This window comes from Sparus aurata, chromosome 17 (assembly GCF_900880675.1).
Source record: "Sparus aurata chromosome 17, fSpaAur1.1, whole genome shotgun sequence".
Classification (NCBI taxonomy): Eukaryota; Metazoa; Chordata; class Actinopteri; order Spariformes; family Sparidae; genus Sparus; species Sparus aurata.
Window position 1 is genome coordinate 3,603,400 of NC_044203.1, and position 144,179 is coordinate 3,747,578.

Consider the following 144,179-nt stretch of genomic DNA (forward strand, 5'->3'; position numbering starts at 1 on the left):
TGAATGTGTGTGTGTGTGTGTGTGTGTGTGCATGCTATGGCGTTAAATCGATGTCAAAACAACCAGAGAGACACGCAGCAACGCATGCACGCACGCATGATTATTTTGTTATGCGTGCATGTGTTGTTACGTGCAGATTGTATTTCACGCGTAACAAAAAGCTGCGTACATATGAAGCAGCGTGTGCACGTCTGTCTGTCACTGTTGGAAAAATGTTGTTAGGCGTTCACACACACGTGCGGTCGCAGATTCTGATGCTACGCAACCGGAAGTTGATCTGCAACACGCACACCAGTCCGCGTACATGAACGCCTCACGTAGTTGGCCTTTTCATTTTAATCAACCAGGGGAGGCAGCAGTGAGCCATACTTTGCCTGTTGGAAATTCAAAAGAAGAAGAAGAAGAAGAAGAAGGAGGAGGAGGATGAGAAAGGTGACTGGGAAATGGTTAATATTTACATATAAATTCATAGGTCATTTGTGTTGTGTAAGTTTAAAAGTAGAGTCTGGAGTATTGCTTGTTACAGTTTGTAAACAAAACACTGAAACTGGGCCCCTCCTCTCGGGCTCAAGTGTGTAACTTTAGCCTCCTGCCCCTGACAGCAGCAGTTACCAGGACCACAAAGGTAAGGAAATACAGTCCGAGAGAAGCGCTGGTGTCTCCGTCATCAACACCGGGAGCCTCCGGTGTTATGTTGCCGTTGTGGTCAGCTGGGAAGAGCTTTGCCGTCCTGACTGCTGCTGCTGAGACAGAGAGACGTGCTAGCACCATGGATGTATTGTTATGATAGATCCATGCCTAGCACTCAGCAGCATCAGAGACAGCTAGTGGGGCTAACGGGAGGGCCACACACAGCCACCACCACACAGGACTAGAAGCCAGATGATGATTAAGACGGGTTTCATTTTTAAAAGTCTAGCGTTTATTTTGGGCAAAAAACTCAAGACTCAACCTTTTAACAGGGTTCATAAAACTCATTCTCTGCCTTAGACAAGATAATAAGGAATTAAGCACCAGAACTGCGCCCCCTGCTGTCGAAAAGAGCCTCCGCAGAGTGGGTTGATGCGGCAGGTGGAAAATTTATATTGTTAGTGCTGCTAATCAGTTAGCTCGTTAATGCTTATTAGTTGCTAATAGTAAGAACTCTCCTACATGTGCTTGTATTCTTGTTGTATATTGGCTGTTGTGAATTAAGCTGAATGATTCATTCTTATTTCTATTGGTTGTTTACCATTCCTGGTACTGTATAGTTAACCATGTACCTGCTGTTCTGATAACTGCTTTTTATTCTCTGTTACAGAACCACACAACTTTCATATACCTTCCACACACACATACTCATCTGTCACACTCACACCATCAACCATTCCTAATCAGCAATTGAGAAACTAAAAGGAACTAATTCTAACCCAGAGGCCATAAGTGATTCAGTCCAGTTTACCATACAGTCCTTAGAATAAATCTCCACAACACATTCGTAACATGTCTTACAACGAGAGAAGGCCACCAGATAACACAGTCGCCAGTTAAACCCACCGGGGGATCATGACATTGTGGGAAGACTAGCTATCAGACTGCACATCAATTCTGAATCAGGTAAGCAGTATCTATGTGATCTTTTATGGAAGCAAATTTGTACCATAATTCAAATTAAAATGCATTTACAGAAATGCTTTTTCATTTTAAGAATGTAGCTGCATTTTTTGACTCATAAATAAAATTAGTAATAAATCATCCAAATTGCATTTTCATTTTCTTCTTCAAGACTGCTCATTTTGTAACTTAATTCAAATGATAAAGAAAAGGACATTTAAGATTTAATATTCAAAAGATGGCCCAGCAAATAGGTACCAAAATTCAATTTGAAATGTCAAATTTGAAAATTAAAATGCATTAGCAGAAATGCTTTTCATTTCAAAGTCAGAGCTGCATTTTTTGACTCATAAATAAAATTAGTAATAAATCATCCAAATTGCATTTTCATTTTCTTCTTCAAGACAGCTTATTATGTAACTTAATTCAAATGATAAGGAAAAGGACATTTAAGATATAATTTTCAAAAGATGACCCAGCAAATAGGTACCAAAATTCAATTTGAAATGTCAAATTTGAAAATTAAAATGCATTAGCCGAAATGCTTTCTCATTTCAAAGTCAGAGCTGCATTTTTGACTCATAAATAAAATTAGTAATAAATCATCCAAATTGCATTTTCATTTTCTTCTTCAAAACTGCTCATTTTGTTACACAAAGACAAAGAAAACTGCTTTTTCGTTTTGAAGCCCTCCCCCCGCAAAAAAAGGTCCAAAATTCAATTTGAATTCGCAATCCCAAGCGGCGCAGGAGAGTGACGTCAGCGGCCTCTCTTCTTCTTCTGACCGACCGTGCTACGCATCTACGTTAGGGGGCGGCGGTGTGCTTATTCAACACTGGAGGAAGAGAAGGGACAAGAGGAGAGTGTGAAGGCTGTGTTGGTAGCATAGACTGTGGTACATGTTTTCAGAAACAGCGGGGAAATCACCACCATGTCCAGTTCTGTACTGCGGTCAAGCCAGCCATGGTTCGCGTTTGCTTGGTTAAATCAGCCGCACATTTTTTTTCCAGTGCGAAATTCTCTAACATTTACGGTGATCGTAATGAAGCCGCTCTGAAGGGCTGCTGGCAGTGACGGTGGGTCAGACTGCAGACTCACAGTCAGACCCATGAAACCCACACGGTACTTTACAGTCAGTATTCCCGGTAATAAACTGAAGGTATCAGCTGGACCGTACGTCGACGTCGCCCCCATATTGGATGTGGCAGCTCAGCCCCGTGAACTAATACAAGTCAATGGAGTGAACTTTATAAAGCTTCTTCTACAAAGTGCTATAAGCTAATGTCTCTCTCTCCCCCACACCCACGCACCTGCAGCGGGTCACAAAATCACCGGCCGCTTTATAGCCTGGAGCCCCGCCTTTCCGAAACCCCGCTGTTCCGAACATAGACTTCAATTCATCGTAATGGCGGGGTTTCCCTTTTTTTCGAAGACCCCGCTATTCCGAAAAGTCTATTGGGGAAACCCTCCATTCCGACCCCCCCACCCCCACTCCGAACGGACACAATCAGAAAGGAAACGGAGGCTGCGCATTTATCCCTTTTTGCTTTGTGGGTTCAAACGGATCATGTGGCTGATTAACCGCAAAACAAGCCTACTTCATATTAATGACATAACGCTCATTATGCTTCAGCTGGACAAATGGCTATGTTGAACTGAAATTATTTTATCATGCTAAATATCCGAAATTGTATGAAAATTGCTCCAATGCGTTATACCGATCTTCGTGCATATTCAGACACAGCCTGATATGGGTTCTGAGCAAAGGAATGTCTGTTTTCTCCCCCGGTCTGTTGTCAGCAGGAGCGGGGGCTGCAGGCTCGCGCCTGGGTTAATTGGGCTCAAGCCAGAGTTCAGCCGAGAGAGAAAAATTGTGTATTTCTTTTGCTCTGTGGGAGATCTCCCACAACAGAGTGGATGAGAAACCAAGGGGGACAGATCTGCCCAGCAAACATCAGAACGCAGAGTGGAGCCTTTGTCTGTCACCTGGTTCAGCACCCTGGACAGCTGCCTGCGTAACTGGATGTGGGAATTTGATGCATTTGAAGCCGCGACATTTGGTTTAGAAACGTCATATATAATAACATTGTTTCGAGTCGTAAACAGTTCTGTAAGTGGAAGAAAAAAGAATCAATTAGGCTATTAGTGTTAGTCCTTCTTCATATAAAGCTGTGTTACAGTCGCACAGCTGGAGACCGCTAACAAAGTTAGAGACAAGAGAGACAATGTATGAAATCCCGCGAAATGATGTGCGGTCAATATGACCGCTTATGGCTGAAATAGGTAAAACAAATCACATTTTCTTTTCCTTTTGTGTAATTTATATAAAAAACTATTCTCAATTAAAATACAGACACTTTTAGAAAATGGTTAGAAGTCTGTAATGTTTGCATTTTCTTTACATCGCAGATTGATAACTTAATTGTGATAATGTTCAAAGTTATTATTATTATTATTATTATTATAATTATTATTATTATTATTATTATTTCACATAAACACACACACAGCAAGTATAATGGTACTGTGCTAGGTATTTTTTTCGTGGTTCTTGGTGCTTGGAGCAATATTGTTGTTGTGGCATTCATGCCAATAAAGCGAATTTGAAATGAATTGAATTAATAAACCTTTAGATTCTTGCCTATAGACTGATAAGTGTTGTGTTTACAAATGAGCAATACATCCAGATTTCTTGAGATTTGTATTGTCAATGGGAATTTAAATTTAAATGTCAGGCGATGTTTTCTTCATGGAAATTATTTTTTCGGGCAAACAATTATAAGAGAGAGAGGGAGCGGGGGATCCGTTGTGTGACAGCGGAGCGGAGGGTCAGCAGCTGGATTTTGCACGCACGGTCAGTATTAGTAAGTGTTTGAGGTTTATTGCGTTTGCGGACAGCATTTGCGTGCGCATAGTTTGCGTGTGTAGGCCCGTGGTCATGATAATCCGTCTATGGCTATAAGAGATGGATACACAATCAATTTCATGTAGTTTTTATTGAATCAAAAATACATAGGTAGCCTATTGTCTTCTCCTCTGCTTTTTTTTTTTTTCAAAGACAAACTGAGCAGCACTGCTCAATCCACTCAATCCGCTCCAGCTCCACCCGCCCGGCGCTCCTCCGAGTGCCGACAGGACTACCAGCTCTCCGGCGCCCCAGAGCGTGCTTCCCCGTGCACACCTCCTCCTACTCTGACTTTGTCCGTGTTACAATAAACACTCCATGCATCCAGCTACAGCCTCCTGTCCGCTTCTGGGTCTCACCTTTGCTAAAGACACCTAACATTAACAGATCAAAACAGAGTAAACGGCAGCTATCCGACATCAGATCCACGGTCCTGCCTGCCCCAGCCAGCCCCCACACACCGGCCTGTCGCCTGCGCAGCCGCGTGGGAGGGGACAGGAGAGACCCCGGCGCTGCTGCAGAGGAGCCGTGGACTGCGATGACTTTAAGCAGCATGTGAATTACAATATAATCTGTTTCTCGCCTTTCCCCCGATGATCTGAATAAGTCGCTAAATTTGTCGCTGGTCGCTTTTTCGAAATAACGTCGCTTAGAGGGACTGAAAAGTCGCTAAGTCTAGTGAGACAGTTGCCATGTTGAAGAAGACTGAAGAAGAGAGGCCGCTGACGTCACGCTCCTGCGCCGCTTGGGATTGCGAATTCAAATTGAATTTTGGACCTTTTTTTGCGGGGGGAGGGCTTCAAAACGAAAAAGCAGTTTTCTTTGTCTTTGTGTAACAAAATGAGCAGTTTTGCAGAAGAAAATGAAAATGCAATCTGGATGATTTATTACTAATTTTATTTATGAGTCAAAAATGCAGCTCTGACTTTGAAATGAGAAAGAATTTCGGCTAATGCATTTTAATTTTCAAATTTGACATTTCAAATTGAATTTTGGTACCTATTTGCTGGGTCATCTTTTGAAAATTATATCTTAAATGTCCTTTTCCTTATCATTTGAATTAAGTTACATAATAAGCAGTCTTGAAGAAGAAAATGAAAATGCAATTTGGATGATTTATTACTAATTTTATTTATGAGTCAAAAAATGCAGCTACATTCTTAAAATGAAAAAGCATTTCTGTAAATGCATTTTAATTTGAATTATGGTACAAATTTGCTTCCATAATCTTTGAACCCAAATCATGATTTTGAACTTTTAACATCCTAGTTTAACAACAGATCCACTCAGACACATGTCACACTGGTGAAAAGCACCTGTAGAACTGAGTTTTGAGAGCTTGAAAAAATAGTGTTGCCTGTAACGTTGTGTCTGGTTTTCACCATTTTATATACCTACACTAAGCTTGTCCTTTTTCATTTCAGGTGTATTGTTGATACAGGGCTAAACCAGGGTTTGACAAGAGTTGCCAGTGTCTGATTCTACACCCGAACACAGCAGAGTGGGCGGGGCCTGCAGACCGACCCAGTTACACCTGCAGCGAGCAGACAGAGGAAGAGGAGTGTGAGATCCACGGTGAAAGGAGCAGGAGAAAGAGAACGACAGCTGTTGCCAGCAGACGGGCATTGAATGTCGGACTAATTGAAATGTGAGTTTATACTCTGCCCTAGGGATGTAATGAGATCAAAATCTACAGTATTTGCCGTCCTTTCATACCATACATGTTCACAATAATATTGAGACACTTTTGTTATCACGATATCGTGGTATTACCGATACGTTACAGGAGCAGCTGTACAGTCATTTGTAAAACAATTGATAGCAATCATAGCAATTGTAACAACAGTACTTTGTTGTTGGGCAGACATATGTGACATGAGTACCAGTAAAAACACTAATTGAAGAGTAAGGATGACTGTGATGAGAGGGTTAATGCTGTGGGAGGAGAAAGTCAGAGCTACCTCAGGACATAATGAAAGAGAGACAATGAATGAAATCCCGCGAAATGATGTGCGGTCAAGATGACCGCTTATGGCCGAAATAGGTGAAACAAATCATATTTTCTTTTCCTTTTCTGTAATTTATATAAAAAAATATTCTCAATTAAAATACAGACACTTTTAGAAAAATGGTTAGAAGTCTGTAATGTTTGCATTTTGTTATTTACATCACAGATTGATAACTTAATTGATAATGTTCAAAGTTATCATTATTATTATTATTATTATTATTATTATTATTTCACATAAACACACACAGTAAGTATAACGGTACTGTGCTAGGTATTATTTTCGTTAGTTCTTTATTGCTTTAGCAATATCGTTGTGGCATTCATGGCAATAAATCGAATATGAAATTTATTGAATTAATAAACCTTTAGATTCTTGATTCTTGCAACATCGTACAAATGAGCAATACATCCAGATTTCCTGAGATTTGTATTGTCAATGGGAATTTATATTTAAATATCAGGTGATGTTTTCTTCATAGAAATTATTTTTTGGGCAAACAATTACAACAGAGAGGGATCCGTTGCGTGACAGTGGAGCGGAAGGTCAGCAGCTGGATTTTGCACGCACGGTCAGTATTAGTAGGTGTTTGAGGGTTATTACGTTTGCGGACATTATTACATTCAATGTAATAATGTAACAGCCTTTGCGTGCGCACAGTTTGCGTGTGTAGGCAGGGGCCCATGGTCATGATAATCCCCTCCATGGCTATAAGAGATGGATACACAATCAATTTCATGTAGTTTTTATTGAATCAAAAATACATAGGTAGCCTATTATCTAATAAAATAGTCCCACTGTAAAAAAAATAACCAAAAAGGCTGCAGGGCGACTGGGCTGTGGGTCAGCATGTAGTCTTCTCCTCTGCTTTAAAAAAACAACAAAAAAAAAAAAACTGAGCAGCACTGCTCAATCCACTCATACCGTGTTAACCTTCCACAAAGACAAGTTATGTTAAAACGAACGAGCAGAGGGGTCATTCCCCGGCAGATCGCACCCATGGGCCACAGTTTATTTCAGAGTTGTGCGAGTGCAGCTGGAAGTGGGGATTCCAGCACCACGGATAGCACGTGTAAAAAGATTTGACAAACGTTTAAATGTGTTTGCTGCAAGCGAAAATATACATAATAAATGAAGATAGTGGCATAGGCCTATTAGCAATAAAAAAAACAATGAGTTGTGTGGGCGGACGGCAGTGTTTGATGTAGGAAGTAATGTAAACTTGAAAATCAATTTTGGAAATGCAGCGTTTTGAGGGGAGGGTCGGAACAGCTGTGTTTCGGAGTGGGGCTGTTTCGCAATGGAAGGGTGTGTCGGAATGGAAGGCTGTCCCCTCACTCTGGGGTTAAAATGAATCATGTCATGCAAAAGCCTATATGTCTGTATCTCGCATTGGATCGATTGCACCATCTACTGGATGAAAATGGAACACAGAACAACGACGCGACACATTCATGTACGCGGACTGGTGCGCACATAATAATGATAATAATAACTTTGAACATTATCACAATTAAGTTATCAATCTGTGATGTAAATAACAAAATGCAAACATTACAGACTTCTAACCATTTTTCTAAAAGTGTCTGTATTTTAATTGAGAATATTTTTTATATAAATTACAGAAAAGGAAAAGAAAATATGATTTGTTTTACCTATTTCGGCCATAAGCGGTCATATTGACCGCACATCATTTCGCGGGATTTCATTCATTGTCTCTCTTGTCTCTGACTTTGTTAGCGTCTCCAGCTGTGCTTCTTTGTGAATTTAATGCGAGTTAATTATTATAGTTGCGGTTGGCACCATGGGCAAACACAAAAGGGAGTTTCCCACTCCGCTTATGTCATTTTCCATAAACCACTGTGAACAGTAATAAATAAATAATGTTTGAAAAAAATATCTGTTGGGGGTGTGGCAGTGTTGGCTCTCTACTCTCTTCACCCCCAGTGCAATCTCTTCCTCACTCTCAACCTGGACTTCCAACTCTGTGTGTGTCCTTCTGAGATCTGTCTGACCACCTCGTCACTCTTCCTCCACGGTGCATGTCTTCACAAGACAAAGACAAAAGGGCAAAAAGAAACCCTTGTGTCCCCAACTGGCTGATCCCACCACTGCCACAATGTGTGGAGGACTGAGTTAGTTGGCAATGAGGACAACAGGACAACTACCCTTCAAAGAAAGGGGTTTTTATTTACCCAAAGTACAAAGTAACAAAATTTCTCCAATGAAAATAATAAAGGATTGAACACAACAAAATACGGCTAACTTAGATAAATTAACAAATAGTGTGGGTGCAGAGGGTTACTACTGTTTCATGGCTGTGTGGCCATCACATGTAATGATATGTCTGCAGTTCCTTTATCTGGTCTCTGGCGGGAAAGGAGAGAGGGCTGGAGTTTGAGGGTGGGCCTTCATCACCTCAGGAGGTGGCGTGTTGATCCTGACAGGGTTGAGACACAGGTGACAATAGGCGAGTTCAAGATCACGCAGCGCTGCGCTGCGCAGTGCAGCACAGCGCTGCATAGATCCAGCTGACCTGGATGGGAGTGGTTTCTGCTCCGCATCCGATGTCACATGACCTTCAGTTATCGCGGGAGCGAGGCCGCTGCTGAGCAGTGGCGCAGTTGCTCTCCAGGTACTGTGCGATCCTAGACCCACCTTCATGACGTCAGGACTTTGCCCTAATTGGCTCTCATCTACGCTGACGTATATGACGTGTGTTTCGATAACCAACAAAGTGCTGGGAGACCGTAAAGGGCATTTAAAACAATATTTATTCACAGAAATTATAGAATGGGGTCTGGGGGGAAGGGGTCCGTTATTGTGGTGACTTGGTAACACCGATTCTCCACGACCACCGCTGGTCTTCCACTTGCACACTGTCCTCTGCCGGGCGCAGACTCGGGAGCTGTGGGGGAAACGAGATGGCAGTCACTGCACTTTTAAACCCAATACATGCACAACACTTCATTTACGTCCTAAGATCGTTGCTCACACGATGGGGCAGAGTATCAACTGTTCACTGTCACCTCGGGCCAACATCACTCTCGTCATTGGCACCACTGCTGTCACACCGTCCTTGGGCGCCGGCCTATTACGCTGTCATGTGGGGAGGGGGGGGAGGACTTCAGTCACTGTACTTTTACACACATTCGCAATAACTTTCCACGACCAGGGATCACTCGCACAATGGAGGCAGAGTAGGGATGTAACGTATCGGTAATACCACGATATCGTGATAACAAAAGTGTCTATGAAGTGGTATGAAATGACGGCAAATACTGTAGATTTTGATCTCATTACATCCCTAGGGCAGAGTATAAACTCACATTTCAATTAGTCCTAAAGTCAATGCCCGTCTGCTGGCAACAGCTGTCGTTCTCTTTCTCCTGCTCCTTTCCCCGTGGATCTCACACTCCTCTTCCTCTGTCTGCTCGCTGCAGGTGTAACTGGGTCGGTCTGCAGGCCCCGCCCACTCTGCTGTGTTACGGTGTAGAATCAGACACTGGCAACTCATGTCAAACCCTGGTTTAGCCCTGTATCAACAATACACCTGACATGAAAAAGGACAAGCTTAGTGTAGGTATATAAAATGGTGAAAACCAGACACAACGTTACAGGCAACACTATGTTTTTAAGCTCTCAAAACTCAGTTCTACAGGTGCTTTTCACCAGTGTGACATGTGTCTGAGTGGATCTGTTGTTAAACTAGGATGTTAAAAGTTCACAATCATGATTTGGGTTCAAAGATCACATAGATACTGCTTACCTGATTCAGAATTGATGTGCAGTCTGATAGCTAGTCTTCCCACAATGTCATGATCCCCCGGTGGGTTTAACTGGTGACTGTGTTATCTGGTGGCCTTCTCTCGTAAGACATGTTACGAATGTGTTGTGGAGATTTATTCTAAGGACTGTATGGTAAACTGGACTGAATCACTTATGGCTGCTGGGTTAGAATTAGTTCCTTTTAGTCCTTTTAGTTTTAGTTCCTTTTAGTTTCTCAATTGCTGATTAGGAATGGTTGATAGTGTGAGTGTGACAGATGAGTATGTGTGTGTGGAAGGTATATGAAAGTTGTGTGGTTCTGTAACAGAGAATAAAAAGCAGTTATCAGAACAGCAGGTACATGGTTAACTATACAGTACCAGGAATGGTAAACAACCAATAGAAATAAGAATGAATCATTCAGCTTAATTCACAACAGCCAATATACAACAAGAATACAAGCACATGTAGGAGAGTTCTTACTATTAGCAACTAATAAGCATTAACGAGCTAACTGATTAGCAGCACTAACAATATAAATTTTCCACCTGCTGCATCAACCCACTCTGCGGAGGCTCTTTTCGACAGCAGGGGGCGCAGTTCTGGTGCTTAATACCTTATTATCTTGTCTAAGGCACAGAATGAGTTTTATGAACCCTGTTAAAAGGTTGAGTCTTGTGTTTTTGCCCAAAATAAACGCTAGACTTTTAAAAATGAAACCCGTCTTAATCATCACCTGGCTTCTAGTCCTGTGTGGTGGTGGCTGTGTGTAGCCCTCCCGTTAGCCCCACTAGCTGTCTCTGATGCTGCTGAGTGCTAGGCATGGATCTATCATAACAATACACCCATGGTGCTAGCACGTCTCTCTCTCTCAGCAGCAGCAGTCAGGACGGCAAAGAAAAAGAAATATAGCCTGAGTGAAGCGCTGGAGCCGCGGGCCGATTCCCGTCACTGACAACTAAAGCCTAGACTGTAGACTGTTGTGGTGGTGAGCTAACTCGATGCTAACTTTGGCTAGCGGTAGCGGTTAGCATCCGCTGCTAACACCGTCTTCCCAGCTGACCACAACGGCAACATAACACCGGAGGCTCCCGGTGTTGGTGACGGAGGCACCAGCGCTTCTCTCGGACTGTATTTCCTTACCTTTGTGGTCCTGGTAACTGCTGCTGTCAGAGGCAGGAGGCTAACGTTACACACTTGAGCCCGAGAGGAGGGGCCCAGTTTCAAAGTTTTGTTTACAAACTGTAACAAGCAATACTCCAGACTCTACTTTTAAACTTACACAACACAAATGACCTATGTATTTATACGTAAATATTAACCATTTCCCAGTCACCTTTCTCATCCTCCTCCTTCTTCTTCTTCTTCTTCTTTGAATTTCCAACAGGCAAAGTATGGCTCACTGCTGCCTCCCCTGGTTGATTAAAATGAAAAGGCCAACTACGTGAGGCGTTCATGTACGCGGACATATACATAACTTCCGGTTGCGTGGCATCAGAATCTGCGACCGCACGTGTGTGTGAACGCCTAACAACATTTGTCAAACAGTGACAGACAGACGTGCACGCGCTGCTTCATACGTATGCAGCTTTTTGTTACGCGTGAAATACAATCTGCACGTAACAACGCACGCACACACACATAACAAAATAATCATGCATGCGTGCGTGCGTTGCTGCGTGTCTCTCTGGTTGTTTTGACATCGATTTAACGCCATACAGATCAACTTCCGGCTGCGAAGCATCAGAATCGGCAACCGCACGTGTTTGTGAACGCCTAGCAACATTTGTCAAACAGTGACAGACAGACGTGCACACGCTGCTTCATACGTACGCAGCTTCTTGTTACGTGTGACAGAGTTTGCGCACATCATTTCCGCGTACGCGTAAGCGCGTGACAAGAATGTTCAATCATCTTCATGCGAGCGTTAACATGTGCATTCTCAAAAAGACACATGAATGTTACGCGTAGTCACTACGCGTCGAGTGATTACCGGCGTGCAGCCGTCATCACGCGTGAACGTGCGCGTGAACGGGGAGCCATTATAAGTCAATGAGGAAACTACATTACACGTCAGGCGCGGCTTGCTGGACAAGCGTCAAAGCAGGCGCGAGTGACACGTTCAGTTGATACGTGCGCCCGCTTTTTGAAACGTTTTTAACGCCATATGCGTGCGTGCGTGCATGCGTGCGTGCGTGTCTGCTGTGTGTTTGTGTGTGTGTTTGTGTGCGTGTGTGAATAGGTGAATACTGACTTCTGTTGTAAAGCTCTTTGAGAAATCAGCAAGATGAGAATAGCCACAAGAATACAGTCCGATAGGTTCAATTTTTAGACTGATTATTGCTCTGGGACAGTTTCATGTCTATCCAAGCTTTGAAGTACCCCAACTTTCATTCAGCATTATTATTAATATGTGTTGTAACCTTTCTGTAGTCACAAGATGTGGATACTGAACAATTAACCAACCATAAAACACTAGCTGTGAACATCTATCATCCTGATATATTGACAAAATTGTTATCCAGGCAGAATTATTTCTTTTTTTACTATGGACTTATCATCTGGTACTTAGCAGAACTAGTGTGACGTGACACTTCAAGGCTTTAGAGATGTTGGATAAGTGGGTGAAGCAAGATCAGATCTGGAACTGACCAGATAAGTTCATCGAGCCGGGGTGGAATGAATGGACTTAGGCCGTTTGCTCCTTCTGGTCAGGCCAAGAACAAAGCAAATAAACCAGAACTGGCCTAAATCTTGGTCACAATTCTGGTGGGCTGGATCTGGCCCAGATCTGGGTTTATGTTTTTAGTTCAGGGTTATTTGGTTCAATCTTACTGACATCTGGCCATGCCTGCCAGGAGCGCACTGCCAAAGTGTCATCATCCACATGGTATGTTAGCCTGATGAATTTTGCCATCTGGAATTAGTGTGCTGCTACCATGGAAAAAGCAAGTTCCGGGTACGTGACTAGACATGTGGGGAGTCACACCAATAATTATTGCAAGATATCATAAGGGCTAGGAATAAGGTCGATATGTGATCAAGTTTACCCAAATAATTGTACTTGGGATGCAGGTTGTTCCATTGTACCGTTGAATAAAAAAATATATAAAAATGTTGTTAAGGAGCTAATGATGGGAAGAAAAAAAAGTTTGGAGTGTGTTCCTCAGCAGAGGACAGAAAATACAGTGTAAGGAGAGAAAGGAGCTGTGGAAAAACAGAGAGTGTTGGGGAATATGACATGGCTGAATGGAAACTCCACTCTCCTGCTCACGTGCTTCAGCTTCACCAACACACAGTCCATCACTGCTGTGCTGCTGTGTGTGTGTGTGTGTGTGCCAGTTTCCCCATGCAATTTACACTCCACCAAGAGGGAAAATTCTGATGACATTTCTGACTTTGTAACATTGTTGAAGACTTTTGGAAAATGTTGATTGAAAAAACTATGAATTGCTAATGACTGGCCAAAATGTCCTCACTCTGTAGATTAAAATCATGTTCCAGTCTTCACTATGCAGGGTTTACAAGCACACAATCACACACACACACACACACACACTTTACTTTTTGCCTATTTTCCAAGCAAATGACTTTGCCAGGGTTCCTGGATGCCTGCTCAAACATCTGGGCTGTTGTAGCTCAGGACTCAGGATGCAGTCAGAGTCCTGCACATAGTATCATGTTTTACACAGTCACATTACAGGGCTGGGAATTTCCCAGAGTTTTATGGGTTTTCTTTTTTCTTTTCTTTTTTGGTGGGGGGTTGAGAGATGGCGGCAGAGTGCCTAAGCTCTGCCTGCTCAGCATTAGTGGCCAGGCCTTGCTCAGGTGTGCTGCCATGACACTTTATAGTCCTCCTGCTGATCTGCATAATGTTTGATGCTTCCTTTGCAGATTTAGCAGTGACGTTATCATTCCACCCTTGTGTGAAATCAGCCCAGTGACCAGCTTTATGCTTCCATGAAAAATATTTAAGAAAAAGAAAGGAAATAAATAAGCACAATTAAGAACTTGTCATGCACTGTTCCAATCAGGAGGGGAGACTGGGGTAAGATGAGCCATTTTTCATATTTAGGATCACTACATCAAGGCAATCATTGTTTTGTCACTAACTAATATATCTGCATATATTTCAGGATGTTGTGCATCCCTTCAAACAAACAGAATGAGTGTAAACAACTGTTTCGATAATATAGCATGTATGGGGTAAGTTAAGCATAGGAGCGGGGTAAGTTGAGCCGTATCCCTACTCCCCCCCACCCTCCTCCCCACCCCTCCCTCACCTTCTCCCTCCCTAAATAACAGTCACTTCTTCACATTCATGTATATTTTTATTTATAATACACAATTCAACAGGTACAATATTTTTTATAATTATTATTGCATATTACTGCTAAACAGCTGTTTTGTAAAAAAAAAAAAAAAAAACATTTTAACATGAGAATACCTTAAAGTGGGCTTGGGAAGAGAACATGAACAGCTGTGTTTTTGGAAAGAAAACACCAGAACTGAATCCTTGGTCCAGAATCATAGTTTATTGGTGTCCTTGCTGACAGTAAGATCAGTTTTGGACTAGTAGCACATTTGAACCATCTGAACTGAAACTCTCATCCTCTCATCATCCTCCCTTCCTTTCTCTATCTATCCTCTCTTCTCCATCTTCGTTAAATTCCTCCCTCCATCTTCCTCTCATTCCATCTATGCCCATCTCTCCCTCGAGCCATCCATCTCCCACCTCTGCTGGGTGGCTCAACTTACCCCTGGCCAAATGGCTCAACTTACCCCAGAGCTACCATTTTGACTTTATAAGTCCCCACAGTTAAAATGGTGCACATTTACGCTAGGTTTATGACCTCATGTTGTAACTCATACATACCACAATTGGTGTATAAAACAAATTTAAAATGATCTATTTTGGTCCAAACACAATTCACTTTCAAAAGTCAAAAATCTTTTTTTGGAAATAAATGTCTAACCACTTTACCCATGTGGTTCTTAAATTCACAGACTCCATGAAATGATGCCTTCCTCCTAAATATTTGGTCACACGATCAGTGATTTTTACTGTTTCCCAACAACAAAGGGTGGCTCAACTTAACCTTTGGCTCAACTTACCCCAATCTCCCCTATTCTCTTTAAAAAATATTTATTTTACCAAGGGGATCACCTGGAATCGTTGAATTATTTTATTCACACTGCCGTTTGCATGCGGGGATCCTGTGCCAATTCTCCGCACCCTCCTCTGTGTGAAAGTTTCAGATGCGGAGAGGAGGGAAATTTCGCTCCGGCGCTGATCCGCCTCTGGAGGTAGTATCAGGGCCACATAATTGGTGAGCCGTCCCAGTGTGAATGGATAAGCCGGAGGCGCGGAGCGGGGGCATGTTGGTCTGACTAGTCTGATAACTGTACAGGTCTCTCACTCAACTAAATACAGAGAAATATCCCACAAAACAACGTTACATGACCAAACAAAAGTAACGTAGTAACTGTAACTGTCTTTGGCAACTTATATGAGGAAAACAAATACCACAGCTGTACGTGGAGAAGTGTCTGTTCTCCTGTCTGTCCTACCAACTCTTCATCACATTTCTGCCAGAAAAATGGCATCTGTCACCGACAAAAAAATTCCAACACACCAAATGTTTGTGATGAAAATAAATCACAGCGACGGTCAGCCCCCCCCCGACCGAGACTTCAGGGAACTTTCCCCCAGAAAACTGCCTCCGTCCCCGCGCGTGAGGGAGTCAGATGGTGATTATGTAATTATGTAATTTAGCGCGAAAAATGTAACTTTGTCACTTTCCAGGATGTTCAGTGGGTCAGGATCTCAATCACTACACATTATAACAGCATCCATATGATTGTAAACTGTCCACGGGTTTAGATTAACGGGAGGGACACCTGGAAAACACCGACGTCATCAACATAACGTGTACTGTCACGCCTCTTTAGGAGCTGCAGCGCCAGCTTTCTGTGTGAATTACACGGCGGTATGGCGGAGATGCTTCGCTCTGTGTGAATCACCATCGGTGGAGAATTGCCGAACCACCACTCCGGATAATGCGGAGACGCTGTGTAAAAAGGGCTAGTGATTCACATTTATATGTTTTTTAAAGCATTTTGATTTATCATTGACAACATGATTGTTGCTGCACTAAACAATCACACATTGGTTTGCCTTCTGTTGCTTTGAGTAGCAACTGAAGAGCTGCTCAAACACTACAGGTTTTTTTCATGTATTGTTGTTCATTTTTTACACATTGTCCATTTATATATTATATACTCACTTTCTCTGCTTTTATATTGATGTTATTATTTTTTGTTATTACATATAATTTGTTACTATTAACTTGTTATTACTTTATGTAACTTTTATTTTTTTATTTTTTGTATGTGAATTTTGTGTTTCCTTATAATATTGTGAAATTTTAACATTATTTAGGTGGAGGCTTCAAATAAGCCCACTGGGTTTTCTGCCTCTTCCTGCACTGTATGTTATTTGTATTCTTTGTCAGTACTTGTGCATTTTTTTTTAAATTGTGCTAAATAAATAAATAAATAAAAAAAATAATAAAAAAAAGAAACCTGGCCCATCTCTCATCACTTATAGTCAGTAGGAGTTTCTTCAGCTGTGACCTCTTTCATCAGGTGCATTACATATTGTTGCTAACATAGACCACGGCAAATGCTGATGTGAATTTAGAAAGGTTTATTGAACAGAATGAATTTGTAGGATCGACGATGTGTGAGGGGGATGGATAGAGGGTTCGAGGGGAGGGGAGGAGGATAGGAGGGATGAGGGATAAGGGTCGAGGGTAGAGGGATGAAGGGATGGGGGTCGAGGGATGGAGGGATGGAGGGATGAAGGGATGAAGGGATGGGGGTCAAGGGATGGAGGGATGAAGGGATGGGGGTCGAGGGATGGAGGGATGAAGGGATGAAAAGGGGGGTCGAGGTTGTAGGGTGTACGATGAGGGAGGAGGTCGGCGGACCGGCGTGGTTTGTGGCGGGGGATGTAGATGAATGTGGGAAGCCGAGACTCTGGGTGGGGGAGCCGTCTCCGTGCTTCCTCTTTCGGGAATGATCCCCAAGAGGACTTCAGGTGGAAAAGTGCACATGGGCATTTCTGATGTTGTTCAGGTTGTGGCGGATGTACATGAGGTACGCGGGGGAAGACCAACGGCCGAGGATTTTTATGGTGTGGTCAGGGATCCCTTGTCTGGAAGCAGTGGAGGCGGCTCCTATGCGGAATGAGTGACCGGAATAAAGCTCGGGGGTATTCCAGATCTGAAGAGGATTTGACGGAAATGGTGGTGAAACCAGAATCGTGTGGCAACTTGGCCGGTTTCTGAGACGAATAGAGGGTCTTGGGGGGAAGCTCAGTTGGCTAGTCTTGAAGTGACGTAGTTGCGAATGGGTTCATATGGACTTAGGAAAGAGTCTAGACGGAAAAGGTAAATGGGTTGAGGTTGAGCAGACTGGTTGGTCTTGCTGAGTTTGAGGTGGAAGATGAGGGTGTCGGCGGACTGGATGGAAATGTCAGATAGAGAGGCGTGTCGAGTTGGTTGGTAGACGAAGGATGGAGCGGTGAATTCTGAGCAGCGTAGGAAGCCATAGAAAGCTAACAAGAACATGGACTCTAGGACTCTGTCGATGTGTGGAGACAGATAGCCGGCGCGGAGAGTACTGATGCAGCGGGCGAGGAGGTCTGCAGTGAGGGGTAAACGTTTCGTCGTGGGGCGAGGTTCGGCCTTACGTAGGCCTTTCAGTAGCATGCTTATGTGTGAGTGGGACGAGGCTGGACAGGGGGCCCCTGAGGATAGTTTGGCGAAAAAGTTAATGCCGCTGATGTAAACCTGGATGGTGGATGATTTTATCTTGAGGATGGAATGGGCGAATGTAATGAAGTTGGAGAGTGTTAGGACGTCGAAAGAAGGGAACGGGAGGCTGTAAGTGGAGTGGAATGTTTTATAACAATTCCATCCAGTCAGGTACGATGAGAGCGTACGTGGGGCGACGCTGTTGAGGATGGCGTCTCGGGAGGCGGAGACTAGATGTTCCAGTGGCGGAGTCAGTTGAATATGGTTGCTGAAAATGGTGGGACTGGGGTTGGAAGAGGTTCGGAGGCTGGTGCCAATTGTCTGAATCTCTGGAAAGAGAAACGAGAAAGTGAGTCAGCGACTGAGTTTTTATGACCTGGGATGTGGGAGGCACGGATGAGGAATTGGTGTTGGGCTGAGACCAGCGTGAGCCTTCGCATGAACTGCATGATGTCGAGGCAATGCGACCGCCCTTTATTGATTATGTCGACGACGGCGCTGTTGTCTGAATATATGGCGATGGTCTCCTTTGACCATTCATGGCCCCAAAGGATGGCTGCTATCAGGACTGGGTACATTTCGTATATGGTGGAGGAAGGAATGAGGGAAGAGAATTCGGGCGGCCATGTGGCTGAGAACCACCTGCCGCCATAATAGCCGCCGAAGCCGACGGAAGGGGCTGCGTCTGTGAACAGCTGGATGTCTTCTTGTTTGGTGACGTGGTCGTCATAAAAGAATCAGATGCCGTTCCAGGACGAGAGGAAGTGATGCCACAGTTTTAGCTCCATCTTACATGCTTCGTCCAGCGGGACGTGAGCATGGAGAGATGGGACAGAAGCGGCTATGGAGAGGAGGTGAGACAAGAAGGAACGACCTTGGGGAATGATACGGATGGCATAGTTGAGGTGGCCTAGCAGCGAGAGTAATTGCCGTTTGGTGCATGTGTGGGCCAGAAGGAAGTTGGAAATGAGTAGGGCGATCCGGTGGGTTTTCTCGGGAGTAAGGGATGCTTGGAGCGAAACGGAGTCCAGGGTGATGCCCAGGAACTCCAAGGAAGTGCTGGGGCCTTCCGTTTTCTCTGGGGCTAGGGGAACTCCGAGTTCGAGGAATGTGGATGTCAGAGTATTGAGACCGTGTAGTGGGGTGAAGATGGTGGCGTGACGACGAGAAAGTCGCCGAGGAGGTGGAGGACGTGGGGGAATTTGTGGTTGTTAGTCAAGATCCAGCAGAGTGCTTCGGATAGAAAGTCGAATATTTTCGGGCTGCTTTTGCACCCGAAGGTCAGACGCACTGCGAAGTAGTATGCGCCCTTCCAGAGGACGCCGAAGAGACCCCAGAAGTCAGGGTGGATGGGGAGGACTTTAAAAGCGCTGGTGATGTCAGCCTTGGATAGCCAGGCTCCTTGGCCAGCTAGGCGGATGAGGGAGATGGCGTGGTCGATAGAAGTATATTGCATTGAGAAATCTGGGCTGGGAATTAAGCTATTGATACTTGGGACGGTCGATCCGTGGGGGGATGAGAGGTCTAAGATTAGTCTCTTTTTTCCTGAGTATTTTCTGGTGGCTATGCCGATTGGACTGATTCTGTATGAAGGGAAGGGTGGGCTGGAAAATGGGCCGATCATAAAGGATTCTTTAACTTCCTTATCAAGGAGTTTGTCGACTATATCGGGCTCGGTGATTGCTGACTGCAAATTGTGGCATGTGTAGGAGGAATCTGGCGTGACCTGTAAACCTGGGTGGAAGCCGTGTGTAAGACCCTGGATGAGGAATTTAACGAACTGGCGGTCTGGATGTTTTTTCTAGGCGGTGGCGAGAGTGTTGATTTTGATTGGTGTATTGAGATACTTACAGAAGCTGTGCTTGGTGGGGCTATGAGGGCAGGTGGGTCTGGAGTGGGCGCCGCCGCAGAAGGAACAGGTGTGGAGGAATTGGCAGCTAGAGGCGCTGCACCCCAGGTCATTGAAATTATTGCACACCATCCTCCCGCCCTGGTAGAGGATTGGTCTTCCTCTCTTTTCCATGTCTTTGGGAAGGGGGCCGAGGGGGGTAGGCTGGGTGCTGGCTGGTTTCGAGGTTTATTTTGGGCTGGGGTGGTGCAAGGCAAGGGGGCGGAGAGGCCGCATGCTGTGGCCGGGTGGGATGGTGCGCCGCATGAGTCGCAGTTGAGGGACGGGCGAGCTGCGAAGACACGGCAATGCAGCTCGGGGTCTAATGTGCCCCAGTAAGTTCCCTGGTTGAACTGTTGCAGGCGTCCGGCGGCTTGGGAAGCAAATAGAATGTGGTAGGTGTAAAAACCATGTCCGCCGAACGGCAAGGCCAGGTCAAGGATCAGAGACATGTAGTCATCCAGTTCTGACCTGCGGTCGGGGAAGGTGGAACAGATGATGTCGCGGTAGAGAGAGAAAGTGAAGGCGAATTCGACGGCTGTGAGTTACTTTGAGCAAGTGGTGAGTGACTGAGTTCGACTGGGCCGTGTGGAGTTAGCACTTCCCTGTGGAACTGAGGATAACATGAGGAGTGGTGAATGAGTTGAGCGAGGTCAACGTAGTTACCGGCAAGGATCTGATGCCTGAGTGAGGGTGACACGGGGGATGGTCGAGCGGGTGCGGCTGGACGTGCTACGGGTGGTGCAGTGGCTAAGGTGAAGTTGTTGGGCGGAGGAAGAAGGGTGGGAAAAGCGCTGGGGAAAATTAGAAACAGGAGGAAATGGAGGATTTTGACCAGCGGCGCAGGCGTAAGTCACTGTTGGAGGTGCGGTCTGGGTGACAGTGGTGGCCTGTATCGAGGTGGGAGGCGCTGAGGTGGTCAGGGAAGATTGGACAGGAAAGGTAGAAACGAGAGAAGAGGAAAGGATGCTGGGATGGAAGGATGCGTGTGCTCGGGTTGTTTGTGAGGGCTGAGGAAAAAGTGAAGGAGGTTGGGATGACTCTGGGACAGAAAGGGCCTGTGCAGAGTGGGATATGACCTGGCCCTCTGAGAGGGCTGATGCTGAAGGCTGTACGTCTCGGGCGGTGCGACGCGCTGTGACGTCATCGACGTTGCTGCGGACGCGGCGCTGCGAACCCGGAAGTGCTCGGGAAGCTCGGCGAGGGAGAGTGGTGTGTTGCTGAGAGTCAGTGAGGAGTTGGAAAAGTTTTGCCTTTTTGTCGGAGCGATGGAAAGAGATGTTGAGTTGGCTGAGTGTGTGCCTGAGGCGAGCGACTGTCCAGTTGGAGATGTTTGCTGCTGAGGCGCTGTCGGAGAGATGACAGGGTGAATCCGGGCCGGAGTAGCTTCGCCTGTTGCTCGAGCGCCTGGATGACAAGCGGGTAGGTGATGGCCGTGTGGAGCGACCGGTGTCCCTCGGATGCCGGAGACGGGATCTTCCCCTTGGGCTGCTGGACGGCGAAGGTCAGACGATGTCGGAGATGTCGGAAGATGAGTGCCAAGAGCACCGGGGAATGTGGATGACGGAGCGCATCCGAGGTAGCTGAAAAGGCTGGATATTTTCGGTGATTGATGGAGAAGTTTCTGGGACTTCTGGAGTGTGGTGGTCTCCTTCCAATGTGTCGCTGTCTGACGGGTAGAGAAGGAGCTGGTCCATTGTTAAGGTAAGCGTTCTTTTCTTTTTCTTTCTTTTGCTGTCGATCTGTCACGATCATGTGAAGACTGAGTCAAGGAGAAAGAAACGGATGCGGTGGGCTTAAGTACTTCTGGTGCGGAAATTGGGACGCGTTTGAGGCGTGGTCTTAGTTCCCGAACCTACTTTAAGCAAACTTCATATGTCTACTTCAAGCACACCAACAGAAAGCAAGGCCCCAGAGGAAGGGTCCATGGTTATGGTCGGTTATTTGAGTATGATTAACAAATCAACACAGCATTCGACTGTGTTTTATGGATAATTGGCTGTCGGACAGGATACCAGAAAATGGAGGGTTTTCAATACACATGGTGGACAGAAACCCAGGTAGGACTGGCAAAGAACTGAGTGAAGGAGTTTGCCCTCACTTGAAAGATCAGTTATGTCACCCTGGTCATGTTACAGTGAAGGACAGAGTTTGTGACCTGAACACTGAGTTCCCAACCAAACTATTTGCCCAGGGAGTTTTTATAAGAGTGGTCTACATTAGTAATAATAATAACAATTATAAAAGTAATAATAAAAAACTAATTGTGCTTCACTGTCGCTAAATAAAAATAGAATTCCAAAAAAAAAGACAAAATGAATCAGTAATACATAATTAATCAAAATATTTTAAATAGGGCTGTCAATCAATTAAAATATTCAATTGCCATTAATCGCATGATAGTCCATAGTTAACTTGCGATAACTCGCAAATGAATCGCAAATTTTTTATCTGTTGTAAACCTTAAAGAGATTTGTTTCAAGTCTTATCAACATGGCAGTGGAAATATATGCTTGCTTGATGCAAATGTATGTTTATTATCATTACAACAATCCAAAACAATGACAAATACTGTCCAGAATATCCTCCAGAATAACCTCAAAGGTACTGCATGCACGGATGTCAGTGGTTTGGCTGAGATGGAGTAGACACGCGTCGAGTCTCGCTCCCACGACTATTGACAATTTCACGTTTTAAGACCCCGAAAGTCACAACAAAGCGGAAATATTTGAGTGTTTTCGTCTCTTTTGACTGACACACCACCAAAATATGTTGACATATGCAACCAGACAGACTCTGAAAGACCAGGGTGCTAAAGTCAGTCCCTCACATGAGGCAGGTGACAAGTTTAGCATGGTGACCGTTGCTAACCTCTTGGAAGAACACCGCCAAGCCCTCTCCGCTGATTTTAAAGCTTCCATTTCAACACTCGAAGCTAGGTTGGACCACATTCACACCACAGTGCCAGACCACGCTCAGAAAGTAAGCTCTCTCGAGGCTAATGCTAACCCTGTGCTACACTAGCGGAGAGCAACGCTAAGTTGTTAGCTAAAGTTAGCATCCTTGATTCTTGGAGTTGGCGAAACAATATCAGAATGGTTGGCATACCTGAGTCAGTGGAGGGGTATGGGGTTTCTTTGCAGAGCTGCTCATGGAAGTTTTTGGTGAAGGCTTCCTGGAATCACCGCCAGAATGTGATAGAGCTCACCGTACGCTATCCAAGAAACAGAAGCAGGGGCCCATCATTTTCAGGCTGCACAGGTACTAGCTGAAGGAGAAGATTATACGCGAGGCCCGAGCCAGGCAAGCTACAGTCCCGAGGCTGCCCCATCTCCATTTGCGAGGAATATGCTACAGAGGTGGTAGAACAATGCCAGAAATACTGGGAGGTGATGTTGGAGCTTTACAACCTGGGCTTCAAACCTGCATTGTTATTCCCTGCCAGGCTTGTCATCGTGATGAAGGATGGAGGTAGGAAGAGACTCTATTCGATCTCCAAGGCTAAAGGCTTCATAACATTCATCCGCATGGAAGAGACCTGACAGCCCTTGGCGACTTACAATCCCACTGTGGATGAGCCATTGTTATGCTAATTGGATAACATATACTTGTTTTCAGTTACTCATTTAGTCAATGGGGAAGGGTTTCATTGAAGTCTGACACTTTTCATAAACTGATGTATTATCAGTGCATCAGTGCAACCTAATTGTTCTAACTCATAATGGACATCATACATGCAGGCGTTTTGTTAATCTTAATTGATGTAAAGGAAAGCTTTCATGGCCTGCCTACTTTAAGATGTCTTAGTGCCCTGTGTTGGCTCATAATTACTTTCATTGTTACTTTCTCCACATGTGTTTACATCGTTTAACTAGTTCTACCTCATAATGGGTGTTATTGTTATTGTCTATACTGGCTCCACGATGAAAGTACAGACACCTGTCCACCCTGGGCTCACACTGAGATAACATCTTCTTCCTGTTCTCTGCATTTTATGATTTGCTCACAGCTCCCCATAAGTGCCCATAAGGTCTCACCTAATCCAGTCATCACCTATGCAATTAAAATTTGGATCCAGTTCAGGAAGCAGCGTGGCTTACATAGGGCTTCGATTCTTGCTCCAGTTTTGAATAATCATGCATTTCTCCCTTCCCGCTCTGATCCCTACTTTTCGCGTATGGTCAGATAAGGGCCTCAAAACACTTAATGACCTATATGATGAAGCTTTTTTCGTGTCCTTTGCATCTCTATCAGAGAAATACAGCTTCCCCAATAGCAACTTTTTTCGGTACCTTCAAATGAGACACTTTATCCAAAAGCAGTTCCCACATTTCCCAAACCGCCCCTCTGAAGCTGAAATGGACCAATTCCCATCTCTCAACTTGCAGCAAAAATGACTGAAATCTGTCATTTACAATAAGATTGTACTTCTGAGTCCAGCCCCCACTGTATCACCTAAAAATGCATAGGAAAAAGAACTGGGGGTAGACATTACCAAGGTCCAGTGGAGGGACATTTTAAAACTGATCCATTCTTCATCTATATGTGCCATGCACATTCTACAGGGTTCGTACGGGTGCTTGAAATCCTTGAAAGTGCTTGAATTTCAATGTTGCATTTTCAAGGTCTGAAAAGTACTTGGATTTTAGTTTAAGTGCTTGAAAGTGCTTGCATTATAACTCTGTGTCTTGACAAAATTGGGATCAGACTGGATAGTTTGCTTAGTACAAGGAGAAATAAACTCAGTGTGTTTGTATCATCACACATGCACATGCAGGTGGGAATAGAGAAGGATGGCTGTGGAGAAGGTGAATTTGATGCAATTTGGACAGATGACATGTTCAGTATTGATAAACTTTGATGAATAAGCGAACAGCTTAAAAAAGTTTATGTCAAAAAAGAAAATTACAGGGTGTTCTCAGGTCTCTCCTTGTCTCGGTGCAAGTGTGCCTGAAGAACGCCAAGTGGCTTCCCTTGTTTTTGGATAAAACTGTTTTCTCCTTTAATTTCTAAAGTTTTTGCTATTTGAAACATCATTTTAGATGTTTACAGCATAATACAATGTACATAATTGTGATAAAAAATGAAAAAAAAATAATAATGAGTATATATATTCTTGTAGATATGCATTTTACCCCAGCGATAAGGTACTGGAAAAGTTTGGAAAAAGCCCCTTAAAGTGCTTGAAAAGTACTTGAATTTGACCTTAAAAAATGTGTACGAACCCTGATTCTATTGCAGTGGAAGGTGCTTCATAGAGCCCCTTTCACCAATGCCAAATTGGCAAAGAGATGCTTGTGTGGTCAGAAATACTCTGGTGCATGTTCATTTGAATGCTTTTTGTTTTTTTGAGATACTGTTTTCATGCATGATTATTTGTTGTGTTACAAGGCCCCCCCCCCCATTTTCATGGGGGGGGGCCTGATGGGGCCAGTGAAAATCTTAGGGTGGCACACCAAAATGGTCCTTCTTGTGGCAACTCAGATTCAGCTCCAGTCTGTGGCTGTGTATTCCATTCCCCTTGACTCTTTTTCATCAAAAAGACAATATGCATCCAACACATTTACCTCAAGTTTAAGAAACACACAAACATTTCAGAAAAACACAAAAATTTTGTTGTTTCTTCTTCTGCTTCTTGCGCTGACTTCACGTCAGACTGCATGCCTTTCAGCACATTAGCACTCCCACAGATGGAGATTTAAATTACAGTTCCCTATCGAGCCAGCGCCTCAGTCAGTCAGGGAAATTGGTGGGAGCACTGGGGGGGCCAGTGGGGTGGCCAGCAATTTTCCAGTGCTGCTGCTGAGGCCCAAGCAGTGTGGTTAGGGTATGAGAAGGAATTACAGGGGGCCACCTCAGCATAGGTCGAAGTTGCAATGGGATGGGTTAAAATGACTGGCCTATTGAACACTGGTTCCCAGACCACCTAAATGAGGCAGAGTGTGCTGACTAGGCAGTTTCACAGGATATGATATCCAAGAACTCCCTTCTTTTATAAAGTTGAAGGTGGCAAACAGCCTTAAGATCCCCTGCATAGGTTATGCTATGATGGACTTTGAGATTGAAGGGATTGCCGAAGAAGGTGTCTTCATTGTGGATGATGAATTCTAAACTAACCCCCTGATCATAGGCATGAATGTGGTGAGAGCATGCTGGGATGTTGTGTTCAAGGGCCCAGAAGGCCCTGTGTCTTTTTCTTGTCAGAATCCGAAGGTCCAGCGTGCCTGGAGGGAGGCCTTTGCGGTGTGCCGAAAAATAGCAGTGACTGCAGAAGACGGATTTCTGGGCTATATCTGGCCAGCCTTACAGAAAGGAGTCAAAATCCCAGCCAGAACCGAGGTTGTAGTGTGGGGGCAGACACGGCGCCTGTCTGACAAGGTAGAGTTCCTGTCCGTATTCGTAACCTCAATGAGTTCCCAGTTTCCATAGGGCGGTGGAAGCCAGTTTGAAGTGGAGAAGGACTCAATATTTGACATGTTGGGGCTAGCTAACTGACCTGACCTCACCACAGAAGAACAGGGTAAGTTTGCAGTACTCCTTCAAAAATGGGAAAAGGTTTTCTCTACAAATGAGGAAGATTTTGGCAGAACTAATATTGTTCAGCATCAGATTCCTACAGGAAACGCTAATCCAGTAAGAGAGCGGTTTCGACCCCTGCCCCCATTGCTGTACAAGGAGATGAGAGCCCTGTTGTCAGATATGCTACAGGGGGATATCATAACAGAGAGCACTAGCCCCTGGGCGGCCCCTATCGTCAAGGTAAGGAAGAAGGATGGAAGTTGGCGGTTTTGTGTGGATTACAGAAAACTCAATTCTGTCACTCACAAGGATGCTTTTCCGCTCCCCAGAATTGAAGAGACACTAAGTTCCATGACAAAGGCAGAGTGGTTTTCAACTTTAGACCTTGCCAGTGGTTATTGGTAGGCTGAGGTAGACCCACGAGACAGGGAGAAAACTGCCTAGGTTTATTTGAGATCCAGGTATGCCATTTGGTCTCTGTAACGCCCCAGCAACCTTTCAGCGCTTGATGCAGCAATGTCTTAGTGGCCAAATAACAGAGTCCTTGTTGGTGTACCTTGACGATATTGTTGTCTACTCCCCAGATTTTGCTACACACCTGAAACACCTGGATGAAGTTTTTGAGCGCCTCTAGAAGCATGGCTTGAAGCTCAGACCGGACAAATGTAAACTGTTCCATCGCCAGGTAAAGTTCTTGGGACACGTAGTCAACCAAAAATGGGTCCCGCCTGACCCAGATAAGGTGTCTGCTGTCGCTGATTGGCCAGTCCCTACTACCGCAAAGCAGCTCAAAGCATTTTTGGTCCTAGCCGGTTATACAGACGTTTTGTGTCCAGATTTGCAAAAATTGCCCGCCCCCTGAATACATTGATGGTTGGTATACCTAACGACAAGAAGCTTGGTTCTCGCCTGGCCCCTGGTCAGCTGAGTGCCCAAACCGCATTTGAGGCCTTGAAACAAGTATTGACACAAGCTCCCATACTGGCCTATGCAGATTTTACCCAAGCATTTATCGTATACACCGATGCAAGCCATCAGGGGTTTGGGGCAGTATTGGCACAGATTCAAGAGGGTAAGGAATGAGTAATTGCATATGCCAGCCGGAGTCTGCACCCCACTGAACGTAATGATGCAAACTATAGTTCCTTTAAGCTGGAGCTTCTAGCTTTGAAGTGGGCCATTGGGGACAAAGACTATCTGACAGGAGCTAAGTTTGTGGTGTTCACTGACGATAATCCTGTAGCTCATTTGCAGTCTGCCAGGCTGGGAGCAGTGGAACAGCGATGGGTGGCGCAGCTGGCCTCCTTCGACTTTGAGGTCAAGTACAGAGCAGGAAAGGAGAACGCCAATGTGGATGCACTCTCCTGGTTCCCTGTATCTGCAGGACCCTCGGAAAGGATTAGCATCTCGGCTGTGACAGCGGCTGGACCAGATGATACACCTGAGGATCTGTGTGAGTGGGAAACCGCACAGATGACAGACCCAGACATTTAGGTTGTACGAAAGTATGTGGAGCAGGGCAGAATGCCAAGTGAACCTGAAAGGATAACACTTTCTATTGGTGCAGCTGGACTGGTGCGACAATATAAGAGACTGTGTATTTAAGGATGAGCCCTGTGTCGTAAAGTAATCAATCCTAACACAGATGAGCAACAATTTCAGATTGTGTGCCCAGCTTCCAGAGGTTCTGAGGTGTGGAGACGACATCATGAGGCCACTGCACATGCAGGAGCAGAGAGGACACTGACCAGCCTGAGACGACATTTCTTCTGGATTGACATGGATAAGGAGGTACGGGAGTTTCAGTCTGGGTGTGTCACCTGCAGCCTGCAGAAAGATCGCACTGAGCCCCGAGCCCCTTTAAACCTCATTGAAGTTACATATCCTTTAGAGGTAGTAGCGCTATACTTCCTTTCCCTCGGTAGACTGAATGATAACTATCAGAACATTTTGGTCATGACCGATATGTTCACCCGCTACGCCTGGGCGGCAGCAACACTGCAATCAAACTGCTGTGATCAAACTGCAAAGACTGTACGTGCAATCTGGTCGCACATCATTCAAACCTTTGGTTGTCCGACACGGTTCCATTCAGACCAGGGTCCAAACTTTGAATCCGATTTGATGGAGCAGCTTTGTGACTTGTATGGCGTCTCAAAAAGCCGCACTACCCCATACCACCCAGCAGGTAATGGCAGAGTGGAGAGAATGAATCAGACACTGCTAAGTTTGCTACGCACCCTTGAAGCTGAAAAACAGCATAGGTGGCCTGAACACTTACCAGAGTTGTTACAAGCATACAACAACACAGTTCATAGTGCTACAGGATTCGCTCCATCTTACCTCATGTTTGGACGCCACTTATGACTTCCTGTAGATGTCGGGTTGGGGGTGGTGGATGTCAGGCCAACAAGCGACCTTAGTGGCTGGGTGCACGACCACCACCAAAAACGTTCCTATGTGTATAAGCTAGCAAGTAAGAAAATGGTGAGCGTAGCTGAGCAGACAAAACAGCACTATGACCGCAAGGCCCATGCAACACCGTTGCTCATAGGAGAGAGGGTCTGGACACGTGATAGGAACAGGCAAGGCGACTTGACAGCGGAGGAGCTAGTGTGCTAGCTGGTGTGAGCGAGAAGACCAAAAGCTGCTGGGTGGCTGTGGACTGTGCACGAGGGACACAATATTTTATGGACAATTACAGACCGTGCAGGCATCACCACAACAGTGGTTTCCCTTCCTATTTTTTAGTATTGTTTAAGGTGGTACCATGTTTTTTTATTGTAATAAATCCTTTTAAATGAATGTTATCCTCCTGATGGTCTTTTAACTCTGCTCTTCTCCCCGATTTAGAAGAACCTGTGTTTGCTTTTCAAGAGTCCTAGGACACTTGTAACACTTGTAACTGCTGTAAACAGTCCCCAGCCTACCATGCACACATGTTCTGGACGTGCCTGAGGCTGACCAATTTCGGCTTTCAACACAAATTTAGAACCAAACCCCCTGAGTGCTCTTTTTGGTCTCCCTCCGACTAAAAATGTGCCCAGTACTACACAGCGTGTCATGGCATTTACGATCCTGCTTGCCAGGCGTACCATTCTACTCAAATGGAAACATGTTTCTCCCTCGACTCACAACAGCTGGATACGTGAAATTTACGTATTGTTTACGGTTAAAGAAGTTAAGGTTTTCGCAGAAGGGATCATTGACAGCATTCCATAAAACTTGGGACCTACTGCTGGCTTATTAGCAATAGTCTTACTGTATTCCTGATGATGCCGAGGACGCTTCTTAACAGTTGGAAAGAGAGGAACTCCATCCTATTTATTTATTTATTTATTCCTTTTTGTAATGTTTACTCTATTTTGTCTTACAGTACTTTAATTATTCACATGTAACTATGTAACAATTTAGTTGTTTATTGTGACTACATCTGACATGGGCTGTCAGGAGGGATAGTGTTGGGGTTTTCTTTCACTCCAATGCAGACACTCGGACATAATGTGAAACTGTTGTACTTTTCTGTTTTGTCTGCAGAAACTGAATAAAGACGTGTGGAGGAAAAAGAAAAAAAGGTACTGCATGCCCAAATAATATGCTGAAAGCATAACATGGCAAACTCAAGCTCAACAAGCAACAACAGATGGGCATACTGACCTGAATGAAACATCCCTTAGTAATACTTACACAATGTAGTGTCCAACTGTACACTTATTAAGGTTAACTAAACAATGTTAATCGGCCTGCACGCTGTAGCCACCCATTTAGCTATCACTGTTGAAAGTTTGTCTCATGTTGAGTTGTTCAGGCGTCTCCGCTGCAAACTATCAGCATGGCCTGCCTTTGGCGAGAGGGAGGAGGGCTCTCTGCATCAGCTGTGTGCTTGGCCAGCAAGTGGTATTTGAGACTCGTACTCGGACGGAAACTCAGTTCACATCGACAGTAAATGTAAATAACTTTGTTCTTGCAGAGGAAACCATCTGGCAGAAGCTTTGAAGCTGAACTTGCCTTTCAAAAGATGTTGGTTTGTTTCTGCTTGCCATCCACAGCGATACTGCTCCACCGCTTCCTGTTTTAGCAGACTATGGCGCGGGCTGAGGGCCTAAACATGCCTGCATTAATTGTGAGTCAAAAAAATTAATGCTGTTAAGAGGAATTCGCGTCATTGCATTATTATTGTGTTAAGTAATGATATGATTCCACAGCCTTTTTTCTGTCAATGTGATTGTCCTGTATTTGTGGAGAACACTGAGAACACTTTCAGTTCTCCAGGGCTCAGCTGCAGCACTATGCCCCTTGAACTGGACAAAAAACAACAACCTCAGTATTATATAGTTTGAACTTGAATCCCTGAATCTTATCAAAAAAACATGACATTGTTGGACTCATCCTGATTACATGAGTCTGGCACAAGCTTAGTGGCAGTAATGCACAAAGTATTTCTGCATGAAATTTCCCTTAAATGAGATGATTGCATCATAATGCAGATAAGGCTGCTGCCAGAGCAGATGGAACATTAGTGGAACTGAGAGGGGACCATTTTCATCTAAATCTAGAAAAAAGGAAAGCTCATAACACAGTCACATATCATCTCTTTGTAGCTCAGCCAACTTCTATTTTACTGATCTTCAGCTGAATGCTATGTGCGCGCATTTGTGCTGTATGCATCTGCATGCGACTCTTTCCTTCTCCCTTTCTGTGTGTGTGTGTGTGTGTGTGTGTGTATGTGTGCGTGTGTTGTTAGGGCAGGGCCATGTGAGAGGCAGCAGTAGATTGAATAACTCCCAGCTCTCCCCTGTGGAATGGACCCCCTTATTGAATGGAGCGTTGTCTCTCAGGCCGAGCATTGGCCTTGATTTGGTGCCAGGAAACCCAACTGCCCCTGTCCATCAGTATGACGAGCTGTGCTGGGGATAAACCCAACGACCTGGCAGAGGGGGGCCAGAGGACTGTTGGGGTAGGACTGTGGTAGTTAAGGACTGTTGAGAAGGTACTGATATATAGCAGGCAGAGGGAGACATTAGGGTTGGGGTACTCTAAACATACACTGTGTGATGTTAAGTAGCGGGATTAAGATCCATTTCGACGATCCATGCAAGTCACAGCTGCAAAACCAAAAAAAAGTGTTTGTACAAGATTGTCACAAATTGCTGTTTTATTTTTTCAAAAACATAATTGTGTCTTAAAATATGTATTAAGATGAACTGAAGTATTATCAGCCAAGATAATTGCAGTATAAAAAAAAAACCCAACATTGATGATATTCTACTAGCATATACTAAATCTGTGTGACCGATCCATAAAAGTGACCTAGTCATCTAACTATTAGCTACTATTGAAACATACTAGTCAGTTAGCCATTTTAACATTCCAAGTGTTAATTTATTTTTGTCAACCAAGTTGAATTAATTTGTAACTTAGAGCGTCGGACATACCTTCCACCTCAGAAACCACCACAGAAACTTAAGGCAAGGTCAGCATGCCTAACATGGTACATGGGTTATGTGATAAAATGAAAGCTTGTAACCTCTTTCATTCTACACAAAATACAGGATACATACACATATATATATATATATATATATATATATATATATATATATATATATATATATATATATATATATATATATATATATATATATATATTTATATATATATATATATTTATATATATATATATATATATATATATATATATACATATATACATATATACATATATATATAACAAAAAAATAAACGCAACACTTTCCCACTTTTTCTACATACACAAAAGATCCATTTCTCTCAAATATTGTTCACAAAGCTGTCTAAATCTGTGTTGGCGAGCACTTCTCCTTTGCCGAGACCCCGATGAGGACGACGAGCATGCAGATGAGCTGGCCTGAGACGGTTTCTGACAGTTTGTGCAGAAATTCTTAGGTTATGCAAACCGATTGTTTGTGGCTGGTCTCAGACGATCTTGGAGGTGAACTTGCTGGATGTGGAGGTCCTGGGCTGGTGTGGTTACATGTGGTCGGTTAGATGTACTGCGAAATTGTCCGAAACGCCTTTGGAGATGGCTTATGGTAGAGAAATGAACATTCAATTCACGGGCAACAGTCACACCAGATACTGACTGGTTTTCTGAACCCCCCAGACCCCCCAATAAAACAAAACTGCACATTTCAGAGTGGCCTTTTATTGTGGCCAGCCTAAGGCATCCCTGTGCAATAATCATGCCGTCTAATCAGCATCTTGATATGACACACCTGTGAGGTGGGATGGATTATCTCAGCAAAGGAGAAGTGCTCACTAACACATATTTAGACAGATTTATGAACAATGTTTGAGAGAAATTGATCTTTTGTGTAAATAGAAAAAGTTTTAGATCTTTGAGTTCAGGTCGTGAAAAATGGGAGCAAAAACAAAAGTGTTGCGTTTATATTTTTGTTCAGTGTGTACATATATATATATATATATATATATATATATATATATATATATATATATATATATATATATGCAGTTATTATATACAAATATACATGAGCATATAGTGCGTCTTTTGAACCTGCATCTGGGTGAATGTAAACACCAGCAACAAGATGGTGATGATATGTGGTAGGCATCTTGGCAAAGTTTGACATCTGGTAAAAAAAAGAAAAAAAATTGTCCATCAACTCGGACTGTGTGTGAGCATGAAGCATCGATGTTATAAACACAGAGTCCACCTCTCCTCGTCCAGCGTAGTCCTGCACTCTGTCGGCTCAGAACAAGGTCCACCCATCAAGTTCAACAGCTTGATCAGATGACCTGGTGGAGACATGTCTCTGTGGGCATAACAGTCTCTGAGGTCCAAACAGTCAGGTTGGAACGCTCAAAAGATGCTGTGGGCTTTGATGGTCTCAAAGTCTGCTGCTCATAGTGTCCAAAACACCTGCTATCTTCTCCAATGATGATGACAGTTTTTCTACCATGGGCAGGTTGTGTTTCAGGAATAAAGCTAACATAAAAAAAAAATGCTCAACTGTATCATGATTTGGAGGAGCGACCATCTACATGCAATAATTAAATTAGATTTCAAGTCAATTTAATTTAGATAGTGCCAACTCTGACTAAAAGTTAGTCATGACACTTGTAGAGCAGATGTCTTGCCTATGCTCATTAGTCCTGTTCATCACAGCCACCTTTCCAACTTATCCTTTTCCAGACAGATTTCCAGACTGCTTCCAGACAGCTTTTGTGATGAAATCAGCATTAAGAGTGAACATGATAACCTAGCAGGTATGAGGGGAAAATTAAGTTAAGGAGGAACACAGGAGGAATCTGCAGTATGTGTGTTATATGAAGTGGGCGTTGGGTGCCATAGCTTCCCCGACACATTGTCTCCATGTCAGGGAACAGGATTTAGGGGGAGCCATGGGGAGGCAGAAAAAAACATGTGCAGACACGGCTTTCTTGACTCAGGGGTATTGGGATCGAATCCCAGCTTGGGCAGGGCCTATTCCTGCAGCGTTTGCATCTTCTGCCCATGTTTGCTTGGTTGTCTTCAGAGTATTCCGGTTGTCCCCACATCACAACATTCACATCAGCTTGATTCTCCAGTCAGTTTACTTGACCAATGCACTGGCAAAGATCTGGAGTTGGTCTTTGGGGGACGTAGCTGCCCACTGCATCCTCAGGATGGGTTTAATACCATTTTCACTATATAGGTTCTTGAAGGAGAATTCACAGGATAGAAGATGAAACAATTCTATGCATATTGGTAAAATATATCTATATATAGAATCAAACACTTAAAGCTAGGGTTGGTAATTCTGTTCCGAAGCATTTCTTATTTTATTTGTATAACATCTCTTAACATCCAGACAGTAATTTCAATATAAAATGCTATGGAGAAAGAAGTAAAAAAAATCCATGGTCTCTGGCAGTGACAGGGCTGTAATAACTTCATCCAATCAATTTTAGCAGCCCGAAGCTATTGTATGGACAGCCTACCTGTCTATCAACCTGTTCTTACTTGCCTGTCCTGTGCTATCTCCGCCCATCAGTCTCGCCACTTTACCGGAGTCTACACACCACACTGCTGGAGTTGTGGTGGAGCGAGCTCACTGTATGACAAGAATGACAACTGAAAGTACAGCCACAATTTTTCATTACTACCTGTACTTACTGTCATGACTGTAGATTCCTGTTCCTTGTTTTGTGATCGGTTGTCATGATTTTGTTTTGTGTCTAATTTCCATGTCTTTGTATCTTGTCTTGTGTCTTTTGTTTTTCCATGCCCTCATGTGTCCTTTAAGTTCCCCTGTGTATTTTCCTATGTTCCCTCTGGCTCCCTCTGTCTATTGCTTTGTTCCCTTCATGTTCTCATGTGCTCCTCCCCTTCGTTACCTCACCTGTTGGTCCACCTCACCTGTTCCTCATCTTGTCATCAGTGTCTGTGTATTTAGTCTCTGTGTTCCCTTCACTCCTTGTTTGGTCATTGTCTGTTCTTGTCAGCCCCTGTCTATGTCCATGCTTGTCCACGTCTGCGCCTGCTCAGGTTTCAGTTTCCCTCATGGTATGTTTTGGTTTTGAGTTTTCCATATTTGATTTGTACTTTGCCTTTTTCTTTGCACTTTGTTGAACTGTTTTATTTTGCTACTTTGTTTGCTGTTGTGTTGCTACTTTGCCTCTTGCTCCCATTTTGTCTGCTTTTGGTTTTTGGCATCAGCTTTGATATAATAAAGCTCGCTTTTGTTTCCCCATATCCTTGCCTCCCGTGCTTAACTGCATTTGGGTCCACCTTCCCTTATCCATAGTCTTCCCTTTAACCCAACCCTGACACTTACAGCAGCTTATATTGTCAAACACGGCAAGAAAAGAAAGACCGAACTGGAGAAGGCAACAAACAAAAAGATGTTGGATAGCTTAAGAGGTAAAACAAGAGTCAACATCGGATTTGCTGTTTAACGATGGCGACAACTGCTTGAGTCGAGGGCCAAAAGGACTCCATGATAGCTGTGTCTCTGATGGACAGCTGGTTTGTTTTGGTTGGGGCAAATGTATTATTATTCTGCATTATGTAGTCAACGTAGCTCCATATGTTGCTGCCGTTCAATAATCCCAACACTAACATCGTTAGAATTGTCAGCTTGTAGCTAATGTTAGCTAGCTAGCTATGATAGACTACTGCCATATGAAACATTTACATGTTCATGGTTTGGGGTAGTGACTTTGGAGAGAGGCTGGAGTGCAGGGGGTGGGGTTAACTGGCTGGATACTTTCAAAATCCAGCCTGGACTAGCCAGTCTAGCCAGACTATCAAAAATATTTATTTAATGAAATATGTGTAGCTTTAGCAAATACATTTTTTAGAAAATGTTCCACCCGAAACTAAAGTGCATGCCAGTCCACATAGTCTTTCCATGAAACACACAATCCTACAGTCAAACCATCTGTAGCTTTCAGCAAAATCCACCATAGCTACTATTTGTGTGAAAAAGTATGCATGACCTATTTGGGATTCAAAGCTAGAACATTAAATATTAAAGTGAGAAATATGTCTGAACTTCCACTTGTATTTTTGTGCCACAGCAATAGTTTTAATTTTTATTTTGAACTTTACAAGTTAACTGGTGATAGAAGCTACACTGTTTATGGTTTTGAGAGAAAAAAAGCTCCACACTGCTCATGCATGATTATATTATAACACTTCCTGACATAATCCAGCAGTCTACCACAGAAGAACTCCTGGTTTGCCCAGGAGTACATCAAAAAATGTAGAAGTAGCAGATGTAACAGTTAAATGTTGCTTAATGATACCTGTTTTCGAATAATGCTGCAAACTTTTAAAATGTTTGGCAGACACTGAAGCTGTCCCTCTTTAAGTCTCTCTTCAAGTCATCACGGACATAATAGAAGAAACCTGCACCTGGATCACTTTATCCTACTGCTATAGTTCTGCCATGACACCACGCAATTGTAGGGAATTTTACAAGCAAGCTAAAGAAACAGTCATAGGGTCACTGGTCTCTGCTATCGTAACTTACCTGACTGAGGGGTCCATAGTCCATCTGTTTTAACCTCTTCATTCTTTGATTTACTTTAGTCTTTCAAAAGTGAAACTGAAAAAGAGAGTTCACAGGAAAGAAACTACCCCTCACCTGTTATGTGTATTCTCATGTCTGTGACATATTCCTCACATACACACACAGATAACCGTCAGCTCTTCCCGTGTCGAGAAGCAGTGCGTCGCACTGAAAGCAAGACGTATTTCTGCCATCTAAAAGAAAGCACACATAAAAAATATAAATGTGTTTTAAGTGTATATTGTATTTTGAACATTGCTGTCAGACAGCTGCTGAAGGTCCAAACAGCTGATCCACGGCATAATTCAGTGCGAAGCAAGCACAGCTGCGCTTGTGTGTAGGAATAGAGATGTTGTATGAGGGAGGAAATGTTGACCTGAAGGAAAGGGCTGTCTGACAGCAATATAAAGCACCAAAAATTTTCAAAACATAGCACACACTTAGACGGGTCTATATTCTCTTTGATGGGACCTTTTTTTTTTTTTTGCTGTCTGTGCTATGCACTGCTTCTCCACACAGGGGGAGAGCTGACAGTCATCTACTGCAGGTTACACACTGACTACAGATGAGTACCTCATACAACCCCACATCAAGAGAGCCCAATTATCATGTTATTTAATTAATATTTCCATTCTTCTTTCTTTTAGCGTTTTATCAATGACGATTGTAATATTTTTTGTCATAGTTGTTGTTTGGTGGATTAGTTTTTATCCATTTTGTTTGAAAATTAACACAGTCTCTGAATTCAAAGACAAAGAGTGGTATCCTCCCCCTTCCCTCCTGAGCCCCAGCAGCTCCACTCCACTCGTTCTACATTACAGTATGGGCGCCTAGTTCAGCAAGGCTGAGGTCAATGTAATGAGAGAATGGAAAAACTGACGTCTCTCTCATTCTTTCTTTCATTTTAACTGTGATGAATTTAACATGTTGAAGATCATGAAATCCAATCGAACATAAAACGTTTGCCCACAACAGCCTTACTGTCCAGGTTTGTTAACTCAGTTGAGTTACTTTTCCCAAACGTTTGAAATGCAGCCATGTGCGATAAGTGCAGCTGCACTTCCTTCTGCAATTGGATGACCATGGCTGCACTGCTACGCTTATGCAGTTTCCATTTCCTGTCCAAGTCGGCCTACTTTCCCACCAATAATGAAAAAAAAAAACGTTTCGCCTGGATTGGTGAGGCACTTTCCCACACTGAGATGATTGTAACCATTCATTCTCAGTTATAGTTAATCAAAACACCACTTTCAAGCAACACGTGAGTGTTTCAAGTATGTATGGTGCTCTGGCTGTTGGCTCAGTTTGTCATTACTAATATGTTCCATTTCAATGCTCTCCTTTTCTATTTAAGGAAGAGCCTGCTGCTGTTGAACGATATAGAGTTTTGAAGGCTGATATTCATATTCCAGGGCTTATGCCAAAACTTGGTATTTACTGAGGCTAGAGTAAAAGCTTTTTTTAAATTAAAAAACAATAAAAACAGCAAGAGGAGGAAATAACAAACAAAAGCATTTTGATTAAAACACAAGATAGCAGCAGGTGAGACAAATGGAAAGTCTTCAGTTGCTTTTTATGGGCATCACCAGAGACTGCATAGCATAGGTCTATAGGAATAGCATTTTATAGTGTTAGAGCAACCACTTCAGGAGCACAGTCACCTCTTGTTTTTAGACGAGAGCGGGGCAGAACCAGTACCCCTGGTCAGAGGACCTATGTGACATTTTAGGGAGATTAGGATGGAACTAAGACTGGTCTGGACAGTACAGTTCATGGAACCAATGCACCGAGCAATCTTAAGCTGTGGTACTCGGTATGAACCCATAAAAAAGAAATTTCTCTGTGAGCTGTAGCTCTGGCTCTGCATATCATGGCCCCAGCCAACTGGCATCCACAGCACCTTATACTGTAGTGTAAAATAACCATAGTTAGTAGATAGTGGTCAGTATAAAATAACCACAGTTAGTAAAAAGTGACTAATGGTAACTGATAATGTTATAATGATAAAAGTAAGAAACAAAGGGTAACAAGTGTGAAAGAGTTGCTGAAACATACTACTGGGCACCAGCTGACTGAAAAGTGCATCTACTGTTTAAAGCTGCTATAGTCAGATGATGTCAAGTGTGAAAATGTAACCACAAATCTAAGAATAACATCATATAACCAATTATGTAACACTTTCATTATGTTTAAAAATGCAGTGCCAAGAGTGGTCAGATATAATGGGATATATCAAGGAGTGGAGTGAATTATCAAAAACCTGAAGGCCTCAAGGCCAGAGTTTCTAAGAGCCGGTGATAGCGGCACAGAGCAAGCCCCAATGTAAAAAAACAAAGCGAGGCGAGGTGCAACTGGTCGACATGCAGTTCTGCACGTACGCCAATCTCCGTGCAAGCGCAGAAGGTAATACGGGGTTTTTCCACTAGAGTACGGGGTTTTTCCACTAGAGGTACGGGAATTTTCCATAAGAAATATGGTATTTTTCAATCGAGAAATAACAGTGTCAGCAGAAATTAAGCAGACTAATGATTGGTTAAAGCCATGTTGTCCGAACGGACACACCCACTTTTCTGTGTTTAAAAGAGGATGTTCGGGGCTTTGAGCCTCGGGTCAGTTTGGTTTTTTCACGGATTTTGTCTGTGTCTGATCCCGTTCTTTTTTGCTGGCAAATAAAGTCCTACTGCACTCAGCCTTGAAGACTCCTGGTGACTTTTTGATCTTTGAAATCTTTTGGACCAACCGAGAAAAGAGAAGTCTTTTTACGACAATACTACTCGGCCTAGGGGCCATCCACATGGAAACGCTTCTGCGCTTCTGAAAAATCCCAAAACGCTGCCCTTGCGTTCTCGTGTGGACAGCGAATCTGCATACTTTGTGTATCAATGGCGCCATTGCCCCACCCCTCGATCTCTAGTCTTCGACCTCTTAACCCTGCGACGTCTCATAACAACAACAACAACAATGCCTGACTACATGCTTGTGTTCGTGCCGCAGAAGATATTGAGCCTAATAGGGTTACTAGAGCAAAATATTATGCTCCTCTGCCACTACGCTGAGCCAAAGGATTATGGACAACCGACTAGCCATTTTCGTCTTCTTCTTGTTGTGTTTCTGTTTGGTTTCTCCTTCTACTGTCTGTTTGTATACAGTGCGCAAGCTTTATGCGCATGCTGCGTCACTTCTTCTCTGTTTTTGTGAATTTCAAGCACCACCTATAGGCTAGAATATGAACTACAGCGTGTTTAGTCGTTTTCAATGGATCCGTTTGAACGCAAATATTCTTGAAACGATGCCAAGAAAGACAGGGGAGAAAACTATTGTTTTGGTACGTGTGGACATGGCCTAAGTCGCAAGTAGCCTCAGGTGAGGTGCTCCACACACTGGCGAGGAGGAGGGGGGAGTATTAGGGTGGCACCTGAAGAGTGCAAACAAAACACAACACAAAACACATCCACAGCATTGGGGCTATAATGCTTGTAAAAACCCTGAATTCATGCTGTGTCAGGTTTGTCTGCCAGATGTCAAGCAAACAACTTTTAAAATGCTCGTTCCCTCAATAGAGTTTGGATCCAATAGAGCTATGCTGTGCTGAAACATATTTCAAAACTTACTAGGTAGTCTGACCCACGGCAGTTCCTTATTTTTTTTATTTTTGGGAGTGGAAGAGGGGGTGACACTGGTGCTGACATCTCTAATCTTCTCCACAAAGAATGAGGGGAAATTATTTCAGTCCATGTTTGAACATCAGGAGGTGCAGGAGTGACAATGTCTTGCTCAGCAGACCTCTGTCAACTCACACCAGTGGAGCTGGGTGTTTCTCCAGAATCCTCAGTCTTAACTCTTGGCTCCAGTCCGCCTGCAGAATCCGCAACATTGGTTTCATTGACAGCTTCAACCTATTTTGGAACCGTCTTTCCCTATTCCAGACCGACAGACTTCACCCCAACAGGCTAGGTGGCAGAGTATTAGAAGCTAACATCCAGCAAGCTGTTCAGACCGCTGCTGCGCTTGATTGACTGCTGGCTGCCAGAGTGGCAGCACACAGTGCTGTGTCTCTCACAAGCTCCCCCTAGCGACCAACCCATTTACTGACAGTTGTCAGGCGACCCCTGTTGGTGTTTGACAGTGGGGTCTGGAGTCGGTTGCTGGTTGGCAGGGGGTTGGGCCAGCCTGGCAATCTGATAACTAAGGACACCTGGGCCGGTGATCTGGTTGGCCATAACAAGCATTCTCATTCAGTGTGTTTCTCTCTTCCTTGGAGACAGACGCCTGTTTCCCCGGATGACGCGGCAGACTTAAGCTTTGGTTCCTTTGGTTTTCTTTTATGCACCACACAACATTCACACACACCATAATTACCATGCATGCACATCTTACACCACTGATTATACTGACTCTCACACCTCATGGTATTGTATTATCTGATTTATCCTTACTATTGATTTAAATAAACATCTTTTTGTTATTCCTTTGAGGTGCGTCTCTATTGTTTGTCATGGCCTAGGGCCAGCTGTGACAAATGGGGGCTCGTCTTAAGTTAAAGTTTGATTAATTGGATCGTTTGTAGAGTCTCAGATTTGTTTGGCACCTCTGTGTCTTTTGGTGCGCATTTACTGCTTGAATTGTTTTGTTTGTTTCTGCTGAATTTTGTGAGATGCACCGCATGTTAAAGAGCTCGGTAGTTGTGTTTGAGTTTAGCATAGCAACCGCTAACCTGCAAGAAAACGCTGCTGCTTTGCTTCGCTTCGCTGCTTTGCTTTACTTCGCTGCTTTGCTTTACCTTGTTGCTTTGCTTCGCTGCTTTGCCTCGCTGCTTTGCCTCGCTGCTTTGCCTCACCGCTAGCTGCCGTGCTGCTAACTGCTAACAGCTGCATTGCTTGCTGCTCAATGCTAGCTGCTTTGCTTTACATAGCTATTGCTTTGACTCATTGCTTGGCCTCACACTGTGCTGACACAGACTTTTATTTGCATCCGCGGTTGTGGTGCTTCAACGCTGTCTGCCTGGCTCCTGGCTGCTCACTACAGCTGGCTGAAAGTGTTAGCCTTTTTCCAGGCTTTGTTTAAGCTTTGCTGTGGCCTAATGCCATACTGAACTGTGTACTGTCAACCCTGTCACTTGTTTTGTGTGTGTGTGTGTGTGTGTGTGTGTGTGCATGCGTGTGCATGAGAGAGTACAGTGGGAGAGTTTATCCCATTTTCTTTGTGATTAGTAGTTTATGACTTTTTCTTTATTTTCTTTTGTAACAATTGGTTTCACTGCAACCTGTAATTCTGATTTGTTAGCTTTATGGTTATTTTGGTCTTTGCAGGTTGCAGGTGAATTTCATTTGATGTAAATCTTAATTCTATTTGATTTGATATTGTGTTAATTTTTAGAGATGTGATAAATTAAGTCCTGATTTCTTGTGTTTGTGATTAGTTGCATTTAATGTTTGTACTCACCTGCTGTCCTCTGATTTCCCCCATTCAGGTGCTGAGCCTAGGGTGGTGGATTGGTGTCCTGGTGGTGGTGTCCCTCTTGTGTTTTGCACTTTTTAGGTTGATTTTGCTTCACTTTTATTTACTTCACGTGTGGTGTTCCCGGGATCCCCTTTGTTTTGGACCCATCTCCCCCCCACTAAGTCTCAGCCCTGATTGGTCCCCCCTTTTTGTCCCAGTGAGTGACTTCTTAATACGTTTTTAAGACTGTTTAAACTAAAATCAATAAATGTTTTGTACCCAGATATGCTGTCTCTGCCTCATTGTAAAATGGACCTGAGTGCCTTATTTAATTTACAAGTTGTCTTTTAAAAGATAAAAAGGTCCCTGGGTGAAACCCCCAGGGTGGCGTTGTTCGGTATAAAATGTCTTCTTAACAGAGTGTTGCCCAGAGCACGCTCCTCGTGCCGCCACACCGTGATCCAAGAGACTGTAAGTGTTACCGCCCTGCTCGCTGTTTTCGGAGTTTCCCCATTAGGCTTTAGGGGCACTTCTGCCTTTGGGCAGTGTCCGTTTGTTGTTTTTCTTGTTTAAAGTGGTGGCGATGCGGTTGGTGTCAGGAGATTTTGTGGGGTGGCCTGTTTAGGTCGCTTCTCAAGGCCTAGTGGGTTTTAGTGCGTAAATACCCGCCGCGGACCCACACAAAGACTAGGGGTAAGTTTATTTAGCTTTGGTTAGGCAGTTAGGGGGAGTACTCCTGGGGCCAGTTTTGCCTCATGTGTGCGTCTTGTGGGTGGTTAAAGCTGTCCAATCTGTTCGGTCCGGTGGTTTTGATTTATTATGGCTTCCGTGTCGGAGTTTGTTGCTGCGCCTTCAGAGGTGTTTGTGAGTAGCTGTACTAAGAAGCAGTTATTGCAAATAGCTGATCATTAAGAAATTAGGGTTGCAGACAAAAAGCGAAAGGATGACATTAAGTGTGTTATCTTGTCCGCGTTACTAGAGCGAGGTGTCTTATGGGAAGGGAGAACCTGTGTCGGAAATGGCTGCACTACCTGTCGGTTCAGCTGGTGCGCCGGGCGATGTTGTTGCAGTTTGATCAGGAAAAGCATAAACTGAGAGTGGAGATCGAAAGTGGGATGGAGCTAGAGGAAGTTCAGCAGGAAACTGAAAAAATTAAATTGGAGTTGCAGAAATGTAAATTGGACTTGATTAGAGACGGAAAGCTGTCAAATGAGTCTGAAGCGGAGGCTGCCTCTGTCTCTGGTGCTGTGCCACATACTTGTGATATGGGCGCAAATTACATTTATTGCCGAAGTTTAATGAGAGGGACTCTGATACCCTCTATACGCTGTTCGAGCGCATTGCTGATGCGAGAGGGTGGCAGGATATGGACCAGACTCTGATGCTCCAGTGTGTTCTTACGGGTAGGGCTCAGGAGGCATACTCTGCATTGAGTGCGACTGACTGTAAGGTATGCTAAAGTGAAATCTGGGGTTCTGAAAACTTATGAGTTAGTGCCCGAGGCTAATTAGCAAAAATTCTGAAGATGGGGAAGGGCGATAAGCAGACTAACGTGGAGTTGGCCCGTGATTTGCTGTGTCATTTTAACCGTTGGTGTACTGCTGCTGATGTTGACAATTTTGAGGACTTGTGGGAGTTAATGGCGTTAGAGCAGTTCAAAAACTTGATTCCTCAGCACATAGCCACTTATGTGGCTGAGCAGAAAGCAACCACTGTTCTTAGAGCAGTCGAGTTGGCGGATGATTTTGCTTTAACCCACAGTGATATATGCTCTGGCGGGGATGCGAGACATAGGGCTAGTAGCTATGGTAACTTGTGTTATGGTAACCAGTCTCCAGCGGCTGGTCCCTCGCTTACATTTAAGAACTCACATGGTAGGGATGACGGCAGTAAAGTGTGTAATTACTGTCAGGAACCTGGTCATTGGAAGGACCAGTGTCCTATTTTGAGGTCTAAGGATAGACAAAAGCCTTTCTTGCCTGCACCGGCACCTGCGCTGTCCTGTTCCAGTGTCGTGGGGCTGCAGCCGGGGTGTGTGGAGCTGGGCTGTGATGCTGGCTTTGAGCCCTTTATTACTAGCGCTGTCTTGTCTTTAGTCGAGAGCGATGAGCGTGTGAGAGCGTGTGAGAATTTGAATGTAGCTCAGTCTAAAATGAAAGTGCAGATTAGGCTGTTGTGGGACACAGGTGCGAAACACTCATTCATCTTGCGGTCAGTGTTGCCTTTTTCGTCCGTTACGGAAACGGGGAATTACATTGTGATGCGTGGGATGGAGATGGGCCTGGTTCCTATGCCACGGCATAATATGGTGCTTGACTGTGAGCTTGTTCACATCATGGCTGATGTTGTCAGCCTTGGAGGTCGTGCAGGAGAGCACCAGATTCAGTCCAAACAATCTAGTTTTTGGTCATACAGTGCGCAGTCTGCTTGCGATCCTTCAGGATGATTTGGCTGAGGTTGATCTACCGACAAATTTGATCGATTATGTAAATGGATTTGGGCATCGCTTGTTTACAGCTGTTGAGCAGGCACGTGAGAATTTGAATGTAGCTCAGTCTAAAATGAAAGTGCAGATTAGGCTGTTGCGGACACAGGTGCGAAACACTCATTCATCTTGCGGTCAGTGTTGCCTTTTTCGTCCGCTATGGAAACGGAGGATTACATTGTGATGTGTGGGATGGAGATGGGGCTGGTTCCTGTGCCACGGCATAATATGGTGCTTGACTGTGAGCTTGTTCGGGGCACTGTTGCGGTTGGACTGCGCCACGCGTTGCCTGTGGATGGTGTGGTGATGATTTTGGGAAACGATAGGGCTGTCGGTGCTGTATGGGCTAATGTGCCTCCTCCTCTGGTTACTGCTAGACTGTTGTCGGCTGGGACACGAGATGACAGTGGCCGGAGGTTTCCAGAGGTTTTCCCTGTTTGCGCTGTAGCTTCTCCAGACTAGCGTGAAAGTGGGGGTGGCGGGGATTGTGAGTTTGTGGTGCCTTTGCCTGATCTGCCTACGTCTGTTTCTTGGGAGGAGTGGGTTGTAAGTCAGCAGTCTGACCGACTCTGTCCGCTCTGTTAGATGATGTTCCTCCTGAAGACCAGGTGCAGGAGGTTGCGCATGGCTATTTCCTCCAAAAGGGCTTGCTGGTGCGGAAATGGGTGCCATGTGAAGGTGATTTTGTCGGGGAACCATTGTTCCAGGTTGTTGCACCGGAAAAGTTTCGCCACATGGTTTTGAAAATCGCGCATGATGACTCGGGTCATTTAGGAGTGAGGAAAACCTATGATCGTGTTTTACGGTATATATAAGTTGAAGAGTGATGTTTCCAGGTATATTAAGTCATGCCATACCTGTCAACTCACTAGTCAGTCGATCAAACCAGCACCGCTTTGTCCCATCCCTATAAGACAGCCGTTCGAGCATTTGGTCATTGACTGAGTGGGACCGTTGGCTGTTGAGCAGGCACGTGAGAATTTGAATGTAACTCAGTCTAAAATGAAAAGTCAGTACGATCGTCGGGCCGAGCGACATCAGTTCAGTCCAGGGGGTCAGGTTTTGGTCCTGACTCCGATTCTTAATTCTCCATTTCAGGGGATGTGACCCCTGTTGGTGTTTGACAGTGGGGTCTGCAGTGGGCTGCTGGTTGGCAGGGGGCTGGGCCAGCCTGGCAATCTGGTAACTGAGGACACCTGGGCTGGTGATCTGGTTGGCCATATAAGCAGGTTCTCATTCATTGTGTCTCTCTTCCTTGCAGACAGGCGCCTGTCTCCCTGGATGATGCGGCAGCTTTGGTTCCTTCGGTTTTCTTTTATGCACCACACTACATTCACACACACCATATTTACCATGCCTACACATCTAACACCACTGATTATACTAACTCTCACACCTCATGTTGTATTATCTGATTTATCCTCACTATCGATTTAAATAAACATCTTTTTGTTATTTCTTTGAGGTGCGTCTCTATTGTTTGTCATGGCCTAGAGCCAGCTGTGACAGTTTCCAATTTTTGTTATTTCACATCTCAAATCAATGCAAAGTCACAAGTGTAGATGAACTGTCATTCATAGTGTGCTAGTTAATCCAGCCAGGTCAGCTCAAGGTCAACACCAAACCTCACATCAGCAATCTAATATTTGGGTTATTTAACTTCTGTTCGCTGACCAAAAAGGAACCTCTGCTCTATGATCTACTGAATGACTGTAAGTTTGATTTCTTTTGCTTGACTGAGACATGGCAGCAGTCATGACTTTTACACACCTCAAACTATTCCTCCTGGTTTTGTCTACACATCACAACCCCGTACCTCTGGCAGAGGGGTCGGCCTGGCGATACTACACAGTAAAAAGTGGAAAATGTACTCCATTACGGTGCCTCTGTACAACTTTCGTCCCACCTCAAACTCTCTATTTCACTAGAAAGAACTGTTGCAGCTCAGGTAAACACCTATCCGTCTGACAACAATTTCTATGAACAAAGTCAGTCTGGTTTACATCCCCTCCACAACACTGGGACAACCCTGGTGAATATAACCAATAACCTCCTGATCTGAATCTGGTCTACTCTCCATTCTGGTTCTACTTGAACTGAGCGTAGCCTTTAACACCGTCTCTCATGACATCCTCCTGGAGAGGTTAGTCTCCATTGGAATCACTGACATCCCTCTGGCTTGGTTAAGATCATATCTCTCTAGTCGCACACAGTTTTTCAACTCAAGAACTAAAGATCTGGCTCCTCTCCAGTCTCGAGTGGTGTTCCCCAGGGCTCTGTCCTTGGCCCCATCCTGTTCATTATTTACCTTCTGCCTCTTGGTCACATTATCAGGAAATTTCATATTCAATTCCACTGTTACATCGACAATACCTTTCCACTAAGCCTACTTCCACTTTGCCAACCACAGCTCTATCCAACTGCTTACTGAAAATGAAATCATGGTTCTCACTCAACTTTCTTAAACTCAACAGTGACATAACTGAGGTCCTCCTCATTGGTAAAAGATACACCTTAGTTACACTCAACACTTTCTCCATGTCCAACAACAATTCCTGTGTTCCTCCATCACCTCAGGTAATGAGCCTTGGTGGCATCCTGGATAGCACTCTTTCCTTTGAACCCCACATCAGTAATGTTACTCGGCCTGCATACTTCCATCTGCATAACATCAATCGTCTCCATCACTCACTTACACCAACCTGCACTCCTATCCTCGTAAATACCCTGATTACATCTTGTAAGGATTATTGTTATTCCCTCCTCTTTGGTCTTCCTCCGGAATCTCTTCATAAACTCCAACTAGTCCAGAACGCAGCCGCTCTATATTCACCAGAACTCCTTCTATTGAACACATCCCTCCTACCCTACCCATTGATTTTAAGATTTAAGCCTTTGGAACTCTCTTTCACCAGACATTAGAACTTCCGACACCTTCAAATCCCACCTGAAAACACACTTATTTCGAGTGGCATACTCTGTTTCACACTATGTAATCACATTCTTGTCTATTTACTGTACTATTGCACTATATAGTTACATTCATATTTATTCATTATCTTTGCAAAATTGCACTTACTTCCACATTAGTGTTACCAATTTATATTGTTTGATGTACTGTCGTTGTGTTATGTGTGTATTGATAAGTAGTTCTTGTGTGCTTTGAAAGGGGCATTTAAATAAAATGCATTATAATTGTTATTATTATTATTATTATTATTATTATTATTATTATTATTATTAATGTCAGTGCTTGTGCTTGGAACAACATCTTTGAGGGGTTAGGGTTAGAGGAATTTATGGTGATGAAGGTTCTCAGTAATTCAGGCTATGGTTAATCTAGGTGCTGTGTCGTAGGCAACTGGACTTGTTTCAGTTTCTTGAAGACAATTTCCTCTCATCCAAGAGGCTTCCTCAGCTGTGACTGACTGGAGGGGAGGTGTAGACTATTAAACTCTGTGTGGCAGTCATTAAGGACACATGGGAGTCTCTGAGTTTGAGAGTCGTTAGGGCCACTTGTCGGTCATTGGCAAAACCCGCCTGCATGTGAGTTGCTACGGCTAAGTAAGCCCAGGTATGAATGGTTGTTAAGCTGTCTTTGGAGAGAACTCAGTACAGCATTGTAGGTGGGTGATAAGTAATGTCTTAGGCCACCTCTGTTCAAAGACGGTTGTTCCAGTTTGACACAGATGGATTCTTTTACTCCTCTTTCAAACCATCTGTCTTCTCTGGACAAGATGTTCACATTGTTGTCCTCAAATGAATGATTTTTCTCCTTCAGATGTTAGTGTGCAGCAGAGTCTTGACCTGAGGAGTTAGCCCTCCTGTGTTGTTCCATTTGTTTTCTGGGGAGGTTGTTTTGTCTCCCCAATGGACAAATCTGTGCAGTCCTGGTTGGGTTGAACAGCATTACCTACATATCTCTGTCTATGTCTGGGTGTTTTGTCCTTAGGATGGACAAGTTTCTGCCTCAGTGTGTTGGTAGGTTTAAATTGAACCAAGATATAATGTTTATTAAAGATCCTCCTGAGTTTCTCAGATGTTCCTGTGACATAGGGAATGACGATGTTACATTTTCTCGTCTAGTCCTCTCTGTCTGCTCTGGATCTTTCACCTCAATGATGAGGTTTCCATCTTATTCAATGTGTACTGCACAGTTCAAGAAGGGCTGACTGTCTCCTCTGACATCTTTCCACTTTTTTTTATTTTTCATTTTTAAAAATAAATGTGCAGGGTGAGGTTACAAATTGATGAATCATCAAAAAAGTAAGACAAAGTAATATCACATGTCCATGCAATATAGAATTAGCAAGCAGTTATAGGGAGAAACTAAAATTAAACAAAATGATAAGGAAAAAAAGAACAAAGCAGACAATGACAGGAATAGCATATACCTGGGGTACTCAAATACAAATCTTAAAGGGCCACAAAGATTTTTTTCAATAACTCAAAGGTCCATGTATTGAGGTCGGTCAGGCCACATGCAATAATACTGTAATATTCAAAACAAAATGTCCTTTTCATTCTAAACAACAAAATACGAACTAAAATAAAATGTATTTCCCATTTTAACATACATTAAAATACATAGTTGAATATTTCCTCTTTTTGTTTGCCTTCAAACATTGTGTCCATCACTTCAGTCATGCATTATTTTATTTCATTGTGACATAGATGTGACAAGAATCCTGCTTGCAGCTTGATATGACGATTTCAGTGCATTTATTGGTGTTTTGCTTATCGCTGAATTTTTAAGAAATGTCTCTTCAAAATTCCTATGCTTCGTCTCATAATGCCGTTTCAAATTGGAAATCTTCATCACAGCTTCTCCTGGCATATTGTAACGCCCCTTGTGGACTGTGGCGCAATGACTCTTGGGTATTCTGTTGGTGTTGGTGTAATTATGGTTCGTGAATGTGTTTGTGAATAAGATGATATGTAAGATGATTGTGGGTTAATTCACGTCATTTGTTCTTTGATTAAATGGTGTTGAGTTTTAACAAAGATGATAAACATTTTGGCACCGTGAGTGAAAGGGTGTTTGCTGGGAGAAACTCCCTGTCTGTTACAATATTGAAAATACATGATGAGACGGAGTAGAATTAATTGAACTACGTCTGGTCTTTGTTACCGCTGTACTGTCAGATACGTGGGGCTTGTCCTGTCAGAGGGAGAATGAATGCAAATTTTAAATCCCTATTTCTCTGAGTCGCGGATTTTCACTGTTCGCTTTGTAATAGCAATTTACTTGGAAACATGCCATTTTCAATCTTTTACCACCGGCAAAATGTGAATTCACGAACTGCTTCGAAAACGAAAGTGAAAGTTAAAAGTTGCGCTCACAGCGGTGAGTGACCCAGCTGTCTCTGTATCGTTGGCATGGAGACAAGTCCCGGTGCACACGTGCTGACCCAACCAAAACACATGGTGAAGGAATAAAAGTTTGGGGGCCACAAACAGGAGGCCGGCGGGCCGGATGCGGCCGGGGGGCCGCCTATTGAGGATCGCTGGCATATACAAACAAAAACAAATAAGCATTTTAGATAAAAATGTCTACGTCACCCTCCCCCCAAATCCCTCCCATCCCACCCACCCTGGACCTTGGCGACACGGAGACCAATTAGATGAAAGATTTGATTGTAATGATTGCTCGTTTCCAGTGAGATATATTTTCTTTTTTAGCCAGGTATATTTTGGCATACCATTCTTCCATACCTGCTATATCAAGCAAATCTAGATTGGAGCTGTCATTAATTAGCAGGACTTATGGTGAATAAGGAAATTTTTTGCCAGGTATTTTGATAGTGTCTCTGCAACCATCTTCCAGAACTGTGCAACCCTCGGACATCCCCAAACCATATGAAGAAGAGTGCCTAATGTATTTTGATTGCATAAGGTGCAGTTTGATGATGGTACGGCTTCCATGTTTTTAATATGCGGGGCTGAAATATGTTCTATGTACACTGTATTTCCAAAAGTATTTGCTCACCTGCCTTGACTCACATATGAACTTAAGTGACATCCCATTCTTAATCCATAGGGTTTAATATGACGTCGGTCCACTCTTTGCAGCTATAACAGCTTCAACTCTTCTGGGAAGGCTTTCCACAAGGTTTAGGAGTATGTTTATGTGAATTTCTGACCATTCTTCAAGAAGTGCATTTGTGAGGTAACACACTGATGTTAGACGGGAAGGCCTGGCTCTCAGTCTCCGCTCTAATTCATCCCAAAGGTGTTCTATCGGGTTGAGGTCAGGACTCAAGTTCATCGACACCAAACTCTCTCATCCATGTCTTTATGGACCTTGCTTTGTGCACTGGTGCGCAGTCATGTTGGAACAGGAAGGGGCCATCCCCAAACTGTTCCCACAAAGTCGGGAGCATGGAATTGTCCAACACCTCTTGGTATGCTGAAGCATCAGAGTTCCTTTTACTAAGGGCCAAGCCCAGCCCCTGAAAAACAACCCCACACCATAATTCCCCTCCACCAAACTTGACACTTGGCACAATGCAGTCAGACAAGTACCGTTCTCCTGGCAACCGCCAAACCCAGACTTGTCCATCAGATTGTCAGATGGAGAAGCATGATTCATCACTCCAGAGAACAAGTCTCCACTGCTCTAGAATCCAGTGGCGGCATGCTTTACACCACTGCTTCCGACGCTTTGAATTGCACTTGCTGATGTATGGCTTGGATGCAGCTGCTCAGCCTTGGAAACCCATTCCATGAAGCTCTCTATGCACTGTTCTTGAGCTAATCTGAGGGCCACATGAAGTTTTGAGGTCTGTAGTGATTGACTCTGCCGTAAGTTGGCAACCTGTGCGCACTATGCACCTCAGCATCTGCTGACCACGCTCCGTCATTTTATGTGGCCTACCACTTTGTGGCTGAGTTGCTGTCATTCCCAATCGCTTTCACTTTGTTATAATAGACAGTTGACTGTGGAATATATAGGAGCGAGGAAATTTCCCGACTGGACTTGTTGCACAGGGGGCATCCTATCACAGTACCTCACTGAAATTGACTGAGCTTCTGAGAGCAACCCATTCTTTTACAAATGTTTGTAGAAACAGTGTGCATGCCTTGATGCTTGCTTTTATAAATCTGTGGCCATGGAAGTGATTGGAACACCTTCAATTAACCTTCAATTATTTGGATGGGTGAGTGAATAATTTTGTCAATATAGTGTATGAAATTGAAATGGATAACATGGTGGTTTGGGTTCCTGGAAAATAGTTATATGTTTTGCCAGATTACTTTCTAGTTTAGTTTGGAGCTATTTGGAGAGAGTTCTTTCTATCAATGGTTAGTGGCATACAGGAGGCCTTATGCAAGATAGAATATATTTCCGAGACCAGTCAACTGGGGCTGGTCAGAGCCCTGTGAAATGCATGTATGGGGGTAGGTATTTTCCAAGGCACACCATAAGTGCGCATTGCTGTGCAGAGTTGAAAGATGTGCCAGGTAGGTTAAAATTAGGGATGTACCGATCAGGTTTTTTTTACGCCGATACCAAGTCTTGATCCGATACTTAGCCTTAACTAATATTTACCTGGATAAGACAGCTGCATTAAGAAAAAAAAATACCTGCATCAAAGCTGTTCCTTAATAGATTTTTTTTATTTTGTTGAAACAAAATATATACTTTCATATGGCTCTTTCTTATCTGCATATGCCATTGCAACATTGGCCTACCACCTTCCTTGTTTTAGCAGGTGAGTCTGTGATGCTGCACTGTGACAGCAGACCCTCGTGTACAGTCAGCTGAAGTGTGTGCGAGACGAAGCCCACGCTTGGTTCCTCCATATAACCCATTGCTTTTTTAAATTCCTTACGTTGTCATGTAAAATGACGTGGACACGTTGCTTGTCTATTTCACACACGTTCAGCATCTCCTCGATTGCCTGTTTTAGGGCGTTTTCACACCTATAGTTCATTTGCTCTGGTCCGAATCAGGGACAATGTTGCACATTACCTTGAGTTAGGTTTGTGTTCACACAGCAGCATTTACAAGTGGACCAAAATGTGTGATGCGCGAGGAAAGTGCTCTCTAATTGGTCTAAATTTCGAAAACGAGGCAGCAGTTCAGATGAATTTAGCACCAAGCAGACAGGAAGTCAAGCACTGAAACAACAACAATATGACATCCGGTTGCTTTTCAAAATAAAACACTCCGTGTTTACACCAGCACACAAATCTCAAAAAAGAGACAAACACAAGCTCTTCTGCTGATCCTTCGGTTGGGAACACTTCGTGTTGTTTTTTGTATGATACAGACCTATAACGGCGGTCACGAGTGATCATGTGATTATCGCGGAAACTCTCCGGCCTCGAGACGCCAGCTGTCTACTGTACTGCGCCATGTCCGACTCAAAACGCAACCAGGGGCTACCAGACGGCGGAGCAAAACACCTGATCGGGCCGTAACGCAGCGGACACGTATCCAGTGGAAATTTGGGGTTAAGCACTGATGCTTCCTGCAGTTAGGTCGGATCGAGTTGAATCATGTTCTCACCACAAACGAACTGTACCAGAGTTTGTTTGGAACCGGACCGAGACCACCTCTTCGACAAGGTCTCGGTCCGGTTGTTTTGGTCCGCACCCAAGTGCGATTGACGTGTTCACACCTTCCCAAACGAACTGCACCAAGGGGGTAAACGCTCCAGGGTTCGATTCAACCGAACTAAACAAGGCAGGTGTGAAAACACCCTTACATGCTCTGTTGTATGAGACCCACAAAACCAGTGTGCATACCGGCACATTGTAACTTGAAAGTGGAGTCAATGTCATGTTATGCCGAGATCATAGGGCATACCGGGGATTTAAAAACTCAAGCTCATCTACCATGGAGATGAGCTTGTTAGCCAGAGCGATTAATTCAGTGACCTCTGTAATATTTTTGGCCATGACATTCCCTCAAGGATATTTCCTTTTGAAAGTATCCGTGAGTGTTTGCTGCTTCAGTGCCTTTGTCTGTATTGCTTGAGTGAACTTTAAAGGCCCTCACACACTGCCCAGACATCCAACTGCCCTATCTAACCACTCTCCGACCACTCTGTTGCCTCTTGTCTGACCCATTCAGCAGAAAAGTTGCATTGAACACACCGCTTCGACGTGCTGCCAATTCCACAGTAGCGTGTACATTCTGCGCTTGCGCAAGATGCAATAAGCGGATGGCGCTAGTGTTGTGTATAAAAAAGACAGTGGACGAAAGCTTTATGCACGCAACTCTGCATACTAAACATGCAGCGAGGCATTACCAAATGAACACAGATTAATTTGTCCTGAATGGACATAGCAGCTAGTCTCGTGCCAGTAACGTTACTCCAAAACATGAAAACGGGGAATGACGGAAGGGAGTGCATAGAAAAACAAAGCGCACACAGTATTCCAATCCTCCCAAACACCGCGCTGATTCGCGAGCACACTGGCATACAGCCAATCAGAGAATCCAATGGCTCAGAATGCCGACAGCCAACCTCCTCGGACTTCGCATGTTGAATCGGAGCAGACAACGTCCACACGGCTCCAAAAGCTTCCAACGCAGCTGAACACACCGAACAGATTTGTTCCCCACCTTGTCCGAGTGTCCCCAAACCGGGCCCGGTTCTAGGCATGGGCATGGGGGGGCAATGCCTAGAACCGGGCCCCCAAATGCTTCGGCTGCCCCACCAAACCGACCCCGCTTCATTCCGAAAAAAAAAAAGAAAGTATATTCAAATATATAATATTGTAATGTATTCCCATAAATGCTGCTCAGAGTAATCACAGTCCACGGCTCTTCTGCCAACAGAGCCGGTGTCTCTCTCTCTCTGCGTGCATACAGTAAGTAGCAGCTTCTCTCAGTTAGCATCACATTAGATACTACGGACACTTCAGGTTTGTTAGTTGTTAGCATGTTGGCTAGCAACTGCTTGTAGTAGCCTAGTCCCATCGGCGGCTGCTGCCGAGTTTGTCTCTGTCCTGCTCCGCGGCATGGGAAGCATCACACGGGCAGGCTACGTACCGGTTGTGAAGCGGGTTTCAACTTTCAACCCTTGCCAGCCCCGCTGTTAGTCCTGTTGGCCCACGAGCCTCACCCACCCCCGCCGACAGGATTAAACAACACACGTTAGTGAGAGGGGACTCCATAACCTGTAAATTCAGGTTAGTGCCGCCGGCCACTGTTTAACGTTACTTCCTGGGGCCAGAGCCTCCGACAGCGGCTACTCTGAGGCTGCTGGCATCTGGCAGGGAGAAACAGGGAACCCAGGCAGGCACACAGGACTTTCCAAAGCGCGAGAAAGTGGTGCACAATAATATAGCATCAACCAATCAGACAAGATTCATTTATTTATTTATTTTTATAGCGCTGTTTACAAAATTGCTTTGTCACAGATTATAAAGAAACTTACATTTTGCCACACCACCAAATTTCCCAAATTCATTGTGGTAGATATGACAGGAGGTTTGGGAAATTTGGTGGTGGGGCAAAATGTATTTGCCAGACTGACAATCTTAAACATTGGCAGATGCCAGAGGAACCACAAGCCCTTATGGGCGGGCTGACTAATCACTCTGTTCCCTGTCTAGTGTTATTCAAAAGCTAAATGACAATTTAGTCTCTTCAAGTCCTCCACATCTGCTATGGCAACAATCTAATCACTATTTATATACCACATAGAAGTCTCTATATCACAGTCATGGTTACCCTCTACAGTCACAAACTTTTACATCAGTCTGCATTCTTTTGTAGCGAATTTCTTATTCAGATGTTCAAAAACGTGCATGGTTTGAAATAATACAATCTACCTCCATTTTTTTATTTGTCTATTTGTTTGCAAAAGTTAAAAATGAAGCAATGCCTTCTGGGAATTTCAAGACTGAATCGAGTGGACCGCGTCTGCGTGGTTGTTGGAAGTTGGAGATTGAAAATTGGAAACTGACTGAGATTAAGCTAGCAAAAAAAAGAATCGAGGCATCAAGCGACACAAGGGGTGAGCGGAGAAAAGAGAGAGAGAGAAATCTGAGAGCACTGTAGGCTGACGGTGAAAAATGCTGCAAACCAACTGATTTGTTTTTAAAATCAAGTGCAGCTTCATCTAGAAGAAGTAAACATGGATAACGAATGATGGCAAGACATTTTTATTATGGAACGGCTGGCTCTGATGATTTAGTTTTTTTTTATGCATTGGGGTTATGCATTCATATGTCCATGTTTTGGTGCACTTGTTTATAGCATCACTGGGGCTCAAAAGTATGTGTTCTTTCCATGCGTCAAAAGTTCTATCTGCCAGTTGCGCAATATTTAGGTTTAGATTCCATTTAATATTAGATAACTAATTCTTATTGGGCATTGATAAAGTTGTCCTACATCGGGGAGGTGGAGGTGGGCTTAAAATGTAAAATGCCAATGACATTGTAGCTTCAAATTGAAACAGAAAATATGTTAGTAGACTGACATCAATAATTTGTTGGCCACAGAATTTGTTTTCTTCGTCAATCCAGAAAAAGAATTCCCGTTAGAGCTTTGCCGATGGAACCACGGCGAATCTGTGATGCTTATGTCTGGGTTGGCATCATAGACTGGTAGGCATACAAAAAAAACGTTATCTCTATGGCACTCAAAACAGTAGCAGTTGGTGACCCATCAACATTTCCTACTGCCCCCCCAATCAACGCAGTCTAGAACCGGGCCTGCCCCAAACACTTCAGAAGTCCAACTGTCGGGCTGGTGTGTTCCTGCCTTAACTTTGAGTGTATTTGTTTTTTATATGCTGTATCAAATGTGTAGTATTAAATGCAGCTTTCTTTGTTCACCCTCCATGCAGCGGATGATTGCAGATGTTACATGTCACCACTGGACGGCTTTCACTTTCTAAATTAACTCATTTTTAGACTGCAGACATTTTATGTACAGGAGTTCTGCCACAAATTTTGCTCTGACATAAGATAAATAAATAAATAAATAAAATTGGGCTTTTGGTTCAAAATTGCCGATCCCGATCAGTCAAAAAAGGCCCATCCCGATCGTGCAGTTCTGATCAAGACAACCCTAGTTAAATTGAATTCTGGATGTCTCGGAATGCTCGAAGGCCCTGAGGACCATAGATGTCACCAAGAGTGTGCACCTCTTTACTAGTCCATTGAGAAAATGAGATTGGTTGATTCCCCAGTTGGAGGTTAGTATTATTGAAAATGAGAAAGTGGAGGTACCAGTTGATCAGAATTTTGCAGTGCTTTTGCAGTGACTCCAGGTAGAGATTTCTTTGGTTATAATTGAGCCAAATTTTTCTTGGGAATGTTTAAGTGAAAAATCTGAATATATTAGTTATTGGAGCCTGTGAGGGTGGACTATATCTCTTCCATTGGCCTCCAAGACACCCAAGAAGCCGTACCAGAACCGTAGCAGTGGGATTTGAGAAAAGAACTTGAATCATAGTGACAAAATGATTACCAAAGCCCATGCGGCGTAGTACTGACCATAGAAAAGGCCACTCAAGGCGATCAAAAGCCTTCTCCGCATCAAGAGAAAGGATAGCTGTTGAAGAATCTGTGTTATTTGAAAACTCAATGATATGAAGAAGACGGCGTACATTGTCTGAGGCAAGGTGGTTTTTGATGAAGCCTGTCTGATCCTCATGAATTAGATAATTCATAAGCAGTTCCAATCAAGTGGCTAGTGCTTTGGCACAAAGCTTGATATCAGTATTAAGTAGTGATAATGGTAAATAATTTGAGCGATCCAGTGGATCCGTCCCTTTTTTTAGAAGAAGCATGATAAGGGTTGTATTATTTATTTTTACAGAACAACCCTTTAAATATTATATATTATATAATCTTATCAAGTAAGAGAGGTCCTCCTTTGGGCCAGAATGCTAAATAGATCTCTGGAGGTAAGCTGTCTAAGCCTGGTGATTTGCCTTTGTTCATTGACAGAAGAGATTTATGGAGTTCAGGTAGAGACAAAGGAGCAGCAAGATCAATGCAATCCTCCTGAGAGAGTTGTGGAGCATGATTGGCATTGGCATCATAATTTATCTTTATGTATATAGAGATGAACAGTGTTGGGGAGTAACGAATTACATGTAACGACGTTACGTAATTTAATTACAAAATGTACGTAATTGTAATCCGTTACATTACTGGGAGAAAATATGTAATTAAATTACAGTTGCTTTTGGAAATTTCAATGATTACAACTTAAGTTACATTTGAAAAATCGCCGCCAAAGCTCGGATTTATCAAATAGTTTTTCGCCCCCCTGGATTCATGTTTGTTTTTAGTTTTTTTCATATCAACATCCTCCTTCCAAAACTGACGCTTATGATTGGCTCTCTCTGGTCATGTGCCATTCGACTCAACCAACAAACCGTACGGCGGCAGTCAGACTCAGCAGCAACAGTGTCGGCGGCGCACAAGATGTTCCTGGGCTGGAAATACAAAAAACACTTAATACAGACAGAAGCCAGGCTTCCCCGTATTACAAAGGTGGCTCTCTTTTTACCCGGCTAGATCACCATGGTAACTTATGCTTAGCTCATAACCTGGTCCCGACCAGGTTCTGTTCAGAGTTTAATCATAAAATCGGTTATAAAAGCGCCGCTATTTCACTATTCAATTCATTTACAGCTGACGTCACCTTTACTTTGAAAGTCCAGTCGAGCTGGATCAGAACGGAGCATTTGTGCGGAGGGAGAGATCGCGCTGATCCGCTGCTGTTTACTTTCTCTCTGAGCGTCTCCTCCTACAGATGTTCAGCTGAGGGGATACGCTGCTCAGCTAATGATCCGACTCGCGTCAGAAGGTCATTTATTTACTTTTATATACAGTCAGTCACCACTGAAAGAAGTTGTGCGCTCGCAGCGGGACAGATACTTTAACTTAATGTCGTGGCGATGAATAAATTAATTGTTTCGCCTGTTATGTGTTGCCCAAACGCAAATCTTGAGTAGGTCTACTCTGTTTTCTCACATTTAAGAAGGTCTTTGTACAGAGACAACATGAGATTTGCTTGTAGCTACAGCACCTAAAAAACCCACTGTAACCTATTTTCATACGCACACCCTGCCTCGCTTTCAATAAAACACACACTGGCATTTTATAATTGCGATCAGTGAAATATATGAAAACAATATAAAACACAGTTCAAAACAACAGTTGTTGTTGCTCTAAAGCTTCATATTTAAAAGCAGCTCAATGTAGAGCTGTCAGAAATTAAAATCAGCCTCCTCTTGTCATATTTGGAGCAACACTGTTGCTTCAGGCTGTGATCAGGCTTTTTTGTATCGCTCATACTCTCTCCATTAAAACAACCTGCTCCTCTTGGCTGAAATCAGCCCGTTGTCGCTCCACTTAGTGAGGAAGTGAGCCTCTTCGCAGTACAGGCCTAAGGTCAGACTCATAATATATGGTTAAACCTTTGAACTGAAAGGCTTATCACACTATAGGTCTTAAAATGTGAAAATGGTTAGCAGTAGAGAGATTTCATTCAAAATTAAGAAAAGTAATCAAAATGTAATCAAATGTAATTAGTTACATTACTTTGAGAAAGTAATTGAAATAGTTACACTACTATTACATTTTCAACAGGGTAACTTGTAATTGTAACCAACTACATTTCCAAAGTAATCTTCCCAACACTGGAGATGAATAGAAGACCATAAAGTTATAATTGATTTCAGTTGGGTCTGTACAATTTATTAGAGGTTATATTTGCTAGTTTTTCGCTGTTTTAAGTTTTAGTGCCAGCAAGCGACTTGGTTGTGCACTGTGTATATAATAATTTAGTCTTGTTGAATGCACGAGGAAGTCCGCTCTATGTGTAAGTAAATTATTTAGGTCTATTCTGAGTAACTCCCTCGTAAGTACCAGCTCAGGTGTAACATTCAGGATCATCATATTTTCTACCTCAGAGATGTCTTTTTCTAATTTCTGAATATGCTGCAGTCTAGATTTATTAAGATTGGAAGCAAACCGTATTGTTTTATCCCTGATGCATCCCTTTAATGCCTCCCACAGAATACCAGGATCATTCACTGATGGTTTATTCATTGCTATAAACTTATCTAAATGTTCTTTCATTTCTTTTAGGAAGATTTCATTCTGCAGTAGTGTAGAGATAAAGCTCCAACGTGCTGCACGCTCTGGGGTAGAGAGAATGGTTATTTTACCTGTCACTGCTAAAATGTTATTGTATAGCTGTATAGAAACAATCATGTATCAATACTCGAGAGAGACTGATGTCACAGAAAGAAACAGGTAAATTCTCTTACCGATGGGTTTGACATTTGCCAAGCATCCACAACCGAACATTTTGTAGTCCATTTCCATAATGCGTTAGAAGCTAGACATTGTTCTCGTGATTCAGTAATCCCAGTTCTGTCCAAACATTGTAGCCAGACAGCATTAAAGTCACCTCTATTATAAGAGAAAATTCAGCTAGTTCAAGTATAGTATTGGTTATAGAAGTAATCATAGAATTCAGCATCTAAAACTTTAGCTGCATATATACCGAGAGAAATGTTATTTTGGAACCATTAATTAATGTTTTTATATAAGCAACTCTCCCTTCTGTATCTCTCCCAGATCCGTATATTGAAAAGTGCATTCTGCCAGGATTATTACACCTCTTTATGTTTGAAGAAGATGCAATTAAATGGTAAAATCTATTCTGCAATCTAACAACATCTTTTTCCAATAAATGAGTTTCTTGGAAAAAAAGCCATCTCTACTTTTTTCCTTCGTAGTAAACCCATAGGGGAGACTGGGGTAAGATGAGCCATTTTTCATATTTAGGATCACTACATCAAGGCAATCATTGTTTTGTCACTAACATATCTGCATATATTTCAGAATGTTGTGCATCCCTTTAAACAAACAGAATAAGTGTAAACATAACTGTTTCAATAATATAGCATGTCCAAAAAAAGTGGTCCCGTGTATGGGGTAAGTTGAGCATAGGAGTAGGGTAAGTTGCAACGTCATCCTCTCATTGCCCTTCCTTCCTTCCTCTATCTATCCTCTTTTCTCCATCTTCGTTAAACTCCTCTCTCTATCTTCCTCTCGTTCCATCTATCCCCATCTCTCCCTTGAGCCATCCATCTCCCACCTCTGTTGCGTGGCTCCACTTACCCCAGAGCTACCATTTTGACTTTATTAGTCTCCACAGCTAAAATGGTGCACTTTTATGCTAGGTTTATGACCTCATGTTGTAGCTCATAAAACCCTGATGTATAAAACAAATGTAAATTTATCTATTTTGGTCTAAACACAATTATTATCAAACTTATGATATGATATGTTACTAAATTCACTTTCAAGAGTGAAAAATGTTTTTTTGGAAATAAATGTCTAACCACTTTACCGATGTAGTTCCTACCTTCACAGACTCCATGAAATGATGCCTTCCTCCTAAATATTTGGTCACATGATCAATGTTTTTTACCATTTCCCAGCAACAAGGGGTGGCTCAACTTACCCTTTGGCTCAACTTACCCCAGTTTCCCCTAATGCTTATTCATTTTTGAGGGATGTTAAGGCCTCACCCATTCCAAGATAGTGGAGAGATGCTAGTCATGGATATGTAGAAGAAACTGCAGTGCTACCAAAGTTTGCTCAATGAAAGAAATACAACTGTTTAATAAAGACGAATAAGGTTGATTCCTCAGACCCAGTCCTATATTCATCTCTACCATGTCCCCCAGTCTCCTCTTGTTCCCAACCCTGTTCTCCTTGAAGAAAAGAGAAGAGTCCTTACAAAAAACGAAATCCCTACCCACCCCACTTAAAAATAACTCTGACTGTGAGGAACACAGTTTGGAATATGGGTTGTTCACCTCAACCCCTCCCCTTAAATTGATCCCTTATCTTAGTGAAACATTGTTTAACAGAAACAAACCAGGGCAAAATTGGCACACCTCAAGGCAGTAATATAATAATGAAATAAAGAGAAAATAAAAAAAAGGTTATAAGCCTAACCAGTTACAATGAGAGGGAACTATTCTTCGTGGGTTCGAGGGAATTGAGAAACTGCTCCGCCTCTGACTGTTTGGCGAAAAGATGTTGCTCAGCCCCATGGACCAGTTTGATGATGGCTGGGTACAGCAGGAAAGCCTCAAAGCCCAGCCCCCAAGCCAGGTTCATGAGTGGGTAGCAGGGATCCCTCTGCCTGGCAGTGCAGTCGCTATAGTCTGGTGCAAATCCAATAGTGTGACTGGCAACTTCCACAGTGTGGTGTAGACTCAACAAGAATGAAAAGCTGGATTCATAACAAGTGTCGCTTACTTCAACAACTTATGATGGAATATCAACTTGGTAACAGCGCATATCATATCGTACATAGTAGTCGCCATCTTGCTGAACACCGACCTCCCTACATACATGCAGAGTATACATGAAGCTATGAAGGACTGAACTTGCGAGTCAATTTGCCTCCCTCTTTCAGGAAGATGAGGCGTAGGTTATCTCGTCTGCTTCTGTCCTCTAGAGATACCAATTTGTTCTCAAGGTGGTTCAGTATTTGGCTGTGTTGTGATGCGGTATCCTCAGCGGTATTGGTTCGTGCCTGCAGCGTTGTAGTTATTGTGCGCTGGGCCTTGATATAATCAGCATGCTCGGATAAAGATTCTTGCATGGTCTGAAGAACTTTTCATTGTCATCCATTGTTTGTTGTTTGTCAATCGTCTCTTTGGGTTTGAAATTGTAGGATCGCATCGACATTATAATAGGCAAGGCAGGCAGAAATTTTGCCAGTTTGATAGACTCAAAAGAGATCATATCAAAAGGTTTTGTAGCAGAAAAGTCTGGGGAGGTTTGGGCAAAAGAAGCTCTACTCCACGATCTTGGATCCTCTCAGGTCCAGTAATTCCCTATAATTACATGAACTTGATGTTATTGTCTATAGCATTTAAATGTTCTATGAAGGCTTCGACTTCCCTTGCTCTGCTTTTGACCCAGGTGTCGTCCACATACCTGAATCTGTGAGGGTAATCAAGGCTCTGCTCTCAACTTCTTCCATGTAGAAATGGCCGCTGTTGGGGACAGGCACATGCACACATAAGGCCCAAGGGGTGCTTGAGCCCCTGCCCTTTTTGCCTCCTATTATAAAGTGCCTTTTTGTGTGTTTTTTAAATGAATGAATACATTCCTGTTGTGCAAAGGGAAGTCAAAAAAACGGTGGTATAAAAACACCACGGTTATCTACCGTATGCATTTCGTACATAATATGGTGTCGAGTGTGAGTGTGTGTGTGTTGAGCCTAAAGCCGCTTCTCTGTCCGCTGCGGCTCCGCTCTGTCTCTCTCTACAAACGGTCGCTACTTTCAAATTAAAAGCCCCCCGCTAAGAACCCTGTTCTAAACTCCAATGGGGTGCAATGTAAAGCTCTTATTTTGAAGTCAAAGAATGAGAGAAGCTGCTGCCTCATCAAGAACTCCACCACGCACATAGATGAGACGTGACTGTGGAGCAACTTGAACCTTTGTGAGTTATAAACCATTAACATAACTTCCTTGTGGGGGCTAACAAGTCGCCTTCCACTTGTTCAACGTGCTTAAATATTTGTCATATTTCCGAAAAGCGCCCATTTGTGCTTGTTAAGCTAACTGCTTGTTAATGAGAGTTAAGAATAATATTACAGCTGTCTGTGCCGGCTGTTTACCTTGCCATAAATCTTAAACTTCTTTCAGATATTGAGTTTATTGCGACTTTGCTGTTGTAAACATTGCTGTTCCTGGGTCACGTGATGGCGCCGAGTAAGATGGCTGCTTAGGTTGGAGGCTGCGGCACCACTAGTTTACACTTTGTGTGAATATACCGGCATTCGCTATTTTTCACATTGTTTTTTCTTTCGCAAGTTGCCGAATGTTCGCTTCTCCTGCTCTCGGAAAAATGATGCAAATGCGTCTCAACAACAGCAAGGCGTCAGGGCTTCTGTTAGCTCCCGAGCTGGCCAGGCCTCTCCTGTATCGGCGATTCGAGAGGCCTCGGGCGACTCCATCTCCACTGCCCAGATACATGAACTTCTTCAGAAACTAGCAACTGACCAAACGAGAATCCTGAATGATCAAGCCAAACACTTTGCAGACGTCCATAAGGACGTGCTAGAAACAAGAAGAGCTGTTGAGGCGATGGAGGCTAAGCTAGCCGACATGCTAGCGAGAATGACTAGCGCAGAGGCTCGTCTGGACATGCTGGAGGAAGCAGAGAGGCAGCGCTGCGACTCCCCCCAGGCTTTGGCCTCCGAGGTGGAAAAATTGAACGCCAAACTAACCAAATAAGAAGACCGGAGAGGCGAGTAAATCACGCATATATGGTTTCCCAGAACGTGTTGAAGATAAAGACACCATATCGTTCCTGAGGGCTACTCTCCCTGAAATCCTTTCATCGTGTGTTTTCTGAGGTTCCAGCGGAAGGAGAGGGTGAGACAACTTGCTAGAGAGATCAGGGATGTCCGCTGGCAGAACCATAAGATTAGCTTCTATCAAGACTTCTCCAAGGCTACACAGGAGCGTCAACACTCTTTTTTGGAGTGCAAACGTCTGCTTCACTCCGCCAAAATCCCGTTTGGCATCAGCTATCCTGCTGTGCTTTCATTCACAACTCCAAACGGGGTAAAGCATCGCTTTGAAGATCCTAAGAAGGCTTCGAAGTGCATCAAAACATTTAATTGACCTTGCATTGTGATGCGCCCGCCCCCCCCCCCCCCCTTTTAATTTTGCACCTTGCAGAGTGACCTGGGTAAGACATTGTAACTTTCTCTCTCCATCTCCCACTCTGACAGGCATCTAGATGAACATTTCGGGTCTATATCACTGAAGAGTGGAGATGGCTTTTTTATTTTTCTTGCCTGGTCTATGGATCTCATGCCTTGCATACCTGTAAACTATCTTTTTTTTATTTCATTTTTTTTAAGATTTAATACAAGGTCTTCCACTTTATCCTTTAGATTGTTATTATCATGTTTGTCGTTTTTTATAGGCTCACGCCTTATCATATTTTGTAGACCATATGTGTGTTATTAACAGGTGAGCATGTTATGCCTAAGTTGCCGGTGGGGTGGGGGCCATGTCCAGATGTGTCGGTCTTCTGAAGGTGTCCCTTACTGTTATAAGGCAGATGCTTTACTGTTGAAGAAAATACTCATACTACTACTGTTTAGCTTTTTGATAATTGGTGGTGTCGCTGCCACGCTTGAGTGGCCAGAAACTCTTAGTTCCTTGAGTTAGTTATCCAGTTGTGGATTATCAGGATGGTTTGATAGTATGTTGCTTGCTCACCTTCCTCTGTTCTTTTTGCTGTTTTTGCTTTTTTTTGTCGTTTTTTGTTTTGCGGTGCTTTTCTTTTTTGGATCCAGACTTCTCTCTTACCGCTATTGGGGCAACTCCTTTTCTCATTTTACTTTTCCTCTCAGCACATGACAGCTCTCAATCTCATTTCAGTCAATGCCAGGGGTCTTAACATTCCACACAAAAGAACCAGTGTGCTAGAGTATCTCCATAAGAAAAACATAGATTTTGCTATGATTCAGGAATCACACTTATTGTGCAAAGATGCGGGTCGATTAGCCAATAAGATTTATCATCCTATTGCAACTTCATCTGCAGCTACTAAGTCTAAAGGGGTAATGGTACTGTGCAAACGCAAACTAAAATTTGATGTGACTGGCTCTTGGGTGGATGATGCGGGTCGGATAGCTATTACCAAACAAAATCCGCATGGATGGGAAAAACATTGCACTTATTTCCGCTTACGCTCCCAATGTGTTTGATGTCGCTTTCTATGAACTACTAACTAAATCTTTGCTTGACCTCACGGGATTTCATGTAGTTCTAGGGGCAGATTTCAATGCGGTGTGGGACAGCAGCATGGACAGATCAGGCGGCATCGAGAGTAGGGACCAACGTCTTGCGTCTGAGGCGCTCCGCCAGTGGGCAACCGATACAGGCATAGTCGATATTTGGCGTATGCTTAACCCCTCTCTAAAGGACTTTTCATTCTACTCAGGGAGACACAGGTCCTTCTCGAGGCTGGATTTTATCTTTGTCTCGAGGGATCTGTGTCAAAATATTTATAACACGCATTATATCCTGGTTACCTGGTCTGATCATAAGCCAATATATTGTTCGATTACTGTTCATCCGTCTTCCACTAAAGCCCCTAGGTGGCGATTTAATTCCTCTCTATTGTGTGACGAAATAAGGAACGTGCAGCCAAATTAGAAGCTTTGGAATTAAAATATGCGACCCTTGATGCGAGCTTGCAACTTAACTTTAACGATCATATAGCCCTACAGAAGGAACTGACCAAGAAAGACATTAACTCTCTTCTGAGGCGCCGCTCAGAGTTTCTCATGCATAAAACAAGGCAAACTTACTATTTCAACTCCTCCAAACCTAGTCATCTACTAGCAATGAAGCTTCGGACTGACGAGCATTTTGCTGATAGTTTTTGTATTGAAGATAAAGATGACATTCTTCAATCTGACCCAAAAGTAAACGCTTCCTTTACCTCCTTTTATCAGGAGTTATATAATTCCGAAAGTAATTTCAACAAACATGTTTGTAATAACTTCTTGGATAGCACTAAACTGTCTCGCCTTAACAATGATGACTCTGCTAAACTAGATGGCCCTATCACATTGCAGGAGTGTGAGGCGGCTGTTAAGGACATGCGTAAAGGTAGATCACCAGGGCCAGATGGTATCCCACCCGAATTCTACCTCATTTTTTGGCCCTTGATTGGCCCACTGCTAGTGGATATGATTCAATATTCAATCAAAGAGGGCTCATTTTCTAGGGATGTCAATTTGGCACTAATCTCATTCCCCTTAAAAAAAGGAAAGGACCCGGTAGAGTGCTCCAGCTACAGGCCACTCTCACTATTAAACGCAGACCTAAAGATCTATGCGAAAGTATTGGCCCGGCAGCTTCAAGGCCATATGACAGAGTTGGTTCACAGTGACCAGACGGGGTTTATAAAATCTAGACTGGCCACAGATAATGTTAGAAGATTATTACATGTTATAGATGGCGCTCGAGGCTTAAGTACCCCTGCTGCTGTCCTTTCACTAGACGCAATGGAGGCTTTTGACCGCCTGGAGTGGCCTTTTTTATGGTCAGTGCTTGAGTTTATGGGGTTTGGCATGCCGTTCATTAACATGATTAAAGTACTGTATAAAAATCCAACAGCCGTAGTGCTCACAGGCAAAACTAGCTCTCCTCCCTTCACTGTCTCGAGAGGTTCGAGACAGGGCTGTCCTCTCAGCCCTCTGTTATTTGCCCTTTCTCTCGAGTCGCTAGCACAGATCAGGTTTAAGATCAGGTTGCCCTGCTCACCTGCTACACTAATTTTGAATGATTTGACAGAGCTGGGTTTGACACTGGACAAGAGAGCCAGCTAGCAATTTATTGTTCCAAAAATGTTCTGAGAATGTTACCGAGAATGTTCTCGTAATGTTTTCAGCGGGAAGCTTTTGTTAAGTTCCCAGAATGTTCGAGGGTAACGTTCTCTAAAAACATTCCAAAAACGTTTTGTGATAACCTCCTTGAAATGTTCAGTGACAACATTGCTTGAACGTAATGCCCTAATGTTCTTGAAAACGTTCTCAGTGGGAAGTTTTCGTTAAGTTCCCAGAATGTTTGAGGATAAAATTCTCTAAAAACATTCCAAAAATGTTTTGTGATAACCTCATTAAAATGTGCAGTGACAACATTACTTGAACGTTAGGCCCTAATGTTCTTGAAAACGTTCTCAGCGGGAAGTTTTCGTTAAGTTCCCAGAGTGTTCGAGGATAACGTTCTCTAAAACATTCCAAAAATGTTTTGTGATAACCTCCTTAAAATGTTCACTGACGACATTGTTTGAATGTTATGCCCTAATGTTCTTGAAAATGTTCTCAGCGGGATGTTTTCTTTAAATGGACATGCATTCCAGTACTCAAAGCACTTCACAGTACTTGCCACATTCACCCATTCACACACACATTCATACACTGATGGTGTATGAATGTGTGAGGATAACGTTCTCTAAAAACATTACAAATATGTTTAGTGATATCCTTAAAATGTTTACTAAAAGCCCCGTTATAACATTATGCCCAAATGTTCTTAAAACATTTTTAGATGAAAGTTTTAAAATTTTCCTGGAAAGATATTATTTTAGAGTTGAAAAAAAATCTATAAATGTTTTGCAGTAACTTTTCATTAAAATATTTAAACATTAAAACATTATGACAACATTCCTACTTCATCTTAAGACAAAAATGTCCTTACTAGGATCACTGATAATTTTATAAACTATTTCTATTGGACTATTAATACATGTAAAAGTTTGATAACATCAATATTCAAAAGTCTTTCAACAGAGTTATTCATTTATATTCTTTTAGTTAAAACAAGGGTTAGGGTTACATTTTTTCAATTGCACTTTCCCCAATAGACATTCTGCTAGAACTAAAAAGACAAAAAAATCAACAAAAACTGGCAAATCCCCCAGACATGTGCACTTTAAACCTAAACTTTAAACTTAACTTTTTGGCAACAACAATAATGTAAAACGTACTGTAAAACACTAACATTGTGGGAATGTTTTAAAGAATAACATTCTATAATCTGTTAACTGAAAAACATCACCAAAACATTCCCAGAATGTTGCAGAAAAAATGTTCTACCTTTGTTAACATATCACATTACAGGAATGTTGTAGAAAAAATGTTTTGTGAACTGAGGCCCTCATAACACCCTGAAAACATTTTCCAAGTGTTGCTTACAGAATGTGCTTCCCTTGTTACCATATAACATTAGGGGAATGTTTTAAAGAAGAACATTCAATATATGTTAACTCAACAACATCACCAAAACATTTTCAGAATGTTGCAGACAAAGTGTTCCACCTTTGTTAACATATCACATCACAGGAATGTTGTAGAAAAAATGTTTTGTGAACTGAGGCCTTCACAACATCCCGAAAACATTTTCCAAGTGTTGCTTAAAGAATGTTTTTCCTTTGTTATCATATAACATTGTTTAAAAATGTTATATAACAAATGCCCTAATAACATCCTGAAAATATTTTCAAACTGCTGCTTTCGGAATGTTCTTCCTTTGTTTTCGTGTAACATTCTCGTAATGTTTTATAGAAGGACATTCTATAATATGTTACCTCCCCCATATCCCCAAAATGTCCCGAGAATGTTACAGCTAAAACATCCTTCCTTTGTTAACATATCACATTACAGGAACGTTTTAGAAAAATGTTTTGGGATTGTATGCCTTCATAATATTCTGAAAACATTTTCCGCATGTTGCCATGACAATGTTCTTCCTTTGTTATCATATAACATTGTAGGAAAGTTTTATAAAAACTGTTGTGTAATCAGAGGTCTTAAAAACATACCAAAAACATTTTCTAAATGTTGCCTTAAGAATGTTCTTCCTTTGCTATTTTGTAACATTATTGGAATGTTTTATGGAAGAACATTCTATAATCTGTTACTTCAACAACATCACCAAAACATCTTCAGAATGTGGCACCTAAAACATTCTTTCTTTCTTAACATTTAACGTTATAGGAACATTATTTGAAATGATAAACATCCTTAATATGTTCTCTGAACATTAGATAAAAATCTTTTTTTAAAAAACATAATAAGAACTTGTAGGGAATGTTAGCCAATGTTGTGGGAACATTCCCTGCTAGCTGGGGAAGAGCACTGTTGGCTGGACTAACAGCTGCGAAAAAACTAGTTGCTACACGTTGGAAACCTCCACACTCACGTTCTTTCCGAGTCTGGGTTTTGACATATTTGGACATTGTTTATCTGGGTTGTCGATTGCCAGAGTCCACGGGGCTAAGGAGTCGGCAATAAAAACTACCCTCCATGGGTTTCAGGTGTAACATGTGACTGAGGTTTGGAGTCCTGGATCCAGGGAGTGGGTGGGTCATATTTGGGGTTATGATTTCAGCTCTGATATCATTGTGTATGTGTGTGCATGTGCACGTGTGTATGTATGTGTATATGAGCGTATGTGTGTGTATGTGTATGTATGTTTGTGTGTGTGTATGTGCACGTGTGTTTGTGTATGTATGTATATATGTGTGTGCGAGTGTATGTATGTGTATGTATTTATATTTATGCAGATATGTATATATGTGTGTATATATATATTTTTTTTTGTCTTTTTCCCTTTTTTTTCTTTTATTATTTTAGTTGTTTATTCATTTACATATGTTTTTAAGCATGTATGTAGGTATGCAAATATATTTTTATGATCTATTTTTGTAACATGTGCAAGTACCTACCTATGCTTGTCTTTCTTTAAAATAAAATAAAAATTTGATCACAAAAAAAAAAAATTCAGCATCTAGTTTGCACTTGCCCTCCAATAAATAGCCTTATAATAAACCAGTGTTTCATTGCTTTTTAAGAACCACAGCTGAATTGCATGTCTTCCAAACCTCAGCATTATGATAATGTGAATAAACTCATGTTGACAGTAACTTGCTGACACAAATGAAATGGCAGTTACATATCAGTCACAGCTACACAGGATACACAGCTAAGAGTTTAGCTTTCTAAAAGTACTTTGCTTATTAATTTTACATTAATCAATCTACATATTGTGCTATTAAGGGCTGAAATGTTTTTTCCGTGCGCACATTGTCACAGTCTGGCTCAGAAACTGGACAAAAATGGGAGAACACACAAGGGGTTGCAAGATAACAATGAAGAATTTATTTACAAAATAACTGTACAACTGTTGTAGATCTACAAACTAAGGAAAATGAAGAATAAAACAAATGAATGAACCAAGAGCTCAGCCAGCATGTGGCCTGCGATCAGGCAGGCACCAAGCAGAGAGCCTGCATCAGGGTGGAGAGAGAGAGAAAACTGGCTGCTCCCCAGATTTAAAAGTTAGGCTTCACCGGGCCCTTGGTGTAAGCCAATCAGCAGCCAGCTCTGCTTCCTCTCTGGACTCAGCCTGGAAAACAATAATAGAGAGACACCTGGTGCCCTGGTGGAACTCTGCACCCCCATGAGGGAGTAGAGACACAGGCACCCCACTAGGGCCGTGACACCCTCCCCCATAGGAGCAGAGTTCCAACCAAGCAGCACAACACTGGAATCTTCTTAAGAACCGACCCCAACTCATCAACCCGCAATACATAATAAATTCGACCATTTCAAAATTAACCCTGAACCATTACCTTCACCGCAGTAATCATAGGTGCAGTACTATTTATCATGCTACATGTAAGGGAAAGTATGTGTACAATACGACATACATATATGGACATGTGTGCATACATATGTATGTGACACCGCTCTCACCAAATCCAGGGACATTCTCCCCCCCAGAGTTTTACCATCCGCTGTTCTCGACAACTCAGCAACTCCTGGCGCCTAGAGAAGCATAGAGAGTCAAATAAAAGTAACAGACAGACCAGGGAGAACAACCGGTATATGGTCAGAACAGGTTTCAATCGGGGACCGCCCTTGATAAAGCATCAGCCACAATGTTGTCCTTGCCTTTCACATGATGAATATCTAGCCTATAGGACTGCAAAAATAGAAACCAGCGCATCAGTCTTCTATTTGGACAGGACAAGGAGTGAAGAAACACTAGTGGGTTATGGTCTGTATAAACCACTAGAGGAGCACCAGAGTAGACATAGACTTCAAAGTGTTGTAGTGCCCACACCAGGGCCAGTGCTTCCTTCTTGATTACAGAGTAATTCAACTGATAAGTGTTGAATTTTCGGGAGAAGTAGCTCACAGGACGCTGATCATCATTACTGTCAGATTGGACTATCACAGCACCGGCGCCACAATCACTCGCATCCACCTGCAGTTCAAAAGGACGCTCCAAACAGGGGGCTGCAAGGACAGGGGCGGCACACAGGAGACTTTTAACATTGTTAAATGCCTGTTGGCAAGAAGTTGACCAGATATATTTTGCTTTGGCCTTTAACAGGTCTGTCAGAGGTGCCACCACTGCAGAAAAGTTTCTACAGAAACTGCGATAGTATCCGACCAGACCAAGAAAGCGCATAAGATCTTTCTTGGTCGCCGGTACTGGGTATTGCTCTATCGCAGCAACCTTCTCCTGTACTGGACGAACCTGCCCTTGGCCAACTTGTTTACCCAAGTATGTTACAGTCGCCTTGGTAAACTCACACTTTGTCAAGTTGATTGTCAAATTCGCTTCACTCAAACGGTCAAAGAGTTGGCGAATTTGATCGACATGGTCCCTCCAGGTGTTACTATGGACCACAACGTCATCCAGATACACTGCACAGCCCTCCACACCACCCACAACGGTGTTCATTAAACGCTGAAATGTTGCAGGGGCGTTTCGGAGTCCAAAACTCATAACTGAGTAAGAGTACAGACCAAAAGGTGTAATGAATGATGATATCTCTCTTGCACGTCGAGTCAAGGGAACTTGCCAGTATCCCTTTAGCAAATCAAACTTGCTGACAAAGAGGGCGGAACCGACACGATCCACACAATCCTTAATCCGAGGAAGTGGGTATGCATTAGGCTTTGTTACACTGTTAACCTTTCGATAGTCTGTACAGAACCTGGGACTTTTATCAGCTTTATCCACAATTAAACAGGGCGAAGCCCAGCCAGATGATGAAGGCTGGGCAATGTCGTTGTCAAGCATATACCTGACCTCAGACTCCATTACCTGTCGCTTCTGTTCTGACACTCTGTAAAAACGTTGCCGGATGGGCTCAGCCTTCCCAACGTCAATATCATGTTCCATGAGTGTTGTGCGAGAAGGGACATCACCAAATAGACACAGATATCCTCTGATGAGAGCAGATAGTTCAGCAGAGCGCTCAGGAGACAAGTGCCCACACACAGACTCAAGATTAGACAAGGTTTCAGAGTTCTTCAGCCGACCCCGCAATCTACATTCATCCGGAGCCACCACCCCATCATCATCATCCAGTACAACCACATCACCAGACAAATACCCTCTCACGGTATCCGCCATTAGCGCAGGGCTAGCACTTGGCTGCACACTCCCCCCTGCCACAGAAGAATGTGCCCCCCGTGAGAAATAGGGTTTTAACAGGTTTACATGGCACACTTGAGTTTTCCGTCTACGGCCTGGAGTCTCGATCAAGTAGTTCAAATCAGACAGCTTACGGAGTACAGTGAACGGACCAAGAAACTTCGCCTGGAACGGGGAACTCACAACAGGAAGCAGCGCAAGAACCTGATCACCAGGACTAAATTGACGGACCTCAGCTTTTCGGTCATATAGTCGTTTCATCTTGACCTGAGAGGAGGCCAGCAGTTTCCTAGCCTTCTCCCCAGCCAAGTACAACCGATGCCGGAACCCATAACATAGTCAATGTTCTGAGGAGGCTCAGGAAGCCTCACAGAATCACAGAGCAAGGCTAACGGCCCACGCACATTATGCCCAAACACCGATTCATTTGGACTAAAGCCTGTGCTCTCCTGAACAACCTCTCTGCTAGCTAAAAGGAGCCAGGGTAACCCTTCCTCCCAGTCACCTCCCAGTTGAACACAATAGCTGCGCAACAAAGCCTTCAAGGTCTGGTGAAACCGCTCTAAAGCGCCCTGACTCTCCGCGTGGTATGCAGAGGATTGACTTTGATGGACACGGAGTTGTTGCAACACCTGTGAAAACATCTTGGAAGAGAAGTTCGAGCCACGGTCACTCTGTATAACCTTTGGAATACCGAAGATGGAAATAAATTGTGTAAGGGCCTTAACCACAGACTTGGTCTTAATGACACGCAAGGGATAAGCAGCAGGATACCTTGTGCTCCGACACATCACGGTCAGCAAATACTTACTGCCTGACTTGGAACTAGGCAATGGGCCAACACAATCTACTATTAGATGATCAAACGGCTGTTCCAGAGCTGGAATAGGAGAAAGAGGAGCCGGACTAATGGTCTGATTGGGCTTCCCTGTCATCTGTCAGGTGTGACAGGTCTTAATGTACACAGACACATCCCGTTTCAGACGGGGCCAAAAGAAATATCTCAGTATGCTCTCGTATGTTTTACGGACACCAAGATGTCCGGACTGATCATGTGACGTTTCAGAACTTCCTGTCGAAACTTCTCAGGAACCACGATCTGGAAAACAGGATCACCAAGAAAATCATGCCCTTGAGGCACCCATTTTCTTACCAACAGCCCATCCTGCAACAGGTACCCCTTCAGGGCACTCTCCCCATCACCCTCTGACAGCACTTGATCAAAATACTCACCAAGAGTTGGATCAACTCGCTGTTCAGATGCTAGGTCACTGCGGGAGACAAACAAAGAGCTAGGAACAGGCACGAGAGAACCCACATTCAACTTGGTCACACACTCCTCAACCTCTAATTCAGGCTGATCTTTACTCATGGCGCGAGTAACTGCACATGCTGAAAACACATCTGGAAAACACTGAACATTCTTATCAGGCATGTTGGAAACAGGAGTAGCAGTTACTACTAATGATGGTAAATTAGCAAACACACGGCTACCAGCTAACTGGTTACCCAACAGAATATGAACACCCTGAACCGTCAATGCAGGGCGAACACCCATAGTGACTTCCCCTTTAACAAACCCACAGTCCAGAATCAGCTTATGCATAGGCACAGATAAAACATTCAATCCCATACCACACATAAGTATCCTATCCCCAGTATCCGAATACTGGGAAAATGGTAACACAGAACCCACTACAAAAGAATCGAATGAACCTGTATCCCTGAGGATTCTTACTGGGACTCTTGCATCACCTCCCACTAGTGATACATAGCCATCAGACACAAAAGCTGAAAAATCTTGACGTTCCGGACTGGCATCATTTGCCACCTGCTGACAAGGAGAAACACAGGGAGAGGCACAGCGTGATGCACAAGGACAAGTAGAGGAAGAAACTGGCTTCACACAAGGAACATCAACTTTAGCTGGGTTTATTGGTGCTTCAACAGATACAGCAGCCATAACAGGTTCTGCATGTCCAAATGGCCCAGCCTTTGCTTTAAATTTGTTAGGACACTCTGCCTTGTAATGTCCTCTGTGTTTACAGTAGTTACATATTTTGTCATAAGAGTTCTGAACAGGCCTGTTGTCAATATGCTTACCAGGATGAGACTTTGTTGCTTCCTCCCCTCGTTTATTTGCAGGGAAGGACTGACTGAAATCTCCTTTATAGTCACCTCTGGTTCTGTACTCACGCTCACGATGTACCAAAGCATACTCGTCTGCCAACTTGGCAGCTTCAAGGGCAGTTTTCACCTTATGTTCATTTATGTAGGTAGCTATACGACTAGGAACAGAGTTTTTGAATTGCTCCAATACAATTAAATCACACAGAGCCTCATAACCATGAACTTCAAGTGAAGAACACCACCTATTAAAGTGAGTGGTAATATCTCTGGCAAACTCCATATGAGTCTGCTTTCCAGACCACTCCCATGTCCTAAATTTTAAACGGTAAGCTTCAGGGACCAATTCATAAGCTTTCAACACGGCCTTTTTAACAGATGTATAAACCCCGCTTTCAGCTACCGTGAGTGCAGAATAAACCTCCTGGGCTCTCCCAGTCAGTGTACATTGGAGTAACAATGTGCGTTCAGCATCAGACCAACGCCTACTGTCTGCAACACGCTCAAACAGTGAAAAGAAGGTGTCTGGATCACGTTCAGAAAACCTAGGAACCAACTTCAAATTACCAGAAATATCAAAGGAACGTGCATGCCCCTGACCTGCACCCCCATCAATGGCTAGCCGGCGCACCTGCTCCTCCAGCTCCAGTTTCTTCACTTCATTCTGCTTAATTTCGATTTCCAAAAATAACAACTGTCTACGCTCCTCAAAGGATAATCCCCCTGAACTATCAAAAGTTGCAGCAGCTGTCCCTGAACTTGAAGCAGCGCCATCCTCCTGCTTCAGAATGAATGAATGAATTACTTTTATTATTGTGTCATGCATACAGTGTATGCCCAGCCCGCATGGGCTTATAGGACACCAAAAAAGAAAAGAAAGAACCAAACCAGATCCAGAGCACAACTGGATCAGCACAATATCATCAGCACATCAAAAAATAATTAAACAAATGTACCTGTTGTCTTATCCAGGCTTAAGAGATAAAGCTAGCAGTTTTAAACACATTAAAATTAAACAACCACTCCAGCTTCTGCTCATCAGAGCACCAAAATATTTCAGGGTTTTGTCCATAGATTTCATGAAATAATACCTCTCTTAAGTCATCATACTTTGTACAGTATAAAAGGAAATGAGACTCACTCTCTACTTCATCTAGCTCACACATTTCACATATTCTATTCTCCTCTGGAATATTTTTAAATCGACCAACCTCAATGGCCAGAGGAAGAATACCAGAGCTCAACTGTGCAACTAAAGATCTTTGACTTCTCTGTAAACGTGATGTAACATATAATTCAGGTCCAAAATTAGATTTAATCTGCATATATGTCCTTAATTTTGGTTTTAATAGAACATTTTCAAACCATTTCTCTTCAAATTTCAATAGAAGCTTATCCTTGATGAAGTTAACACTACAGCACAAGTTATTCCTATAAATATAGACCATATCCACCTCCTTAAAAATAGAATACATTTCTTTTGACCAGGGGGAGCTATGTAATTTACTCCATATAAATACTTTTTTATTTATTCTATCCTCTGCCATTTTGTTTAGTCGATTCCACAATCGAATCATTTCACATTTTCGCTGTACACACCCTGGAATCCAGCCCATATCTCCTTCTATTGCTGGGACTGGCGCAAATTTATGGACACCCAAAAAATATCTTATAGCTCTATTCTGTATAGTATCTATAACTTTGGACTCTTTAAATCCCCATACACCTGCAGCATAATTCAGTATGGGAGAGACGCATGCATTATACAGTTGAGTATATGTAAAGTAACCCAAATCATCACAAACTTTCATTTTATTAATAACTGATCCCAATGCTCTCCCAGCTGAATCAGCAAGGCACCTAAAACCAGTTTCAAACGTCATAAAATCATCCAGAAGGAAACATATTCATATTCCAAGGGAACTGAATCAAAATAGAATGTTTGTTTACTTCTTTCAATGCCTTTGTTTCTAAAATATCTGTGTTTTGCTCTTATTTATCACTAATCTCCATTTATGACACCAGGAGCTAACCAAATTTAGCATATTTTGTAAATCAGACTCAGATTCTGCCAGTAAAATAATATCATCCGCGTATAATAGAATACCTAAATAAGTGTCATCCAAACATACACCCAGATTATTTTTCTTAATCTGTAGAGCTAAATCATTCACAAACAATGCAAAAAGTGTTGGAGAAAGAATATCACCTTGTTTCACGCCAAAAGGGGTTTCAAACCAATCAGTATACATATCATTGATCTTAACACAAGCAACTGGGCTACCATACAGACTCTGAATAGCTTTGTAGAATCTACCATCCACCCCTACTTCCATCAGTTTAAAGGCAAGTAAATCTCTATTAATCCACTCAAATGCCTTTTGGAAATCAACAAAACATGAGAAAGTGGGTTTACCTGTGGCGATTCTAGCTCTAATAATAGTTGACACTGAATGAATATGGTCAATACAAGCACGATATTTTCTAAACCCATTCTGCTCATCAACAAGACACTGTTTCATTTCCAAATATCGAGTAAGCCTATAATTTAGTATATTAGAATATACCTTATAAACAGTACTTAGGAGACTGATGCCTCTGTAATTAAGAGGTATTCTGGGATAATTCTTTACTGACTTTGGAATAGGTTTTATGATAGATTTATACCATGGTGATGGAATTATACCATACTCAAAACATGTCTGAAACAAGCAAAAGAGGACTTCAAGAAGATATGGAGATTTTAGGGCTTCATTTGGGATGCCTTCTATGCCAGGTGTTTTCTTCAATTTTACTTTGTCCAAAGCTTTTTTAACTTCTTCTATAGTAATATCCCGATTCAAAAATGTATTTACACTATAGCCTGGCATATCCATAGCCAACTCCATCATACAATTTGAATCTCAAACATTACTTAAGAACAGGTCATCAAAACCAGGTTGAATAAGATGTCCAGAAAATGTATTTGCAAAATCTGTTTTCCATTTCTCAAGCACAAACTCTTTTTTATTTTCAGTGTCACCACTATCTAATAAGATCTCCATTGGGATTTTCTTTAGTTTCTTAGGACCTAATTCATTAATTTCTTTCCAAAATTGTTGTTGATTGTTACTTTGCAATCGGTCTAGCTATAATGCTTGTCCTCTTCTAAACTGTCTTTTATAAAATCTGACTCTCTTATTAAAGTTAGACTGAGTCTGTTTGTAGTGATCTTTAAGTTGCTTTCTAATAGCTGGATCTTTACATTTCAAAAATTTCTTCTTAGCCTGTCTCTTTTCATTCAGAAGTTTTTTGAGTTCTGCATTCCAATATGGTTTATTCCTATCCACTTTGAAAGGTATTCCTCCCTGGCCAGATAAAGATTTTCTTGATAAATTCGTATTCATTTCCCTATCCATTATTTCACAAAATAATCCATACGAGTTATCAATATTACTTTGCGTTATCACCCGACCTTCTAGGTTACCCATAAGTTCCAGCAGAGCCATACGACACATATTAGATGAAAGAAAGTTGTCTGGAAATATTCTAGGTCGTCTTTTAAATAAATTAATCCCAGAATCATTTTCAGAAGAACAAAACTCAATAGCAGCATTAATTTTAAACTTAAACATTAACAGAATGGTCCGGTAACCTACTTTTTTCTCCGATAAGGTCAATACAAACAGGGTTGTTGCTCTAACTACCTAACCAAAAAGCTACCTACACTTCCCCACTAGCTCTTCAGGTGCTCGGCGGTGGGTACTAACACTGAATACCGTAAGCCCGGCAAGCAACCAGCAATTGGCGACTCACCCGCAGCCTCGGCTGTGCTCCCGAGACAACTGCTCAAGCCACCGATGACACCACACTACAAAGATCCCCCCAGGACGAACTCCAAAGGGAACTCGCCCCTCACCTAACAGGGACAAAACACAGCAATAGGCAGTAGACTGTTTAACAAACCCCAGAAATCGGTTACCAGAAAATGGAGAAAAAAAAAAATGTCCTAGATTTTAAACATTTACAGACCCACAAGACAAACAATCTCCACAACAAATAACATCACCTAACACTGCCTAACAGATCTCTTAATGTTTAACAAGGCAACACTTACCCCTCGGTAATGTCTCCCAACAAAGCTGTAGCCAGCATGTTCACAAACAACACACGCTACTGCAAAACAGATTTACCACGTGCCAACGTCATGCAACATGGTATTTCATTCATAAGTTCAGGCTACCAAAAACAAACCAGATTCTTTGACTCTACGAGCCCCCATTTGTCACAGTCTGGCTCAGAAACTGGACAAAAATGGGAGAACACACAAGGGGTTGCAAGATAACAATGAAGAATTTATTTACAAAATAACTGTACAACTGTTGTAGATCTACAAACTAAGGAAAATGAAGAATAAAACAAATGAATGAACCAAGAGCTCAGCCAGCATGTGGCCTGCGATCAGGCAGGCACCAAGCAGAGAGCCTGCATCAGGGTGGAGAGAGAGAGAAAACTGGCAGCTCCTCAGATTTAAAAGTTAGGCTTCACCGGGCCCTTGGTGTAAGCCAATCAGCAGCCAGCTCTGCTTCCTCTCTGGACTCAGCCTGGAAAACAATAATAGAGAGACACCTGGTGCCCTGGTGGAACTCTGCACCCCCATGAGGGAGTAGAGACACAGGCACCCCACTAGGGCTGTGACAACATACTGCCCTTTTCTGACTTTGAGCCCCTGCCCCTCTATAATCATGTGCACGTCCCTGGTTGGGGACACCGCTGAGCACATGGCACAGCCATGCTTCTGTCTGTAGAAGCCTTCACTGTACTGGAAGTAGGTGGTTGTCAGACAGAGGTCCAGTAAGGCATAAATGTGATCTGGGGTGAAGTTGGTTCTGCTGGACAAAGTGCTTTCTTCACCATCTTAACAGCTTCTTGAGTGGGAGTTCATGTGAAAAGTGATATGACATCATATAAAACCATTGTTTCGTCTGGGTTCAGTGTTAGCTCTCTAACGTTGCTGCTAAGCTCCAGAAAAGATACCAGTAGTAGATCTCATCACAGCAACAGAGTCAGCCATCAAGAGCTGGCAGACACAGAGGCAGAACAGCTATACTACTGAGGAAAGGAAGGCCCTGGCATCACTCAAAAGACACTGGGACATCACCATCTTGCCGCCAGACAAAGGGAGATGCACTGTAGTGCTAAACACAGCGGAAGTCGCTGATCTGCTTAGTGATACTTACACCTATGAGACTCCGAGATCCTATCAGAGGCTCCAAAAAGGTTATAGAATATCTGCAAAAACTGTAAAAGGACAAATCTATTGACAAACCATTATATTATAGACTGTACCCCGGGGAAGCCATATGTATCTATGAACTCCCCAAGATACACAAGGAAGGAGCTCCAGACTATCCTAGCTCCTTTGGCCGGTAACACTCAACAGCATGTCAAAAACTCAACAGGATTCCGCCAGCAAGGTGAGACAGAAGATTTCAGAGGAGACAGTCAGCACTTCTTGGACTGTGAGGTCCACATTGAGGAGACAGAAGCCTCAACATTGGGGTGTACAGAAAACTTACACACAGATCAGTATTCAACTCTCATCACCCACTGGAGCACAAGCTGGGAGTCATCAGAACCCTAAACCATCAGGCACAGACCATAGCCACTAGGTCAGAGGGGTAGTAGAAGGAACAGAAGCACATCAGGGGAGCACCTTATACCTGTGGCTACCCAAACTGGACCTTTGTCAAGCCGCTAAAAGATCCAGAGCAGACAGAGAGGAGGAGGCGAGAAAATGTGACAACATCGTCATTCCCTATGTCGCAGGAACATCTGAGAAACTCGGGAGGATCCTTGATAAACATCATATCCTGGTTAACTTTTAACCTACCAAGTCACTGAGGCAGAAACTTGTCCATCCTAAGGACAAAACACCCAGGCAGGTGTACAGAATAATGTAGTTTATGGTTTTCAATGCAGCCAGGACTGCACTGATTACATTGGGGAGACAAAACAACCTCTCCATAAACTAAAGGTACACCACAGGATGGCCAACTCCTCAGGTCAAGACTCTGCTGCACACATCTAAAGGAAAATAAGTTATTCTTTTTAGGAGAACAATGTGAACATCTTGGCCAGAGAAAACAGATGGTTTGAAAGAGGAGTAAAAACATGAAGACCAGTGGTAAGAGAATCCATGTGATGTGATTGCAGAAAAAAACTAGTGTATAGTGAAAACAGAAGCGGTCCTAATGCTGAGCCTTGAGGGACACCAGTCCCCAAAAAGCAGGGTTTGGACAAGGAGCTGTTCCATGTGACCTGAAATGTGTGATTTGTCAGGTATGATGTGAACCAGGTTAGAGCAGAGTCAGCAATACCAAGTTCAGCCAGAGTGCAGAGGACGATTTGGTGGTTGACTGTGTCAAACACAGAGGATAAGTCGAGAAGAATGAGGACTGACGAGTGGGACGAGGCTCTGGCAGCACAGAGCTACTCAGCCACTGTGAGGATAGCCGTCTCAGTGGAGTGACCTGTGACCACAATGTTGAGTTTGAAAGGAAATGTGACAAAGACAGCGTGGAGTTCAAAAGCAGATCTGAGTAGGTGGTCCGGGGGACATGGGGGAGATGAGGAGGCCAGTTTCTCCTCCTCGACCTGTTTGTCTCGGGGAGTGTGAGAATGTGTAGGCAGTTGAGAGGGCAGCTGGAGTGGCAGTGTTTTCTTGGGTGATCCAGGTCTCTGTAAGGGCCAGGAAGTGGAGAGTCTGCAGGGAGGCATAGACTGAAATCATGTCTGCCTTGTTGACTGCAGTCTGGTAGTTCCATAGCTCCCCTAGTACTTCAAGTTCAATACCGGTGGAGAACGTTGGATAGCAGAGATTGGCTGGGTTACAGCCTAAAGCAATATGTCTCCGGGGAAATCTTCTCCCGTTTGATGTCCTGACTGAGATTGGGTAGAACTCATGGCTGTAGTGACTAGCCCATATGTGCTAGATTTAATTCATGCTGACTTGGCTTCACCCTGAAATCAAGCCTATTGGACACAGCTGACTTGGCTGAAACTGCCTGTTAACACTTCAACATTTTCACAACAATTTACCCAAACAGTATCTAGACAAGATTAAATATTTCAGCTAACCTTCCTCACAGAATGCCTAAACAGTAGATCTACAGTTCCCTCTTACTCACTTCTCATTCCTGGATAAAATGTCTCTGTACATTTAAAAATTAGCTAATATTAAGCCTATTCTAAATAAACATAATTCACTATATTCAGGATGGAAAGAGCAATATCAGTTATCTTACTATTCCTGTAATTTCCTTTTAATTTCCTTTCATACAGCACAAGGCTCTGGGTTTTAGCCATTTCATCTTCTATGGCTCTGCATGTCTTTTTCACAGAGATCAAGAATAACTTGAAAAGTTATGCCGAAAAATATACGAGACAACACAATTTATAATTAGGTGATGGAAGCCCACATATATCGCCACCAAGAATGGCTACAAGTCTTTAGCAGTGAACGTCCCCACTGCACTGGTGATTATTTTGTGTTTTTCTGAACCGGTAGGATCGATTTGTTTGAAGGCATCAGAGAGAGACCTGCTCAGCCATCCTGCTTCAACACAGCGGTATTGCTCGGTGATGGTGGAAGAGGTGCATGCTCAGGTTTGTGAGGTGTTTCCACTCGTGTAGGTGACATGAGTCGAGCAGTGCTTACAGACAGTAACTTGTCTGGCAGTGTTTTTGTTCCCTCATCATAGTATTCAACACAAAAACCAAAAAGTTTGAAGATTAGAAAGACGATAGCGCTTCCTCATACTGTATTCTCTCTACTACGTTCATCATGCTGTCAGCTATTTTCACTGTGATTCTATCCTACTCCATCGCCACCCCCCTTATGCTCGATGCATACTATCAGTGATTGGCCATTTACCAGCGGGGAAGGGCATTTTCCGGTTAAGGGGGGTACACACTACAGGATAATCTGGCCGATTTTAGTCCCAATTTCCCCTTTACGCTCAAAGCCAGCAAAGGCCCGATTATCTGATGTGTGCAAAGGACATCGTGTCTGATTTTCCTGTGGTGTGGGGTGTGTTAAGAGTGATTTTGTCTGGTCAGATCCGCTCGGAAGGCGTCGGAAGGAGAGATCGTAAATAATGAACATGTTTAAATATTTGCGACTAGAAATCCTGTAATGTGTGGGGTGTTCCGAGCAGAGCCGAGCACCCACAGCGTGTGATATCACGTGTACCGGACCAACAGCCAATCAAGACGCGAGCTGAGTCAGCTGTGTATCTCCGTCAGCCTTTTATTTACCTGTTACCATGGTTACCCGCAGTACCGGGGGCCAGAACGCACAGCGCCTCTCGAAGCTATCTAAAATACTTCTGACAATTTTTACTCACCTTCAACTCGCGCTGTAACGCATATATCCCACACTCTCGCCGTCGCCATGACTTTTTCAGCCAGTAATAGGCGTAAAACGCGTAAAACAACCACCACTGCATCTTCCAGTTCGTCCGCCATGTTTGTTTACACTGAGTCACGTTTGACCACGCAAGATTTGCAATACTGCGTGTGAAGAACCTGATACTCTGCTGAAGAATCGGTTAGTGTGTGGTGTGCACTACGGAGAACACCACACACTGTAAGATCAGCAGAGAGAGATCTTGTGCGATCTGTCTTTTGTTATCATCAAGTGTGTGGTCTCCTAATCTGTGAAGGTTTGAAAAATCCTGTAGTGTGTACTCGCCATTACACACTGACCCACTCTCACTGCAGGACACAGTCACACACATACACAAAGCCAATTTGGGGAGAAATACATGGGAAGTTGTGACACAAAATTTAACTGCAAAAAACTAAAATCCGGGACCCATAATTAAACTGTGGATGGCGTATCGTACCATTCAATATTATACAGAAATTCATGGCACCCTTAGTGGATATTCGTTATTGATTGGACGCTGCAGCTGATCAGACTTATCTGATCCATCACAACATTGCTGGAGTTTTATACTGGAGTGGAGACAAAATGTGTCAGACTGATTGTAGGTGAAGAAAAGACCACAAACAACTCTCCTCATTTATTAGAAACATTTTTCTCTTCATGATTTTTACATGTGAGGCTGAGCATCAGGTTTGCTGTGTTGCATGATTTTTTATGTTTTCTCTGAAACATTTAGCCTATAACAGTTTTCAGTGTTTAAAATCAAAATATCAGAATATCAGTGAATACAGATGTAAATTATGAATAAATAACATTAAAAAATTCTGCCAGTGGAAATGCTTCCTGTGCAGAACACAGTACACAGTCGGCTATGAATACTTAAACTTAGACCTTCTTTGTTGTCATTCAAATTTCACCTTACAGTGGAAGTGAAATGAAATGTTGTTGCAGTAGGCTTAGCATAGGGCAGGATAAAAACAGCAGCATGTATTTAAATAAAAATAAATAATTGAAAAGTGTAAACATAAATACTATACAAAATATACAATATATTGCACTTGTGGATTCTTTATTTCACAGTCAAGTGAAGCAGTCCTGAGTGGGTGTGTGTGGGTGTGTGAGCGAGAATGGAGGGATTGTTATTTTGTGTTTAACAGTCTTATGTCATGTGGGAAGAAGCTGTTATGGAACCTGGCTGTTCTACTAAGAAGGCTGCTGACTCTCTTGAATGCTGTCCAGACTCAATCAACTGATCAGGAAGGCTGGCTCTGTGATTGGCTGCAAACAGGACACTCTGGAGGCTGTGGTGGAGAAGAAGACACTGAAAAAACTGTTATCCATCATGGATAATCCTCTCCACCCTCTCCAACTCACACTGGTCAGATAGTGGAGCACCTTCTCCGGAAGGCTGCTTCAGCTTCACTGTCGTAGCAATAGATACAGGAAATCTTTCCTGCCACAATCCATCACATTATACAATAACTCTCTCACCTCTGCCTGACAGAGAACTCTGGTCTCTCTACTGTTTTGTTGTATATATTATTGTTGTTATAGTATATTTGCATATTTTGTTTTGTAGTATATATTATTATTGTTTATTGTTTATAGCACACTGTGCACTGTATATATACACTATGTATATATTGGATTCTATTTATGTTATGTACAAAGTGTTTTATTTGCGGACCCACTACTGCTGCTGTAACAAAGTCATTTCCCAGTCTGGGATCATTAAAGTAATTCTATCTATCTATCTATCTATCTGTCTATCTATCTATCTATCTATCTATACCGTGAATAAATTATTTCATAAATGCTTGACAAATTCCACCAAGCATTGTCCACCGGAGCCACCTCAGTCACGTGCGCACCAGAGCCAATCACTGCAGAGCCCACCGCCACCCCCCCACCTTAAGAAACAAGTGGATTTATACCTGCAGCGGCGCGAGCTGGACCGGGATTTTGCCGGCGGTTCGGTCCCGTTCTGTTCTGTGCATCTAAACTGACTGTTGTGGATTAATGAGACTAAACGAATCCGGACCGAGTCTGTTCGGGTCTGAGGAGATCCGGAGACGCGCGGACAACAAAGTGGAATCGGAATCTGTGGATGTTCGTGTGTAGCTAGCTGCTAGCCGCTAGCCCACGGATGCACCGGCACGTCCAAAACCGGACTTAGGGTAAATAATGTACGCCACGCTTTTTCACGAACATTGCCATCACGTTTGCTTTGTGTCTGGTGCAGGAAGAAACGGTAAAAACGGGCTTTTGTCACGAAAGTGTCCAAGCAGCAAGTTTGGTTGTTGAGTAACAGGGAGTTGTGGGAGGGACGTAGGCGGATGAATGACAGGCAACAATGGTCGGTGTAGAGACAGCGATATTGAGAGTTGAGAGATTTGTTACATTTAGCGTGTTTGGAGTGTATAGTTAGTGTGTTATGTAGTGTTTGGTGTAGTGTGTTTAGTGTGTAGTGGAGTCGGTTTTTTGTTTAATGAGTCAAAGCAATGAGGAGACTGCTGAAAGAGCATTGCCTGCATTTAAATGTAAATAGTTACATATTACTTTGTAAATTTTTTAAATGTATGCACATATTTAGCAAACAACAATTTATATTTGCATTATAAGTAATAAAAAATGGTTTGTTAAACATATTTGCGGTTTTCACAGTAAAAAAAATCTAACTTTCTACTTGGATTTTATGTTTTTTTGTGATTTTAGGTCCATTGTGTTAATACAGTATGTCAAAATAAAAAAAATAACTGTACAGTCACACATGTGAGGTTGTGCTGAAAATAATGACACCAAGTAAATAGTTTTTAAGGTGAAATATAATGGCAAAATCAAAAATGCCAATTATACCCTGGAATATCGGATTTCACAACAAACCTAAATATTCCTGACGTCCCACCTTTAAACACAGCCTCATTTGGCCATCCATGAAAAAGCTACTTAACCTCCCACTTTTCTATAGGAATACATTTTTCTTATGGGCACTGCACTAGTCCGTATAATGAAGATCTAATCAACAACATAGGCAAAAACAACACATTAATAGCAAGTTATACCATGGTCTTGGTGAATACTAGACTCTGATTAGCTGAAAGGCATGGATTAACTTTTGATGTATGAACACCACTGGAACACCTTGAGAAGTTTCAGTGAAACTGCTTGATAACTGTTGAGCAGCATCAGCTGGCTGCAGACACCTCGATGTTTGAAATAAATTAGATTTTAAAAAGTCTGAAACTGTTATTTACAACACTAAATGTCATCCTTCAGTGCATCATCATCTGAACACCACAGGGCGACGCTTGAACCACTCACTAACTGGTCTGGAACACTAGCTTTAGTACACCTTGTGGTAGAGACCAGTCCATGTACAGCCACCATGGTCAGTGGAGAGACCACTGAAATGACCCCAATTTCTGCTTAACAATCTAGAGGAAATTTAACGTGTATAAGAGAAGCTTTGTTTACATGAAAATTCAGGATACCAGCAGGTAAATAATTTCCCAGGCTGGGATCATTAAAGTAATTCTATCTATCTATCTAGGTACATCATATGTTGACAAATATGTCAAATGAGTGATTCAGTATTTTGAGATGATTAGAGAAATTAAATTTGCTAATCGCTAAACTGCTAAACCAGAAAGTAAACCAGATACAGATTGCAACTGTTAGAGGTTCTCCAGAAAATGGCACGGTGCAGCGCTGCCGGACGTCTGGAGTTGCAAGACCAAGGAGTTCCTGCGATTATTACATAATCACTTACGACCCCAGTAAAAGGTATGTGGTATAAACACAACAACACAAAGTGTTCCCAACCGAAGGATTAGAAGACATTTGTCTCTTTTCTGAGATTTTTGTGCTGGCTTCAACACGGAGTGTTTTATTTTTTAAATTAACCAGATGTTATGTTATTGTTTCAGTGTTTGTCTTCCTGTCTGCTCTGTGCTGAATTCCTCTGAATAGCTGCATTGTGCTTTGGCATCCGGCAGACACAGAAGGCCTACGTATCTGCTCTAGCAGGGTCTGGACTGCTGGAACCAGACCGGAAATGTATCTGGTGGAATCAAGCCGTAAAAGTTTAATTCTGTTTTGTCTGGAGAGTGTCCTCTGTCACTGTATCATAATTAGTTTGAGATTTGTGTCTGCATTTAGTGTGCATACCAGTAGTGTAACATCATGGTGATAGGCCCCGGTGCAAATATTTTTTTTGTGCCCCTAAACACAAGCGCACGCTCGTGCGCACTGCATGCGTGTGCACACACACACACAGCCACTCCAGAGAACTACTATTGCAGGGGTGAACTGGTCATCGGGAGTACCGTAATTTTTCCCGGTGGGCTGATCAATAATGGGCCGATGGACAGCCGTTTTTTTGTATTTTATTTTTATTTTTTCTGCTGCGCCTTGCCTTGGTAACTACCGTATATTACCAAATAATAGCCGAGTTTCAATTAACCGCAGGGTCCCCTATAAATGGAATTATTATAACTAAGGTTCAGGAACAGGACCACGCCAATCCACTCGCTGACCTGCCACCCAGGTCTAGCCGCATCATCAACCCAACCACCTGCGTCTCATCAATCTAACCACCTGCGCCCAATCAACTCAACCACCTCCACGCCTGATCTCATCACCCGTGAAGCCTACATAAGGTAAGCCAAACCATCTCTCTCCCGTTCGTCATAAGTTCTGATAACCCGTTCCCCCCAGACCCTCTCTCTCTCCACCACCCCTTCTCACAGGACCACTGGCAGCCCAGCCTTCGACACCACCATTCCACGGCAAGAAGACACCAGAGCGGGGACCCGGGCCATCCAGCACACGAGCCAGGGGGGGAACATGAAGCCACGCCCGTCAGGACGTGCGGTCATCGAGACGTACCCCCACTCTGAGTCTCGACCGTCTCCCCCCCCTTGGTTACTAGATGGCTCGGCAAACCCGCAGCCCCCTTTTCATACATGACCCCAACCCCTTTTCCTCATCCAACCACCCCCAACCCCCCCTTTTATTCTGTCCACTCCAAATCTTCTCAATACATAAATAAACTATTCCAACAGTTAAACTTGGCATGGTTTTGTTAGTGAAATGCTGGGTGCAAGTGTATATTTTACTAAATAACCGCCGGTTCCAAATAAATGCCGAGTCTAATTTATTAATTTATTTTAAATCAAGGAAGAAGACGTGACCACTGACACTGCACGTTTTTCTTCTTCGCCTTTGTCACGTAATGTGCTGCTTTCTGTCAGTCAGTATCACACTGATGATCACCTTGGCTCCGGTGCAGCAAAAAAAATTAAAAGTACGACTTGAAATTCAAACTTTCTGTCTTAAAATATGGAGAGGAAAACTCAGGAGAAGCAGCCGCTAGACGTTTCTCTGTCGACCCCAAGACAGTGAGAGATTGGCGAAAAAATCAAACTGAGCTTCAGCATCTGTCCAAGGAAGACAGCAACAGGGCCAGGCTGCCTGGTGGAGGGAGGAAGAAGGCTAGCGAGGAGCTTGAGATAAACATGCGGGAATTAGTTATCAGCAAACAGGCACGCCACGAGAGAGTGTCCCGCAAAATGATCAGGGTGATGGAGAAACAGATGTACACCACCGTGAGTGACAGCAGAGATGAGGAGTTTGCAGCGAGTGCTGGTTGGCTGAATCGTTTCCTCTGCCGCAACAACTTCACTTGCAGAAGGATGCCAGAGAATTCACAGAGAAGCTGGCGAAGTTTGTGGCATTTTCATCCTGGATTTTTGAGAGGAAGGAATTAAACGCCTGTCCCAAATTGCCGCCTGGTCCCAAATAAACTCTGGCTATTATTTGGTATTTTACAGTATGATAACTCTCCCGGCCCGGAGAGAGACACGCATCGGCTCGGCCCACAGTGTTCAGCTGCAGACACAGCCGAGAGGTGACAGGACGCGACTCATCATGACTGACAGGCATCGAGGCTATTTCATTCACAAAAACAGGGCCTGTGGCAATTCCGGACAGCTGTTTTTTTGTTTTTTTTTGTTTTTTTTCTTCCTTAATGGGCCCCTGACAGCGTCTGGGCCCCGGTGCAGCTGCACCGGTTGCACCGCCGATACTTACGCCACTGGTGCATACACAATTCATCACAGCTTCATCTCCACAGCTGTTAAAAGCGACTGACAGCTAATCCAGCTGTGATCAGATCCCGATGTTGCTTCATTTGACGCTTCACAGGAAAGGATGTCTCATTTTGCTTAAAACCTATTTCCTCCTGGCAATGGGAAAGGAGTGGGTTTACCTGTGTTTACAAAAACCTTTACATACTTGCTAATTTCACTGTAGAAGTGGTGTTAGATACTGTTCTGCTGAGCACAAAGTCCACAAACTCTGACATACACCGATTAGCCATAGCATCATAACCAGCTGTCTATTTTTGTGTCTTCTTTTGCTGTTAAAACAGCTTTGACCTGTCGAAGCATGGACTCCACAAGACCTCTGAAGGTGTCGTGTGCTATATGGCACCAAGCCTTGACTGGCCTTCACTCCCCACGCCCACCAATGAGCCTTGGGCAGCCATGACCCTGTTGCCGGTTGTCCTTCGTTAGACCACTTTTGGCCAGTACACCAGTCCAACCCCATCACAGTTTGGCCCTTGCCAAAGTCGCTGTGATCCTTACCTTTGCCTGTTTTTCCTGCTTCCAACTCATTAACATAGAGGTCAAAATGTTGACTTGCTGCCTACCATATGTTTACTATATTCCACCCACTGACAGGTGCATTTGTGACGAGATGATCAGTGTTATTCACTTCACCTGTTAGTGGTTATAAAGGTCTGGTTGATCTGTGTATTTAGCTTTTAAGAAAAAAACTAAAATGTTATGCTCTGCATGTCATCTCAATTTTCCACTGTGGTATCAAATCAATATTTTTCAATGTATTGTATCAGTTAGAAATGAGAAGTTAGAAATTCCAGTCTCATGATGAATTAATGATGGCAGTATTAATTAACACTTTTTTGGTATGTGTTCTTTTCAGACTGAACCTCATTCTGTTCTTACAGCTCATCTCTGCATGATCTCCTCATTACCATTCAGCTGCTTGCACAGCTTCCCTGTCCCCACTTACCAATCCAACTACCTCTGGGTGTTCCATCTCCCACCCGCCAGGAGTTACCCATGGTTGTCCTTGTCTTCCCTCATAAAGTCTCTCCTGGCATCTTCACACCCTGTTTGAGTGCAACTTTGAGCTGACAGGACAGAAGACAGCCGCAGGACCTGCTGTGTCTGACTCTTTCCTCGGCTCCTTTCTGAAATGATTAGTGTCAAGTCTTCCTTACAATGAAAAATGATTAGGTATAGCCTCAGGGGAGCTTTGAGTATGTGCTAGAGCTTGAAAATCACATGTTTTATTCAAATACATGATGTGAGGTGACATGTGATAGTGTGCCAGGAGGTGCTGAGGTAAGGGTGTGGCAGTGGAAGATCAGGATCAGTGAAAAGGGCAAAAAAAGTTGAAATGGAGAAAGAGGACCATGCAGGAATGGAAAGATGAAAGGAGAGGAGGTAATGTAGAGGAGGAAGTAGCAGTGGAGGCGTAAACAGGATGTGGAAGTGCAGGTGGATTATGGAGAGGAGAGCAGAGTATTTGCTAAAAGAGGACCCAAAGGCAGAATTTGGAGGCAGGTGGGTTGAAAATAAAAGAGCGAGCTTGAATGATAGCTAATAAACAAAAACAACAAAACAGTTAGTAATCGATAAGCCAAAAGGTAAACTAAGAACAAACCAAAAACAAAGTATAAGTCACTATGATAGAAGGACTCAGGCAACAAATGTTGGTAAGGCACAACGGAAAGGCAGGACAATGCCTAAGACACAGGAACAACACAGGAATGATAAACTGATGGAACACATGTGTACACATAAATGTTGTGTACTGCATCACACAAGGCACAATTATGTAGTACTCATGGAGCATTAGTATGGAGTTTTGGGTTAAATTTGGCTCAGTAATAATCAATAATAGTTAATGATTATCAGGGATAATCTAATCTACTAAACCGTTTCTCTGATTAATAAATAATGTAATAATTACCATAACAGCTAGTAATGGTTTTAGGATTTTGCAGTTGTGTGTGTGTGTGTGTGTGTGTGTGTGTGTGTGTATGTATGTGTCTGACAGAACAAAGAAACAATGGTGGTGCTCACACCATTAGCTCACTGATATCACATGTGGGTGTGATATGCTCCAGGCTCAAGGAATGTGTGTGTGTGTGTGTGTGTGTGACATGATGCCTGGTTAAAGGTCCCATATCATGAAAAACTGACTTTTTCTGGGATTTGGGGTGTTATTTTGGGTCTATGGTGCTGCCACACGACTAGAAACTTTGTAAAAAGACCATCCGTGCTTTTTTGAGTGAGATACAGATTTCTGACAGTGTCTCCCTGCAGTTTCCAGATGAGCGAGTCAAATTCTGTACAGTCATTTGCATATTCCCACCCACTACCCCCTCCCTTCACCGCACGGTGTCTCCACCCACCAGCTACAGCTTTATCCCATCTCTACTAACCTGGTTAGTAGAGATGGGATTTATGGCTCTTTGAGGTGAGCCGGATCTTGGTGAGCTGTTCCTTTCAAAGAGCTGTTCAAAAAACTGGCTCATTTGACTGATTTTTACATTTATTATTTTTTAAGAAGCCAGCATGGTGGTAACTCATTTTATCTTGGAAATAATCACTGGGAGGTATGATGGGGTGAGATTTGGAACAAAACTGTCCTCCTCCTAATTAAGACCCACTGCATGAAAAGTGGGATTTTCGTCAGTATGCGGCACTGTAGATTGACGTGGAATTTCAGGTTTGCTGCTGCACGCGGCAATTTGCAGGCAACACTGAAAACTGACGTAAATTGTCGGAAACTGACGTGGGCCTTGCTTGGCAGTTGTCCCCCAATGACCCCCCTCCCCCTGAATCTAGGGGAGGCTTTAACATGTAAATGAAAATGCTGTGTGCTATACAAATGCAAATCAGGGTTGCAGGGGGAGTTTTACCCCAGGTGACCTTTTTCTAAGAGGTGTTAACTTCATTTTAAGAAAATCTCTGGTAGATCAGGCTCAGTATAGCCTAATTATAGACCCTTACATTTGAGCTTGTATGGATTTATTTAATGAAAGTATGCTAGATTAATTACTGTGTATGTCATCAGCAATGGCCAATGTTATGTAAAAAAGATTATTTATTCTTCTCTCTCTCTCTCTCTCTCTCTCCTGGGAACAAGTTAAAGATAAAACGCCAGTTTTTTTTAAGAAGTTAAAATTTGCATGAAATATTTTGAGATAACCAAGATATTAAAATGTAAAAAACAAAGTATTTCTATAATTTCATGGGTTCTGAATGTTTTAAAAGCAGTTGAAAAGTAATTCTTACTGCGTGTGAGAGTTCATGACCTGTAAGAGTTTTTAAACTTCCGGGTTGACCGGAGCGTGAGTGACGAGGAAGAAGGAGCGGAGAGTTAATGGCGTCGAGCAGCTGACAGTGGACTGTGTGTGTTGTCAGTGTCGTGTTTTATCACTAACAGACTGTGAACTGTTGTCGGACGACATGCTGTGAGTGTGTGAGTTGGACTCTCCATTGCAGTCGAAGTGTTTGTGTTTTAATGGACACGAAGCAAGTTCGGCTAAGCTAGCTAGCAGGAGCTAGGCTAGAGGCCCGGCCATTGTCGTGAGGAGGCCTGCGCGGACGGGAGAAGCTTTGCCGGGTCGCCACAAAGAATGTCGCCAACGGACGGAGCTTCGCTGCCCCAGAGGGACACGGAGGTTTATCGCTGCGGGCATTTTGTTTTCACAGACTAACCTCGCCTCATAACAAGGCCGCGACCTCCTGTTAGCTCGGAGCCACGTCCAGATTTACACGATGCCGATAATGACGCCATTGTGTGTAAGTAACTGTTACTGTTTTCTCCCTCGCTTAATTTTACTGTGACTTACGTTTCTTTATTCATACCAGTCTTTTTAATTGTTTTCCAGCTGCCTGTAAGACATTACGAGACAGTACGCAGGACAACAAACAACCAGATCTTGCATCGCAGGCTGACGCTGTGAGGAGTTGAGCTCGGAGTCGATCGAGGACAAAGAGGGTAAGATTTATTAGATTAGATCCGTTTTTGGTCAATGTGACTATTATTCTAATAAATAATAGATGTGTTGTGTCCATACGCAGTGCATCGCGCAGTACTGATCGTCTCTATTGATTGTTTTTACAGCTGCTGGAAGCGAGCCAGAGTGCTAGCTGAGGATGAGGTGGACCTTTGGAAGTGCGCCGCCATGGACCTGATGTCTGAGGAGGAAGACGGCACAAGATGGCGGGTGTCTGGATGGATTGTGCGACCTTTGGCAGCTGGGAGCTCACCGAGCTCTGCGCCACACTGCTGTCACATGAGAGGCGATTCCGAAGTACGGGGCAGCGCACCACAGACGTCTGCAAAAACAGACACTTTGCGGTGCTGTAGGATTTTGGGCTTCCCGTTTGTTGTGTGGGCAAATTATGCTTTGTACATGCTGTGTGTTTGTGTTTTTGCTAATAAAACTCTTTCTTTGAATAAACAACTCCTTCCTGGCAAATGTTCCTTTCCTCAGTAAATTCAGCATGTCATTGATGATATCATAAATATAAATGAATGAATAAATCATATAAATATAAATATATAAACATAATATATATATATATTCCCACCGGGGTTTACATTTATAATGACCCAGGGTGACCAATCACGAGTGATTTTGCTTGTTTATGAGTAGTGGTTTCATCCAATACTGAGTGAGGATATTCAAGCCAGCCCACACATTCTCTGGCCAGGCGTGGTTTCGCTGCTATTCATATGCAAATTAGAGGCGTTCGCACCTCTGGGAGCTCCACTGACGGCATGGTTCGTTTCCGACAATTTTCGGCACAGACAAACGCCATGTTCACAGCCTGGAAATTGTCGTTAACTGCCTAAAATTAGGGAGATTTCCGGGCGTTTACGGGGCCGAAAATCCCACTTTTCATGCAGTGACCGCTGCAGCTGCTCTGCTCTCTGGGGCAGGGGCAGTCACGTGTTTCTGTTTGTTTTTTTTAGCAAAGGCAGCGTGCACAACTCAGGTGGCATCATGCTACATTTGCATATCTAATAAGCACCGTGCAGCTGGGCTGCGCTCCTCCCCATGTAACTTCTCTGTCCCACTCAGGGAGAGGAGCAAAGGAGGAGCACACAGTGATAAAAGAAAAAAAAAAAAAAAAAGAACGGTTCCCAGCTGCCACTCGGATCCCATCGTTCATGTAAACGAGCCGTTCAGTAGAATTGGTTCGTTCGTGAACGTCACAACACTACTGGTTAGTTGCATGCAAAGACCCTGAGTCTGTGTGAAGCATCATTCAACTAACTTCGAATTTGCTGACTAATGACCTGACCTGAAATCACAATAACACCAAAACAGTGGACTAACACATACATTGAATACTGGTGCATTACATCAACCAGAGTTAAAAGTCCTGTTATGCTATGCTATCCAAGCCCAGTTCAATGTTACCAGCCTTTGAAGAAAAGGTGCCGGTGGCTGCAGGAAAAGGTTGGGATTCCAATGTTCAACAGTAGCCCTCTTCACACAGAGACGCTGCATTATCGCCGCAGTGGCAGTTCGCCAAATCTCCGCCATTGTTTGTTCAGACAGAGTCAAGCATCTGTGGTGTAAAGACGTAGTGCTGTGTAAATCACATAGAAAGGCGGCTCTGCGGCTCCTAAAGATACGCGACAGTACATGTCATGATGATGACGCCTGTGTGTGTTTTTTTAAGGTGTTTCTCTCTGTGTCCTCCTGTTGTTCTAAACATGAACCCGCTGACTGTTCATCATATGGATGCTGTTATAATATGTTGTGATTGAGATCCTGACCCATCATGCATCCTCGAAAGTGACAAAGTTACATTTTTCGCTATAAATGACATAATTACATAATCACCATCAGTAAACTGAGCGCTGTCTGACTCGGGGAGGGAGGCTGTTTTCTGGGGGAAAGTTAACTGAAGTCTCTGTCACTCCTTCTGCTTCTACAGAAGGAGCTACATGCTACATGTAACCTGCTAGTTGGACCGGACGAGAGGCAGTGCATGTTATCTGCAACCGCGAGTGTAAGTTGTCAACATGTTCGGCATTTGTTCTTCCTGGGTCACGTCAGCTAGACGGATTTTAATATCAGTGGTGTCATTTACATTTGTGTCTGTGTAGGTTTGCGTGTGTGCGTGGGTGCTGTATAGAATTTGAAGGATGTCAAAGAAAAGAAAACTGGATATAAGAGACTTCTTTAGGAGTCAAAGTTACTTCAAGGGCGTATAGGTAGAGGCTCAACAATACAGACATTGAATAAAAGTAATATAGTAATAAGTAATATAAAATATTTAATGCCAAAGAGATACACTTTTTTAAAGTTATTTTTAATTCTTATTTTCATGTATTTGTGTAGAAGTGAGCAACGGTTTAAAAACACAAATGAAGAAACTTTGTGGTGGAAATACAATAAAACCTCACATTCTAGATGATCATGTGAGTTTATAATTATAAAATATAATTAATTAATATTAGGTAATATTAATATTTAGTAAAAGCCTTTTTGCTCAGGCAATAACTGTACCATAAAGCTCTATGATCATTGTATCCCTAATGTATCTGTTCATATGTCATGCATCAACATATTTTTGTAAGGTGACAGACAGCAGAGAGGCTGGAGGAGATGGAGGAGGAGAAGCCAGAGAAGGTAGAGGAAGAGAGGCAGGAGGAGGTAGAGAAGGAGAGGCTGGAGCAGATGAAGGAAGAGAGGCTGGAGGAAGAGAGGCCAGAGAAGGTAGAGGAAGAGAGGCAGGAGGAGGTAGAGAAGGAGAGGCTGGAGCAGATGAAGGAAGAGAGGCTGGAGGAGATAGAGGAGGAGAAGCCAGAGAAGGTAGAGGAAGAGAGGCAGGAGGAGGTAGAGAAGGAGAGGCTGGAGCAGATGAAGGAAGAGAGGCTGGAGGAAGAGAGGCCAGAGAAGGTAGAGGAAGAGAGGCAGGAGGAGGTAGAGAAGGAGAGGCTGGAGCAGATGAAGGAAGAGAGGCTGGAGGAGATAGAGGAGGAGAAGCTGTAAGAGAGGCTGGAAATGTACAGGTGAGGTTAAAATTTATGATGGATATGTTAGTCGTGAGATTCAGCACTGTGACAAATGTTAGTGTGATGATGATCTGAATAGCAATGCTTAACCCATGTGGCTTTAAAACTCTGAAGTTGCCTCCTTGTCTTTCATTAGTTGCTTTAACCTATAACATCAGCATGACGTGAAATTACGATTGCTAATGTAAAAACACGTCAACTTTCAGGAGTGCTGCCTTGGAGCACTTTTGTGTCCCCACCAATCTCAAAATCAAACCTACTCCCTTGATTTTTTCCAGCAGTTACAGTTACTACGTTACTTTTGTTTGGTCCTGTAACGTTGCATTGTTGGACATTTCTCTTTATTTAGTTGAGTGAAGGACCTGTGTAGAAATCAGACTGTCTGATCGACATGCCCTCGCAACAGGCCGCCACCTTATCCATTCACACTGATTTGGTTCACCAATGTGGCGGTACCCGGCTTCAGCACTGTTCGGGCAGACAGGGACGTGACAAGCAGCGGAAAGAAGAAAGGAGGCGGGGTTGCACTGTATGTGAGTGAGAGGTGGTGTAATCCCGCACATGTTCATGTGAAGGAACGTCTCTGTAGCCCGGACATTGAACTGCTGACTGTAGGGATGCGGCCTTATTATTTACCCCGGGAATTCACGTCCGCCATCATTATCGGTGTGTACGTACCTCCTTCAGCTGATGCAGCGGTGGCCTGTGACGTAATCCACTCCGCTGTTGCCCAGATACAGACGCAGCATCCTAACACATTTATTGTCATCACTGGGGATTTTAATCATGTCTCACTGGACAAAACCCTCCCAACATTTCACCAGTATTTTGACTGCCCCACCAGAGACTGTAACACTCTGGATCTTTTATATGCAAATGCTAAGGATGCATACAGTCCCACAACCCTCCCCCCCCCTTGGAAGATCTGACCACAACCTGGTCCTGCTGACCCCTAAGTATGTCCCTCTTGTTCAGCGGCAGCCTGTCCACACTAGGAGCGTGAGGAGGTGGACTCAGGAGGCTGCTGAAGCACTACAGGACTGCTTTGAGTCGACAGACTGGGATGCACTCGTTGAGCCACATGGAGAGGATCTCGACAGCATGACCGACTGCATCACAGAATACATCAGATTCTGTGAACACACCATCATGCCAACCCGGACTGTACGCTGCTTCCCTAATAATAAGCCGTGGATCACCAATGACCTGAAAGCCCTTCTTAACAAGAAGAAGAGGGCGTTCAGGACTGGAGACAGGGAAGAACTGAGGAGAGTGCAGCATGAACTCAGGGATATGCTGAGGGCCTGTAAAGACATCCTCAAGAGGAAGCTGGAGGCCAAACTTCAGCAGAACAATGTGAGGGATGTGTGGACTGGTATGAAACAGATCACTGGGTGTAAGGTGAGCGGCAGACAGTCATCGGGCAGCCTGGAGAGGGCAAATGAGCTGAACAGATTCTTAAATAGGTTCAGCTCACAGCCTTCTGTCGTCTCCATGACACCTCCAGACCCCCACACACCCCCACTGCTCCAAATGCTTCCTCCCCTCCCTCCTCACTCCCCTGCTGTAAGCTCTCCTGTGCAGCACCTCTCCTCCTCCTCCTCCTCCTCCTCTTCCTCTTCCTCTTCCCCCTCCACCTCCTCCTCCACCTCCTCGTCCTCCACTGAAGACACCAGCAGCCTCTCCTGCATGACTGTGACTGCAGGCCAGGTTAGGAGACAGCTGGAGAGACTCCACCAGCAGAAGGCTGCTGGCCCTGACGGTATCAGCCCCAGGATCCTGAAGACATGTGCCAGCCAGCTGTCTCCTGTCCTACAACACCTCTACAACCTGAGCCTGGGTCAGGAGAGAATACCGGTGCTTTGGAAGATGTCCTGCCTGGTTCGTGTTCCAAAGAAGTAGACACCATCAGACCTCAATGACTATCGACCAGTGGCCCTCACATCTTATGTCATGAAGGTGCTGGAGAGACTGGTCTTGGCCAGTGAGGCCGCAGGTGAGAGCTGGGCTAGACCCTCTGCAATTTGCCTACCAGCCCCACTTGGGAGTTGATGACGCTGTCATCTACCTGCTGCAACAAGCCCATTCGCACCTGGATGGTGGAGGAGGCACTGTGAGAATCACATTCTTTGATTTCTCTAGTGCTTTTAACACCATTCCGCCACTGCTACCGGGGGAGAAGCTGCAGGTGATGGGTGTAGACGACACAATGATCTCCTGGATTACTGACTACCTGACAGGCAGGCCACAGTTTGTCCGTATGGGCAGTGTTCTGTCTGATGCGGTGGTCAGTGATACAGGAGCTCCACAGGGGACTGTACTGTCGCCTTTCCTGTTCACCTTATACACCACTGACTTTCAGTACAACACCGGGTCGTGTCACCTGCAGACGTTTTCTGACGACTTGGCTGTTGTTGGGTGTATAAGTGAGGGACAGGAGGAGGAGTACAGGGCACTGGTGGACAACTTTGTGGAGTGGACTGGACAGAATCACCTGCGGCTGAACATCAGCAAGACCAGAGAGATGGTGATAGATTTCAGGAAGAAAAGGAAGACGGCTTTCCGACCACTGCACATTCTGGGAAGGGATGTGGAGGTGGTGGAGGATTACAAGTACCTGTGTGTTACCATCAACCACAGACTGGACTGGAGATCCAGGATCACAAATACCTTGGAGTATACCTGGATAACAATCTGGACTGGGCCAAGAACACTATTTCCTGAGGAGGCTCCGGTCATTCAATGTATGTAACATCATGCTGAAGATGTTCTACCAGTCTGTGGTAGCTAGTACCATCTTCTTTGCTGTTGTGTGCTGGGGCAGCAGGCTGAGGGCAGCAGACACCAACAAGATCAGCAGGATCATCAGGAAGGCTGGCTCTGTCCTGGGGGTCCAGCTGGACTCCTTGATGGAGGTGTCTGAGAGGAGGATGCTGTGTAAACTGCACAGTATCCTGGACAACAACACTTTGCCCTGAGTCCAGCATTTGCCTCAAGCTCCATAGAAATTTTGCGGTTGTCAGTGAGATACAGAACAAATTTGTATCAGCGTGATGAGATGTGTAATTTACAACGGGACATGTGTTTTTTGAGACGACGGTGGTTTGATTTGGGAGGGGGCTGAATGAAAGGAGATATGTGGACTTCATGCTGGGACTGAGATCCTGTTTTTATCTGAGGCTGAGGTGAGACCGCACAAGCTGCTCTACATCTGTTCGACACACAGCCTCAATCACTTTAGACTGCAGAATTTTAAAAATGAAATCAATTAGCTGGCTGAAACGTCACAACTTTATCTAACAATATCTGAAAGATGGGGGATGAAAAGTCTTGATGTACTCCCTTTCCGTCATTGTTGACAGTTGACTTTTGGTTTCAGTACTCTGGACACAAACAGTCTCCTGGGTGAACGTCCTGTACTTGTTTTATTCCAACCATCCACCCTGTCAATCCACTGGAGCTAATGTGCATTTTGTAAACACACTGTAAATCATTTTCCTGTAAAATAACAGTAAAGAGTTGGCAGCAGAGACGCCAGCAGTATACTGTTGTTTTTACGGTATTCATATGTAAAATTACTTTACGGTAGTAGTCTGCAAACCAGAATAACAGTATATTTCTGTATTTCTATAATTTACAGTAAAGAGCTGGCAGCAAAGACGCCAGCAATAAACTGTAATTTTACGGTATCCATACTGTAAAATGACTTTACAGTAGTAGTCTGTAATACAGTACAGTATATTTCTGTATTCACACTGTTAAATGTTTTCACAGTCTAATACAGTAAAAAAAAAAAAAAGCTGCATATTTCTGTGATTATTTGGAATTTACAATAATATTCTGTTTAGGTTGTTACTTTAACTTCTCACAGTTAACTGTAGACAGACACAGTAGATAATACAATAACTAAATTTAGCAGTGTCCTAAAATATAAAACAACTTCATTATTCTCAGGGCTATAGACAATTGCTTAAGATATGCATTATTGTGAATATTATGCAAACTTAGAGAGAATCAAAATCAAATACCTTTATTTCAAAGAGCAATGTCAATGTCGACATGAATGCTGCTACTTTTCAAAAGATAGATAGATAGATAAATAATCCCTGTTGGACGATGCTGAGAAGAGATTTCTAGTAGCAGACAGAAACAGCCTAGTAGTGTCTGCTTTAGACAATGGCAATAAACTTAAATTCTTAAATTGCTCGTCAGAGACTGCCCCTAACCCTTACCAAATGTGAAGGGCATAACCTATAGTTGACTTTTTTTTATTTAAGACATAGGTTTGAACACAATGGTTCTAAGAAAAGGACCAAGGCAACAAATACACATCATTAGCAATATTTGGAAAACTACACTATTAAGATTATTTAAGGAACATTAAAACCTTTTTGATTACATGAGTAAGAACATTCAGCAAACACGCATCTTTGGCACATTTTGGAAAAAAAAAAAATGCCCACAAGCTTGTGTTTTTCCTCTTAAAATAGTCCTGTGAGTTAGATTAAAATGTCCTCAAAAGTCAACTTAAAAGATTTATATTACCTAATCTGCATTGTATTCTCTGCTGTTTGTGAAAATATGGGTTCATAATAACATTTTGAACATATGCAGAATTGGCAACATTTGGAAAACAAACTTAAGAACATTTTGAAAATGTGCATTAAGGCCATTTTGAAACTATTATAGTACAGCATAAAATTTTGACAATATGCATCAATAATATGCATCAATAAAATCGTTTAGGGATGAAACTGTAAGGTAGGTACCTGTGCCACTGTGAGCTAGAATTGCAGGTTACCTCTTAAAATTGTCCTGTGAGGTAGGCTTGTGTTTTTACGTCTTCGTTCTTGTGGATCCAGGAGAGATGACCATCACTTTGGTAGCCGCTGTTCCTCTCTGCAGCATTATTCCAGTGTTGCCACTATTGAACAACAACAAACAATCATAATCATAATAATAAATCAACTATACAATCAGGAATGTACAGTATACACTGCAAGCTAATGCATATAAAGTTAATAATACCAGTTCTCCTGTGTCTTAATGTAGCAATGCCAGACTGTCAAAACAAAGAGAGCGAAATTAAAGAGCTCACCGAACTATATGAAGTTCCATTCAAAGTCAAGGAGATTCTTCAGTAGCATGGCGACGTGTGTATTGACTGCAAAAGACTTCTTCTGGATGATCACACCTTTCTTCTTGGAGACAACCTTGCCCTTTTTGGCCTTTGTCCCTCTCTCTGGATTCAAAACCGTAAGTCCTACAGCTGAGACCATCAGCTGAAAGCCAACAAGATTTCCTACGTTTATATGCCTATATTGTCTATGTCAAGTACAAGATGTGGGATCCAAATCAAGCTGAAGAGAATTTTTTTCTTGTTTTCGGAACTGCTCCTCACTCTGGGGTGCGGCAGTTGATGATGTCACGCACTCTAGCTCACGCAATACACACCCATTATAAACTCAGAAGACGGGCTAAAAATCCTTGAAACTAAAACTGCGACCATTTCAAAACCGTACAAGATTTTTAAAAACTGAATACAAGGTCAATAGTTCAAGATTTTGTGATTCATTTAAGGTTTGAATGGTGTCTCTCGCTCAACGTATGAGGAACCAGAAGAGGTTGAAAGTCGATGAGTTTTGAAGAGGATTTGAAGATTTTTCCATCTGCTGCAATGTTAATTTTTTTTTTTTGAAAAAGCTGAATAGCTGAAAAAGTTGAAAAGTTGAAAAGCTGAAAATTACAAGGCTGAAAGAGCTTAAGAAGCTGAAGCTGGCAAAATTTTGCAGAAAAAGGTTTATATTTCCTAAAGTATAAAAGGTAGAAACGAGAAAAATAGACGCCATCATGTCCTAAAAGGGCTGAACATTTTGATATTTGAATGGTTGAAAAGTTTGAAGATTTGAAGGAGGAGAAGAGAGCCAAAAAACATACGGAAGAATAATAATAATAACTAGAAAAATGTGCATTTCCTACGAAAATACAGTGTGAATGCTGAAGACTGAAGCAAAATCTGCTGAACGTACTGCAGGAAATGCATAAAACTATAGGCTGAATGGTCGGGATTTTGCAGAAAAAGCAGAATTTTCCAATAGCTGGTAAGGCGGAAAGGCTTAAAAGCAATACGTTTCATGGGCTAACAAAGTTGAACATTTTGATAGCTGAACAGTTTCTCTAGCTATGTTTGAAGGAGTTGAAAAGGCAGAAACATGAATATCTAAAGAGGCTAAAAAGCTGTAGAGTAAGAGGGCTCAAAGAGCTTAAAAGGTGAAAGAAGGCAAAAAAGGTGAAAAGTTAAAGGCTGATGAGGACCAAAGAGGTGAAAAAGGACGAAAAGCTGTAGAGTAAAAGGGCTGGAAGAGGTTAAAAAGGTGAAAACATATGAAAAGCTGTAAAGTAAGAGGGCTTGAAGAGGTTAAAAAGGTGAATAAAGGATGAAAAGCTGTAGAGGAATAGGGCTGGAAGAGGTTAAAAAGGTGAAAACATGTGAAAAGCTGTAGAGTAAGAGGGCTGGGAGAGGTTTAAAGGTGAAACAAATTTGAACAGTTGTAGAGTAAGAGGACTGGAAGAGGTTAAAAAGGTGAAAAAACAATGAAAAGGTAAAAAAGTTCAAGGGTGAAAGAGCTCAAATAGGTGAGAAAAGGATGAAAAGGTAAAAAGATGTTGAGTAAGAGGGTTGGAAGAGGTTAAAAAGGTAAAAAGAATATGAAAAGCTGTAGAGTAAGAGGGCTGGAAGGGGTTAAAATGGTAATAACATATGAAAAGTTGGACAGTAAGAGGGCTGGAAGAGATTAAAAAGGTGAAAAAAGGATGAAAAGGTAAAAAAGTTAAAAGGTGAAAGAGCTCAAATAGGTGAGAAAAGGATGAAAAGGTAAAAAGATGTAGAGTAAGAGGGTTGGAAGAGGTTAAAAAGGTGAAAAGAATATGAAAATCTGTAGATTAAGAGGGCTGGAAGAGGGTAAAATGGTGACAACATATGAAAAATTGTAGAGTAAGAGTGCTGGAAGAGATTAAAAAGGTGAAAAAAGGATGAAAAGGTAAAAAAGTTTAAGGGTGAAAGAGCTCAAATAGGTGAGAAAAGGATGAAAAGGTAAAAAGATGTAGAGTAAGAGGGTTGGAAGAGGTTAAAAAGGTGAAAAGAATATGAAAATCTGTAGATTAAGAGGGCTGGAATAGGTTAAAAAGGTGAAAAAAGGATGAAAAGGTAAAAAACTTTAAGGGTGAAAGAGCTCAAATAGGTGATAAAAGGATGAAAAGGTAAAAAGATGTAGAGTAAGAGGGTTGGAAGAGGTTAAAATGGTGAAAACATGTGAAAAGCTGTAGAGTTAGAGGGCTGGGAGAGGTTTAAAGGTGAAAAAATTTGAACAGTTGTAGAGTAAGAGGACTGGAAAAGCTTAAAAAGGTGAAAAAACAATGAAAAGGTAAAAAAGTTCAAGGGTGAAAGAGCTCAAATAGGTGAGAAAAGGATGAAAAGGTAAAAAGATGTCGAGTAAGAGGGTTGGAAGAGGTTAAAAAGGTAAAAAGAATATGAAAAGCTGTAGAGTAAGAGGGCTGGAAGGGGTTAAAATGGTAATAACATATGAAAAGTTGTAGAATAAGAGGGCTGGAAGAGATTAAAAAGGTGAAAAAAGGATGAAAAGGTAAAAAAGTTAAAAGGTGAAAGAGCTCAAATAGGTGAGAAAAGGATGAAAAGGTAAAAAGATGTAGAGTAAGAGGGTTGGAAGAGGTTAAAATGGTGACAACATATGAAAAATTGTAGAGTAAGAGTGCTGGAAGAGATTAAAAAAGTGAAAAAAGGATGAAAAGGTAAAAAAGTTTAAGGGTGAAAGAGCTCAAATAGGCGAGAAAAGGATGAAAAGGTAAAAAGATGTAGAGTAAGAGGGTTGGAAGAGGTTAAAAAGGTGAAAAGAATAAGAAAATCTGTAGATTAAGAGGGCTGGAAGAGGTTAAAAAGGTGAAAAAAGGATGAAAAGGTAAAAAACTTAAAGGGTGAAAGAGCTCAAATAGGTGATAAAAGGATGAAAAGGTAAAAAGATGTAGAGTAAGAGGGTTGGAAGAGGTTAAAATGGTGAAAACATATGCAAAGCTGTAGAGTAAGAGGGCTGGAAGAGGTTAAAAAGGTGAAAAGAATATGAAAATCTGTAGATTAAGAGGGTTGGAAGAGGTTAAAAACGAGAAAAGAATATGAAAGTCTGTAGATTAAGAGGGCTGGAGGACGTTACAAAGGTGAAAAGAATATGAAAATCTGTAGTGTAAGAGGGCTCGAAGAGGTTAAAAAAGTGAAAAAAGGATGAAAATGTAAAAAAGTCAAAGGACGAAAGAGCTTAAAAAGGTGTAAAAGGAATGAAAGCGATGAAAAGCTGTTGGGTAAGAGGGCTGGAGGACGTTAAAAAGGTGAAAAAATATGAAAACCTGTAGAGTAGGGGGCAGGAAGATGTTAAAATGATGAAAGAAGGCTAAAAAGGTGAAAAGTTAAAGGCTGACGAGGACCGAAAAAGGTGAAAAAGGATGAAAAGCTGTAAAGTTAGAGGGCTGGAAGAGGTTAAAAAGGTGAAAACATATGAAAAGCTTTATAGTAAGAGGTCTGGAAGAGGTTAAAAAGGTGAAAACATATGAAAAGCTGTATAGTCAGAGGGCTGAAAGAGGTTAAAATGGTAATAAAATATGAAAAGCTGTAGAGTAAGAGGGCTGGAAGAGGATAAAAAGGTGAAAACATATGAAAAGCTGTATAGTCAGAGGGCTGGAAGAGGTTAAAAAGGTGAAAACATATGAAAATCTGTAGATTAAGAGGGCTGGAAGAGGTTAAAAAGGTGAATAAAGGATGACAAGCAGTAGAGTAAGAGGCCTGGAAGAGGGTAAAAGGTGAAAACATATGAACAGCTGTAGAGTAAGAGGGCGGAATGAGCTTAAAAAGGTGAAAAAAAGACTGAAAAGGCCAAAAGGTTGTAGAGTAAGAGGGCAGAAAGAGGTTAAAAAGGTGAAAAAAGGCTGACAGGTGAGAAGTTAAAGGCAGAAAGAGCTTAAAATGGCTGCAGACATGCTGCAGCAGGAGCAGAAACAAAATTAACATTGCGGCTTATGGGGAACATTCAGCAGTGCTTGTCTCTCTTGGTCTTCTAAATCCAAAAGTCCTACAGCTGAAATGAGACCATCAGCTGAAACCCAACAAGATTTCCTACATGTATATGCCTATATTGTCTATGTCAAGTACAAGATGTGGTATCCAAATCAAGCTGAAGCAAAAAAAAATCCCGTTTTCGGAGCTGCTCCTCACTCTGGGGTGCGGCAGTTGATGATGTCACGCACTCTAGCTCATGCAATACACACCCATTATAAACTCAGAAGACTGGCTTAAAATCCTTAAAACTGAAACTGTGACCATTTCAAAACCGTACAAGATTTTTAAAAACTGAATACAAGGTCAATAGTTCAAGTTTTTGTGATTCATTTAAAGTTTGAATGGTGTCTCTCGCTCAACGTATGAGGAACAAGAAGAGGTTGAAAGTCGACGAGTTTTGAAGAGGATTTGAAGCTTTTCCCATTTACTTTAATGTTAAATTATTTTCAGAAAAAGCTGAATAGCTGAAAAAGTTGAAAAGTTGAAAAGCAGAAGGTTGAAAGAGCTGAAAGAGCTGAACATTTTAATATTTGAATGGTTTGAATAGCTGAAGGTATGCTGAAGTTATAGCAGAATGAAATTTGAAAAAATCCCCATAAGGATGAATGGAGAAAATTTTGCATTAAAAGCTGAATATTTCCAAAAGTATAATAGTTAGAAAAGCCAAAAGTAATAGCCATCATGTCCTTAAAGAGCTGAACATTTTGAAATTGGAATGGTTCGAATCAGTTTGAAGGAGTTGAAAAGTGCCAAAAAACGTACGGAAGAATAATAATAAACTCCAGTGCTGCATGCATTCACACTAACTAGAAACATTTGCATTTCCTACGAAAATACAGTGTGAATGCTGAAGACTGAAGCGAAATCTGCTGAACATACTGCTGAAAATGTATAAAAGTATAGGTTGAATGTTCGGTAATTTGCAGAAAAAGCAGAATTTTCCAATAGCTGGTAAGGCAGAAAGGCTTAAAAGCAAAAGGATTAATGGGCTACCACAGTTGAACATTTTAATAGCTGAACAGTTTCGCTAGCTGAACATGAAGTTGTATGTTTGAAGGAGTTGAAAAGGCAGAAACATGAATATCAAAAAAGGCTAAAAAGCTGTAGAGTAACAGGGCTGAAAGAGCTTAAAAGTTGAAAGAAGGCAAAAAAGGTGAAAAGTTAAAGGCTGACAAGGACCAAAAAAGTTTAAAAAGGTGAAAAAGGATGAAAAGCTGTAGAGTAAGAGGGCTGGAAGAGGTTAAAAAGGTGAAAACATATGAAAAGCTGTAAAGTCAGAGGGCTGGAAGAGGTTATAAAGGTGAATAAAGGAGGAAAAGCTATAGAGTAAGAGGGCTGGAAGAGGTTAAAAAGGTAAATAAAGGATGAAAATCTGTAGAGTAAGAGGGCTTGAAGAGGTTAAAAAGGTGAAAAAAGGATGAAAAGGTAAAAAAAGTTTGAGGGTGAAAGAGCTCAAATAGGTGAGAAAAGGATGAAAAGATAAAAAGATGTAGAGTAAGAGTGCTGGAAGAGCTTAAAATGGCCGCACATACGCTGGAAAAGGAGCAACCATGGAGTAAGAGGATTGGAAGAGGTTAAAGAGGTGAAAAAAGGATGAAAATGTAAAAAAGTCAAAGGGCAAAAGAGCTTAAATATGTGAAAAAGGGATGAAAAGCTGTTGGGTAAGAGGGCTGGAGGCCATCAAAAAGGTGAAAAGATGTAGAGTAAGAGGGTTGGAAGAGGTAAAAAAGGTGAAAAGAATATGAAAATCTGTAGTTTAAGAGGGCTGGAAGAGGTTAAAAAGGTGAAAACATATGAAAAGCTGTATAGTCAGAGGGCTGGAAGAGGTTAAAAAGGTGAAAACATGAAAAGCTGTATAGTCAGAGGGCTGGAAGAGGTTAAAATGGTAATAAAACATGAAAAGCTGTAGAGTAAGAGGCCTGGAAGAGGTTAAAAAGGTGAAAACATATGAAAAGCTGTACAGTAATAGGGCTGGAAGAGTTTAAAATGGTGATAATATGTGAAAGGCCATAGAGTAAGAGGGCTGGAAGAGGTTAAAAAGGTGAATAAAGGATGAAAAGCTGTAGAGTAAGAGGGCTGGAAGAGGTTAAAAAGGTGAAAACATATGAAAAGCTGTACAGTAATAGGGCTGGAAGAGTTTAAAATGGTGATAATATATGAAAGGCCGTAGAGTAAGAGGGCTGGAAGAGGTTAAAAAGGTGAATAAAGGATGAAAAGCTGTAGAGTAAGAGGGCTGGAAGAGGTGAAAAAGGTGAAAAAAGGCTAAAAGGTGAAAAGTTAGAGGCTGAAAGAGCTTCAAAAGGTGAGAAAAAGATGAAAAGCTGTACAGTCAGAGGGGTGGAAGAGGTTAAAATGGTGAAAAGAGGATGAGAAGATGTAGAGTAAGAGTGCCGAAAAAGCTTAAGAAGGTGTAAAAGGATGAAGTAAGAGGGCCGAAAAAGAATAAAAAAAGGTGAAGAAGGATAAAAAGCTGGAGAGGGCTGGAAGAGGTTAAAATTCTGAAAAAAAGGCTAAAAAGGATGACAAGCAGTAGAGTAAGAGGGCTGGAAGAGGTTAAAAAGGTGAAAACGTGAAAAGCTGTAGAGTAAGAGGGCTGGAAGAGGTTAAAGAGTTGAAAAAAGGATGAAAAGGTAAAACAGTTTAAGGGTGAAACAGCTCAAATAGGTGAGAAAAGGATGAAAAGGTAAAAAGATGTAGAGTAAGAGGGCTGGAACAGGTTAAAAAGGTGAAAAGAATATGAAAATCTGTAGATCAAGAGGGCTGGAAGAGGTTAAAAAGGTGAAAAAAGGATGAAAATGTATAAAAGTCAAAGGGCGAAAGAGCTCAAATAGATGAAAAAAGGTTGAAAAGGTAAAAAGATGTAGAGTAAGAGTGCTGGAAGAGCTTAAAATGGCCGCACATACGCTGGAAAAGGAGCAACCATGGAGCAAGCCAACAAGATTTTCTAGATTTCTATGTATATATTGCCTATGTCAAGTGAAAGATGTGGAATCCAGATCCAGCTGAAGAGAATTCTTTCTCTAGATGTTCCAGCTGCTCTACACTGTAGCGATGATGTCACACACTCTGGCTCCAGCAATAAACATGCATTCTTCAGATACACACGCTGGAGAAATAGCAGAGACTCAGATCAAAGTGTCCCCATAAGAAATGAATGGGAGAACCTCTCCCAAACTCCTGCGATTTCTGAAAAAAACGTAATGGTAATCACCAAATAATGTGTATGTTGAGTGACAGGAGACCTTGCTGAACACGTTGATGTTATTTTCATTTCAGTCGAGTGAGGAATGAGGGCACATCAGCGAGAGACAAATCAGGTACCGTCTACTCTCGGCCAGAAATCTGGGCTCAAAATTAAGGCTTTTGGACCACGAGGGCCAGAGGGCTGGAAGAGGTTAAAAGGGTGAAAACATATGAACAGCTGTAGAGTAAGAGGGCTGGAAGAGGTTAAAAGGGTTAACACATATGAACAGCTGTAGAGTAAGAGGGCTGGAAGAGGTTAAAAAGGTGAAAAAACATGAAAAGTTGTAGCGTAAGAAGGGCTGGAAGAGGGTAAAAAGGTGAAAAAATATGAACAGTTGTAGAGTCAGAGGGCTGGAAGAGGTTAAAATGGTGAAAAAAGGATGAGAAGATGTAGAGTAAGAGTGCCGAAAAAGCTTAAGAAGGTGTAAAAGGATGAAGTAAGAGGGCCGAAAAAGGAAAAAAAAGGTGAAGAATGGTGAAAAGCTGTAGAGTAAGAGGGCTAGAAGAGGTTAAAATGTTGAAAAAAGGCTAAAAAGGGTTACAAGCAGTAGAGTAAGAGGGCTAGAAGAGGTTAAAAAGGTGAAAAAATATGAACAGTTGTAGAGTAAGAGGGCTGGAAGAGGTTAAAGAGTTGAAAAAAGGATGAAAATGTAAAAAAGTCAAAGGGTGAAAGAGCTCAAATAGGTGGAAAAAGGATGAAAATGTAAAAAGATGTAGAGTAACTGTGCTGGAAGAGGTTAAAATGGCCATACATACGTTGAAGGAGGAGCAAACATGAAGCAAGCCAACAAGATTTCCTACATTTTGTATGTATACATTGTGTGAAGTAAAAGATAAGAGATCCAAATCCAGCTGAAGAGAATTCTCTCTCCAGATTTTCCAGCTGCTCTACACTGTAGCGATGATGTCACGCACTCTGGCTCACGCAATACACACTCATTCTCCAGATACACAAAAAAAAATAGAGAGACAATTCAAAGTGTCCCCATAAGGATGAATGGGAGAAGCCCTCCCAAACTCCTGCGATTTCTGAAAAAAACGTAATGGTAAATGCCAAAGTATGTACATGTTGAGTGACAGGAGACATTGCTGAACGCACCCGTGTTGTTTTTATTTCTGTCGAGTGAGAAATGAGGGCACATCAGCGAGAGACAAATCAGGTACCGTCTGCTCTCGGCCAGAAATTTAGCCTCAAAATTAACATTGCGCCTTATGGGAGGGGGCGATGACTTCTCGTCGCTCTCGGGCTTCTAAATCCAAAACCGTAAATCCCACATCTGAAATGAGGCAACCAGCTGACACCCAACAAGTTTTCCTACATGTCTATGCATATATTGTCTATGTCAAGTAAAAGGTGTGGGATCAAAATCAAGCTGAAGACAATTTTGGCTCCCATTCTTCGAACGGCTCTCTACTCTGGCGATGATGTCACCCACTCTAACCTACGCAATACACACCCATTATAAAATCAGAAGAGGAGCTAAAAATCCTTAAAACTAAAACTGCGATATTTTTAAAACCGTACTAAAGTTTTAAAAACTGAATACATCGCCAATAGTTCAAGGTCTTTAGACTGTTTTAAAGTTCGAATGGTGTCTCTCGCTCAACGTATGAGGAACAAGTAGAGGTTGAAAGTTGGTGAGTTTTGAAGAGGACTTGAAGCTTTTCCCATTTGATTCAATGTTAAAATTTTTTTGGAAAAAGCTGAATTTCTGCAAAAGTTGAAAAGCATAAGGTTGAAAGAGCATAAAAAGCTGAACATTTTAAAAGTTGAATGGTTTCAATAGCTGAACGTATGCTGAAGTTATAGCAGAATGAAATTTGAAAAAATCCCCATAAGGATGAATGGGCAAAATTTTGCAGAAAAAGCTGAATATTTCCAAAAGTATAAAAGATAGAAAAGCCAAAAGTAATAGCAGCAATGCCCTTAAAAAGCTGCACATTTTGATATTTGAATGGTTTAAATCGCACAAAGTATCTAGGAGGAGATAGATGCCGAAAAACGTACGGAAGCAGGAATAATAAGAAAGTGAAGAAATTCCAGAAGAACAATAGTGTGAATGCTGAGTCAATCTAGACAATTCCCCGCCGGGAAATCGCGAGAGTGGGCTGTGCGTTTTGCCCCGTGACGAAAAAACCATGAAAGCTACAAAAGAGTTAAATCCCACGTTGATAATTTGGACTTGTATCTACATTTTAAAGTTTGAATGGTGTGGCTCAGTCAAAGTATGCCAGAGATGTCGACCTTTGAAAAACAAAGATTCATTTTTTACCCCCAGCTCCATTTATTGTCAGCGGGAAATGAGGATTGCCAATGCTATGATACTACAATGCAATGCTACAATGTATTCATTTCACCACCTACCATTCATTCTCAGCATCTTCATCTATGGTCCTTGTTACAAAGGAAAACTAAACTTGGAACATAATAAGTCAACAGGCATACACTGACAACTTGTAACAGATAAAATGTATTTTTCTCCAAAAAAAAAAAAAAAGGAGAGGAGGCCATCTTCCTGGAGGTCTTCATCCTGAGTCTGTGAGTTGTTGTTCTTCCTAAAATATTAAACACATTCATTTAGTCAGGTAGGTTAGAAGTGTTCTCTAAGCCCTTAATCAATGAAGATACAATGTTAAATGTCCCTTACTTCTCTGCTGCTGGGTTGACGTCTTCAGTGGAGAGTGAGCTGCTGCAGTCCTCTGGCAGTCTTCTTCCTGGATCACTGTTGCTGAAATTAAAAAGAAACATGAATTAGTTTAAAATCATCGCATAAACATTTGAAGAGAAAACAATATTACTTCCCTTATTTTGCTGCAGTCCTCTGGAAGTCTTCTTCCTGGATCACTGTTGCTAGATTTAAAGGACATTAATTAGTTACAGGTTCCAAAGATTGATGTAAACATTTGACAAGAACCTCTATACATTTTATAAAAATATTACTTCCCTTATTGTTGCTGCAGTCTTCTGGAGGTCTTCTTCCTGTAGTCTGTATAAATATTGCCAGATTTAAGACATAAATTAGTTACAGATTTCAAAGACTGATGTAAACATTTGAAGTGAAAGTTGAGAATTTAATGAAATATTACTTCCCTTATTGTTGCTGCAGTCCTCTGACGTCTTCTTCCTGTAGTCTGTATAAATGTAGCCAGATTTAAAAGACATATATTAGTTACAGAGTTCAAAGACTGATGTAAACATTTAAATTGAAAGTTGAGAATTTAATGAAATATTACTTCCCTTATTTTCTTCTCGGTTGTTGTCTTCGTTGGAGAGAGATCTGCTGCAGTCCTCTGGGGGTCCTTCTCACTGAATCATCCGAGAAAGACAATGACATCATCATTGAGTTAAATCACTCAATGCAAGTGAATCACTTTAAAAAAAGAGACACTTACTTTGTGATGCATCTGGGTTTGACATGCTGAGATGCAGACCAAGCTGCATCTCAGCTGGATGTTCAGCCTTCTCCCTGACTCTCCTACACTATATTAGCCAAGATTAGCTTAACTAATATATTAACAACAACCCAGCAGAAAAAAAAAAAAGCAATAAAAAAGATTACAATTACATTACATGATACAAAATAATTTAAAAAATAAAAGTACATGATTCATTAAACATGCATCCTTAAATTACATAATTAAATGATTATGTAATGGTTATGTAAGCTTAGCTTAGCTAATGTAATTACTTACATTAGCTTAGCTATTACATTGCAGCTTACACATGCCATTCTCATCTAAATAGATGACAACAACATGAGTTAAGATATTACAAACAATGTCAATAAATACATTATAAATCTATTTAAAAATTGTTGAAAGGTACAAAATTATTAATTACACTACATTTAACACACTGGCCCAGTCGTTCTCATCATCTCAAGAGATGATAAGAAGGACATGAAAAAAGTTGCTGACCCCATTGTTAAATAAATAAATACAGACGTTTACATTTACACAATACAATTAAACTATTTCCAGCCAAGACATGCCAGTGCAACAACATACATGTGAAAAACAATTACATAAGACTAAACACACTATACAAGACTAAATCCTGAAATAAATTACATCAATCACTAGTAAGCACAGTGAGCAAATCTCCGAGTGCAAATGATCATCCAAGCAAGCCCCCTGGTACCTGCCTAACTCCAAACTAAACCTAACTACCTTCTGAGACGTGCCGGGCTCGAGGCTTCTTTGAAGCGAAACTTCAGTAAACCTCAGCCATATGACCAAGGCCCTGAAATGCTAGCCCCCACCAGAGAAACATGTCTCCACCCAGGATTACCTCTAAAATAAAAAAAGGCAAAATAACAAATAGTACACCGATGGAGGGACAGATTGCTCTGCCCAGCTGGCACACTCCCTAACTAACCAGGGAGATCAATCACAACCTGAAATCAGAAACACTCGGATGCTATACTCACCAGGAGAAGACCACAGCTACAGGTGCAGGAGGAGGAGAGTAGAGACTCCAGGTACACTGTAAAGCATGGCACAACAGGTCTCGGACATAACAGCTGGAGATTAGTCATTAGTCAGTCAAAATACAATAAACTGGACTGTGGTAACTAATATGTTTGGAGAACACCTGATTGAAGACATTTATCAGGATGTGAAATATAAATGTGGTCAATTAGTGTGTTCTTTTCTGTTGTCGAATTTGCTACTAATTGAGTGTAACCTCTGGACTGAAACAAATCTTTGATACTTTTTTTTCCTTTTGAAAGGAGGTCCTCATTAAAATCGCCACAAACAATGATGGGCTGGTGATTTATCATGTCCAATGAGTCCAAGATGTTTTTCAAGTTTTGGAGAAAGATTCCCAGTTGAAAACTTGGCGGTTTGTACACAGTCGCTATTAGCACTTTGACTGGAGCCTCAATTTTAAGGACAACAAACTCCAAATCAGTGACCTGTTGCATGTACCTGCGAGGCTCTGCTTGAATAGTGTCTCTACAGTAGATGGCAACTCCACCTCCCTCTTTTTTGGCCATGTTCACACAGCTGTTGTAAGACAGCTGTCTGCTCCGTGTGAACATGGTGTACCCCTCCAATTGAAACATTTCAGCTACAGAGGACCCCGACAAATGTGTCTCTGTAAGGCAAAGCACATCTACTCGTTGGAGCTTGTGATGTGCTTTGAGGTCCACCATGTGACATGGCAGACCCTGCGTGTTGTGGTGGACAATTGTCAAAACCTTTGGAGTTTGTTGTACAGATTTTAAAAGCGTCAATAATGGTCTACAGCTCTGGAAAGATGCATGAGGCATATTTTCCAGAGCTGTCTTGATCTTGGGGTCAGCGTAAATTTTTTTCTCATCAAAGTCAAGGATGGTGAGACCTTGAAGCGAGGTTGTACGGCTGAGTGCAACGTACGCCATACCAGGTTCAAAAACACGCTTCAGACACACAACCGCAGACGGCATGGTCATTCCTTGAACTTTGTGGGCCGTACAAGCAAAAGCTAATTTCATGGGGAACTGCCGGCGAACAACCCCTTTCTTGTTACTTAGGTTCTCCTCAGATCTTTCGATGTACACCGAGTTATCTGACCTAACATTTTTTTGCGGAATCTCTGTCCAGCTGTAGGATTGTCCAGCAGGAGTCCAATCATCTTCACGCCTCCTGGTTCTCTGATTACAATGTTAGAAATGGTTCCAAATGTACCGTTCACAAGGCCATCTTCCACATCTAAATTTCGGATCAACATAACGCGGACTCCTTGAGCAGCCATTATGTTGTTGGGCAAATCTCGCATGTGTCCTTTAATTTCCCCAGACACAAACGTCATGCAGCCAGTTCTGGGGTCTTTTCGAAAATCACGAGCTGCAATGCCAATCGCATCATTGTAGGAAGCAGTTACGATGTCGGCGTTGTGACGGTCTACTTCTTTGTGTGTGGCGTAGATGTGTAGAGTCAGTGCCGGACAATGCCGACCATCAGCCACTGCCTGTGTAAGCAAGAGCCTGTCTTCATCTAACAAAGGATCTTCCTTTTGCCTGACCCTGAGACGGTTCAAGAGTTCAGCAAAAGCTCGATCGTCTTTCTGTCGCATGATCTCTGTCAGGGTGACCATTTTGAAGTTATCCTTCCAGAGATCAAACTCGGTCTCCTCGTACACACACAGTGGCTTGGCTTTACCGAGGGGCGGCAGTTCATAAAAGTCACCTACAGCAAGGACAGACATGCCTCCAAATGGTTTCCGATTACCCCTGATCTACTGAAATCGCCAATGCACGTAGGCAAATAGCTCTTTAGAGACCATGGATATCTCATCGATGATGAGAATCTCAGCGTTGGCCAGTGTTGCTCTGACTTGGTCAAGTGCATTCCCAAGACCTTGATAAGGTGGCTTCAAGGACCTGGGTAATTTGAGAATGGAGTGCAACGTGTTGCCTGATATGTTAAATGCTGCTGTACCTGTGAATGCGGTCAGCAGCACTGCGGGTTGGGACATGTCTGCGTGGTCACGAAATCTCGGGAGCTCACGCAGAATTCTCGTTGCCTCGTGGTGAATGCACTTAATCACATACGATTTGCCACATCCAGCCCCTCCCGACAGGAAGTAATAAAATGGTTCTGGATTGTGGCCCCAGACTAGTTCAAAGCACCACTGTCGAACGCTGTAGAAAACGGAAGCCTGAGTTTCATTCAGACTTTGGTACATTTCCCTAACAAAGTCTGGACTCGACTCTGGAGTTTCTATTCTAGGCATAGAGCTCCCCTTACCCTTTTTAGTGCGGAATTCTGGGACATCTTCACCGTTTTGATCTTGATCGCGAGGTTCACATTCAGCCAGGCACTCCAGCCGGTCCACTTCAATTTCGGGCGCAAAAGAGTTCCAAGCGTTTACGAGAGGACCGCACACCTGAAGCTGTTGAAACACAGCTTCCATGGTTTTTCCTTGGCCCTCATAACGTTTTTTGTTGTGCCCCACGATTAACTCTACTCTCGTACCCCACTTTTCGCTACACCTATAAAACTCTTCATAAGTGGGGTACGCTTCATCTCTCAGATCGGCGTCGGATCGATGTGGGAGATAAAGTTTCAGCAATCTTCTATAAAACTTCTCCGGAGTTTTTTCCTCTGAGAAGCGAGTAAATCTAATGATTGCTGGTTTTCCTACAGTTCGTTTTTGAATAAATCCTTGATCATTTAACAATAAAATGGCATTTGGGCTTTCCGTTTGCTGGCCGTAGAGTACCCTGTAATCCGACGCAAACTCGGCCAGACACATACGTTCAAACTCTCGAGTGAGAGGTCTGTTGACGTATTTTTCAGGCAACCCCGACATCCATACGTCCTCTGATCCGGGTTCCATTCCTACCAGTCTACTCATTGGGTGACTAATTTTGAGACCTTCCTCATCGGTCTGAATAAACACCACGGATCGGGAGCACTTCTTGAGGCGTAAGCTGCAGGTACGGGCTACGGCCTCTTGAGTGCTGACCATCTCTGTGTTTAGAGTAGGCCTGCATAATTTGTTTCATTTCGTCGCGCTTGTTAACATCAGATTTTTTAACATCTTTGATGACGTTCTTAAGGAATTCCGTCATCTCGTGCTCCGGTTTCGCTACATATGACATCATGTACATGATGCAGCTATAGTCGTCTATGACGTACTGGATGTCCATGTTTGCGTTCCATGCTCTAAGCAAATCAGGATTGTAGGCATTAACCCAACAATCATTTGGATGGCGCCTCAGCATCACGACATGGTTGTTTGCCAGGCGCTGCGCGGCGGAGAAGTATTGCTCATAAGTTAAGTTGCACTGGCAAAGCAAGTTTGTCAAACTGCTGAACGAAGCGCCTGGATCCATAAGCAGATCTCTAACTGGTTGGAGCGTTCGCTTAGCCAATTTTTGGTTTTCTGCGAGGGCCTTTTTCTGCTCCGCTATTTGCGCTTCGAAGTCTGCATCATCTTGATCCTCTTTTTGGTGGTAATTAATAGTGGGGGGCCTGGTGATGAATGTTTTATCCATCGGTAGTTTTGGAAAGCCGAACCTGCAGGCTACATTTCCCTTCTTACAGGACTTTGAATGTTTCCTGCTGTGCACCTGAACCTCTGACACTATTTTGTGGAGTTCCGGATCTGTGTCAGGGTCGGGCATTTTGCAACTAATGTATCTATCTATAAATTCCATGATGTGACTATCGGGGTCCTCTTCAAATTTAGGTGAATCTTTTATCCAAATTAGCATGTGGATGTGCGGGCTTCCCCTGGCTTGGAACTCAACGCGATAAAAATAATCTTCTACTTCACCAATGGGTCGTGCAGGAGAGAGGATGAGGTTCGTCATGAGAGCCTCGACTCTCTTTTCAAACATGCGCATTACTGTGACGGGGTTACTTCTCAAAGTGTCGCATTTTGTTTTCCAATCTAAATCTGAAAACAGCCCTTGTTCACCCTGCTGAGCTTTGATGACCTCTATGAACTCAGGCCATCTCATCTCAGCAGCGGAGAACGTGGCAAAAAATGTTGGTTTTCCAATTTGACGAACCATGGCGTGCACATCTTTAAGTGTTTTATTCCAATAGGCTGGAGTGCCTCTAAGAGGCTGCATGAACCTGGTCGCATCTTGGCTCATAATGAGCCGTTCTACCTCATTCTTGTCCTGGAGCATGACATTGTTGATACAACGTCCGTCTTTGGTTTTCGACTTTCCTTTGCGCATTTGTATAGACATACTATTTGTGGCGAGGTGAGTCTCTGTAACAAACTGCGCAAAGAAAAGATAACTCTGGTCACTTGCAAAACGCGTATCTGCAGCAAAGAGCCTAGAATTAAAGTAAAGGCTCGGGGACAGGGAGACAGTTCTAGCTTCATCTAATGTGTTCTCTCCTGTCGGAAATTGTACAGGAAAAGCCATGGCCTCCACCTTAGGTATGGTGAAAAAACCAACCGGTTTGTTGCCTCCTCTTCTTCGTGCAGACAGTCAAAAGTGGAAGTCTCATCGATAAACACATCGTTATATTCAGAATGCGTCTCTTTCAACGTTGCAAGGCCAGCTAGCACGTTCTTCATATTAACGGTGTAAAAGTGCTGGTAACCTTTGTATTTGATGTGCCTTTTCAATTTCACTTGAAGCAGCTGCGCATCTGCTCTGGGCCTTGGGAGACTGTTGACGGTCGCTTCCACCTCTGATGGAACACACACAACAGCTCCGTGGACTGCTCTCTGTTGGCCTTTTGGCAGAGCAACAATTTTTGCAAATGGCAGGATTTTTGCAATCAGCTGCCTCTCAAGCATATTAAGTGCAGCCAATTTTGGGGGGATGGACGCCAACTCCAAATTGTTTATGACTGCCATGGGTGGTATGTGTCCTCTGATAAGGTGGCTGTCGCAGGTGTAGCATATCCACTCATGCAGTCTCTACTGTGGCACAGAGCAAGGTGTAGAGCAGTCACTGTCACAAAAGTGAACATACTTTCCTGTCAAGCATGCTGCTGCCACTTTTGCGTGTTTACTATATTTTTGCCTTTTGCATTCTTTGACCTGATTAGGAAAGAGGGCTCTGTGACAAACAGTGCAAATGTATGTGGGTCCATGTCTAATGGACTCACGAAAGGCAGCTATGGCTGCTTCCATCAGCGGATCAATCAGGGGCTGGGGGCGGTGGGGCACAATTTGTCTGTATTTTCTCCTGATTCTAAGCGCTCTCTGCATCTTGTAAAATATGCTAAAGGCACCATTTGTAGCCAATTTGGTTCCCCTTTGCTGGTTACAACGCTGATTAAAACGATGTTTAAATTCTGTATCATTGCGATATCTAAGATTCAAATCTTGCTTTTTCTTTTGGCTATAGTTTTGATCTGTGTTATACCTCTGAGACATGACAAATTTTTGTCTGGTGCGGAACGTGGCATCTTCCTTGTATTTCTTCACGATGTAAGTCTTCTGTCGTCTCCTGAAAGTAGCATCTTCCCTGTATCTTCTGATGACTTCTTCCTTCTTCTTATCTTGAACTTCTGCATTTCCATAGTAAGATCTGAAAGACAGTAATCGCCGTTTCTGATGGAGACCGTCTCGGACATATCTACTCCTTTGTGCTCTGAGTTTTTTTCTCCTAAATCCCGGACAGCTGCTGTACTTTTTCCTTTGATTTGGGATTTTTTTCCTTTTTTCTTCACCAGACAATGCGTGTTGGTTTTTGCTGGCTCTCCGCATCGCTCTTCGTCGCTGATGCTTTGGAAACTTTGCGAAATATTCTTTTGCTGGGGGTGCAGGAGCAGTCTTGAGGACACGCTCTGCTGCGGGGGGTGCAGGTGCCGTCTTAAAGACACGCTCTGCTGCGGGGGGTGCAGGTGCCGTCTTAAATACACGCTCTGCTGCGGGGGGTGCAGGTGCCGTCTTAAAGACATGCTCTGCTGCGGGGGGTGCAGGTGCCGTCTTAAAGACACGCTCTGCTGCTGGTGGGAGAGCTGTCCTGGACACACTGTGTGACAGAGATGCCTGAGGGTGTTCTCTGGAACCAATGGATTCGAATGACACCGGCACAAACTCATAACTGGCAGACGGTGCGCGATTTGCAAACAGTTTGTGCAGGTGGTCAGCCAAGTCACTGATTTCCGAGAAGGTCTTCATGATTGCAGTTCCGTGGTGGTGAGGTAAGCCCACCGCTTGGTCACGGAAAACAGCAATACACTCTGGACTTACTATGATTAAAGCCAGATTAACTTCACCTGACAGACACTCTAACTGTGTGGCAAGGGGCAGACCCCAAGCCTGGCTTCCACTGGCTTTCACAGGTCCACACCTGATTTCAGGCCAGTGGAAGTGAATCTGTGTCTGTCAGGACTTCTTTGGGCAGTTCTTCCACAGTGAGATGGTCACTGTGGAATCTTTTTTCCCGGATCAGCTGTCGTTTTACACCTACATAAAGTGAATCTCCCTTTGCCAGCACTCTATCGAGGGCAGCACTGTTCAACTGACAGCCCTCGTTCTGATAAGCCAGAAAAGTCAGGGACATGCAGGTACACTGGTGGTTCCTGGAGAACTTCCTGTACCTCATGTCACTCTGACTATGACTGGCCCTAATACTAGCACTAACTGGCACCTGAAATAAGATATATAAATTATAATTATTATCATAAAGGATTACCTATTAGTATAATCATAAGCTTAGTTAACATTATTAATATTAGTCATAGTAATTAACTGTTTCATATACTACAGTCATAGCACAGTGACAGTTTAGGCAATTTTGACTAAAAACATTTAACCTACTGCAGCTTCAAATTACTAACTATCAACCATCCAATTATACGATATCATCTCCACCAAATTTTCCCGATCAACTGAACATATAAAAAAGCTGACAATCTCACACATACACAATTATGCCAATCATACTTGACTTGAACACATTACTAACAAAGAATACTCTATATTTCAAATTTAAATGTTTTGAGACCATCATAAACCTTTGTAACCCCTTGTCATCTTGATCAAAGTTTGAAGTAGGGATGCACATGGTTAATCGTTTAACCGTTAACCGATAACAGGAACTTTGACCAATTAATGCTATTGGTTAATTTTTTTTTAGCTACTTGTCAATCAACTCATGGGAGCGTGTTGACGCGTGCCACACGTGCAACACGTGCCTTTACGTGCTTTCCGCCACAGCCCACTTCACAGCAAAAATGAAGCGAGCAAAAAGGAGTTCTGTGTGGGACAATTTCGACCGAAAAGGAGATGAGGTTATTTGCAAACTATGCAGTACTCTGTGTGTGACATGATGGCACGACTCCTTGAACAACGGTGGGCAGTGACAGCTGTGCAGTCTGACCAGACAGTTACAAAATTACAAGAAGCAACAACCCTGGAGATACGAGATGAACACTGGCAGATAATGGAGTAGATTTGGCCTGTGTGGGACAGGACGACCCAGACGCGAAGCGGAGGGGTCTGATCCGTCCTGAAGGGACTTATTTTCCCGATAATGACCGCCGTTCTATACATTATCCCGCTTATTACACGGCTACTTGCCAACACGAAAAAAAAAGTCACACAGTATGTCTTTTTACAATGTATTTGTTACCGTTCAGGTGTTCAGTGTTTTTCAGCAGAGAAATAGTTCGCCAAACCGACACCGTTTCGCTTCTCCCTCTTCGCTGCTTTCCTCTTCTTCTTTTCTTGACCTTTGATGACAACTCTGCCTTTTGCCAAGACTCGAAATCACCGTATTTACCAAAAACATTAAAGTTAATGTGAAACTCATCCATACTAGTGGCATAGGAGTAGTTTTTTCCCATATGAAGTAGACTACAGATCAGCTGACTTCGCTTAGCAACCGAAGACGCTGCAGTGATAAGTGACCGGGACTACTTGCGGAGCAAAGATTTTAGAGCACGGAGTGATACGAAATACGCGAATCAGAGGCAAAAAGGCCACTTTCAAGTGAATGGAGCTTTCTGCAGCATTAAGAAGAGCCGTGTAATAACGGTTATTAATCGGTTAATGAGCATCGGTAATCGGTCATAAAAAAGATTAAAAATGTGCATCCCTAGTTTGAAGGATGCTTTAAAAAGGACCTTTAACTCTCATACATCTTTTGTACTTGTGTCACACCGTTTACACATGAAAACATTGATACAATCATGTCAAACTAGTTTTGTTCATAATTTTATAGATTACTATTATTACTTCTATTATTGTCAGCAATAATTGTATTATTAATTAATTCTCTCCTTCATTTCCTTAATAGTTTTTTTTTGCATTTCAGTTGAAAGTAAACCACACTTTCCCTCGAACACTTTATAAAACCCACGATAAACCCAAATGTAAATGTCCTTACCTCTTTAGAGGGGGAATGAGAGGTGGTGAGTCCATCTTTGATGATCCAGGGCCAGCAGGACGATGAGGGAAATGGTGTTGGGCCGGTCTGTAATAAGTCATAACACCAGTTAATATTTAGACATGAGGCAACACAATGCAGCAAGTTGATACAAGAAAGGTTTTCCAAATTTCAATTACTCACTGACATTTGTTAACTGCAGAGAAAGATAATGGTATCAGAGATGTTAAATGAACCAGTTCAATGTAGTTACAGTTGATTTTACAGTAAACGTTTTGTGTGTGTGTGTGTGTGTCAGTTGTGGAGTAAATACCTTAGCTTGGCGAGGAGATTGACAGGCCGCGGCTTTAAGGGTCTGGGACAGTCCAGCCGGTGAGGAGGTCTTCATCCTGGCCACCTGAGAATAAACAATAACAATTCAGTAAAATGAAGTCTTTAATGACATTATGAACTTTATTCAATAGGAATAATATTTGCCTTTGCAACCGGTGAACAGCAGGGGGTCGCCGGATCACCCAAACTACAGGACAACCTGACTGGAGGGGATCCAACCAGCTGTTGACACATGAGAACAGACATGTTAAACTTCACACATCTCAGTGAACACACTGTAGGTTCTGTGAAATATTGTGTCTGTTGGGTCAGAGAGCAACATACATTGGTCACTGAAGTTTGGTTGCGGGGGGGTGATCCATCCGTGGTCCTGGACCAGGGAACCGGGCTGGAGGGGGCGTCGTCCTCCAGTCGCCGTGACAGCCTGGCTGGAGGGGATCCAACCAGCTGTCGACAGATGAGAACAAATATATTAAAATTCAGACAGAGTGGACAATGTAGTTATGTCTCCATGAAGACACTGTTTCAACTATAAACATTGACTGTGTGTGTCAGTTGTGTAACATACGTTGTTCACAGGAGACTGGCTGCAAGGGGGCGTCTCTCTGTGGTCCTATGACGCCTGGCTGCCGCTGGAGAGGCCACCTGCACCGTCAAATAAAACATAGCAACAGTAACTGTAGGGAACAATGAGAAACTTTATATTGGAGCTGAGAAGAGGTGTCAGACAATTTACCTTGCGCGCTGGAGGGGACGGGACGTCAGACAGCTGAGAGGGAGACACTTCCTCCATAGCACGAAGGGCCGTGCTACTGAACCACATTGGGTTCAGTGGAAGGAAGGACTCCTTCTCCTGTGAAAGACCAAAAAACAAAATAAACACAAAGAAAAATGAATATTTGTCTGGTCAAATACACAAAGTTTAAATACTAACCAGTTAACTTGTTGTGAAAAAAAGAAAAATCTCTCACCTGCTGCTGAGCCACGCTGGCCTGACTAGCAACCTGCGACTGGAAAAGCACATCACACATTTGATTATATAGGTGCTTTTTAGTTACGACTGAACCTTTTCACCATAATGTACACAAACACATGTAAACACACACACACACACAAAAAAAAAAGAAAACTACTAACCTTGCTGCTCTGACCAACAACCTTCCACTGGAAGGGGTCAGGAGACAGAGGAGCACGTACCTCTCCCTTCACAACCAGCTTAGGAGAAAACTTCCCAAGCGGCTGTAAAGGAGTAGGAGACACCGGGGGAGGGGAAGGAGGTGTCTCGAGGAACTGCTCTGTGGAGGTCCACAGCAGCTGGGTGAGGATCCCCATCCCCTCACGGTCGCTCAGGTGAACCTGCAGACATGACAATACACATCCATTTACAGACAAAGTTCAACTTCAAAAGTAGCTTGTGTTGACTGTTTCATATCAATACACAATTATAGCAAATTAGACTTTTTCTATCACACAGAGATATTCTACTTACACCGTCGCTGCTCCACAGATCCAAGCGCGTACGGGGGAAGTACTCCTCCGCAGAGAAGTACCTCAAGCCTAAAAATATAAAAAGAAATTTTTATGTACATTTCTTTTTCGTGTTTTTATTGACAAGATTTTATTTTTTTTTTTCTTTTTAAACATACCCATACGAGCAGTCACGCGGTGGTACTCGCGGCGAAGGTGCCTCTGGTGCTCCTCATCCTCGTTCAGGCGAGGTGGGAAGTCCAGCACAAAGACCTGTAGAGGACAAAATTTTAGAAACCACCAATTGACAGTTTCATTCAAAATCACACACACACACACACACATCACATTAAGCTCATACAATTAGTCTTATTACAGTAGTCAATGTACTTCTACTGTTGTTAAACTACTAAGAATACAGGACAAGCGAGACATGAAAAGAAAAAAAAAAAAGCGCTTACCTTCAGCCAGCGGCTCCTCACAGCAGTGAGGCGTGGGCGTACAGGTAGGTGAGTGGTTAAAGCGCATGCCACATACGCAGCCCTGGTTCGAATGCTGGCCAGCGCACCATTGCTGCATGTGACACCCCCTCTCTTTCCCACTTCAAAAATCTATCCACTGTCTAATTAAAAAGGTGTAGATGCCTAAAAATTTTTTTTGAAATTAAATAAATAAAAGCCTACCTTCGGCCAGTGGCTCCTCACAGCAGTGAGGAATTGGGTGTAGTCGGCAGCTGCCTCGTCCACGGTCCTGCTCGCCGTCAGGTTGTTGCTAGGGGCAAGAACACAAACAGCATCAGGGGAGCGAGGAACTTTAGCATGTAGAACCTCAGTCTGCAGCTGAGCGGCATGGGCCCCAGGGGTCGACATGAAACCAAAAGAAAACTTCCCTTCTGGCATCACGACGAAACTATCCACAATGAACCGGAGATGGGAGTCCCCGACATTCAGAACAAACTGCAAACAACAAAGAAAGTTTCTTTAGCATGAAAATCATTAATCCCTCCCAAAATCAATTACTTCCTTCATAAACTGGACAATAATAGCACCTTCTTGTCAGACTCCGGTGGGATGACCAGCTTGTGGCTCCGTCCACTCCACTCCGAAGTTGGCCAGCTCGTCGCCGGATGGCGGTAACCGGTACCGCAGCCTGTTTAGTAAAGGACAAAACAGATAAAAAAGGTAAAACTGATGAGGGAAAGCCTACCAGGAAATACCAACAATCACTTGTAAAAAAAAGCACAGGAAAACCAGTTTAAAAAGTTTAACATTGATGATGAATTAATTTCTGGATCATTTAGGGATAAAACAGGTGAATACTTACATGCACGAACTTCAGCATCAGCCAGGCTCCAGAAAGGCTTGGCAGGGGGTGAAGATCCAAATGCCTGATGACAGATTACAAAGACATTAAACCTCACACAATGTCCCATTGAGTGTGTGTGTGTGTGTGTGTGTGTGTGTGTGTGAGAGGTAGGAACATACGTTGCCGACTGGAGAGCAGGAACATGGGGGGCGGGTCTCCCTGGTCCTCTTGGTCCTTGACCCTCAGGAAGGCTCCTCTCCAGCCGGGGAGGACACCGTGTGATGAAACATTAACATCAAAGACATGGCAGACATACAGAAATCAGCAGTTAATGAGAAAGCAATAGATCTAACATTTCTACGGCCATTTTCATGCAGATAGCTGTCACTGCAAGACAAAAGCTTATCTATTGTGCAAGTACCTCCGGGAGGGGGGTATTTGTCGTGCTTCCTCCAGTCCAACTTCCAGCGCCGCCTCGCCACCACAGACCGTCTCGACTTCCTTGGCATCCTGCTGACAGAAGTTAAAGACAGAAAAAAAACCAAGAGAAATGCCTCTCAAAGGTTAATTGGCTAACTTGTCAAACTTACCTAAACCTTAACTACCTAATGTAAAGTAATCTAATCTATGACAACCTAATGTAATATCTTATACATAAAATGAAATTTGAGTTGATGAAGATTGTGTGTGTGTGGGTGATGTGATACTGCTCTGCGAAGGTTGAGGGCGAAGAATCAACAATGATGGTCACTCTCAGCTGTCGAAGCACAGGAACCCTTTAATCTTATCAAAGACATTATGCAATAAAATGTTAAATGTCTCGCAAATATTACGAGTCACTGTTAATTGTGTCAATTCTATATTATAATTACTTTAAATGATAAATATAATACTATATTAATTTTATACTGCACAGTATTATAATAGTTTATTCCTCAAAACAAATAATTACTATGACACAATAAATATTCAACGCAAGTTAAAATGACATTAACTTAACATCAAATGTACAGGATTTTAACAACATCTGAATGCACTTTATTATCAAAAGCAAAAATAGTCATGTTTTAAAATGCTTCCTTTTTCCTTTAAAGCAAGGCAGGTTGTAAAAGTGTATAAGAAATTTAAGTATGACATTTTTCTAGCTACATAAAAAAAAAAACATGTAATCACATTTTATCACAGACTAACAAACACAAGGACAAATGTGTTTTTATGGTCTACAGAAGGGAGTATTAAATACTAAGCAAGTAGATAGATCAGAAATACAGCTTTCAGCTTGTGTTAATGTTCTTGTATGAAAACAGCAAACTTTTTTTTTTTTTAATTACAAAATCATGTATAATATCTCCTATTAAAAATCTGAGCTGTGTAAAGGATCTATGCATGACAGTGCAGTTCGCACCAGAGAGAAAATGGCTACCGTTCGCGCCGCAAGAGAACAAAGGCCAATGTTTGCGCAGTTGCGTAGCTAGGACCAATATTTTAGCTTTTAACTCACGGCTTTTATAAAGAAACTGGCCGACTAACAATCAGTCTTCCCAAAATCACAAGACAGTAATGTCTAGCTTCAATAAACTCACTTTTGTTAAAGGTGTACAGATGTTAGGACGGTTAGCTTTTCGCTCCGGTTAATGTTTCTCTATAGAAAAAGCTAAGTCACCGCTGTTGGCTTAGAGCGCGGCCTAATGTTTTATATACCAGAGCCGAGTAGCGCCATTAGCTTGTGTAAATAACTGACGGAGCCCCATTATTGTTAACTAGACAGACATATTCTAAAATTTTAGTGTAGCGGCGCACCGTCTGTCCGGGGGGGGGGGTGCGAACGCTCGTCAACCTCCGTCCCGGTGGGGGGGTAGAGACACGGACGGACAGACAGACAGTCATCAACGGACGGACAGACAGGCAGTCATCAACCGTCGGGAGCTCCTAGTCGTCAACCAGGGGGCGGACGGAACCGTTACGCGCGGAGTATAGCGGCACTGACCTAGCGGTATAGCGGCGCAGTGCCGCTGTTCCACCATCTGGGGAGAACCCTGATACTTGTGGGGCCCTACAGCTTTGCTAGACGCTGTTGGCCCGGAGCTACTGGGCTCCGAGTAGCCGTTAGCTTGTCCAAGCTAATAGCTAACGTTAGCTGTTAGCTTGGCTACTCGGTAATCCGGAGCCAAGTACCAGATTAATAATGTGAAACAGACCGACCATAAACAATTACATTCATTTTTCCGAAATCATGAGTATTCGTGATCATGGGAGAGATACTAATGTCTAGCTTCAATATAATCCACTTTTATTAATGATTTTAGTATGCTAATGTCAGATATAACAGGTACTTACCTCTGATGAGGTCAAAGGGTATCGAGCAGAGCCGGACCAGTGGTTTATATCAAGGCCAAAAAAAATGCACACACAGCTGTCCAATCAGAGTCGTCTTGGGATGTCTGTCATCTGTATCCAAGGTGATTGTCAAATGAGATGGCTGATATCTGTGCACTTGACACAGACTCTGGACGATCATACTCTGCTGCAGTTCACTATTTATATTTATTTTCATGAATGTATTAGAATTTTATACATTAAAAAACATCAATGTTAATTAGAACACTTAATTAATAATATGAATTGATAACAATTGAATAATTATATTAGGGCCGGGACTTTAACGCGTTAATTACGATTAATTAATTACACAAAAATTAACGCGTTACAAAAATTAACGCATTTTAATCGCACTTATTTTTGCACCGCGGAACGTTTCTCACTGGAAGAGTTTCAGGGGTACCGATTATACTGGAGCACCAACTAACGTTCATGACTTCAGACAACAACAATGAACGAAGAAGCAGATGAGACTGCTTTGGTTGGCCCTGTGGATGGGAAGATTTGTTTTCAAAAGCGGACGGATGGCAGCGTAGATAAGAGCATGCTATTGCTGCACTTTATGGCAAAAATTGCACTGGTCGGGGCAGCATCTAGCTCAGTGGGTAGAGCGCGCGTCCCATGTGCCGAGGCTCTGCAGCGGACCCGGGTTCGACTCCCGGCCTGGGTCCGTTTGCTGCGTGTCACTCCCCCCTCTCTCTCTCTCTTTCCTGTCATACCTTCAGCTGCTCTGTCAATAAAGCCATAAAAGGCCAAAAAAAATATTAAAAAATTGCACTGGTCTGTTGGTCTTGACAAAACAATGTTTTGTTGCTTAAGCTTCTGTATTCAGTCATTATTCAAAGGTATACTAAAATCCATGTGAAAAAAATTGCTTCTCACTGTTCTCAGGTCAAATATTTATATGCGATTAAAATGCGATTAATTTCGATTAATTAATTACAAAGCCTCTGATTAATTCGATTAATTTTTTTAATCGAGTCCCAGCCCTAATTATTATATTATATATTATTAAATACATATTTTATATATTTAATCATTTATTTATTTAATTAATGTATTATAATATAATATACTAATGAAAATGTTACTATGAATCAATAAATATTATTAACAATATTAAGTAATTTTCAACTCAAATTCAAGCCAGCATTCCAGTTTGTTTTGTTTCAGCTGATGGAGTATGAAGAGATGTTACAGTGAGAATGAGTCACATATTCTGAGACTGAGAAATTCAATTAAATCTCAATATATCCATGATTTGAAACATTTGAATAGTTGAATGGAGTTCTTGGCTTGAATGAATGAAAAGATAATCGTTAAATATAGTTTAAATGTTGGGAAGTATACTGTGTTTGTGTGTGTTTGTGTGCATGTGAGTGATTGCTAAAGCAGGAGGATGAATGATAATAATAATAAGAAGAAGAGGCATGAGGAATAACAGCCTATTATTGTTATTCCTCGCGTATTTCTTCTTATTAATGGTGCTGTGCTCTGCACAGCCCACGATGGACCCCTATTGCTTTGCTATTGAGGGGTCCCATTCCGTCATCCTATTCATTCCTTATAGGAAAATGTTCGTGTTTTTTCGCGATTTGTGTTGTGAAAAATGTATATTCTGAGGAACTGAATAATAGCATACCGAGTCCAATCGACCCGCACATTAAATGAATTAAAAGATAATGTGTGTGTGTGTGTGTGTCTGTCTGTCTGTCTGTCTGTCACTCTCTCTGTTGGCCCAGCTGATCTCGGTTGCTAGGTGACAGTTGGCAAGGGCCCATAGCAACGGCCTGGTACAGCTGATTTCAGAGCCATTTCTGCCTCACATCTTGGATGTCAAACTAATGATATTTCTTCAAAATCATACATGATATCAGCAGATTTTTCACAATCGAACCAGAAAGGCCTTAAAGAACACACTCATCAAGTTTTGTGGGCCTAGCCTCAGAAATGTGGTAATAGGAGTGAGTTAAAAAAGGGTGCCGTTCTGAAAATCCTCTCTCCGATTTACATTGGAGTGAATGGGGCAGTTGAGACCTACTCTTGTTGGTTAGCGGTCGATAATTCAAAAACTGTAAATCCTACTGATAAAGTAGACAAATTGGGAGAAAGAAGACAAGTGTGGCTACAACTCTGGAAAATATCACTGTTTTCGAGCCTAATTTGTAGCCAGGATCGTCACGGAAATAGAACATTTCTGATATAAATTTTGAGTCTCTCTCATTCTGTCAGTTGGCCCCCTCCACTCTGCTGCACGAACATTCCGCCATACACAATCATTGAAAACCCTGAATTTTTGCTCCGCACAGCCCACTAATAATATTAATAAATTCAAGAAGAACAATACTGTGAATGCAGCATTCACACTAACTAGAAAAATTTGCATTTCCTACGAAAATACAGTGTGAATGCTGAAGACTGAAGCGAAATCTGCTGAACGTACTGCCGGAAATGCACAAAACTATAGGTTGAATGGTCGGGATTTTGCAGAAAAAGCAGAATTTTCAAATAGTTGATAAGGCAGAAAGGCTTAAAAGCAATAGGTTTAATGGGCTAACAAGGTTGAACATTTTGATAGCTGAACAGTTTCTCTAGCTGAACATGAAGTTGTATGTTTGAAGGAGTTGAAAAGGCAGAAACATGAATATCTAAAAAGGCTAAAAAGCTGTAGAGTAACAGGGCTGAAAGAGCTTAAAAGGTGAAAGAAGGCAAAAAAGGTGAAAAGTTAAAGGCTGACGAGGACCAAAAAAGTTTAAAAAGGTGAAAAAGGATGAAAAGATGTAGAGTAAGAGGGCTGGGAGAGGTTAAAAAGGTGAAAACATATCAAAAAAGCTGTAAAGTAAGAGGGCTGGAAGAGGTTAAAAAGGTGAATAAAGGATGAAAGCTGTAGAGTAAGAGGGCTGGAAGAGGTTAAAAAGGTGAAAAAATATGAACAGTTGTAGAGTAAGAGGGCTGGAAGAGGTTAAAATGGTGATAACACATGGAAAGCTGTAGGGTAAGAGGGCTGGAAGAGGTTAAAAAGGTGAAAAAAGTATGAAAAGGTAAAAAAGTTTAAGGGTGAAAGAGCTCAAATAGTTGAGAAAAGGATGAAAAGGTAAAAAGATGTAGAGAAAGAGGTTTGGAAGAGGTTAAAAAGTGAAAAGAATATGAAAATCTGTAGATTAAGAGGGCTGGAAGAGGTTAAAATGGTCATAACATATGAAAAGTTGAAGAGTAAGAGGGCTGGAAGAGGTTAAAAAGGTGAAAACATGAAAAGCTGTATGGTCAGAGGGCTGGAAGAGGTCAAAATGGTAATTAAAATATGAAAAGCTGTAGAGTAAGAGGGCTGGAAGAGAAAGGTGAATAAAGGATGAAAAACTGTAGAGTAAGAGGCCTGGAAGAGGTTAAAATGGTAAAAACATATGAACAGTTGTAGAGAGGGCTGGAAGAGGTTAAAAGGTGAAAACATATGAACAGCTGTAGGAATGAGCTTAAGAAGGTGAAAAAAAGACTGAAAAGGCCAAAAAGTTGTAGAGTAAGAGGGCAGAAAGAGGTTAAAAAGGTGAAAAAAGGCTGAAAGGTGAGAAGTTAAAGGCAGAAAGAGCTTCAAATGGCTGCAGACATGCTGCAGCAGGAGCAGAAACAAAGACGAAAATGTCCCCATAAGGAATGAATGGGAGAATGCCTCCCAAACCCCTGCGATTTTTGGGAAAACTGTTATAGTTATTGGCAAAACATGCTACATGTTGAGTTACAGGAGACATTGCTGAACGCACTCATGTCATTTATATTTCTGTAGAGTGCATAATGAGGGAACAGGAGCGAGAGACAAAACATGTACCGTCCGCGATCCTCCAGAAATTTAGGCTCAAAATGAACATTGCGGCTTATGGGGAAGATTCAGGAGTGCTTGTCGCTCTTGGGCTTCTAAATCCAAAACCGTAAGTCCTACAGCTGAAATGAGACCATCAGCTGTCAGAAGCCAACAAGATTTCCTACATTTATATGCCTATATTGTCTATGTCAAGTACAAGATGTGGGATCCAAATCAAGCTGAAGAGAATTTTTTTCTCATTTTTGGAACTGCTCCACACTCTGGGGTGCGGCAGTTGATGCACTCTAGCTGACGCAATACACACCCATTATAAAGTCAGAAGACGGGCTTAAAATCCTAAAAACTAAAACTGTGACCATTTCAAAACCGTACAAGATTTTTAAAAACTGAATACAAGCTCAATAGTTCAACTCATTGACTCATTTAAAGTTTGAATGGTGTCTCTCACTCAACGTATGAGGGACAAGAAGAGGTTGAAAGTCGATGAGTTTTGAAGAGGATTTGAAGATTTCCCCATTTGATTCAATTTTGGGGAAAAGCTGAATTGCTGAAAAAGTTGAAAAGTACAAAAATACAAGGCTGAAAGAGCTTAAAGGGCTGAACATTTTAATATTTGAATGGTTTCTATAACTGGAAGTATGCTGAAGTTATAGCAGAATGAAATTTGAAAAAAGCCCCATAAGGATGAATGGGCAAAATTTTGCATTAAAAGCTTAATATTTCCAAAAGTATAAAAGAGAGAAATGAGAAAAATAGACGCCATAATGTCTTTAAAAAGCTGAACATTTTGATATTGGAATGGTTTTAATAGCTCAAGATTTGTAGGAGGAGAAGAGTGCTGAAAAACGTACGGAAGCTGGAATAATTCCAGAAGAACAATAGTGTGAATGCTTGCAGCCAGTGTGTGTGTGTGTGTGTGTGTGTGTGTGTGTGTGTGTGTGTGTGTTGTGGCTTGAAATGTACAGTACCAATACCATTTTAAGCAAAAAAATACAAATACATTAATTTAATTGTATATATCCATATAATGATGACAAGGAATGAAAGGGTTTTTACCTCTGAATGAATTCCAGAGTGCAGGCTGCCTCATCTTGATACTGAAGGTTCAATATGTAGTAGATTGCAAACACAGCAGCAAGTCCCGTTGCAAATGTTGGTGTGATGCCCTCAGTGATTACACAGCCCTCAAAGGTGATCATCCAACAACTAATTGTGACTTGCCCTGTTGCACCTGAAACTGAAAGTCATAGCAACATGGGAATGCATGTTACCTTGGGTAAACATTTGCAAACTCAAGATGAATGGCCAATGTGATAGATAATGTGTCTATCAATGAATCTAAATAAAATCTATACCACGCAGAATTAGGCGAGGACTTGCAGGAAGACTGAGAGTTCTCTAAACATCAGCTGCAGTGGCAGACACCTGTAGGTAACAAATACATTATGCTTACCATAATAACATTTAAAGAAGAAAATTTATAAAAAGGTCAATAATTAGTAACCGAGAGGCAAATGGAGTAACCGAGAGGCGAATGAGGTAGGCTTCTGAAGTACCTACAGTCAAACTGCTAAATAGATCTGGCATTCAAAATTTAAAGGGTAACAATTTTATTTTTACAGGTCTTGGGGAGTTCTACTGCAAATGTCTAAAAAGTAGTATGAACCCTTTTGTGGCTCCAGAGGAAACTGCAGATAATCTGATAAATTGCCTCCAGGTGATGTCACTCAGTGGTCAAGTTGCATTGTGGATAATGTAGGCACCAGGTTTTGAAAAGGAAGAAGTATATGTGGAATAAAAAAGGTAATATTTCTGTTTCTGCTGTATTGATTTGATCATTTGCTTTTAAAACGTTCAACAGTGTCATAGTAGGGCAAAGAAGTGAAATACTTTTTTAACCTTGCACCTACTTTACCCATAATGCAATTTAGCAAATGTGTGACAACATGGAGGTAATTTATCAGTTTACATGCAGCTTCCTCTGAGCCACAAAATAATTTATACTACTGTATTCACATATGTAGTACTACTCTCCAAAACTAGTCCAGTGTCTGGACACTTAAGACTGGTCGAGTCACCCTTTAAAACACAGGGTTAGAAAGAAAAAATAAAACTTACATCTGTAAGAAGGATCAGCCCGGTTAGGTCCTCTTCAAAGTGTGCTATGAGCAGCTGAACAACACAAAGTGCCATCTCATTATCTTCACCATTAGAGAGGATATCCTTGACATCTTTGTTGGTAGGTTTTCCCCTGAAGTATTCTGTGATGGCCCTGCCACATTCCTCCATCCTGAGTTCCAAGCTACGAAGCACATTGATGTCTGTGAGCAACTCAAAATGTGTGTATATAAACCTTGGCGTGAAAAGAAAAGGCCATTTGCTAGTTGCAATGTTAAGATTGTGAAAGAAAAGCTACAGATGACGCAAAAGAGTTTGACAAAGCCTATACTCAACAGTTGGGAGAAGTAGGCTGTGTGAGACGCACAGCAACAGATAAATTAACAAAATGCATTCACAAAGAGTCCAGAAAGGCAATATTTTCACACCAATTTTCCGTTTAAACAGAAAAATGCAACCCTAAGCCTTGAGGATTCTCTCTTTAATCGAACTACGATTAGCTTAATGTCCTTGTTAACTCTTTGTAAAACACACTTCATTTAAAGTCGACACAAGCAAAATAAGACTCACCAAAACCATCTCGGTTAGCCGATGATCCAATAATCCTATGGTTTGGTTGAAATGAATCCTTAATCACCAGGCAAGATGTAGGCTAATTATTCCAGTAGCCTAATGCTATTTTCCTGCTGCTTCCATCTGCCGATTGGCCTCTCTTACCGGTTAACAAGTGTTGTTCCTCGGATGCAGACATTCGGCTGATGTTACCAAAATTAAACAGAAACCACCCAAAAGTAATATTGTTTTGGCTATTCACATCTAAGCCTCACTGATAAATGACATGTTGAAATCCCTAGCAAGAGAAGCTCCTGAGCATCAGTTTGATATCAAACATTCTCGGCAATATGAATAAGATTTTAATTACCGTTTAATTTGTAGATGCAAGACCCGATGGATGTTGATGAAGAACACTCGATGATGTGTAGCACATGTCATCAAATTGTGTGTCCTCTTCTGGAGAATCTCCTATCCAAAGTTTCCAAAAAATACTGTAGTGTCCTGTAATTTAAAACATCAGCATACTGTTTAGGGCCTCTGTCTGTTGCTCCAAGTTGAGCAGCCCACAATGCATTGCTAACTACAGTACTAAGCTGTTTAACATGAAAACAGTATTTTAGTGTTGAAAATTGGCTGTAAATTTACAGCAATTGCTTACAGTGCAGGATTAAGAATGGAGATGAGTCAGAAGGACATTTTCACTGATAATTTCTGTGCAAAGCTAAATGAAGCTTGTTATATTGCTTGTTAATATAAAACCACGACTGTACACTTAAAGGTAGAATCAGTGGGATTTCTCCCAGCCAGTGTTGCCAACTTACCAACTTCGTCGTTATATTTAGCACAAATCTAGCAACTTTTTCTGGTGTTATTGGAGACTTTTGGAGACTCTGACATGAAAGCATGTATCATTCTTACACTTCTCAGCGACCAGCAGGTGCTGCCATAGCCCCTCCCTGTCCCAAAGCACACTGCAGCAGTCCCTCCCAGCTGCAGTCAGAGCAGGAAATGTTCACCCCTCCGTGTCCGGACTGCGAATAGCGCAAGTGCGAAGCTGCCGCTGGCTTAAATGTAAAATGTTCTTAGTCTTAAACAAATCACTGCACTAAATTAGGTTCATTTGTAGTTCTAAACATATTATAAGGATGTTTTTAACTCAGTTTTTGTCTCCCCACAAATGTTATTCCTCCTACAGCGTCCATTACAAGGCTCAGGAGGGCTGCTTCAGGGATGTACGTATCAACAAACAGGTGCATCGAGGTCATTTAATGAAACCAGAAAACAAAGGTAAGACTTGAACTTCGCTTTGTGATTAATTCACAAGTCGTAACCAGTGTTAGGGCACGTTACTTTAAAAAAGTAATTAGTTATAGTTACTAGTTACTTCTCCCAAAAAGTAACTGAGTTAGCAACAGAATTACTCCACTATAAAAGTAATTAGTTACCAGGAAAAGTAACTATTGCGTTTTATTTCTTCCCCCTTTTGAGCTCGGCAGTCATTTTAGCGTACTCGGCATCTACATATGTATTTAGGAAATGTATTTCTGCATGGCGGACCAGCACCTGCTCTCCCCGATATTTTGCCAATGAGTGCTCTGAAGGAGTCTGAGTCAGCTGTTGATAACAGGAGCAAGTTCTCAACAACATACCTGTCTATCATTGCATTCAGTTCAGTCTGTGTCACAAGTTTTTGTGAAGCTGTTAGCGGAGCTCACATTAGCCACACCTGGCCTGCTGTCATCATCAACAGCGTCAGCAACGGAGTTTTTTGCCAGTGTTAGTTTTGTAGAAGCGTGTGCCACTGAGAGATGATTCGAGTTGCTTACAACGGACGTGGACAAAGGAGATTAAAGTAGTGTCTGTACTTCCACTTTGAAAACGATAACTTTCCCTCCGGACTCGCCATTGCTGCAGTTCACCTCTGCTAGTTTGTGTGTGCAAGGCTGCTGTGTGCGTGTGTGACTTGTGTGTAAACCGAACATTGCCACTGATTGGCTTAAGAACTCTCACTCAACGTTAGAGAGCCAATCACCATCACTTATGCGGTTCTCTCGCCCCTCCCTCCTCCCTCACCGGAGGAAAATAAAACAGCTCTGCAGCTCCGGTGGCTGAGAGCTGAGTCGGATGACAACAGCTTCAATGAGCAGCTTCAGTTTGTAACGCGCCACATTTAATTGTCGGTAACAGTGTTGTAATGATGGAAATAGTAATTAGTTAGATTACTCGTTACTGAAAAAAAATAACGCCGTTACTAACGTGTGCTTGTGCTCTTCAAACCATTCCTGAACCATTTTTTTTTGTGGCACGGCACATTATCCTGCTGAAAGAGGCCACAGCCATCAGGGAATACCGTTTCAATGAAAGGGTGTACATGGTCTGCAACAATGCTTAGGTAGGTGCTACAGCTCAGTGTTATTCACTTCACCTGTCAGTGGTCATAATGTTATGCCAGATCAGTGTATAAACCAAGGCAGGTGTCAGCTGCCTGGCAATCAGATCAACCAGATTCCACCAGATACGTGTCCGGGCTGGCTCTGCTCCGTCACAGCAGCAGAGTTGATCACTGATGTCTATGTGTTTACTTCCACTGGCTCCACTGTGCTGCATATCTGCTCCGGCAGTCCGGGCCCTGCTTGAGCAGATACAAGGACTTCTATTTCTGCTGGATGCCAGAGCATGAAGCTGAAATTCAGCCTAATTCAGCACAGAGCGGACAGGAAGTCACACCCGAAACAACATAACATCCGGTTAATTTTCAAAATAAAACACTCCATGTTGACGCCAGCACAAATCTTTCATCTTTCAGTTGGGAACACTTGGTGGTGTTGTGTTTATAACACAAACCTGTAACTGCAGCCGCAGGTGATTATGTAATTATCCCGGGAACTCCTCGGTCTTGCAACTCCAGCTATTTGGCAATGCTGCACCGTGCTGGACTCAAAGTGCAGCAGGTGGGGTTGCCAGACCATGGCGCAAAACTTTATCAGAGCCAGAACGCAATGGACATGCATCCAGTGGAATCTTACAGTAAAGCTAGTTATCACAAGTGAAGTCAAAGAAGTAGGTGTGTGCTACATCTTTAGAAATAGCTCATTTCAACATTCAACAATTTCAAACTATTCAATTAATTCAATTCAGACAAACCACCAAAGAATCGATGATTCCTCTACATTAGTACTAGTACTTCTTTAGATTTTAATAATCTGCAATAAGGAGAGATGACTAGTTGGTTGTCATTCCATCAAAGCAAACAAATGTACAGATATGGAGCATCCAGCTTGTCTTCAGTCCTGTGTGTGTTAAGGCCCTTAAGTTGAAGATCCAAATGTCTCTCTTTGTCAATTTTTCTTTAGTTTATCTGAAAGTTGTTGAGTCTCATTCACAGGAATTATGGGTTGTTAAAGCATCCCGAGCACAGCAATAAAGTGTGAAAATAAGGAAATCCAGGCAGAGGGCTGCAGGGTCTCTGCAGATACAAGACACAAACCCAGGAATTCCGCTGTTTGCATGCGTGTTGCAGAACAGCACCGCTACAGTTTTGCTCTGTACTCTGTCCTCCAAACAATGACTCTTCCCGCTTTGATTGTGGAGTGGCCGACATGTTTCCTTTGTGATGCAATTCAACCAAGAATCTGTCCTGATGGCAAACCAAGTGGTAAGGTGAAAGCAAGGTTTACAAAGAACCAACCTATGGCCAGATGGTGTCATTTTTCTGCAACCATTACACTGTGACATCAGTGTTTACTGCAGAATGAGAAGTTAAAGCAAAGTAAAGTTGTGTATTGCCAGTTAAATCTGTGGAATGTCTTGCTAGAAATATTCTTAAGATTTACATGGTTCAAAACAGCTGTTTTTGTTTTTTTTCTAAATCTCGTCTGTTTCAAGTTTTCCCAGTTTTGACAAATGATTTTTGGTGTAATGAAGGATCCTCATTGTTTTCACTGGTAGTGAAGGAGGCCAAAGGGATCCAATCTATCTCATGTTTAGCCTCCATTCATTTCTACAGTGTGACCCATGTGTGCAGAATCAGGGCCTTATATCTCCAAAACAGACGGATGACATCACCATAGTGACACAGAGCAGCCCTACTCACCCACGCACACACTTCTACACTCAGGGGGCTCAGCAGGGGCCCAGTCTGGTGAGAAGTCTTAAAGGGGGTCTCCACTCTCAGAGAAATGGCCAGGAGGTCCGACCCATGCTCCTCCCAAGTCTCCACACAGATGAAGTCTGTTCAGTGAAGTTATATCATAAGAGAGAGTTTCTGTCTCAGCAAGCGGACACACACGCGCGCACACGCTTGCATGCACACACACTCGGTCTAGGCTGCAGGCAAATACACCATCTCTCATGCAATCTCTAATTATGATGTAGGATGATGTAATGAATGATATAAAGACATCACTGTAACATCAATTACTGAGTACAAACACACACACACACACACACACACACCCTACTCTCAACACACTACTCTCAACACCAGCCTTTGAGTCAGACCTGTAAAGTGTGAGGTGTTGCTAAAGGAAAGAAAAAAAGAAAGCCCAAAAAAGGAGAAATCATTAGAACTCCTCAGCAGTCTCTCTGGAGCACTCCATTCCACTCAGCCATAAAGCATCAAATAATTATAAGGGTGAAAGGAACTTTTTGATAACCACTCATTAGGCTTATAGGAAAATAACATGTTTGTTATAATTGGTTACCACTCCGAGGGCTGATAGGCTTGTGATTTAAGGCTTTTCACCTTTTCTGCAGGCGATGTAGACACTGACGTCAGTGTTCCCATACACACTGAGATTAATATTTGATTATACAGCTTAAACGGACTGTATAAAGCTCATTGCAGCCTGCCTACACGTACACACTGTCAAATGTAGAAAGAATATGAGGTGATTTACTACTACTAAGTAAAGAGCCTATTATTCTGCACTTTAGCTCAAACAAAGAAGATCATATTCTAGACATAGATGTGTCACTTTCCTCATGGCTGAATTGGATTAGTTTATGCAAACTGTGTGCTGCACTATGTATGCTACCTTTGAAATTAATGGAGAACAGTCGCTTTTAACAATGTGATTTAAAAAAATTAAAAATTAGAAAAAGAAAATGTGACAGGGCAAAATGGCGCATCATCAGTGCCTGCTCCTGTGAGTGACAATCGCCACGCGTGAAATGTTCAATAGATGCGATCCAGAGCCTCCCGATGACAGCTGAATATCTAGCAGGCAAAATTTCTAGGCAGGGAGCCAGGAAGGAGCTACGGAAAAGACACTCCTCTCCCCCCTTTGCATCTAAATCTATTCTCACACCCATATTCTTTTCCTTGTCTACCTTGTTTTTTCGCTGTGAATCAGTGCACAAACACTGGCTTGGTAGACAGAAAACAACCCCCTAACTAGAAGTTAGTACTGGACAGAGTGCAACTGTTGCACCTCAGAGCTCACACGTATTCTTAACGACTCTGTAAGGACACTTCCACAGAGTTTAAAAGTCTACACCTCCCCTCCAGTTAGTTAGAACTGAAGAAGCCTCTTGAATGAGCGATAAAACATCTTCAAGGATCTGAAACAAGTCCAGACATATCATTGGACATACAACAATACTTGACAAAACAGTTAAGGCCAAAGGCTAATTAAATAAATAATGGGTCTTACAGGTGAATTCAAAACAACTGGACTTGAACACAGCATACATTACTAAGAAAATTTGAATTCAACCTCCATGTTGAGCAGCAGAGAGAGAAGAGCTGTGCTCATGAATAACATTTGTCAGGGCCGACACACTTATAAATATTTTAATTTAAAAAAGTAATCACATCTAATAAAACATAACCATGTGATTTAAATTATGTGTTATTCTTCATTTATCTGACCTATTTTTGAGCCAGAACATATCTTATATTTCATTATTGAGGGGGGAATTGTAATTGAGGGAATACCTTATCACTAGCGGCAAAGAGTAACAATGGATCGATAGCTACTAATGAGTCAATCTCAACAAGTGAAGAGGGTCAAAATGAAAAAACTAAAAGAAAGGCTCGTCTGAAGTACTCAAGTGAGTACCTGTCACTTGGATATACAAGTGTTGGACCAGAAGACAACCTGCTGCCTGTCTGTGTGTTATGCTCGGAGGTGCTGAAAACATGCAAGCTTTGTCGACATCTAGAAACAAAACATGGACTATATTCATCAAAGCCTTAAGATTTCTTCGAAAACAAGCTGAGAGAGTATCAGAGCCGTAGAAAAGCAATTGAATCAACCTATGTCACTGGGAGTGAAAACGCCAAGGTGGTGGAGGTTTCCTACCGAGTGGCAAAGTTGATTGCCCAGACCAGGAAGCCACACACCATCGGGGAGGAGTTAATTTTACCCGCTGCCAAAGACATGGTTGGAGTGATGGTTGGGGAGAAAGCAGCTAAACAACTCAACGTGATTTCCTTGTCTGACAACACAGTCAAGCGCCGTATTGACCATATGGCTGAAGATGTACTTAAGCAGCTAAGTGACCAGAGGAAAGGCAAGCGGTTTTTATGCTCTCCAGATTGATGAGTCCACAGACATTGCAAGCTTGACAAATTTACTGGCGTTTATCAGATATGAATATGATGGAGAAGTACTCGAGGACTTTCTGTTTTGCAAACCGTTACCTTCACACTCTACCACCATTTTTGACACTCTGAATGAATTCATGGTTTCAAATGAAATAGACTGGGCAAAGTGTGTGGGACTAAGCATTGACGGAGCTCAGGCCATGGTGGGGAGACTGACTGGAGTTGTGAAAAGGGTCAAAGACGTGGCTCCGCTGGTCACAGCTGTCCAATGCAGTATCCACAGAGAGGCATTGGCCACAAAGACGATGCCTGTGGATTTTAAGACTGTTTTAGATGAATCTGTGAAATAGGGCTATCAAAACTGCTCCAAAATTACGTTTGAATATTCGCTCTAAAAAAAAAACATAGGTTCAAACCATTCAAATATCTATATTTGCACATTATGTCAAAAACAGGAGGACAAACTAGAGACATAACTACTTGTATAGGTATTTTTGGGATACGGTACCTCGGTTCCAATTCTTGACAAAACTCTCTGAAGCCCATGCCATCAACATTACTGATGAGCCTCATGTCCTTGCATATGAACAAGCAAGTTTCTTCATGCATGCCTCTTGTCGTGCTGCAGACAGAGAGCTTGTGGCGGGGGGTGAAACATATGAGTCGACACGTGGGTGTTTAGTTGGAGTTCCAGACATCATGGCATGCTCATTTGGGTGCACATTTTCAAGATGTGCCCTAGTGTTGCTAGTGGTGGAATGGTAAGATAACTGTAGCTTACAACTTTATCTCAAGGCTCCACATTTTTGCAGTCTACTGACCAAAATCCGAGTCCAAACCACTCTCTCTGCTGCCGAGTTGGGCTCTGAACTTTTTGCTATTACGTTTTTCTCTCTACCATCTGCCACAGTTTTTGTCGCGTCTCACTTTCAGCAGTGAGTGACGCTTGCAAGTGCGACTCTTATGACCCGTCCCTGACCTGTCATGCAGTGCGACCACTCGCAAAGCAGCCGCTGATGTGTTTTTTTCCATAGTCGAATATTAATTTTCACAATCAAATCTCTGTTTTTTTTAAGTATTTGAATATATATTCGAATTTGGAATATTTGTTGACAGCCCCACTTCTAGTCATCAGTCAACTTTATCAAAGTCGGCCACTGCAATCACGCCTATTTGCCATGCTGTGCGCGGAGATGGGGAGTGACCACCGGCAGCTTCTTCTGCACACTGACGTTTGGTGGCTTTCATGCAGCAAGGTGCTCACTCGACTTTTCGGACTGCGCGACCAAGTCAGGCCATTTTTCGTGGACTCCCGGTTTGAACTGTCAGATTGATTCTTTGACTTCAAATGGCTGTGCAAGTTGCTGTATTTGGCCGACATTTTCAACTTTTTAAACAGACTTAATCTATCTCTCCAAGGAAAAACAACAAGCATGTTTTTTTTTTGTTTTGTTTTGTTTTTTTAAACTTTGTTTTTATTGATTTTTCAGCGAAAGACAAAACAAAACAGACATAAAAATACACACAAAACAGGTACATCAGACAGGGTCATCTACAGCAAAACACATTGACAGGCTTTGTAAAAAACAAAGGGCTGGCAGAAAACAGGCTGAGGGGTCGGGTCCAGGGTCTTTAAGGGACCCACAGTTCTCCATTAGAGTCCACAGTGACACAAAATACTTTCCTTCGTACAGTCCCCAAGATCACCAGTAAAAACAAACAAGCATGTTTAATGTCCACAGTAAGATAGAAGTCACCATAAGGAAGCTCGAGCTGTGGGACCGAAGAGTCCTTTGACAATCTGTGTGATTTTGTCCTCAAAGAGAAGAGGCAAATCCCAGCCTCCGTGCCAGGTGAATTAAGAGAGCACCTGAAAACCCTAAAGATGCAGCTCTGGGAATACTTCCCTGTGCTTAGCGAGCAACACAGCTGGATACAGAATCCATTTGCCTCCCAAAATGAGGATGCCATCGCAGGTCTCAGCTCCAGGGAGCAGGACAGCCTTGTAGAGTTATCGTGTGATACTGCTCTGAAATGTATCTTCACACAGATCTGGATGCATGTGTACCCAGAATATACTGATCCGACTAACAAGGCATTGATGTTTCTGATCCCTTTTACTACCACCTATTTGTGTGAAACTGGATTTTCAGCACTTGTCGCTTTAAAAACAAAGTACAGGAATAAACTGGATGTAGAACCTGATCTCCACCTAAAGCTGATGTCTATTCAGCCAGACATCAAGACTTTGACAGCTGCTATGCAGCAGCTCATTAGATGAGTTGCAGTTGACACCATGTAACGTCACCCAAAGTGTGGCTCAGAACCAGTATATCAAGATAAACTGCGGGTGGTTTCACAGAGACTGGACAAAGTCTTGGGTTAATGTCAAAATGGACTTGTGTGTGAAATAGCACTTTGTTTTGCACCATTTAACGGCCCAGCTATGATGGACTGCAGTAAGCATGCATGTATGCAGGCATTGGTCTGATTCAATTTTCAAATAATGTTTTGTTTTTTTCTCCTTCGTGTTGTTACTGGGCTGCTTTTTTATGTACATGCCTACGCTTTTTATTCAATGTCAAACAGCCAGGATACGGTCTTGACAGTTCACTATTTGTTACTATTCATTTCCTACATTAGGTGAGATGCAGGTGACATAATGTGATTCATATCCAGTGTATCCAGACAGTGTTTGCAGGTGGTCTCACGGAGACTTAGTAAATCTTGTTAATGTTAATTAATATTCTGAGAGATATATATATAGAGAGAGCAAGCGCTTTTGTGCTGTTGAACGCCTCAAAATATTACACGGCAGCCCAGCTGTGATGGGTTGTAGTAACTGCATTAGACTGCATGTGTTGAAAAAGTGCAAGTGTTGGCCTGATTTAACATTCAAAAATAACTTCTGTCTGTTTTTATTCATATTGATATTAGGTTGGATATTGTGAAATTTTATGAAAGCATTTTATTAGTCAGTGGTGAAACAGCCAGGATACGGGATTAATAATTTCTTATATTGGTTACTGTACAAATCGTTACGTGCATGTAGATGGATTATTAATGTGCATGTTATTGCCATAGTAACATATTGCTCTGTTCATGAAATAAAAAGAAGAAATAATTTGTCTTAAGTCTTGTGTGTTGATCAGAGTTGTTGGGTGGGCCACAAGAGATTTTCAGATTTTAAAGTGGGCCACGGCACTCTGAGTTTGGGAACCCCTGATGTAGAGAATCTGACAGTAATACAAGACAGATATGTTTTTCACAATGTTAGCTATTGGGAAAAAGTCCTAAGTGCATCACATGACGATGTAATTACACAGCTCGGTCACCACAAACACTAGTTTCAACGCCTGGCATTTTTTGTGGGGGCTTGATCTTGATGACGAGGCCAACCGTCTTCTTTGCAGAGGAAGTTACGGTCAAGTCAACTGCGTTTAAATGATCCTCCTTCTCTTCTTTATTGGTTTACCGGTGGACTATAAAACACATCGCCATCCACTGTATCAGATTATAGACCCTTTTTCTGTTTGTACACAATGATGACGTAGAATGTATGCGTGCGCATTTAGGCAACGGAAGTAGGGCGGAGATAAACAGCTTGTCAAGCTATGCAAGGGGATTATCAACTAAAGATCGTGAATGTTACCTTAACAAGTTGACTTTGACAAATGGTGTCCGACTTTCAGATCCGTGTTCTATTAATAAGTGGGTTGATGACGTTAGCAAGCGGCCTAATATACAGTGGCCAGATATACAGTGTTAGGCAGGGCCGTTTCTGTCTTTTTGGGGGCCCTATGCAAGATGCTGTTTAGAGGCCCCTATTTTGTCAAACTACGATGGATAGATTCCTAACCCTTTTGGGTGATCCATAAAGATGCAACAATCTATTACATTTTAAGAAGAAAACAGGCTAGAGTCGTGAAAACCTCTCTCAAATTAAAATCAAACATCTTAAGTTGACCTACACTAGTAAGTTGAACTGATAGAAAATGATAATACAAGGTAAACAATAGGGATCCTTGATAGGTCAATAAATTAAACTGATGGAGTGTTCCTCAATTTAATTCTATTTTAAGTTGACATTAAACATATAACATACATACACCCAAAACTAAAGTTAAAGTTGTAGAGAAAATAAAATAGGCTATTACTTAGAAAAGAAAATCACAATGAGCCAGCATCCATATCAATATGCAAACAATAAAAACTAAAAAACTAACAAGAATAATGCTGGTAGTAAGGAACCTTTCAAATGTAACACAAGCCCTTCAGGACCAACACAATAAACTAGCATACA